Source organism: Vipera berus, assembly GCF_964194415.1.
Source record: "Vipera berus genome assembly, chromosome: 2".
Classification (NCBI taxonomy): domain Eukaryota; kingdom Metazoa; phylum Chordata; class Lepidosauria; order Squamata; family Viperidae; genus Vipera; species Vipera berus.
In genome coordinates, this window is record NC_138203.1 from 24,435,099 (window position 1) to 24,579,277 (window position 144,179).

Sequence of the window (144,179 nt, forward strand, 5' to 3'; positions counted from 1 at the left end):
TTGGGGGTTTGGGTTGAGCAGCATCAGATGCTACTCTCTCAGGGTGAAGTCTGTCCAGTTTGGTGATGAGGCGTTTGCCCCAGCGCAGTTCCGCAGGGCTTTTCCCTGTGGCTGTACAAGGTGTGGAGTGCTGACAAAGTAAGAAATCTGCAAGTCTGTTGTGCCAGTCACCTGTGACGATGCGCTTGAGTGCATCTTTGGTTGTTCTCACCATTTGTTCTGCTTGTCCATTCGACGATGGGTGGAAGGGCACGGATTTGGCGTGTCTGATGTTTGCTCTGAGGAAGACTTGAAACTCAGCAGCAGTAAATTGAGCCCCATTATCAGAAACTATGACATCAGGCAATCCATGTGTGGCAAAAAGTTTCCTCAGCATCTGGATTGTCCTGGCTGAAGTCATACTAGAGACTGGAACAACTTCCAGCCATTTTGAGTGGCTATCTACTATAATTAAGAAGAGCTGTCCTTGAAATGGACCAGCATAATCGATATGGACCCTGGACCAGGGCGTGTGAGTTGGCTCCCATCTGTGGACAGGTGCCTGAGGCATTTTGGGTCTAGACTTTGGTAAATACAGTATAACATCCATGTACCTGCTCTTCAACAGCCTTGTCTAACCCAGGCCACCACAGGTAGCTTCTGGCTAGCGCTTTCATGCGCACTATGCCAGGGTATCCCTCATGTAGGGACTGTAGTACCCTATCTATCAAGAATAAGGATATGATGACCCTATTTCCCCATAATAAACACCCTTTGTGAGCTGATAACTCATGCCTTCTTAGAAAATAAGCTTGGAATTCAGGGCCTGGACTTCTGTCTTGCCATCATGTGAATACCCCTGATAGAACTCTGCTCAGAATCTTATCTGAAGCAGTTTCAGCAGCTATGTCCCCTGCATGGAGGGGAAATTCAGGTAATTCCTGTATGGACAGTATTTGTGCAGCAGGGGCTGGATCAGGATCGATAAGACGGTAAGGGTAGTCTACTTAGGCCATCAGCATGGCCCATTTCTTTTCCAGGTTTGTGAATCATTTTAAAACTATAGATAAAAATATGGACCACCTAAGCATCCTTGGTGAAAGTATATGAGGGGTTTGCCTGTCTGTTGTGAATAAGCCTAAGAGAGGCTTAAGATCAGTAAACACAGTGAAATTCCTACCATAAAGATAATCGTGGAATTTTTTGACTCCAGCTACTATAGCCAAGGTTTCCTTGTCTATCTGTGCGTAATTCCTCTTAGCTTTTGACAGGGTTCTTGAGTAATATGCGATGGGGACTTGTTCCCCATTTTTTTCCAAATGGCTTAATACAGCTCCCACTCCATAGGGAGAAGCATCACAACCGATGCAGACAGGCTTGGATTCAATATAGTGGGTGACAGTTGATTTGTCAGATAACAGGCCCTTAAGATCTTGGAAACTTTTCTCATGCAAACTGGTCCACTTCCATGCAACTTTTTTATCTAGCAGCCTATGAAGTGGCTCAGCAATGGCAGCCTTGTTATTTATTTATTTATTTATAATTTATATACCGCCCCTCTCCAAGGACTCGGGGCGGTGTACAGGGCAATTAAAACGCTATAAACAACACACAATGTATAAAAATTAAAATAAGATTAAATCAAATAGCCCTAAACAATAAATACATTCTAAAATTTAAAAATTTTAAAATTTAAACTCTAAAATCCCAATCCCTTAGTCCAGGCCGGCCTGTTCAAACAACCAAGTCTTCAGGTCGTGGCGAAATGAGCGAAGGTCGGGAGCCATCTGGAGCTCAACTGGAAGCTGATTCCAGAGGGCAGGTGTACCCACAGAGAATGATCTCCCCCTGGGAGCCACCAGTCGACATTCCCTGACCGACGGCACCCTGAGGAGGCCCTCTCTGTGGGAGCGCACAGGGCGATGGGAAGTTAACGCCGGCAAGAGGTGCTCCCGTAAATAACCCGGACCCATGCCATTTAGGGCTTTATAGGTCATCACCAGCACCTTGAATCTCACTCGGAAGACAACTGGAAGCCAATGCAGCTCGCGGAGCAGAGGTGTTACATGGGAGTATCGGGAGACCCCCATCACAACTCGTGCGGCTGCATTCTGCAGCAGCTGGAGCCTCCGAGTGGTATTCAAGGGCAGCCCCATGTAGAGAGCGTTGCAGTAGTCTATCCGAGAGGTCACGAGCACATGAGTGACTGTGTGTAGGGCATCCCGGTCCAAATAGGGCCACAACTGGCGCACCAGGCGAACCTGGGCAAAAGCCCCCCTAGTCACAGCTCCTATATGATCTTCAAAATTGAGTTGTAAATCAAGGAGGACACCCAAGTTGCGAGCCCTATCTACGCGGGGTAACACCTCACCCCCTATAGATAAAGATGGAATAGAATGGACAACCCGAGATGCCGGTACGCACAGCCACTCGGTCTTGTCGGGACTTAGATGAAGCCTGTTCCTCCCCATCCAGACCCTCACCGCCTCCAGGCAACGGGACATCACGGAGAGGGCATCACTGAGTTGATCTGGGGTGGAAATAAAAAGCTGGGTATCATCAGCGTACCGAGAGCTGATAAAAATGTAATAAAATGCAGTAATATGACCTGGAAGCATGCGATAATCAGGAAATTAAGGTGAATTTGGAAATATACAGGGAATTATAAAGCTTGACTTCAGTAAAGCATTTTACAAAGACATAAATAAGACTTTTAAAAATCTCAATAGAAATAAGTAGAAATGAGCCAAGAGCCCAATAGAAATAAACAAAAATAATACCTGAAAGAAATTTATATAATAGAGACTATATAGGCATAACATTCTATGGAGATGACCTTACAGAAACTATTCAGAAACATTGAAAAACCAAAATATACAGACCATGCACTTAATCTAAGGAAGTGTGAAAGTATTAAAAAGAGACTCAGACTATTTTCTTGCATATAAGAGAACTGGGTCTAAGAGAACTCGGAATTTTACCTTGAGAAAGAAAGATTTAGTCTTCAAGCTTGGAATTAGAACTGCTGAATCCAGGTTGCAGAATTCCATATGACCATTAAAAGGCAGCAAAGAGACCTTTTTACAAGATACTGTAATTTTTACCCCAGACACCGTAAAATAGTTCTACTGAATAGATGACACACAGAATAATATCAATGTATGTTCTCTATAGCTTCAAAATGAAGGGACAGAACAAGAATCTCAGGTATAAGAAGGGAGGCCCCTAAGAGTATGAACTGTCTGAAGGGGAACAACTTATCTCCTTTGCAGCTCCCTAATTAATGAGCTTTATTTCAAAGCCCGTTATATCTTGAAGCAGAGGTGGAATAGCCATCTAGCAGGGGGTGCTTTGATTTGGATTATTCCTCTGAACAATTCACTGGCCAAAATTGTTCTCTACAACTCTAGAGTTATATGAATGCTTTGTATACATAACTGATGTGAGGAGGATGACACCGCCAATTCTAGGAAAGGAAGAAGCAGTGATGCAACACTGGGGGGGGTTCTTTTTTTTGCAGTTGGGTGTGTTTTGTTTGTCTTCCAGCTCTAGGCAGGATGTAATCACAGTGTAATGAGAAGTCTATGTATGAGTTCATACCTTAGAGATTTTAAAATGTAAGAAGGGGACATTTCCTTTTTATTAATTCATTTATTGTCTTTATTTCCTTTTCTTACTCTGAGATCAAAAGGGCATAATAGATCCTTCCTTGTCTTCTCAAGAACTGTGAAACAACCAAGGCTACTCAGACTTGGTCAGAGGTCAAATTGTATAAATTGCTAGTACATTGTAGATATCAAAGAAAACAGAAATTAATGACTTACTTCTGCGGAGTACTTGAGTAATGCTAGGTGTCTGGTTGCAGGAACACACATACATGTCGGAGCAGTCAATAAGTTATGAAAAGGCAAGTCTCCACTTACATTGTTTATGACATTTAACAATGTTTTCTTAGTAACTCGCATTACTAGGGAGAAGGTGGAAAAAAAATTAATATTACTAGAAAACCAACTTTCTTGTGTCTCCAATGATCAACAAATAAAAGTTTGGCATCTGCTGTAGTTAAGAAGAAACTACTACCCTTGTGTTCCAAATACTGTAAGAGAAATGCACCCCAAACTCTACTGAAATATAAAGTTTCTACTTTTTGTTCCAACTTCTCAGTCTAGGGCTGTAGACTTTGGATTCTTCTAGTGATCTCAAATACTAAAAAAAAAATCTAGCCTGGCTTAGTTTTTGAGTCAGATAACATCAGCTAGGTTGTCACCAGCTGAGGAAAAAAAACATTCGTTATATAGTATATATGCCAAACATCCAGAAATTTTCTCTTTTGGGGAGGGAGGGAGGGGAAATAACAATTTTTAGCTCAATTGTCAGTAGGACACATCCACACTATTGTTTTGACCACAGCTCAGAAATGATTTGATACTGGCTGTTTTTCAGGGTGTTTTTGACTTCCCACTCTAGGAAGGATTTCATGGTGGTCTTCTATCCCAGTACTAAGGGGAATCAACAGTGGCTTGCTTTTCCAATCCAGAAAAGATCAATCAGTGCCTTCATACATGCTCATACATCTTTGAGTCATTCTGTCCGGATGAATGGTTACTCCTACGAATTAAAACACTAAAATATTGTACACAACATATAGCTTGCTTTAGGTGCCAGTGCCTAAGACCACAAAAAAAAGAGCACATACTGTAGTGCACCCACACCAACAAAAATCACCAAAGCTTTCTCTCCCCCTTCGCAGTGGGTTTTTCGCACAATCTATACATCACATCCCTCCCCTCCTAAACGAGCCCTGATGGAGCCACGAAGGATGAGAAGAGACCAGTGCTTTTTTTGTAAAAGAAAAAGGTGCCGGAACTCACACATGTCATACAACCCGCCTTGCCTACCCTACAAGGTTCCATCCAAAAAAAGGTGCCGGAACTCCGTTCTGAGCGTTCTATGAGGGGAAAAAAAAGCCCTGGAAGAGACTGAACATCTCTCTGAACTCCTTTCACACAATTCTGTCGAGGTTATGCTCGTTCCCGCATCTTCTTTACTTCTCTCTTCTTAACTTTGGCCCTCACCGACTAGCAGGAAGCGGGCACGAGGCCAGAAAGCTCGTTTTGCTGCGCGTTACGTCTTAAAACACCGGGGCGGAAGAGTTTGTATTTGTGGTGGGCGAGGGAGTAAGAGGAGGGGCTTAAAAACTTGGTGAGCGGGGAGGGCAGGAGCAGCTCGCCCGTTCAGAGGGACCCTCGGGCCGCTGCAGAGCGCGCCAGGTGGGCGGAGCTGCTCCGGTACTTAGCGCTGTTGCTCTGTGCCCGCCGGCGCTGCTGCAGTCTCCGCTCCTTCTGGGAACAATGGGTGATCCAAGGCGAGTTCTGGGCTGCCTGGCTCTCCTCAGCCTCCTCGGCTTAAGTAAGTTGTGGCGTTCTTTCACTCGGGCGACGGTGTGTAGTGTGTGTGTGTATGTGTTGTTTCAGCTCTGAGCGACTCCAGAATGGGAGTCTTCTCCATCCAGTCGCACGCATACTGGAGGGACGCCCTTCTTCTGAAAAGTTCCCCCAACCCGGAGAAGAGGCCTTTCCGAATACGCGTTTAATTGTAATACGTTCCCCTCTCTCCTTCGAGCGGGGTGGAACAGGTGCCGTCTAGCCCGATGGAAGCTTGGCGATCCTGCGTGGCTTCCCGGGAGCCATGAGCGTGGTTGAACACCAGTGTACCTGTACAGTACTTTCTGAAGGCAGTGTGTAGGTCCCGCGTTGAGGTCAGTGGAAGGGAGGTTTTGATGAACCTCCAGGCTGGGTGACTCTCTTTACTTTTGCTTGTTATTGGCCGCATTTCCAAAAACTGCTGTTGGGAGAAACGTTCTCTGTACTGTTTGTCCCATAAAAGCAACGGGATGAGCAGTCACACAGAAAGGGAACCTCTCAATTACCTGGTCCTGTATTGGATTACAGTAAGGCACTCAAGCTGCGGAAAAAGAGTGAAACTTAGTGGCTGAGCTCAGGTTGATCACAGAGATCTTAAGTTTACTCCACAGGGTTGTTGTGAAGATAACTTGTACAATTTATATGCTGTTTTTATGCTTTTTATGCCACTTGTCTGTAATAGTATAGGGTTTCCTGCCTGAGCAGGGCGTTGGACTAGATGACCTCCAAGGTCCCTTCCAACTTCTTCTTCTTCTTCTTCTTCTTCTTCTTCTTCTTCTTCTTCTTCTTCTTCTTCTTCTTCTTCTTCTTCTTCTTCTTCTTCTTCTTCTTCTTCTTCTTCTTATTGTTATTGTTATTATTATTGTTATTATTATTGTTATTATTATTGTTATTATTATTTTACTATATTATTGTCCCTGGGGTGGGCAGTCTTAAATATGATAAAATAAATAAATAAACTTGAAGCCCTGCAGGTCTCCTTAAGCATTTAGGAAGCTATATATGTAAATAAATATAACTTTAAGACTGATATTTCTCTTTTCAGATCACTTTAGCTATAAACCTTTTTGATATGTGGTTTCAAGTCAGTGTTCATTTCTGGACACTGTCTATACTAGTCCCTGCAGTTTTCTTGTCAAGAATTCAGAAGTGATTTGCCATTGCCATTTTTCTGGGACTGAAACAGAGTGATTGGCTTGAGGTCATTCCACTGACTCTGTGCCTATGGCAGGACTAGAACTCATTGCCTCCCAGTTTCTCGCTTGGTGCCATTACTCCAAATTGTGCCTGTATAAACCAGACTTAGAATACTTTATTTCAGTAATTCTTATACCCCTGGTATCCTCCTGATATCACCGATTTATATGAGTTATTTCACACATCATGGTTGATTTTAGCCATTTTTTTTACCAATGCAATGCCGAGTTCATGTAACATAATAAACCACATTATGGCTTATTGTGTTGGATGAACTCAGACACAGTGTGATTTTGAGAAGTAAGATTGTTTGAATTCAGTGGCACTAAATGTCTATGGAGATTCTTGGTCATCCAGGTCATGGTTGTCCCAAAGGTGCTTTTTCAAGAGGCAACTGGACTTTCTTGTTTTTCTTTGAAGACATTTTGCTTCTCATCCAAGAAGCTTCTTCAGTGCCATTAGCTTCCAAATAAATAGATAAAGGATTGTAACTCTGCTGAATTTAATCAGAGTCATACCTAAATAGAGGACTGCAGTTCAGAACTGAGATGAGATGTTATCTGAAGACTTCAGGGTGTGGTTGACTCATTTCCAGATTGCAGGCATCATTCTGTTTAGTCTAATTTATATTTACAGTTTATTCATTAAATTCATGCCAAAATCTATGGACTAGACTCACTAGAGCATCTTTTCTTCACCAGAGCTGGTTACATGATTTTGGAGACATTGATGGTGCCCTTTTATTAACAGGAGCCAGAAGAGATGAAGTACACTTTCTTGTTTAGATTAAGTGAATATGAACTGTGGATATATGAACTCGGTTGAATACTTGGATGAGTTAAGACTCCTTAGAGCCATTTTTTTGTCATAATATTTTCACCTTAACATTCCAGAGTGTAAAAAAATCAGTCTGCTACTTCATCCGAGCTTGTTATTAAGCTGGATGGCATACAAAAACATTTACCTGTGAGAAGTTCCAACTTGTTCCTAACTAAGGGAGACATTTAAGAATGTAACAGCGCTTGAGGGACCAAACCAGATACAGAGACATTAACTTTTTGCAAGAATGGTGCATGCAGAATGGCCTGTATTTTGTGCTCTTTTCTGAAAGAACGAATTTTCAGAGCATGGAACATTCTCTCTGCATTTTTATTTAATCTGTCCTTTATTCTGCTGGTGAAAGTGACTGGAGCTTAAACAAAGGCGCTGGGTTCTATTGGAACGTGAAACTGATTGCCTCATTGGTGAGAGCTACAGCAAAAGAAAAGCTTGTACTCATGATTTAATGACTTAAATTACTGATTATGCTGAGTTTAAACTTTCCAAAAGTTGAATAGGGAAAAATGCTTAAAGAATGGCTTAGCCTTAATGTTAAGCTATGTTTGCTTATACCACGGTTTGTGGGATATCTATAAGTGGATCATTCACACAATACTCAGCTTAATCATGTTATGGTTTGCTACACTTACTATAGTTTGGGGGATAGGGAGGTGCCACTGTTTTGGTCCATAGGACCAGTAGTACATTGTCAGTCTATTGCTGAAATTTAGAGGTGGGGGTGGGGATCTTGCAAAGTGTTAAAGGCATCCATTTTTGTCTCTTAAACTCCAATCAGAAAAAAAATGCCTAGTATTGAAATGGTTGGATTTCTTAAAGCATGAAAATCCTACTTTAGCTCTTTGCAAGATTTAAGAAACGATTTTTGCTACTTAGACTATCTCCTTCAAAAGCTAAGCACAGTGGACTAAAGATTTATTTGCAATTATTCTGAATGGCTGCAAAAGAGATGCTGCTGTAATTTACCTTGAGGGATGTAGTTTAACGTTTTATACATTAGTTGCAGGCCCTGCTAGGAGTTTTCTCCTGTTCCATTAGCAAAAAAAGGAGTACACAATTTATTTTCCTCCATTTGCCCCACCTGTACCTGGTGTGAGTCAGCAATTATATCAAAGCATGTGTAGGCTAACCCAGAAGAATGGGTGGGACTGCATAAATTCTCTTCTCTCTGAAATAATGCCAACGTATTAAACATATAAAAATGATGTGGGGAAAAACAAGACTATTAAATCATTTTAAGAGCAAATCTGTCTATTGAATTTTCAGTGGCGTCAAAAAAGATGCACTAGTTTCTGGGGAGGAAAATGCCAGAACAGAACAGAACAGAACAGAACAGAACAGAACAGAACAGAAGAGTTACTTTAAATGTTCACTAATCAGCATATATCAAAATGAGATTTCATTGCATTCAGCTCTCAAAAAAATACCATTATGCATATTCTCACATATACACACATATATGACACAGAAACATCACAGTCTGGTTCAAATGTAAACATATACATGGCAAAAAAAAAGAAGAAGAATCCTGCGAATTTACAAAACAGATGGCATAAGGAACAAAGCTGTTACAGATTCTAGTAGTTCTGCTATAAATACTTTGAAACCCACTCCCAGAGGGCAACAACAGAAACAGACTGTGAAGTGGGTGTGTGGGGTCTCTAACAATAGTTCAAGCTTTAAGCACATCGTGCTTATAATCAGTATTCTGAATAACAGGAAGTGAGTTTGTTAAAATGCTTCAATTGTGCCTCTATAAAAAGTGGCCAGGACAGAAGGAGAAAGATGTGCTCTCCTCATTTGATGCAACAAATGTGTGCAAATGCTGGTTTGCACACTACGCTAAAGAAAAAATACAAAGAGACCAAGTCAGATTGTCAGTTATCTGCATCCCCAGGTACTTAATGCTATTGACCTCCACAGCTGCAGCCTTGATACAAGGTAGAGTATGATTATGCTGCCTCTTTCTAAAATCCACAATGATCCCCTTTGTTTCATTATCATTCAAAACAAACTTACTTTTACTGCACCAGTCCACCAAAACCTTCACCTCCTCTCTATAAGAATCTTCATTATCATCCTGGATAAGACCCACCACAGCCTTGTCATCTGCATACTTCACAATATGATTCGTAGCAGATTCAGCACGAAAGTCATGGGTCATCAAGGTGAACAGTAACGGACTCAAAACACAGCCCTGTGGGGAACCCGTACTCAAAAAGGTGAACTGGAAAGTTTTCTTCCAACTCGCACAAACTGGGACCTATCAATAAGGAAGTCAGGTATCCAGTTATGTGAGGAAGTATTAAAACTTAATAGGCCCAGTTTGTTCACCAATTGCTGAGGAATGATTATATTGAACACTGAACTAAAATCAACAAACAGCATTTGCACTTGAGTATTTTTCTCGTCCTGAGGGACGCGGTGGCTCAGTGGGTTAGGACACTGAGCTTGTCGATCGGAAGGTCGGCAGTTTGGCGGGTCGAATCCCGAGTGCCGCGTAGCAGAGTGAGCGCCTGTTACTCGTCCCAGCTTCTGCCAACCTAGCAGTTCGAAAGCATGTAAAAATGCAAGTAGAAAAATAGGGACCACTCCGGTGGGAAGGTAACAGCGTTCCGTGCGCCTTTGGCGTCTAGTCATGCCGGCCACATGACCACGGAGACGTCCTCGGACAAGCGCTGGCTCTTCGGCTTTGAAACGGAGATGAGCACCGGCCCCTAGAGTCGGAAACGACTAGCACGCATGTGCGGGGGAACCTTTACCTTTTACCTTTATTTTTCTCGTCCAGGTGCGCCAAACAAATTAAGCACACAAGTGCATCATCTATAGAGCGGGTCTTCTGATAAGCAAATTGTAAATGACTATTAATGACTTAAATTACTGATTATGTTAAATTTCAACTTTCTAAAAGTTGAATAGGAAAAGTTAGTCAAATTAATGGCCCTAATAGCTAAATGCAGAGGCATTAACTACTTTTAAATGCATGTTATTTCAAGGGGTCTCCCACTTCCTAATTCCTACTTCTTGAAGTTTAAAAGCATCAGGCATTAGAAACATTTGCATGACATGTAAAACCTGCTAAAGTTTTCATGACTCAGTTTAGTTCTTTATGCCAGGGGTCCCCAAGCCCTGGTCCGTGAACCAGTACGGCATTCCAGCAACCGGTACACACAAACAAGCAAACTCCATCTGCAGGATACAGGGAGCCACAAAACCATGCACTTTCTGGTCCATGGAAGAACCTCTGTCTACGAAACCAGTCCCTGGTGTCCAAAAGGTTGGGGACCTCTGCTTTATGTCGTCATAGTTAAGAATGAGTTAGGGAACCATTTTTTGTATCTTCTCGGTGGCTCAGTGGGTTAGGACGCTGAGCTTGTTGATCAGAAGATCGGCAGTTTGGCGGGTTGAATCCTGAGTGCCACGTAACAGAGTGAGCGCCTGTTACTCGTCCCAGCTTCTGCCAACCTAGCAGTTCGAAAGCACGTAAAAATGCAAGTAGAAAAATAGGGACCACTACGGTGGGAAGGTAACAACGTTCTGTGCGCCTTTGGCGTCTAGTCATGCCGGCCACATGACCACGGAGACGTCCTCAGAGAAGCGCTGGCTCTTCGGCTTTGAAATGGAGATGACCACCGGCCCCTAGAGTTGGAAACAACTAGCACACATGTGCGGGGGAACCTTTACCTTTACCTTATAGTATAATACTATGGAAATGAGGAAAAAGGAAAACAAATCACAAAATTAGGCCAGTTGCAGTGAACTCTGCAGTTTAAAATCAGTTTGAAGATGATAGATTGAAGGCAGACCTTGTATTAATTGTTGTTGATGTTAGATATACACTGTCTTCAAGGGTAAAAGAAATGGTTGCTTCTATCAGCTTTGAAAATACTAAGACTGTTTGTCTCTTAACTGACTCCTGCCATCCATAACATACTCGCAGAGACCTTGCATTGACTAAGAGTAGATAAAAAGGAACATTTAAATCTGTTCATGAGAAACAAATAGTGTATAAAGACTGTACCAACAGTATTTTTAGCTCTCAGAGTCCGAAGATATCCAACATGCAACTAGCAAATAACCCAACCAGCCACTGTAGAAAGATTTGAAGACCAATAGAACTTCTCATTCAAGAAACTTTCTTGTCTTGTTCTTCCCTTTTGTTTGGAAGCTTTCCCTCACCTATTAATTGGGAGGAAAATAAATGTGTTATCACCTAGAGAGCTCATATTTCTCATAAATTTGACATCAGGGCTCAAAACAATACTCAATGTCAGAGTATTTTACCTCCCAAGAAATTCAATTGTAGAAGTTGTTAATGAACTGTATTAGAATAACAAAACTTTGCCAGCATTATCCAAAGAAAGTCTGCTAAAGTCACATACATCAGGCTATTTCAAAAACCATTAACAAATGTAACAGGTTTTTAAGACATAATTGCTGATTAATGAAATACTTGTCATCTGTTTCATATTTAAGTTGTATCTGCATAACGACCCTTTCTCTCCCCACTTTCTATTTGTCTTCCAATCCATTAGTTTAATTACTCCATGCATTTGAAGAAGTGAGCTCACTCATGCTTTTTAATAAAACATGTTAAAAAAGATGCTACTAAACTCTTCCTGATTTTCTCTTGCCACCCTCTGGGTTAGGGTACTGCAAGGATCACAAGCTGGGTGGGGTTTTTTGTTTTATTTTTGTCTTCCCATGAAGGCCCATCTGCCCCGTTTATGCTTGATAGGTTCTCTGGTGATTGGGCAAGGGGATCTGAAGTTGAATTACTTCCTTTGAGATCCCAATGTGTATTGGATTATGATGAATATGGTACAATTATTATTAGAAGTTGTATTTATAAAGGAGACTTATTTTACAGAGGTAATGAAATAGTGTAGAAAGGAAAAGAAGAACAGCTATTATTATAATGTATATTTACCACACAGCCCTAAAATAATTCAAACAGAACTCCAGCTTCTGCTAGATTAACAAAATGTTTAAGAAGACTGTGCATATAATTCAGATTAGAGACATTGAAGTCAATGGATATGTTTGTGAGTCTACATCCTTTTTCAGAAAGACTTGGCTAAGCCATGAAGTATGCTAAAAGACGGGCATTCCTCATAAAGGGCAGTTATTTTCATTTACTCATTCCAGGTGTTTTTTGGGCAGCATTGTGCAGACTTGCCACTATTTCCATGGTTACAATATTGAAAGGCATATGAGACACAAACTGCATGCCAATCAGAATAGTCTGGGATTTTTTATAACCAAAGCAGAAGTCTGAAAGTTCCAGTAATTCTTAAACAATGCTATTAGTGGATCTTTTAATAAGCTTATTTTATTCTTTATATCCATACCAATTAAGTTTTAGTAATATGTTTAAATTGGACACGGTGGCTCAGTGGGTTAGGATGCTGAGCTTGTCGATCAGAAGGTCGGCAGTTTGGCGGGTCGAATCCCGAGTGCCTACAGTGGGAAGGTAACAGTGTTCTGTGCGCCTTTGGTGTCTAGTCATGCCAGCCACATGACCACGGAGATGTCCTCGGACAAGCGCTGGCTCTTAGTCTTTGAAATGGAGATGAGCCCCTAGAGTTGGAAACGACTAGCACACATGTGTGGGGGAACCTTTAACTTTACTTTTTAATATGTTTAAATTGGGTCTTTTCCTTGTGGGGAAATATTAATCATAATAATACTATTGAAGAAATCATGGTTTCTGCATCAGAGTTGATCAAAGCAACATCCACTGTTGGAAAAAATGAATGCAAAGGCAGATAATGACCTTCTTTAGTGTTTTGCAGTCTTTCATAGGCAATCTGAAGAGATACCTGTGATTCTGCTGAGAGGGGGAGGGAGGGAGGGAGGGAGGGAGGGAGAGAGAGAGAGAGAGAGAGAGAGAGAGAGAGAGAGAGAGAGAGATGAGATCCAGTGTGTATAGCAGCTAAGTTGTTGAATTGGGAGTAGGGAGACCAGCAAACCAGTTGACTTTGAGCAAATCACTCTTGTTTGGCCTATTCATTTGTTTCCTTATTTATACCCCACATTTAAGATAGCAAACATATCCAACACACTTTTATCCTACTTTCCCCACAAGAACAAGCCTGTGAGGTGAGTTGGGCTGAGAGAGAATGACTGGCCCAAAGTCACCCAGCAGGTTTTCATGGGACTTGAACTCATGGTCTCCTGCTTTCTAGCCTGATTCCTATGTGGGGAAATTGAAAAACATCTGTCTACTACCTACTTTGGGTTTGGTAGATTACAGTGAATAGGTCTTCATCCTGCAGTAGATGGATTCAGACTGATAATATGAATAAATAATGCATGTTATACTCATTGGTCCAGGATAAAAGGAGGTTGCAAGTAGTTTTAGGTTTAATTTAAATCAACCCCGAGTCTAATTGTCCTGTAGAAGGGGCACAGAGAGGCAGGCGTAGAATGGAAAATAGAGAGGAAATAGTAGGACCAACACAGAGAGGAAATTGTACAGTTCTGCATACTACCATTTTGGCTACGGTCCCATCCTCTGCCATTATGCAGTCCCAACAGCCTGTACCCTGAGGAAATGTGACCTAAGGGTCACACTTCCTAGAAATCATAATTAGGATTGAAGCTTTGGCTTAATTTTTGCTTACTTTAGGACAGTGTTCTGCACCATTCACAAAGTTTTCTTTCTAAAAATGCAGCAAGAACCCTTGTTTCAGTCCTCTTCCTGAATTACCAGTGTAGTAGCCTTCTTTGTGAACTGAATAAATACAGATAAAGTTCAAAATACTCTTGGGTTTGGCAAGCACTATCAGAAAGTGCACATTTAAAAAACATTCATTTTTAGTATCCAATTTTAGTACCCACTGATTCCCATGGTAGTATTTAGTGGAATTTTAATTTCATGGCCCCAGAATGTTGTCTGATCACCTGTGACATTTTGGGAAATAAACTTCTTAATTATTATAGCAATCAGGTCAAATTAGGAAGAAGAAATCCAATTTGAAAGAAAAATAATATATTTGTGGAAAGAATGGAATAAGGATTATTCTTCGTTGATCAATTCAACTGCTAAGCTTGTAAGCCGCCCTGAGTCTTCGGAGAAGGGCGGGATATAAATGGAATTAAAATAAAAATAAATAAAATAAAAAATAAATTCGCTTGATTTTTTTTACCGTTGCAGATACAAATAGGGATGTGGAGAGCAATAGAAGCAGACTTATAAATAGATGCTTCCTGTATTGGGTGACACCAGCAAATGTTAAAAAAACTCTTCCCCATCATTGCAAATTAATAATGAATCGTTAGCAAACTAGTCCATTAAAGATTTCTATGTCCTTTGGCTCTTTTATTCATTAGATTTCTATCCTGCTTTCCTTCAGGAGCTCAGGGTTGCACGCACAGTACTTTTGCCCTCCACAACAACATCCCTGTGGTTGTTCAGCTGAGAAAAAGTAGCTGACCCAAAGTGAGCTTCCATGGCTGAGGGTGGACTAGAACCTTGACAATAATAATAATAATAATAATAATAATAATAATAATAATAATAATAATAATAATAATAATAATAATAATAATAATAATAATAAGAAGAAGAAGAAGAAGAAGAAGAAGAAGAAGAAGAAGAAGAAGAAGAAGAAGAAGAAGAAGAAGAAGAAGAAGAAGAAGAAGTTGAAGTTGGAAGGGACCTTGGAGGTCATCTAGTCCAACCCCCTGCTCAGGCAGGAAACCCTATACCATTTCAGACAAGTGGCTGGCCAGTCTCTTCTTAAAAACTTCCAGTGTTGGAGCATTCACCACTTCTGGAGGCAGGTTGTTCCACTGGTTAATTGTTCTAACTGTCAGGAAGTTTCTCCTTAGTTCTAGGTTGCTTCTCTCCTTGACTAGTTTCCATCCATTGCTTCTTGTCCTGCTTTCAGGTGCTTTGGAGAATAGCTTGACTCCCTTTTCTTTGTGGCAGAAAAACATGAAAAGCTCCTATTTCCCCCCAGTTCTCAATCTCTTTTATCCTTTGTTCTGTGCATAGTTATTGTTGAATAGAGTTTACTTCTGGGGTAAACATATATGGGATGTTGTTGTTAATAATCCCTGTCTGCTGAAATACAAATGCAAAAAACCCCACCCCATGTTATATCAACCCTGTGCAGAGATGAAGCAGGTTTACTTACATTTCCTATGTCAAAAACAAAGGGAAGAGATTATACCAAAGAACAAGCCCCGGAGGAACTTTTGTTTTCCTTTTATCTATAAAAAACACTTGGGGAGAAAGCTTGTTTTTATTTATGTATTTATGTATGTATGTATGTATGTATGTATGTATGTATGAATGCATGCATATATGTATGTATTTATTTATTTATCTATTTAGCAATAAATACAACTTTCCCAGAATATTCATTTCTGTTTTATTAAGATTTATTTCTGTGTTAGAGATGGAAACTTGTGGCCTTTGAAGCATGATTGAATTGCAGTTCTCAATCATCATGACCAGTGGTGCAGAATGTGGAGGACTGGTGGTTCAACATCTACAGGGCTACAGGCTTCCTAGCCCTGCTCTGTATTTCTATAAAGGACTTGATATTGATCATTGGATTAAAAGCAGAAAATACAAAAAGACTTTTCAAAAATCACCATTAAGTGTCAGCTATTCGAGGTAATCCAGACCAGGAAATCAAAATTATGAATGCTAACACTACTTTTATTATAAGGTTACAGTAACAGAATCTTGCAAGTCCTATTGAATGTCTACCCTCACTGACTATGTTCAAGAGAGGTGTCCGAAGTTGATTATAAGAGGGATGGCTATGTAAATGTTTTAAATAAATTGATAAAAGCATGATTGCTTAGGCACTTGCTGGTTTGTAATAAGCTGATTTTAGAGCCGATCAAAAGTAATAGGTAATCGTGTTTGATGGTAAAAATGTTTACAGTTTTGATTGAATTATGTTTCATCAAGCTGATGATGGCTCCTAGTGACAAGATAGACAGACTTCATTTAACATCGCTGTCCTGAATTTTCTGGTCTTCCAGTGATGCATCCAACACTAATGTAATTGAATGCATCAACTTTGCTATTGTTCATCTTCTTTTTCTCTTTCTTTCCACCTTTCCTGGCATTATAGATTTCTCAAGAGAGGTAGGTATTCATCTTGGTCATATGGAAGATGGAAAATGAAGTCTTTCCTATCTTGTCTTACTAAGTATTTCTATAGATCAGGGGTGTCATCTGGAAGCCGCACCCACCCCATTGCTGGCAATGGCAAAACTGTCCCGATACGTTGCGCGATGTTGCGTGATGTCGAGAGTTTGACATGTCTGCTATAGATGCTTTTTCTCTTCAGCCTGCTCCCAAATAGTTAGAAGAAAGAAGTCCACCTTCTACTTCTACAACTGTTCTATATGTGATATTCTGCTAGTATTTTCCTGAGACATTCACAGAATTGGAGACATTTTGTCAAAATGATAAAAGCAACATTGTGGCGTCATAATACAGGCTCTGCCATTTTTGAACATTGCCTCCTTTGTGCATATTTTTATTTTATTTATTTATTTTATTAGATTTATATACCGCCCCTCTCCAAGGACTCGGGGTGGTGTACAGGGCAATTAAAACGCTAACAACACACAAGGTATAAAAATTAAAATAAGATTAAATCAATAGCCCTAAGTAATAAATACATTCTAAAATTTAATTTTTTTTAAAATTTAAACTCTAAAATCCAATCCCTCAGTCCAGGCCGGCCTGTTCAAACAACCAAGTCTTCAGGTTGCGGCGAAACAAGCGAAGCTCGGGAGCCATCTGGAGCTCAACTGGAAGCTGATTCCAGAGGGCAGGCGCGCCCACAGAGAATGCTCTCCCCCTGGGAGCCACCAGTCGACATTCCCTGACCGACGGCACCCTGAGGAGGCCCTCTCTGTGGGAGCGCACAGGGCGATGGGAAGTTAACGCCGGCAAGAGGTGCTCCTGTAAATAACCCGGACCCATGCCATTTAGGGCTTTATAGGTCATTACCAGCACCTTGAATCTCACTCGGAAGACAACTGGAAGCCAATGCAGCTCGCGGAGCAGAGGTGTTACATGGGAGTATCGGGAGACCCCCATCACAACTCGCGCAGCCCTGTAGATAGGGCTCGCAACTTCGGAGTCTTCCTAAATTCACAGCGTTCCCTAGAAGACCATATAGTAGCTGTGACTAGGTGGGCCTTCGCCCAGGTCCACCTGGTGCGCCAGTTGCGGCCCTATCTAGACCGGGATGCCTTACGTACGGTCACTCACGCGCTCGTGACCTCTCGTCTGGACTACTGCAACGCTCTCTACATGGGGCTACCCTTGAAGACCACTCGGAGGCTCCAACTGGTACAGAATGCAGCCGCGACACTCCCATGTCACACCTTTGCTCCGTGAGCTGCATTGGCTTCCAGTTGTCTTCCGGGTGAGGTTCAAGCTGTTAGTAATGACCTACAAAGCCCTACATGGCATGGGTCCGGAATACCTTGGGGAGCACCTGCGGCCGGCGTCAACTTCCCTCCGCCCAGTATGCTCCCACAGAGAGGGCCTCCTCAGGGTGCCACCGGTCAAAGAATGCCAACTGGTGGCCCCCAGGGGGAGGGCGTTCTCTGTGGGCACGCCGGATTTATGGAACCATCTTCCAGTCGAGCTCCGGATGGCGCCTGATCTCCGCTCCTTCCGGCGCAATCTTAAAACCTACCTTTTTGAACAAGCTGGCCTGGCCTGATGGGATGGGGTTGGGTTTTATAAATCGGTCTTAACTTTTTAATCTGTACTAATTTATTACGGGCATTGCTGTTTAATTACTTTTTAATTTTTGTATCTTGTTTTTTATTATGTATTGCCCTGTTCACCGCCCTGAGTCCTTCGGGAGAAGGGCGGTATACAAATTAAATTAATAATAATAATAATAATTCTGCACCAGCTGGAGCCTCTGAGTGGTATTCAAGGGCAGCCCCATGTAGAGAGGGTTGCAGTAGTCTATCCGAGAGGTCACGAGCGCATGAGTGACTGTGCGTAGGGCGTCCCGGTCCAAATAGGGCCGCAACTGGCGCACCAGGCGAACCTGGGCAAAAGCCCCCCTAGTCACAGCTCCTATATGATCTTCAAAATTGAGCTGTGAATCAAGGAGGACACCCAAGTTGCGAGCCCTATCGACAGGGAGTAACACCTCACCCCCTATAGATAAAGATGGAATAGAATGGACAACCTGAGATGCCAATACGCACAGCCACTCGGTCTTGTCGGGATTTAGACGAAGCCTGTTCCTCCCCATCCAGACCTGAACCGCCTCCAGGCAACAGGACATCACAGAGAGGGCATCACTGAGTTGATTTGGGGTGGAAATAAAAAGCTGGGTATCATCAGCGTACTGATGATACCCCACCCCAAAACCACGAATGATCTCGCCCAGCGGCTTCATATATCTATATGAACAGGAGAGGCGAGAGGACCGACCCCTGAGGGACTCCACAAATGAGAGGCCTCGAGGCCGACCTCTGTCCCCCTGTCAACACCAACTGCGAACGACCCAGAAGGTAGGAGGAGAACCACTGTAAGACAGTGCCACCCACTCCCAACCCCCTGAGGTGCCACAGTAAGATACCATGGTCGATGGTATCAAAAGCCGCTGAGAGGTCTAATAGGACTAGGACAGAGGAGCAACCCCTGTCCCGAGCCCGCCAGAGATCATTCACCAGTGCGACCAATGCCGTGTCCGTGCTGTACCCAGGCCTAAAGCCCGATTGGTAGGGGTCCAGATAATCCACTTCCTCCAGGAACAGAGGAAGCTGATGAGCCACCACACTGTCAACAACCTTCGCTAAAAAGTGAAGGTTGGAGACCGGACGATAGTTATTCAAAATAGCCGGGTCCAGGGCAGGCTTCTTGAGGAGGGGCCTCACCACCGCCTCCTTCAAGGCAGTGGGGAAGCTACCCTCTCTCAAAGAAGCAGTTATTACTGCCTGGAACCAGCCTCGTGTCCCCTCCCGCACTGCATAAACCAGCCAGGAGGGGCACGGGTCCAGTAAACAAGTGGTGGAACTCAGCCTCCCCATGATCCCCATATGATGGATGCATCTGAATACGATTTGTTCTTATTTGTCCGTTTCCTTTATAAAAAATAGAGATTCTATATTTCATGGATGGTACATGTTTAAAATATAGTACGTGCACTCTCAACTCAAAATATGGACATATCTTTGAGTTGTTGTTGTTGTTAGCTGCGAAGTCGTGTCCGACCCATCACGACCCTATGGACAACATTCCTCCAGGCCTTCCTGTCCTCTACCATCTTCTGGAGTCCATTTAAGCTCACGCCTACTGCTTCAGTGACTCCATCCAGCCACCTCATTCTCTGTCGTCCCCTTCTTCTATTGCCCTCGATCTTTCCCAGCATTAGGCTCTTCTCCAGTGAGTCCTTCCTTCTCATTAGGTGGCCAAAGTATTTGAGTTTCAGCTTCAGGATCTGGCCTTCTAAAGAGTAGTCAGGATTGATCTTCTCTAGGACTGACCGGTTTGATTGCCTTGCAGTCCAAGGGACTCGCAGGAGTCTTCTCCAGCACCATAGTTCAAAGGCCTCAATTCTTTGGCGCTCAGCCTTTCTTATGGTCCAACTTTCACTGCCATACATTGCAACTGGGAAGACCATAGCCTTGACTATACGCACTTTTGTTGACAGGGTGATGTCTCTGCTTTTTAGTGTGCTGTCTAGATTTGCCATGGCTTTCCTCCCAAGGAGCAAGCGTCTTTTAATTTCTTGGCTACAGTCCCCATCTGCAGTGATCTTGGAGCCCAGGAAAATAAAATCTGTCACTACCTCCATTTCTTCCCCATCTATTTGCCAGGAATTGAGAGGGCCAGATGCCATAATCTTGGTTTTCTTAATGTTAAGTTTCAACCCAAGTTTTGCACTCTCCTTCTTCACCCGCAACAAGAGGCTCTTTAGTTCTTCTTCACTTTCTGCCATTAGAGTGGTATCATCTGCGTATCTTAGATTGTTGATATTTCTTCCGGCAATCTTAATTCCAATTTTTGATTCATCTAGCCCTGCCTTTCTCATGATGTGCTCTGCATATAGGTTAAATAGGCAGGGTGACAGTATACAGCCTTGCCGGACTCCTTTCCCAATTTTGAACCAATCAGTGGTTCCGTGTCCAGTTCTCACTGTTGCTTCTTGACCCGCATATAGGTTTCTCAAGAGACAAATAAGATGGTCTGGTACTCCCATCTCTTTAAGAACTTGCCACAGTTTGTTATGATCCACACAATCAAAGGCTTTAGCATAGTCAATGAAGCAGAAGTAGATGTTTTTCTGGAACTCCCTAGCTTTCTCCATGATCCAGCGTATGTTGGCAATTTGATCTCTAGTTCCTCTGCCTCTTCGAAATCCTGCCTGTACTTCTGGTAGTTCTCGATCTACATACTGCTGAAGTCTAGCTTGTAGGATTTTAAGCATGACTTTACTAGCATGAGAAATGAGTGCAATGGTGCGATAGTTTGAACATTCTTTGGCACTGCCTTTCTTTGGAATTGGAATGTAAACTGATCTTTTCCAATCCTGTGGCCACTGTTGAGTTTTCCAAATTTGCTGGCAAATTGAGTGTAGCACTTTTACTGCATTGTCTTTTAAGATTTTGAATAGCTCAGCTGGAATACTGTCACCTCCACTAGCTTTGTTGTTGCTCAGCTTTTCTAAGGCCCACTTCACTTCACATTCTAGGATGTCTGGCTCGAGGTCAGTGACCACCTCATTGTGATTATCTGGAACGTTAAGCTCATTCTTGTATAGTTCTTCTGTGTAATTTTGCCACCTCTTCTTAATCTCTTCTGCCTCTGTTAGGTCCCTGCCATTTTGGTCCTTTATCATGCCCATTTTTGCATTAAACGTCCCCTTCATCTCTCCAATTTTCTTGAAAAGATCTCTGGTCCTCCCTATTCTATTGTTTTCTTCTATTTCTTTGCACTGTTCATTTAAGAAGGCATTCTTATCTCTTCTAGCTATTCTCTGGAATTCTGCATTCAATTGGGCGTATCTTTCTTTTTCTCCCTTGCCTTTCGCTTCCCTCCTTTCCTCAGCTATTTGCAAAGCTTCCTCAGACAGCCATTTTGCTTTCTTGCATTTCTTTTTCTTTGGGATGGTTTTGGTTGCTACCTGTTGTACAATGTTGCGAACCTCTGTCCATAGTTCTTCAGGCACTCTGTCTATCAGATCTAATTCCTTAAATCTATTTGTCACCTCTACTGTATATTCAACAGGGATATGATTTAATTCATACCTGAGTGGCCTAGCGCTTTTCCCTACTTTCTTCAGTTTAAGCCTAAACTTTGCAAGGAGAAGCTCATGGTCTGAGCCACAGTCAGCTCCTGGTCTTGTTTTTACTGACTGTATAGAGCTTCTCCATCTTTGGCTGCAGAGCATATAGTCAATCTGATTTCTGTGTTGACCGTCTGGTGATGTCCATGTGTAGAGCCGTCTCTTGGGTTGTTGGAAAAGAGTGTTTGCTATGACCATCGTATTCTCTTGACAAAATTCTATCAGCCTGTGCCCTGCTTCATTTTGCACTCCAAGGCCAAACTTGCCTGTTATTCCAGTTATCTTTTGGCTTCCTACTTTAGCATTCCAATCCCCCATGATGATAAGGACATCATTTTTTGGTGTTAGTTCTATAAGGTGCTGTAGGGCTTCATAGAACCGGTCAATTTCATCCTCTTCAGCACCGGTGGTTGGGGCATAGACTTGGACTACTGTGATATTGAATGGTTTGCTTTGGATTCAAACTGAGATCATTCTGTCATTTTGAGGATTGTATCCTAGTATTGCTTTTCCTACTCTTTTATTGACTATGAAGGCTACTCCATTTCTTCTGAGGGATTCTTGCCCGCAGTAGTATACCTGATGGTCATCTGAATTAAATTCACCCATTCCTGTCCATTTTAGTTCGCTGATACCTAAGATGTCAATGTTCAGTCTTGTCATCTCTTGTTTGACCACGTCCAGCTTGCCTTGATTCATGGATCTTACATTCCAGGTTCCTATGGAGAAAAAATCTTTACAGCATCGGACTTTCCTTTCACCACCAGACACATCCACAGCTGAGCGTCCTTTCGGCTTTGGCCCAGTCGCTTCATTCTTTCTGGCGCTACTAGTACTAGCCCTCTGCTCTTCCCCAGTAGCATATTGGACGCCTTCCGACCTGAGGGGCTCATCTTCCAGCGTCATATCGTTTTGCCTTTTGGTACTGTCCATAGGGTTTTCTTGGCAAAGATACTGGAGTGGGTTGCCATTTCCTTCTCCAGTGGATCACGTTTTGTCAGAACTCTCGGCTATGACCTGTCCGTCTTGGGTGGCCCTGCACGGCATAGCTCATAGCTTCATTGAATTACGCAAGCCCCTTCGCCACGACAAGGCAGTAATCCATGAAGGGGTATCTTTGAGTATTTAGGCCTAATGCATTGTCTGAGTGAAATTTTAATTCCTGTCCAATCACCAGCATTTGTTTGGTCTTCAAAGGGACCTTAATCACAGATCAAAAATATAACCTTCAATTTAGAAGACACGAATTGAAGACTCTGTGACTTCCACCTGAATAAAGAGTTGTTTGTGTGAGATTTCAGTGTTGTATTCATGTAGTAGCTATGGAAACAATATAAATCGCATGAGCTTTTAAATCTTAAAAAGAGTTAATTTTTTATAGCATTCAGTCTCAACTTTTCTACCATCCCAAAAACTTAAGAAAACATTTTCTTTCAATAAATCATGTTATGTAGCAATTTGTCTCAAATTTAAATGTCCTACTTCTCCTGTTACTTCTTATTCGTCCCTATTACTTTATTAATATTGATTCAGTTTTATTCTGCTGTTTACCCAAATGAGTAAGAGAATAGAAACATACAGCATAAAACAAAGAAATAAATTCAAAGGTCATTATAAGTTGTATACTTTAAGATAATAGTTTTTTTCATTGTGGTAGGTTTATATTCTCAATGGGAACATTATTGTCACATAATTTTCTCTCTGGAGACTTGATCTCTCCAGAAAATAAGGCATCCTGCCAAAAATGTTCATTTTCCATATTCAAGCTCAAGTTCTTAATTACAGGTTCTAAAGAAACTGACAGAGATTTGGGGCTTTTTTGTTTATTTACATTAGAATACGTGACACTTGCACTACAGTATTACAACTGTCAAGTTTAAGTGTTTGCAAAATAAGCCATTGAGTTTTCTTTAAAAAAAATCATTTCCACACTGGGCTGCAGTAGGCATTGTACCATCTGGAAAAAGTTTGAAAAGCTGCAAGGAGATACATCATAGTTTTTCTTTTCCACACAGAACTCTGCCATCTCATTACCTATCCAAAATGACATTCACAAATATATACAAATTGTGATCAGACATGTCATGGCCTCGATTTTTTGAGTGATTGTTTTCCTAGACATCTTGCTGGACTTTGAAGAAGAATGTCGGGAACTTTTTGGTTCCCTGGAGAACCCTTTGTTAAATAAATCTATGGAATTTTTTTCACACAGATTTCTACTATTGGATTTCTATTTGGATTTCTATTTTTATTTCTGAATTACCTTGAAATTCACAAATTTCTCCTAACAGTGCTATGTAAATGCACAGTTAACAAAGAGAAAACCTTATAGATTCACAGACAGACATATGTAATTCATTGCATATTTGAATAAATTTTCCTGCATACTGCAGTTTAATTTAAAAGTATAAAGTGGAATATTCTTTTGGGCCCATGCACAGCAGACAGACTTCAGAGAAAAGTCTCTTTGCAGCATCAAGATGCAGCAATTGACAATAAAGGACCTTGACAAGACCTTTTAGGTCACTTCTGGGGCCTACTCCAGCTCTCTCGGTAGTGGCAAAGGAGGCCCCAGAAATGATATAGAATGAACATGGAATTGCTGTTTAGGGAAAAAGGTCTATATTGATTAAAAAAAAATAGCTTTGAAGGTCACTCCACTCAAAACCTCATCATATGGTAGTGAACCAGTCTTCAAAGTTTTACCCAGCCCTGAATCCTAGCCTGTCCATAAATGACAAAAGAAATGATGTACGTATTCTAATTGCCATTTCCATTAAGCACATTTGAGAATTTACAAGGGACTTGTACAAAGTAGACATTTTGGGGATTACTTCTTATAGAAAATTATGCCAATATGAGTGAGAAAGAGAGCAGGTCTCAAGCTTCAATTGGTTTCAAAGGATTACTTTACATATTGCAGTTTAGATCATTTTCACCTATCCTTTATTTGATGGATATGCTGTCACCAGATCCTAATTTTAAATAACTTCAAGAAGTATAGAAGGGATTCTTGTTCATGTGTTTATTTTCATAATATAGTGATGAAACTGACTTATAATTTATGCATCTACAGTAGCAGCAATCTTGGATTGGAACTGGAGTTCAAAACTTTTGTTAACCGCATAGCACACTGGGTAATTTGGGGCCTGTCTCCATCACTTTGCTCAATCTGTCCCACACAATGCTATCCCAACTGGACTTTTTTGGAAACTGGACTTTTTTGGTTTTTTTCTTGAAACTGTTTTACTTCTCATCCACTTTCTTCAGTTCTGGCTGAATGGTAGGAAATGGAAGGATTTATATTTTTTGCAGTGAGAGTCATTGAGATCACTTGGGGGTTTATCTGTATCCTCAGGTTCATCTGAATCAGAGTGAGATGGGTGTGGAACCTTATTGGTACTGCTGGACTGTATGGCAGACAGGAGATAGCTAGTGTTGTATCCCTTTTCCTCTGTTGAGTGAGGCTGTTCAGTTTTAATATAGTTGGCCTCTTTGACTTCCCTTTAAAAGCTAGTGGTCCTCTCTGCCCAGAATGTAGAGTGTTTTGTCTTCAAAAGATGACCTTTTTCTTTCAGATGCAGATGGACTGCTGAATCTTATTCTGATGGGTTTGCTCTCCTATGTGGGGCCATGTGTTGGTGAAGTAGTTGTTTTGCTTCTCCAATGCACAGATCTGCACATGTCTCACTGCATTGCACCGCATATATGTATTGCTCAGTTTGTGTCCTGATGTTTGTCCCTGGGACGGACAAGCTTCTGCCTTAATGTATTCTTGGGTTTAAAGTGTGTATGTATGTTGTGTTGGTTGAAAATCTTCCTGAGCTTTTCAGATATTTTTGCAACATATGGAATGACAACATTGCTTCGTTTGTTGTTCTCTTTGTCTGTTATGGAGGAGCTTCTGCTGGGACTTTGCTTGGAGGGGTGAATTTGATGAAGTTAGGATAGCCAGAAGTTCTTGATTTGTTTTATTTCTTCTTTTTCCCCCCTCTTTACTGGTAGGCAAACTTTCAGCCTGGGGTTGTAGAGTTCTGGTCACACCCATTTTGTGCACCATTGGATGGTGAGAATCAAAATGTAAACACTGATCTCTAGGAGTGTGTGTGTGGGGGGGGAGGTGCTGCTGTAAACTTCAGTGTTAAGGCTCCTGTCTTCTTTAATATTCACTGCACAGTCCAGGAACGCCAGACTGTTTTCTTTAACATCTTCCCGTGTGAACTTAATGTATCTGTCGACAGAGTTTTATGTGGTAAAGACTTCTGCTTCCTGTATTTTAATCTTGACCCAAGTATCATCCACATACTTATACCACTGAGTGGGTGGAGGTTAGGGCTTTTGTTTCTACTTCTTCCATGTAGAGATTGGCCACAATAGGGTAAACCTGTGGCACAGCCGTGATTTTGTCTGGAGAAGCCTTCATTGTATTTAACATAAGAAGTGGTCAGGCAGAAGTCTAGCATAACACATAGTACCGTAAGTGGTTTGGACTGATGTTGCTTCTTACAGCTTCAGTTGTTGAAATGCCGGTGAAGAATGAAGTGACATTGTCAGTGAAGAAGCGACTGCTGCAGGACAGCACAGTTACAGCTGAAACAGAGACTTTAGTCCTCTATTAAAGTAATAATAATACCCTCTAGTGTCAGCAGAAAGTCTTCTAATGCTATTACTTTATGGTGAAAACTAATGCATACACTATAAGAAACTTCAGTATTATTTCAACTATGTACTATCAAGAATTGGTCTGTAATTTACAAGTGAATGGTAAGCTGTGGTTCTTAAATGTTGCTTGTACAATAATGGCAAAAGAAAACTTTCACAATGTAATAAAATAATACCATTCTGGACTACTCTCATTTGTAGTAGCAAACAAGCATTTGGACCTCAGACGATATCCATCCTTACCTAATCACAAAGAACTTGCATTTTCTGTTTAGACTGCCATACAGATGCCATAACCTTGATTTGCCTGGGAATGTGACACACAATTGTGTAGTTCCAGTAACTGTTATCTATAAACAGTCTGGGGACTGATGAAAAGGTTTCTGTTTTCTACAACAGATAGTGGCCTTTCATGCTCAGAAATGCTCACTCATGCATTAGGTTTCCTGATTTTAATGAGGTCATTCTTGATTGTTGGACATTTGTTTGTTTTTAAAATATAAACTAGTTGGTAATGTGCATGCCTTCCATGGTAATTATAGAGACACAGATTTAAAAAACTTAAATGGCTGTTTATGAACAGCTGTCCTTATGACGCTGCAAATAAGAAAGAGTTTATATAGAGTTCTTGGATCTGAAAAGTTAACAAAACTATTGATAAATAGTTATGATTGTCACAAGGAACGCTGCTGGGAAAAGGGATAAATTGTTGTGTCTACTTGAATTTACTCCCACATATTTTCAGCCCAACAGTGAAGGATATAATTTTTTTCTTCACTGTTTATCTTTGTACAGAATTCTAAACCACTTCATTAGATATCAGCAAGAGAAGATTTTAGATATATTTTATTTTATTCCTATGAACTCTAAAATGATAGCAAATTGTATAAACAGTGATATTTTGTTGGGTTAATTGCTAATGCATAGTTTTTCTTGAACTTCAAAACAAAAAACAATAGGAAACATCAGTGTCCTTAAAAGACATGCCACCTGGGAAAATCCAGGACTGTAGCTAGACTGCGAAATTAGGGGGGGGGGAAACATACTAGAAGAAGAAGGCAGTATCAAACAGTTGGCTATCATTTCCAAGAAAATTGTGTGGCTATGACCATGTGGGTTGCCACAGTTCAGTTCAAAGGTGACTTTATTTCATTACTTTTTTTTACTGTTGAGTCATTTGTTATTCTGAGATACCTTCTTCAAATTTGCATTTGAATGGTGTGAAGTTGTAAATATGTCTGCTCCCTTGGGGCAGGGCAGTGTTTTATTCTGTTGGTACCTAACCAGTAGAAGCTGAGATCTTGGCTAGTTCACAGAACATCCTAAGTTACAGAGTGGCTTCTTTGGGTTTTAGTTTTGTTTGCAGGTAATCAGCTGCTACATAAATTTAACTATGCATGAACAAACTTTGGTTTATATGGATGTGGAATTCTTTCTACAAAGTCCACAAATCCTGTGCCGAGTGAAGTATATATTCATGGAAACATAGAATATACCTAGATATTATGATAAAATTATCATGAATAAGTATAACTAATGTTAAGGTAAGAAATGCACCACCGTCTTGATTTTTTTATGATAATATTTCTGTTCTTCTTAATAGACATATTTGAAAATTGCTGTGAAGCATATAATATTGGCCTTGAAGGAGCTAAAGTGTTTTCTGGTTCCCGAAATGAACAATTTGGATATTTAGTTCAACAGATCACAAACCAAGAAGGCAAATGGTAAGCATTACTGTACTTTCTGCACAATAAAGAAGAGAATGAAAGGATCAAATTTGTTATACTGTGCAGGATTTTTTTATTTCTTAAGGGAATTATAATTTCCTTTCTTTTTTATTTTTCTCCTTGTTTTTCAAAAAGCTGTAGATAAAATTTGTATATATACATTTACATCTTACTATACCTTATGAATTAAGTAATCCAAAGAATTTAAGACAGAAAGTTAAAAATAAGGGGAAAAAGCCATTCCTTTAGTTTACAAGGCTACTCCTCAATAAAGATCTTCCTATTTTTATGTCTTTACAATACATTCTTGTTTTTACAACATCCATTTAAAGATACATATATTCTTTTTTCTTCAAAAGTCTCACTGCGGTTGTTAAATCAGTAACACGGTTGTTAAGCGAATCTCGTTTCCCATTGACTTTGCTTGTCAGGTCGTAAAATGTGATAAATATGAGCTAGTTGCCAAGCATATGAATTTTGATTATGTGACCATGGAGATTCTAAGTGTGAAAAATGGTCATCGGTCACTTTTTTCAGTGCCATTGTAACGAATGGTGACTAAATGAATGGTTGTAAGTTGAGCACTACCTTTATTTGCTGTCATAAAATGGTAACTTTGCAACTGTAGATAGTGTGTAAGTCTATAAATGTTAAAGTTTGCCTAAGATACTTAACAAAAGGTGACATTAAGTCAAGTTTGGGAAGGGCAATGTGGCTTTATGCCAGGCACATGTGCCAATCAGATTTGTCCTTTTCAACAGGTCATATGTGAATGAAAGAAATAAAGATTAGTGTACCTTTATTGATTAACAGGAAACATGATGGCTGATAGGCCTAAAATATGGAATTTTTGTGCAAATATAGAGTTGAGAAAGATTTGCAGAACAGTATATGAAGCAAATAAAAGTATGCATGAGAATAAATAGAATATTTAGTGAATAATTTAATATTGAGCAACAAATAAGATAAAGATATATGATGTACCCTTGATGGTTTCATCTGTAAAAGGATTAGGAACACATGGTAAAAAAACTACATCAAGCAAATAAATTCATTTACCTTAGTAAGTTCTTCATTGAAAATAGGAAAATGGACAGAGAAACCAGTAGGGCAGGCTTCAATCTTTAGCAAGAAATAAAAGAGTGTTTGAAAAATTAAATGGGGCAATGCAAAAGACCACTTCTCTGTCCAATATTATATGTGGAAATAAGAGTTAAGTATGACAGAAGAAACACAAAATAAACTGAATGAGGCAGAAAGAAGAAAAATTAAAGGATTGGATTAAAATGTGACCGACTAAATATAAAAGAAGTATGTTCATGTGGTTGGACATATTGATATATTGAAAGAACACTAAAACATTGGCTGGCTTCAAAACAATTTGTTTCATTGTGAGGAATGTGGGCAGGCTGGAAAGAAAAAAGATAGCTGTGCATGAACCCAGGTAGGGACAAATCTGGGAAAAGAGCTTCAAAGTACTTAAGTAGGAATTAACTCATTAGCAATGAGCTTAAGACATTTCCATTGCAGTTTTCCAGGTTCTGTTTTTGTGTCAACAAAGCCTGAAATATACTTTTCTGAAATCCATATATCTTCTGTTATGTGGGACTTGATATGCACTACTAGGCCAGTGTTTTTCAACCACTGTTCCGCGGCACACTAGTGTGCCGCGAGATGTTGCCTGGTGTGCCGTGGGAAAAATTGAAAAATTTGAATTTTTTTTTAAAAAAAGACTCTCCCCTCGCGAGGGCGGCGACTTCTGCTTTCCCTTTCGCCGCCACGCCAGTTTGGTCGCTGCTCGCCATGACCTTGTTGACTGCCGGTAGCAGGGCGGCCGCGCGCCTCTTGGGAGCCAAGGTGAAGGTGGTTTTTTTTCTCTCCCCCCCTCTCCGTTCGGCTCCTTCCCTTTTTCGGGGGTGGAGTGGGGGGGTGGGGGGGTGACTGTTCTTGCGAGCGCCATGACCGCTATTGCCGTGACTTGGGCTTGGCTCGGGAAGGGGGAAAGAGGAGAAAAAGGGGCTGCAAGTCTTGTCACCGCAGGGCAGTCTCTCTCGTGTCCGCCTGGAAGTTCTCGGCGATTCCCTTCCCACGTCAGCTTGCAGAGCAGCCGAAGTGAGATTTGGGCAGGGTGTTTCCCCTCGCACGCAACCCCCCCTTCCCCCTTTTTGGTCGTGCCAGCCCTACGGAGGCTTGGCGCGGAGAGTTCCTCGGGTTGAGATGGGGTGTCTTCCCCATCTCCGCGTGCTCTCCAGCAGCTGCGAGCTTCGCTCTCGCTCTTTAGTCTCCTTTCTTGTCCCGCTGTCGCAAAGAGATGATTATGCGGTTGTCAGGGTGGGGTGGCTTAGGAAACGGGAGGGAGGTTGGTAGTTGGGAGATCTGGGCTCGCTAAAGAAAACAAAACACGAACGAACAAGCAAACGTCGTAAGGTAACCCCTTTCTCTCCCTTTTTTTTTTCCGTTCACGTGACCTCTGAAGGGGAAGCTCTTGGATCTCTTGTCATTGTTCAATCTGCATATAATATACTCAAATACAATTTTAAATTGGTATTTAGGGGAAAGATGCATGCTGGGTATTCGGTTCCTTTGGAAGGCATGAAACTGATACGGCTAGCTAGACCGAGCTGCTAGAAAGACAGCTTGGAAAAATATATCTATTTCCCCTCCCCCCCCTTTCGGAGTGCCTCGTGATTTTTTTCATGAAACAAGTGTGCCTTTGCCCAAAAAAGGTTGAAAAACACTGTACTAGGCATTTACTTACTCTCATAGGCTCACTTTGTACTTACTTCTGTTTCCTCCCAAAGTCTGTTTTTATGGTTACAACAGTTCTTGATGTCATAGAATTTCAACCTATATCAAGAAAATTCATGAGGAGGACTTTCAGAAGGCTGACTAATTGTTCGCCACAATAGCTTAGTCACAGTATTGTGTAAAGGAGAGAAACAATTCATAAAAAAGCAAGTTGATGAATAAAGTAAGGATGTCTGAAGGCTAAATCATACGATGAATGGCTAAGAAGACTAAGTATGTTGAGCCTAATGAACAGAAAGCTCAGGGGAGACGTGATACACACCTTGGACAGAGGGTTGGACTAGAAGACCCGCAAGGTCCCTTCCAGAGATGTGTGTGTGTGTGTGTGTGTGTGTGTGTGTGTGTTGTATGTATGTCTATATCTCATGTGTTAATAAAAGAGGGGGGAAAGATAAGCAATACACATTTAACAAGAATTAAAATGCCAAAAAATATTTTTTTAAAAAAAGAGTGGAAAAGAGGATGGGGGAAGAGTAATTGGGTTTCTAACTTCTCCCCAGAAATTTGGGGCAGTGAGCAGATATAAAAACATCAATCAATCTATAGAAATCTATTAAAAAGAATTTCCCTCTGGAAAATCAGTAGTCAAGGTTGCCCTTATGTTGGGGAGAGGCTGTTCCAGAAGAGAGACACCATGACGGAAAAGGTACGCTTTCTAGGAACAAGTTACAAATAGGGAGAACTTCACTCTTATCGTTAAATATCTCTTTGGCAAATTTATGTGACAACCTTCCCCCAACACTCCCTCTATAATATTGGAAATGTCTCAGAATTTGCTCTTAAAAATGTATCAATGATAAATGATTTTTTTTAAAGAGAAGTTTGATAGAATTTGATAATTTACTTGTAGCACATTATATGCTAATTGCAATTTACTTCAAAGCAGACTTTATAGAAATGTTCTTCTAGCATGGGTGTCTGTAGGGCGGATATCTGTATGTGTGAGGCAAATAAAAAATAGGTGGAGCTTTGATCACCTATTCGAGCTTTGAACCTCTCAAGTTATTTGAACGTCAGTTACAGGTATCCCTGCCTGACACGCTGCCTTTCAGACTCTTCAAATAATTCAGACAAATATAATTGTCATCAGTACTCAAAGTGGCTATTGGTAACAAATGATAGAGATGCAATTGGAGAGCAGCATGTAGGGAAAGGCTTCTGGCAGAGCCAAAAACGTGATTTTTAAGTCTAGTATCACATTAACAAAAGAGTTCTTTTCAGGTTTTCGTTTAAACTGAATCATTAATCAATTATGTCAAGCACATTTAAATAAGAGTTTATCAATTTTTCAGGTTGCTTGTTTCTTCACCCTGGAGTGAAAATAGAATGGGAGATATCTATAAATGTGCTGTTCATCAACAGGGATCCAAATGTTCAAAGATGGACCTACAGAGTAAGTTGTGTTATCAGTTTATTGTGATTGGTATTCTCTGGTGGCTACTTCATAAAGTAACAACCATTTACTTTCAGCGTCCACATCTTACTGTCCAATGGGTGACCAGAGTCTGAGAAGCCCAGCTGTTGGTCATATTCTCACTGGTGCTGCACCAAACCACAGTCAGCAATAGATTGCTAGACAACTTCTGGTAAATTTGGGAATAAAACCATTGTGCATTGGTCTGGGAAAGCCTGCACTTCCTTCCTCCCCACAATCTATGCAATTGCTGGAGTACTCTTGTACGGCTTCTCCTTTAGGAAAGGACACTGTGTCCGAAGACTGGAAAATTATAAATTAATTCTCTCTTCCGTTTTGGCCAGATAACAGTAAGTTATGGAATACAAAATATAGTTAAGATGTCATAGCTGACCTGGGAGTTCTGGGAGTTGAAGTCCAGACATCTTAAAGTTGCCAGAGTTGAGAAACATTGTACTACTTTTGCTCTACAATTCAACTCATAGTCCAAGTTTCATGTTATACTTTTTAATGTATTGCTCAGATTTACTTTCATTTATTCTTTTTAGCTGTTACAAGCATACCAAATGTTAATGAGATAAAGAAGGACATGAATCTAGGGTTAACTCTAGTAAGAAATCAAAGAACTGGAGGCTTTTTGGTAAGTATAAAGATGTGGGGACTACAAATACAAATTCTTTCTGTTAGTGATAAATTATAGTAGTTTTTACTTTTCTTTGTACAGGTATTGAGTAGATAACATTTCTAGCAGTAAATTTATTTTCTAAATGAAATAAATAACTGCAAATATCAATTTGATTTTATATTTAAAGTTGTTTTATACATATCATAAATAGTAGGGAATTGCCAACTTCACCTAGAAACTACCTATAATTATCCTTCATCTAAACATAAATTTCACTCAAATAATCAATTTTTATTTTCATCATACACCAGCATATAACTAAGAATTACAGTAAAATAGAAATAAAAAGTCATGTTGATAGAACAAAAGATAAAGATAAAATTAAGGTAAAATTGCAAGGTACAGATATCTGTTACAAGATACAGGTATTAAAACAAAACAATTCTATAAAATTACAATTATATTTTACAATGAATAATCTAAATGCTATAAACTAAGACGTATAGCTACAAAAGGACATAAGGAATACTAGAATTTATAAAACACTATGAGAATGTAAAGTTATGCTAACTTAAGTCTAATAATTACTGAAGCTATGCTAGGGTTTGTTGGAATTAAAGACATTATATTCAAGCCAATTATAACACCAAAATAGCAAATTAAAAGTGATCTGTGTATATTTAAAAGGAAAAGAGGGAGAAAGGACGGGTAAATTGATATATAAGGACCAGTGTCCTATATTATTTTTTTGTTGCAACTTTATAAAGTTCTAAGATATGCTACAGTTGTGATGCTTTCCTGGGTTGTTGACAAAATTATAATCAGTACTATTATAGAGACTGAGTTGAATGTTAAAGCAGTAACCCTCCATAATTGGATTGGAAAACAATGAAGAAACCAAATGTCAGTTTTGCTTTTCATTTAATTTGCATATCACATTCAGGAATCTTTCATGATGAGATTTATGAATCTTACTTAGTACACTTTTGCCTTCTACCTACAATATAATATTTCATTTCTTTTTTTATATGTACCGTGTTTCCCTGAAAATAAGACCCGGTCTTATATTATTTTTTTGCCTCCAAAAGGGGCACAAGGTCTTATTTTCAGGAGATGTCTTACCTTAGGACCGCCGCAGCCAGGCCTTCCATGCCCCGACACCTATTGCACTGCTGCTTGAGTTCTTCTGCGGCCACTTGCAGCTGCACACCACATAGCGTATTGCTCCACTGCCGCAAACGCACCGTGCATCTCATCGCACCTATCATACCATTGCTGCCACTCGCACCACAAGGCTTGTTGAGCAACTCACGCCACAAGGCCAACTGCGCGATCAGTGCAATGAGCCTCGCACCACGAGGGGCAGCACCAGAAGAACTTGGACAATGGCGTGACAGGTGTCGGCCATGGAAGGCCTGGCTGCAGCGGTCCTTAAGTAAGCAGGTGCGGGACGCATGGGGCAGCTCTACGCCCGCCCTAGCTTGATTTTTACACATGCACCTTGCTCCAAAACTAGGGCTTATTTTGGGGGTAGGGCTTACATTAGGTGCATGCATAAAAATCCAGCTAGGGCTTATTTTTGGGAGAGGGCTTATTTTCGGGGATTTTTTTCCAAATTCCTGTATGGTAAAATTAGATTTATTATTAACTATTACAACATTCAGAATTAGTTCTAAGAAATCTGAAACAGAACAGGAATTTTTCACATTAGGAAGCTTCTGTCTTTCTGCTATATTTAAAGAGAACTCCATTAGATAAGCTCTAAACAAGGACAATGTAACAAATGCCTTTAATTTGTCCTATTGTAATTCTTGTTTTAGTGTCACAAACACCACAAACACTTAAAAATAACATATTGGATTGGAACTCAGTAATCTAAAAATCTGATACAGGTTTTGAGTTTTTTTTAATAAAAACTTTTAATTTCTTGTTACCTAATGAATTTCATGAGTGGATGGGGATTTGAACATGCAAATTCTTGATCAACATCCATGATCTTAACAACTACACTATACTCTGTCTTAACAAATAAGTAATTTATGTATTATACATTGTTAAATGTAATTTACAGATAGTTGTCAATTTATGATCAGTTGCTTAGCGACCATTCAAAATTATGATGGCCCCTGTCCTCAGACGTACTTTCTGAAGATCCAATTCCATGTCCACATGTGGCCATAATTTGAAGAACTGTACTGTACTTGGAATTATTTCTTTAAAATCTTTTTTAATCTAATCCTGAGAATTAAATTCCATTTTACATATGTATTTAATTCTAATGCAAGAAGTGTGAGGAAGTAAACTTAAAAGTAGAGTTCACTTTTGCAGTTCAGCAACATTTTTTGTGCTTACTGATAATTAGATTTGAAATTACGTTTGGAGAAACCTTTTAGAGTACATTATTTACGTAGTCTTGAAAAGTGCAGTTCGGTAGGTTTAGTTTTATATATTGCATACACACAAAATTAAGTCCCTTATGACTTCCTTGCATTGTGGATAATGTTTCCTATACTACAGAGATCATTCCAACATAGTGCAGCATTTATGGGAACTACTAAAAGCAGATGCATTGAAAAGTTATGCATACTGCAATATAAATATTTTCAGAAGTTCAACAACTTTACTGGAGTTTACCTAATGTTGGCTATCCTTGGTCTATGGCAGGCATGTCAGACTCGCAACATCACGTGACATCGCACAATGTATTATAACTTTTTCCCCATTGCCAGCAATGGGGTGGGCACAGTTTCGGCGTGATGCATCCGGCCCGTGGGCTGGCACTTTGACATTCCTGGTCTATGGTGTAATTCAATTTGTAGGCCTTCTAGAAATGCTCAGGGTTCCCCAATTCTCCTCTGAGCCAATTACCAAGATCTGGCTGATCCAACTGTTTATTAAGCAAAAGTAGCTTACCTGTACACATAGGTGATAAATGTTGTGTGCTGTCATTAATAAATAAATAATTTTAATAATAATGTAAAACTGCCTGGAATTCTGCTTTTTTTCTTGGAATTTGTCATTGTCTTCCTTTTTTTTATAAGAAAAACTATGAACATTGCATGTTTAAACTAAGATTCTGCACAAATAGTTCAAAGCCCCAAGCACACCAGGTGAAGAATTGGTATATTCCCCATTGTATGCCTGATCACTTTCTTGTAATCCTTTCCACTTCAATCTCTCTGCTCTGTGAGGTGGGGGAGTGGGAGAAAATAAAGTGTCAGGCAGAGGAGAATGCAAGGGAAGAAAAAGAGAGAGGGGGAAAAATCCCCTTTAGACAATCTCTCTTTAGACATTCCCCTTGCAGAGTGGGGAAATTGGAGAAGAAGGGATTACAAGAGAATAAACTAGCATACAATGGGAATACTTATCAAAGGTAATGTGCTAGTGCCAGAGTGCTGAGTGTGCTAGGCAAACGGCTGGTGTTTTTAGGACACACTGTGAACGGTACAAACTTATAATAAGAGAAATACACTCCATTGCACCATCAGGCAAAAGACCTGTGTAGTTTGCTTGGTTTTGGTTTAGTGTGAGCCTCACCTGTTAAGGCTGAACATTATGCTAGTCCCTTTGGATTGTTCAACAAAGCATGTGTTTAAAAAGCTCTGGCACATTTGTGAAAAATATGCCATAAATCTGTCATCTGTGGGGGGAAAGAGATCAAAGCTATGCCTGCTTTACTGTCTGATGCTGTATTTTTGGTTTTGTTTTAGAATAATATTTCACTTTTTGTTTTTAAGGCTTGTGGTCCTTTGTGGGCTCAACAGTGTGGAAGCCAGTACTATGCAACAGGAATCTGTTCTGAATTTGGTCCCAGTTTTCAGATCCTGAGAAGTTTTTCACCTGCAGTGCAAAGTAAGGCAATAAGTGTCAACACACTTTAATAAGAGTTGTATGAAAAATTGGACACAATAAATGCATGAAATATAGGATTGCCAGATTTGGATTGCAAAAATCCAGGTGGTTACTAGGTGGCAGAAGCTTTCGGAACTTTTTGATTCTCGTTGTTGCCACCTAAGGATCGCCAAGATTTCTGCAGCCCATATTTGGAAACTTAATATATGGTAATCGGTGCAGCCTTTAAATATAATGAATTTTCATGTGCCTTTTGAACTAGAAACGTTACTATTCTGGATTTGCATGAGAGAGCTATTTAGCAATAATTATTTTTGCTAGATTTTTTGTATATGTTTAGACCATTGTGAGTATGGCCTAAATGCTGTGATTATAGAAATGTTTAATAGTACATTTGGCCCCTTGCCGTATTATTTGGGAAATTTTAAAAAGCTTTTATATTTTCAGTTTAGATGAGCAAGTATACCGGACCACTTTAAGTGGTAACTAACAAAATAATGTAGAAGAAAGCAAGGCTCCATATTACGTTTTAGTCTTTACTATTTATATATTGAATGATTGTAGCAAACATCCATACAAATGTAAGTATCTCATTTTCTGCTCTGTCTAGATATGAATGCCTCCTTTTTCTTCCTAATCTTTTCCGTTATCTTTTCTCTCCAGCTCCTTAGAAGATCAAATAGCTTCTGGAGGGTAGTGATAGCAGGAATAGGATTGAAGTAGAAGCTGTAGCTGCCTCATTCCATTTAGCACGGAGAGAGTTAAATCTCTGTACTTCCCACTTCACAGTGTCCTATAATCCTGAAAAGAATAACAGGTAGTCCTCATTTAATGACTGTCTTATTTAGTGACCATTTGCAGTTAGGATAGTGATTCTGACAAATCCTCGCATTTTGTACCTTTGCAGATCTGTAAAGCAAAGGAAAACTGAAGGAAAATCATTAGCATAGTTGCAGTTTCACTCAGCACCTGCTTCACTCAGTGACTGAGTTGCTGCTCCCAGTTGTGGCCACTAAACAAGGACTACCTCTATCTTTTTTTTCCTCTTAAAAATGGTTATGGTGATTTCTCCTCACTTGAATAAGGCAGCTTTCCTTTCAATATATTAAGGATAGTCTTCTTGCACTACTGACACTAGGTTGTTAGGAGGAATGGAATTTAATTGCAAGTTGCAAAAAACTTTAACTCTGTTAATGTTTAACACAAAATGACACAGGTTTCAAAGGAGAGAATTCTTACAGAAACGTGATTTCTATCCTCTTCTTTTCAGACTGTTCTTCAGCCATTGATTTGGTGATCGTATGTGATGCGTCTAACAGTATTTATCCATGGGAAGCTGTGAAAAATTTTTTGAAAAAATTTGTTCAAGGTTTAGATATAGGGCCAACAAAAACACAGGTAAGCAACTTAAAACAATATAAATGCAAATGTAGATTTTGGCTCCTTGACAAATATTTATTTTTCGTAGCCATGAAGACATTTTTTTCTGCAGTTTTAGCATGAGAAGCAGAAAGAACAAAGATAAAATATAAGAATTAAAACTGAAGAGCCCTGGTGGTGCAGTGGTTAGAAAGCAGTATTGCAGACAAACTCTGTCCACAGCCAGGAGTTCGATACTGACAGGGCTCAAGGTTGACTTAGCTTTCCATCCTTTTTTGTTGGTAAAATGAGGACCCCAATTGTTGGGAGTGATTTGCTGATGTTTGCAAACTGCTCAGAGAGTGTTATAAAGGGCTATGGAGCACTATATAAGTCCAAGTGCTATTGCTATCATCAAATTACTACTAGGTCTTCAATTTCTCCCAAGATAAATTGAGGGGGCCTCCATAATATTAGTGCTACTTTTCCCTTTCATTATTTTTATGTATTTTTGTTCCATACCTGAGACAAATAGATATTTGTTATTTTGATGGCATTTTAGAAAATAAGGAACAAGTGAATTAACACATTTTTACTACTGCTGTGATGCGTCATTTCATTGTTACTGGTATCAAATTGGCCAGCAAATCATTGACCTTGCCTAATGAAATGACTCTGTAGAGAAGAAATGGGCCAATATTATCATTGCTATGAAGAAATCCAATTTTTATAGAGACTTTGAATTCATTTTTTAAAAAAATATTAATAGATTACCCTCTGGTTCATAGCACCCACTAAACTATACTGTGGTTGATCTGGTTTTGACATGATATTGTGTGAATCCAACCAATTATACCTAATTCAGGGTAGTATAATTAAATGGTAGGCTAGCATGATGCATGGTGATAAAAAGCATTTGCAAGAAATATCTAAGGCTTCAACTTGATGTCCATAGTGTTACCATGTTTTCTTGGAATCAATATTCAAAAACAATTTTAATCCAGTTTTGTATAGAACAACGTACCTTCTTGGTTATAAAAGCAAGTATTCCCTTCTCAGACATTGTTTTGTGTATATTGGCAGGCTTTGTACTAATAGAAAACACTTTTGCTGCATGAAATGTAACACTGGACTTTGGATGGTGCAACTCACCTACAATGCCCTTTGATATCATATTCCAGATGTTGCCAGATCAGAGCAGAAAATTGATTGTTATGGAAAACCTTCTAAAGCTCTTTCTACCAAATACCGGTAGTTTTTATTCTACAAGTTCAGTTTACCTGGGTTATTACTCAATTCCACAGTCCTCAGGAACTGTTCTTGGAAGCAGGAGTTGGCCTGCAGTGTATGGAAAGAAATAAATGTTAAAGTTTTGCATCCATAGGATGCAACCATACTAAGACTGTTTTGGTGTATGCACAAATTGAAAAATAAGCCTACAGTTTGTAGAATGAAGGGAAACAGATTAATGAAGCTAGTCTATGTTGCTTTACTTTTTATTTCTTTTAACAATTATTTTAGGTAGGCTTAATTCAGTATGGCATTTACCCGAGAACTGTTTTCAACCTGAATACCTACACTGACAAAAAAGCTGTTGAACAAGCAATGTCAGTAACCATTCAAAATGGAGGGGAAGAAACTAATACATTCCAAGCCATTGAATATGCCAGGTAAAGCTTAAAGCAATGTCCAATTCTGGTAAATGGTTTTTTTTAATACTAAAGGAATCTGAGTGCTGAGTGATATAAAATATGCTGACTTCAATTTGACATGAAAAAGCCTTTTTTAAAAATCAACAATGTTGCGTGGTTCTGATAACCTATTAGATATGGATAGGACTTTTAGTGTTTCTATTTGCTTGGATGGAGTGGGATCTATGTAATTTTTTTAGGTGCATTAAGCCAATCCAACAGCATACAGATCTTCTGACTTTCATTTTCTTCTGATAAACATGACGAACAAACATCTTTGCAATTGGATGGTTTGCTGTTGAATTGCAACAGCCTGATCTTAGGGACTTGGGAAGATGAAAAATGAAGTCCTGTGGCCACATGTGGTTGCAGCTTAAAATGAAGTTGGAATAATTATTTTTGTACCAAAAGGTTACTGTCCCCACTACTTTATTTTGTTGCTAGGGAAAACTGGTAATGAAATCATGTATAAAAAGCAAGATTCATGTCATGTGAATTTCATCTGTGGTTTATTACAGACAACATGCTTTCTCAAAAGAAGCAGGTGGGAGATCAACAGCCTCAAAAGTCATGGTGGTTGTCACAGATGGTGAATCGCATGATGGCTCAAAGTTGGCAGAAGTAATAGCTAAATGCAATGCAGATAATATCACAAGGTTTGGGATAGCCGTAAGTAAAATTTTCATTTTTGCTGCTCTAGTTTCTGTTGGCCTTGTGTAAATATTTTTTTTAAAAAAAATTGTTTTAAAATATTTATAGCACACTCAAATCAAAAGATTCTGGGTGAGTTTTGATACGTATGAAACCACAATAGTACTAAATCAACTTAGAAATCAATCTTCCCCCAAGACATATATCAATAAACCTTTCTAAGAATCAAGGTTCAGACAAATATAATTGTCTTTAATTATCTTCTGTCTTCTAAGACCTTGTCTAAAGATCTACTCACCTCTTGATAAAACAACAGCCAGAGCCATATCCTCAAGTCAGTTCTTCTTTTGGTGAATATAGCCATCCCACCCAGGATCAGGCCTGCGTCTTAATCTTGCATTTGAGAGTTCGGTTGCACCACTTCTCCTCTGCATAAAGCTCCTTGAATGGGTCTATTGACATATGCCTTGTGGGAAAATTGAATAAAAACTATGTTGCTCTGATACCGTAGATCAGTGTTTCTCAACTTCAAGAATTTTAAGATGCGTGGGATTCTGAGAGTTGAGGTTCACATACTTAAAGTTCCTGAGGTTGAGAAACATTGCTTTAGATGGCAATAAAAAAATTGTCACACAGCATTTTGAAATCAAATGCAAAAAAGGGGCTTCAGAAAGCAAAAAAGCTTCTTACAAAGCACCATCTGCAACTCTTTAAATTGCTACATCTTTTCTCAGGATTGCCTGGTTGCTCTTCATAAGTGTAACATGATCCTGAGAAAAGAGGCATTTGGTTGAATTTAAAAAGTTATCTTTACACATCTTTAGCTCTCATTACTGTGTTCTTGGTGAAAGGAGAAAATTTATTTTTAAAAAAAAACTCGAAGATTTGTTTCATTGATCTCTCACTGCTAACGTAATTGGGTAAAGGAATAAAAGAGAAATAAATTTCAGATTCCTTGTATAGTGCTTCTTTCCATTTCTTATTACATATGTTTTTCTCATTCTTATATTTTTCTAGGTATTAGGATATTTAATTAGAAATTTTATGGCTACTGAAAAACTTATCCAAGAAATCAAACAAATTGCTAGCCACCCTACATCAAAATATTTTTTTAATGTGTCCTCTGAGGAAGCACTTTTAGAACAAGCAGGAACACTTGGGGAACGAATTTTCAGCTTGGAAGGTAACAAATATAATCTTTTTAAAACTGCATTTAAAAATGCAAAATATGTGATGATCAGTTTCTGGAATTTCTGTGATGAGTTGTTAATTTATTAAAGGCAAATCCTATGTATAGGGGGAAAGATAGACAATTTACAGTAAATAGAGCAAAAATAGGATTTAGTATTAAAAATAAACATTCCTAAAGATATTTATCAATATCAGAAGAATCTTCCAACTCATACTTTTTCAAAAAAGTATCACAAATTTTCTGTTGCAGGGCATATTATCATGTTTACCTGAAATAACAAGGCCTGATAATGCCTCCCCACCCACCCACCCCAAAAAATCAAATAGCTTACAAGGCCCCCAAAACTCCTATACATTGTCCAGCCTCTCTATCTTGTCTGAGTTTACAGTTTTTTCTAATTTTGGGGATGGTTTTCTGCCTGCAGACATAACACATTTGTATATCTGGGCGCATATGGGCAGACCCAAGGGTGCATTTAAAAAAGAGTATTAACAGCAAAAAAATAAATTAATTAAAACTACTGGTTAAAATTAATTATCTTTCAAATAAAATACCTCATTTCTAAATGCAGTTGATCCCTAACTCATTTTTCATATACAAGAAATGTCTTTCTCTTTTGCATATATATATACACACACACACATGCAAACCCTGTGAGGCTGAAACTATGAAGGACTGAAGCAAAACCAGATGGGATTCATAACCCAAGCCAGCAAACAATCCATTACATGTGAGTGTGAGGGAAAAGTCATAAGATCAGAAATGTTGGGGAATAAAGTAGGCTAGATTGCTAGATTTGGCAGTAGATAGACAAGCGTATATTTGGGATACTTTAATCTGGATTCCTACTTTGAGCATAACGTTGGACTCACTAGCTTAAATGTCCCCTTCCAACTCTGTTATTATGACTGGGTATTTAGATATTTAAAATATTCACGCTATGGATGAAAGCCTTTATCTAAGCCTGCAGTCCTTATTGTATCTCAATTAAAACTCTCTTTTTAGAACCCTGTAGTCCCTATTCGGGTTACAGTCAGGGTGATTGCATGGAACTGAGCGTTTGCTGACCAGATGACCTTCCTGATGCCTATGCAGAATTTGCAGCAGATATTTTTTTCCTTTGCGTCCTGAGAATAAAACATCTCCTAGGCTGCTACCTAGGATTGAACTCTTAACCTTCCGAATGGAAGGTGAGCGTCTTCATCACTAGGCCACCATGCCATTCTTTATTGGTTCTTGAAAACTGTGGCTTATTTCTGTGTAATATCCTTGTTTGTTGTTTGGAATAGTGGAATAGTTAAGTATATGAATTATATATTTTTTCTTCTCACTAGGCACTGATCAAGGTGATTTATTCCAGATGGAAATGTCACAAGTGGGTTTTAGTGCTTCTTATTCACATCAAAAGGTAATGGAGATACTATAACAAAATGTATTGGAATGGGAGCAACACTGAACACCAACACTGACTTGGGAATGCCAGCTTAAATTGGAAATTTTTCACACACAAGCGTGCTGAACTTAGATTAAGACTGGATCAGTTTGCTTGTTTGACTCAGTTTTATATTCCATTTCAGAGAAGACTCTGAATAGCTTTTAATCTGCTTATAATAACAAGATTAAAACCAGTGCAAAGAATAAAGAACAGCAAATCTCCAAGACATTTTTCTTTATTCAGAAAATCTGAAGTTGTGGCACTACCGCCTTTCCAGAATCTTACTCAAAATAGATATAAAACTAGCTAGCAATTATCTAGACAATTAGAAGCCATGACTTCATGTTATCACAGCTTCCCTTAGATCAGGGGTAGGCAACCTTGGCTCAACCTTGGCTATGCTGGCTCAGGAATTCTGGGAGTTGAAGTCCACAAGTCATAAAAGAGCCCAGGTTGCGTACCCCTGCCTTAGATGGACCAAAGATATGATTAAGACATAATGGACCCTGAAGTCTCCCCTTATTACATCATGGATGGTAATATGTACGTTGGATTTACAGGCATGTACAAATAATATGATTTAGTAATATACCTGTAAAAATAGTTATGTAAGCCATGTAATTCAGTCTGCCCATGTGATTTAGCCTTTTCAATATTACATGAGATTAAATTGCCACGGTGCTGTGAGAAAAATGTGTTAGTTTCCCATTTCAAGAATATCAGTTATGACAGTGGAAAGTATTACTACTTAGAATAAAGAATGGAGTGAACTTCACAGGATATTATTAGAAGTCTCTGACTTAGACAAAAGTGAGCGCTACTCACAATATTTTAACTGCATCACTAGAAGCTATTAATTTAAATATTTGCCTTGATTTGGTTTTCTCTTAAGGAAGTACTCATGTTGGGTGCTGTTGGAGCCTATGAATGGAATGGAACAGTGGTCCACAAGAGAGGAGAAAAAGACATTATATTTCCCAATACAACATTTCAAAATGTTTTGCAAAACAGTCAGAACTCCTACTTAGGTGAGAGCCTAATTCAAAAAGCCTCAGTAGAATATTTGTTCAGTGGACATTTGTAAGCCCTGTTTAGTTCATTTAAAAGGCAACAAATTAATGACTGAAGTTAAAAATCACTGTCTCAGATAATATTTCCCCATCCCAATTTCCCAGGGAATTCTGGGAGTTATAGTCCAGAAATATCTGGATGTTGGCATCAGTTTTAGAAGGTAAGTCTAGAGGGATTAGGTTGGGGAAAATTTCCTAAGTGTTAAGTACTGAAATGTCTAAGCAGCATTTAAGCAGTAGGTAGTTAAATAAAAAATTTAAATAAATTTACAAATTTAAACTAATCAGTTTATAACATCTGGATTTTTCCCACTTGCAAATATTTCTTATAACTATATTTTGGACTTTCAGGTTATTCTGTCGCTGTTCTTTCCATGGAAAACTCAGCCTATTTCATTGCTGGTGCTCCCCGTTCCAATTACACTGGCAGAGTTGTGGTGTATGAGGTTGATGACTATGCCAACATAATCATCATTGACTCTCAAAGAGGAGAGCAGGCAAGTGTTGCATTTAATGCTAAGCTTTCACAGTTTATATTTATTCTCTTTGTAGGGAAAAAAATCTGCATCTAATGTAGACATAATAACAAATCTTTATTTGTATTTTCCTAACGATAATTTTACATGTTTACAATGCTGTGCACTATTCACATAAATTTCCGATGAAGTATGGCTTCCATGCCCCGTTTGATAGCAATGATTGTGTCGTTTCAGATTGGTTCTTATTTTGGCAGTGTGGTGTGCTCTGTTGATATCAATGGAGACTCTATAACAGATGTGCTGTTGGTTGGTGCACCAATGTTTATGAATAATTTTAAAAAAGAGGAAGGAAGAGTCTACATGTTCACAGTCACAAAGGTACCGATAAAATGTATAAGATGTCATTATAACAATTAACAGTTACAATATATTTATCTAATGAACATTTGGGGGTTTGGGGGGGATATTTTTTTTCTGTTTTCTGATGCAGTTATTTCATTTTTAAAAGCAATTTTATGCATTTTTATTCAAGATTGTATGTATTTGTATTATAATTATCTTTGTGTTTTGTTTCTTTTTCTAAAAAAACAACACACAAAGGACTCTGTAAAATGGCTAACTTCCATACCCCTAGGTTTTTCCCCCAATTTTTTCCAACGCTCCCTATATTTATTTTTAAAAATTGTGTTTCAGTATCAGAATCTTAACTTAATATATTAATAGAACACTAACATAAATTTCCTTGTGTTTCACTTCCATTCCTTTTGATCTTTTATCAAAGGGAATTTTGGACAAACGAGAAATCCTTGAAGGTCCTGAGGGACTGGAAAATGCTCAGTATGGATCTGCTATCACTGCTGTTTCTGATATTGATCTGGATGGTTTTAATGATGTGATAGTTGGAGCACCATTAGAAAATGAGAATATTGGTGCTATATACATTTATAATGGTAAACAAAAGACATTACACACTAAGTATTCCCAGGTAAGGAGTATGAAATTGCGCTGAACAGTTTTGATTTAGGATGTGTTATTTTTTGTTCTGTGAGTAAACAATATTTTTCCAGACTTGCAGAAATTTTATTTTGCTATATATTTTCATTGGCACAAAAAGTAGCTAATGTTTCAGCTGGCTTCATTTTTATCATTGCAGTGTATTCACTGATGAATTGCCAATCACGAAATTTCTCATATGGATGACCTTATAGTCTAAGATCAATTGAAAGTCAATTATTAAATTTATATTGTGTTTAAAAACCAGATCGGTTGCACTGGTTTTTTTTTTAAAAACTATGTTTGTTGGTATACCTTTTTAATCCCATCTGATATTGTTGCTTTGATTTTGACATTAATTGCTAATTATTTGTTCAGTCTTTCAACATTCCTGTTTTGTTTTTAACCTTACAGAAAATTTCTGGATCAAACCCCGCATTTGCTCAGCAACTCCAGTATTTTGGAAGATCAGTAGATGGCCATATTGATTTAAATGATGATGGAATTACTGATGTATCTGTGGGTGCCAGTGGAAATGTGATTCAACTTTGGTAAGTATAAGATTTTTAAGGAAATAAAGAAAATACCTTAAAGGAAAAAACTCCCCACTTTAATTAGCTTTTCTCCAGACTGTACTCCAATTGACACACTGCATATAAAATGAATTTATCCATACATACGCCAGACTCAGACTGGGTCAGCATGATTATCACATATGATGACTTATGCTGTGCCAGTGTAATCTACAACCATGGTTTAAGTACACAGTGGTGGCACAATGCAGTAAAAGGTAAAGGTTCCCCCGCACATGCGTGCTAGTCATTTCCGACTCTAGGGGCCGGTGCTCATCTCCGTTTCAAAGCCAAAGAGCCAGCGTTTGTCCAAGGATGTCTCCGTGGTCATGTGGCCAGCATGACTAGACGCCAAAGGCTCACGGAACGCTGTTACCTTCCCACTGTAGTGGTCCCTATTTTTCTACTTGCATTTTTACGTGCTTTTGAACTGCTAGGTTGTCAGAAGCTGGGACGAGTAACAGGCGCTCACTCCGTTACGCGGCACTCGGGATTCGACCTGCCAAACTGCCGACCATCTGATCGACAAGCTCAGTGAGCCACCGCGTCCCTTAGAATGCTGTACTGAAAGCTAATTCTGCTGCCAGCAGTTCAGCATTTCAATTTTCACTGGCTCAATGCTGACTCAGCTTTCCATCTTTCCTAGATCTATAAAATGGGGTCCCAGATTGTTGGGGGCAATAGGCTGACTCTGTAAACCACTCTGTATTGGTCTAAGTGCTATTGATATACATATCTATGTATATAAAAAATACATCAGAAGATTTGGTCCACCACGTGATCAGACCTGATCCTCTAAATATGCATTTCATTCCAATCTAATTGGGATTTAGAAAAAGATCCAGAAAAGATTATTAGCATAGCTATAATGTAATCAATAGCATTTTGAACATTTACACATAAAGCTTGAATTTCTTGCTTTTGGTTCTCATAAAAAGATGCAGCCATTAGTTATAGATCATGTTACAGATCTGAATCTTATATCCAACAGCTGGGCTGGCCACTTTGACTAGGACAGTACAGTGTCTGGCCTTAAGCAAATATAAAATGCAAAAAAATATGTCTTCGAAGCCAGTGAGAGCAGTATGATCATAAGTTGCTCTTAAAACCAGGCCTAAATCATTGAAAGAAAAACATGGGGGTGTAAGGAGCAAAAAGGATAAGTTAAGGCAATGTCTAATTTACTCAAGACTAATTTGATCGATTTAATTTAGAGACCCAGTTTGGTATAGTGCAGGGGTAGGCAACCTTGGCTCTTTTATGACTCGTGGACTTCAACTCCCAGAATTCCTGAGCAAAGCTGGCTCAGGAATTCTGGGAGTTGAAATCCACGAGTCATAAAAGAGCCAAGGTTGCCTACCCCTGGTATAGTTGTTAAAGCATGAAGCTAGATATCAGGAAACTATAAATTCAAGTCCTACCTTGGAAATGAAGCCACCTGAGTGACCTTTCTCAGCCATAGGAAGGAGGCAATGGCAAACTATTTCTGCAGGGATTGTCTGCGTAAACTCTTGAGACTTGAACGTGATTGAATGGAAGAAAAAAACATACCTTCTCAAGAAAGATTAGATATAATTGTGGTTATGTTTCAGTTTCAGAGGCAAAAGAGTTTTCAGAGGAGATAGGAACACACTCTTTCTATATGCTAAATCATTAAACTGAAAACATACTCTCCTGGGATCATGTGCAAACTGTAGAGGACAAACATGCTACACCAGGAGAAAATATGGTTGTCAGGACGTCAACTCACCATTTGACTTTTCAGTTTGAAGTGCTGCATGTCCCTGATACATATGGACATATAGACATACATCCATAGACATATGGACAGGAAATAGATTTACAGTTGGTGAAGTATTTAGTTTTTGCTGTTCCCCAACCATATGAATAGCACATGCATGAAAACCTTTTAATTTTTTACCATTCTTTAGAATGTCTCCATCTTTTCAAGATACTTTTAAAAGAATTGTTGTGTTTCCTGTATACATAATTAATCAGGCATTTTGCAATCAGATACTCAGAGAAATGTAGGATTGCAGCTATTTCAGTTTTAGATTAATTCTGTAAATTCTAGATATAAAGCTGGAGCACTTTTTTCCTTTTTATGACTGAGATCACAGAGAATTCTGCCTGTCTTTGTTTTAGGTCACAGAGTATAGCCAATGTGACTTTACATGTTTTATCTACTCCTACAAAGATCAGTCTGCAGAACAAGTACACAGAAGTAGATTTAAATATATGTTTTGGTGTAACTATTAGACCTATCCATAGCAGTGACAAAGTGGGTGAGTATTTCCCGAAGTTAATTTGCACACATCCTTTCATTGGAGACATTTGCAATTGTCAGAGAAATAAAATTCTCTCTCTATCATACACACAAACTAATCTGGATGCAATACAAAACTCTTAAAAATGTATAAATTTGTTTTAATGTAAATGGCCTTATTGCTGCGAAATCTACCAAAAATATAATAATCATACTACTTTAACTGCTACTATAACAATCATATTATTTTAATTGCTATTATTTCCAAATATGTAGCACTTAGTAATGTGTATTCAGAAATAATAGCAATTAAATAGTAGTTTTTGAACATTTTAGTTGTCAAATCCAATAATAATGCCATTATGGAATGATGAATATTTCTCCATTATCTTATCTTATTTTTTTCAAATTTGAAAATAAATTTGAAACATTTCAAATATTTCATAGTCTTTCTCCCAATAACAGTTTCATTATTTTGTGACTATTTTGTTAGTTTATGGCAATATTCCCAATGCAGTGCTGTCCTACTATGTACAGGGTGTTGTGACATATAGAATTTGTAATCTAATACATTTAGTGCAACCTGGAGAATCTAGGTTAGAGGGCTATTTTTATAAAATACCATGTTTATTCTTGGTACTATCATGACTGAGAACTCTTCTTTTTTTTAAGTTCATTTGTTGTTTGCCTAGACATATATCTGAAAATGTATAGAAGGCCTTACTCTCAGTTTAAAAAATAGGTTGGTTTGCAACTTGAGGCTGTATCTTGACATTTATATCATTGTTTTCACCTTTAGATATTAAATACAACCTAACATTGGATGCAGATCTCTTATCTTCACGCATTATCTCTAGAGGATTATTTCAAGAAAACAATGAGAGGTCTCTGCAGAGTAGTATCGTAGTCCACCCTCTGAAGACATGTGTGAATCATACTTTTAACGTACAGGTAAAAAGATAGCCCAGAATTACCCAAGTCATGTATCAGAACTTGACTGCTTCTTTTAGACCCTTGTCCTTAACTCTCAGCTTCCTAACTTGAACAGCAGGCTGCCAAAAGCAGCCTTTCCTATGATGTGATGTCATTAGAAGATGCAGGTCTGACATTTTAGCCTATTTTTCACTTGGGTTTCAATTTGGGAAGCAACGTAAAGATGGCAGTGAGAGCATTTTGCCTCATGGAGGTCTTGCCCTTCAGTCCTATCCTTAAATTCTCCCCAGCGCTATAAAAAATGGGCTGTTTTGCCACTAAATTGCAGCACAATGAACTTGGGGTATTCTATGGATTACAAATTAGGTGCTGAGAAGCATATGAAGCCCATTGGCAATAATTTTGTTCACCAATATTTGACGTGTAAAAAAATGAATTTAGGTGATTTCAAATTAAAGACATAGTATTAAATGTTTGATCAGGTTGTATTTCTGGAAAAGTGGAATAAAATCTGCAGATATGTATAATGGACATTTTTGTCTTGAAAATTAGAAAATAGCTTTCATATAATGTATTAATATTACATGATATATGTTTAGTTATTTATAACAGGGCTCCCCAACCCCCAGTCCTTGGACCAGTACCGGGCTGCAGCATGCCAGCAACCAGGCCGCAGAAACAAGGAAAGGCCACACAAACAGGATGCAGGCAGTACACAAAACCACGGCCCCTCCAGTCCGTGGAAAAACCTCTCTCCATGTAACTGGTCCTTGGTGCGCAAAAGGTTGGGGACCTCTGGTTTATAAAACCTTGTAATTAGTATTAATAATAAAATCAGAGTTAGATGGAACAAGAATACAGTAACATCAAAAATAAACTCAGCTATCCCTGAAATGCTCACCAGAGTAAATGTGTTCTCACCTGGTGTTTAAAATTAAAAGTGGTCAGAAGCATTTGGGGAAACTATGTTGTCACTGGGATGTGACACCCCCCCCCAACAAACAAAGGGTCTCCAGTTGCCAACAATCTCAAATCTGAAAATGATATTACTTGTATAAGAGCACAATCACAAGCTCATCTAGGCCAAGTTCATATGAGAGCAAATATTGCTTTGAGCCTACCTCTTGTACTCTGGCACTGAGCTAATCTGCTAGGGGAGCAATTTCATCTGACTGGCTAGCTTGACAGTTTTTCTTCCCAAGGTATTGGATATCAATTGAATAAATGCAAGCCAGAAAGAGTTGCATCTTTAAAAATAACTTTATTTGTAAACATGTCCTATTGAAATGTTCAGAAGTGCCTTATCAAGCAATATTTTAATGTTATCAGCCATTAGTTATATAAATTTAAAATAAGAAACAACCAAGCAAATTAAGGTTTGTGTGGATATTTATGCTTTGTGTGCATTTATATGTTTATAGGTTCCTTCTGATGCTATTGACTCCCTTAAAGTGCGCATTGATATTACGTTGAAGAACCCCAACTCAAGCCCTGTTCTTGATAAAACGTCTCCTACCACTCTTGTTTACAGTGTAAGTAAATTAATATGCTTTCTTTTTATGTGTTTTTAATAAGTTGCTGCATGGACAGGATGAATATGTTCGTGGTTTCTGAAAACTAGGTGTGATTGCAATATTACAATGTTATTGGTTTAACGATGTTGCCCACCTGAGTATCAGCTCCATAATTAGAACAAACAAAAATAAAATGTGGTGATAGTGGTGGTACAAATAATGTCAATTATTTAGTTGGTTTATATATTGCATCTTTTATACAGAAGTTACCAATGCATCTTCCTGTAAACCTTATAGCAAATATTTGCCTCCAGAGAGGGGTGAAAATTACAAATTTGAGATTCTTCTATGCCCACATAAAGATGCTGAGCTAAAAAAAACCACTATTGTTACCAATATCCAGACAGCTAGCCTCTAAATTGCGGCCCTATCTGGACCAAGATGCCCTACGCACAGTCACCCATGCGCTTGTGACCTCCCGGCTAGACTACTGCAACGCTCTCTACGTGGGGCTGCCCTTGAGGACCACTCGGAGGCTTCAGCTGGTGCAGAATGCAGCTGCGCGAGTTGTTATGGGAGTTTCCCGATACTCCCGTGTAACACCTCTTCTCTGTGAGCTGCATTGGCTTCCGGTTGCCCTCCGGGTGAGATTCAAGATGCTGGTAATGACCTATAAAGCCCTAAATGGCTTGGGTCTGGATTATCTAAGGGAACACCTGCTGCCAGCATCAACTTCCCATCGACCTGTGCGCTCCCACAGGGAGGGCCTTCTTAGGGTACCGCCGGTTAAGGAATGCCGGCGGGTTATTCCCAGGGGAAGGGCGTTCTCTGTGGGCGCGCCGGCCCTTTGAAACCAGCTTCCCACGGAGCTTAGGACCGCCCCCGACCTTCACTCATTTCGTAGGGACTTGAAAACTTGGTTTTTTGAGCTGTCTGGCCCAGACTGAGGGGTTTTAATTATTTAATTAATGGGGTTTTAGTTTAAGTTCAGGGATTAATTTAATCTTAGTTTTAATCGATTTTAATTGTATGTGATGTATTTTAACTTTTAATTTTCCCTGTAAACCGCCCTGAGTCCTACGGGAATAGGGCGGTATATAAATTTAAATAATAAATAATAATAAATAAATAAATAAATAAATAAATAAATAAATAAATAAATAAATAAATCCTGTTAGGGGGCACATAGTCACCAGTTACTGAAGGCTGCACTTGCTCTCTCCTCCTACGTTTAAGCTAGCTTCTATCTTGAAATTGCTTCCAGATTTTGTGCTTGCAATGAAAAAGGAAATGAAAACTTTGTTTTTGTTAACCAGATAGGTGTATTGCTATAGAAATGGTTTGTACATATTGTTGTGTAAAAGCAAAAAAGTTGTGACTGTAATATTGTTATCTTCTACCGGGTTAAAGAGAGCCGGAAGCTGGTGCCCTTTTATTTTCTTTTTTCCTACACTATCTTCTTTTTTCTTTTCCCTTCCCCCTTTTCTAATTCTCTATTACTTTTTTTAATTTCTGTTTGTATTTTATATTTTTACAAATCAATAAAATTATTTTTTTTTAAAAAAAGACTCCACTTGCATTTATCAGTAATTGATTTTTCTTTAATTTCAAGGCCAGACTAAAGGCCCATATAATACAACATCTTTTCCCATAATACCCAATAAGATATTCATAAAAAAACCCACAGTAAGTGGGACATGATAGTTCTACAGGTAGTTCTCAAACTTATGGTCCCAATTTGGACCAGAACCTGTGTCATTAAGTGATGCAGTTGTTAACTGAGTCTTGCTGATTTATGACTTTGTTTCTTGTGGTCAATAAGTGATCTTGGTGTTACAAAAAAATGAAAAAAAATATTTTCCTTTAATTGATGTCAGAACATTTTGAAATGGCATATGTAATAAAGGTAATAGTGCCTTTTAAAATGTGACATTTAAAATAAGAAGGTATGGGAAGAATATTTGTAACATAATATTAATCCAGAGAATACTTGGGTGTTAAGAAATGCTGTAATAAGAGAGACATAGACATAGATCCTTTACTTTGAACAAAGAAGATGAAAAGCTTTGGGTTGCTTTTATATTTTCTAGATACCATTTGTCAAAGATTGTGGTGAAGATGAAGTTTGCAAGACAGATCTCATTCTGGAAGTTGAACAGAAAAGTACTGGGTAAGAAATGCTTGTATTGCTATCTCATCATTCTGTTCCATAATAGAAAAAGACCTGTCTGGTTTGAAAATAAATGTAGATGTTTAGAAAGGAGAAGAATAAAGCTTTAAAATCCAGAATTTAGGATTGAACAAGTTTACACTGATTCTATCATTGGGGAAAAATAAATGGGAGTAATAATTATCACACATGAATTATTGAATGTTTGCTCATATCACTCTTGAACGCATAGCCAGCCCTTTGTGAATGAGTGGGCAGGGAGGGAGGGAGGGAGGGAGGGAGGGAGGGAGGAAGATATCACATTGTTTTTTAAGAAGTATGAAATAACTATAATTCATAGTGTTTCCTAGATGAGAATAAGTCTCCACTTTGGGGGGAGATCAGTGAATATCTTTAACATTTCTGGATGCTAAAGGAAATGGATACATGGAGGACACCCACTTTACAATATGGCAGCTTTTTAAAATTAAGTTGAAATTTAAAATAAACTTTAGCAAGTAAAATAGAATGAAGGAAGTAATGAGCAGCAGGGAAATTGTCTGCAGAAACAGACCTCTAGGGAACCCAGGACTCATTTTCATTTTTTTTCCCTTTTCCAGAAACAACAAACAGTATTTTCTTGTCACCAGTAAAAACAAAAGACTGACATTTGGTGTGACGTTGAAGAACATGAATGAAAATTCATACAACACCAGAATTCAAGTGGCTTTTTCTGAAAACTTGTTTTTTGCTTCAACATTTTCAGTGGTATCTATAAGCTCTATTCTTACTGTTGTGCTCAATGCTATTAATACCAATTATTTTATTAGATAACAGTATCTTCTTTTAGATGTGTGCTCATAGTTATTGAGAGTAAATCCCATCCCATCTCTTCACCCTTGTAAAGATACTTTTCAGCCACACTAGATAGACCATACCAAGAAATCAACTCCATAGGGAAGCTAAAACTATTTTTATTAAGAATATCTATTATAATAAAAATCTTTCAAGTCTAATCAATATTATTCCAGTAGAAGAGATTATGTACAGCTCAGGGTTGAACTTCATGCAATCTGAGCTTGGTTGTTTGCTTGCAAAACGTTTCATTACTTGACTAGGTAACATCATCAGTACTAGAGAGTGTGGAGCTTGTTCCTTGTTTATATGGAGGGAATGGGAATGTGGAGAGAAGTAAGGGAAGCTGTAAGCATCCTAGAACAAGCTGAATCCAAAAATGCTAGAGAATTCTTGGAAAGTTGGGATTTAAACAAATTAGCTATCAGTGGGTTAGGATGCTGAGCTTGTCGATCAGAAGGTCGGCAGTTTGGCGGGTCGAATCCCAAGTGCTGCATAACAGAGTGAGCGCCTGTTACTCGTCCCAGCTTCTGCCAACCTAGCAGTTCGAAAGCATGTAAAAATGCAAGTAGAAAAATAGGGACCACTATGGTGGGAAGGTAACAGCGTTCCGTGCGCCTTTGGCGTCTAGTCATGCCGGCCACATGACCACGGAGACGTCCTCGGACAAGCGCTGGCTCTTCGGCTTTGAAACGGAGATGAGCACCGGCCCCTAGAGTCGGAAACGACTAGCACGCATGTGCGGGGGAACCTTTACCTTTACCTTTTTAGAGATAAACTACATTTGCATTCAAAGAGGAACTTTAGAAAGGCTAAGAAGGAAATAAAAAAAACAGAACACAGCCTCTCCAGCAACCAGTACCGAGATAAACAGGAATTAACCCCAGACAAACAATCAAGCAGAAAACAATGCCCCAATCAAAGAATTACCAAAGAGAAAAGAACACTCTCTCCAAAACTGGCCTACTATGTATAAAGAGGGAACAAATTCCACACTTCACATTAGATACATGATGCTACCTAATTGAGAATGGAAACATCTGCAAGGAAATGACTAATCTCAGGGACCACCAAGAATTTCAAAATTATATTTCCTCTTGTTTCTTATAATTCAGTGAATTAGAAAAGTCTTCATTTGAGCTATTCCTGAATGTTATTCTGAACTTAAAATATTTTTACCCCTATTTGCCTTGGCAACAAAGTTTGAATGCCCCAATCCAGGTCATTATTCTTATTCTACACTTTCTAAAAGTGTAGGAAGACTGCTTAGTATGTCTATAGAAGAAAAAAGCAATCCTATCAAATTTATATCTTGGCATGTTTATTCTAAAATAAGCACTATTGAATTAGCTATTCATACAATTGAGAGTTGTAATTCAGAAGCGAGATAAAGTCAAAACTAAATCTGCTTACCGTACATGGAAATAGGAAAATAAACTGACTCATGTAGTTTTGGGGAGTCTGGCATGCTCAATATATGAAAATCTTAACTTCCTAGTTCATATTTGGAACATCGTTGTTGAATGCTAATAAAATGCTGCTTATTATATGACACAGTTGCACATTTGAGAATTAACTCTACTCTCTTGCCCTGTTCCTCTAATGAGAAACCTCTGTGGTTTCTCAGTTCTTCCAGAAACAAAACAAAAAAATCTCCTATTGGCAGAAGACCAATTTCTTAATCTCATCTATTATCTGCATCATTATCCCTCAGAGCTTCATGTGGAAGCTTCATTACACAGTAATCATGAATTTAATTCTAATAAAATATCTGCTTTTTATTGTTAGGTGGATGAAACCGAAGTTTTATGTCAGATGGCAGTTGTCCATCATCTTGTTGTCTGCCAAATCAGCTATCCTGTTTTTAAAGGCGGGCAAGAGGTATCTAAATAAGAAATGCTACAGATTCAACATCAGATTGAAATATTTTAAATATGCAAAAGCAAAATGAAAAAGCAAAAGCATTATGTTCAGCAATACAAAATATGTAAGCTAAAAAATTTGAATTCTCAAGAACTGTTCATCAAGCAGGGAAGGAAAAGTGGTGAATATGCAATTGTAGGTTAAATTGTAATCCATGTTATACCATGTTATAGCTTTAATTGGTATTCGGAGTAACATTTGGAGATGTACATTAGGTACATTGGTCTCCTGGAAGACAATCATTCATTTGCAAAGACATGGTCTTTCAGAAGATTGATATTCCCATGTTAAAAGCATCAACAACAGAAAGGCCTAGCCTAGGTGGGTGTCCCTTCTCTCAAAGCTCAGGTAAAACTGGTCATAGTGGGCAGTGCCCCACAATAGGACTGTGAAGGGAAAGATACTTAATCTCGACCACAACATCACCAGCTTTATCATTCATTGTTCATATAGTTAGATTTGTCTGAAGGCAAGGAAAGCACCACTTTAGCAGGAAGATGATTTTAGGCTGCCTTTTCAGTGGGATAAGGATGAGACAGAGGCAACAATGCATGGCTATATCTCTTAAAAATGGTTATCAAGGGTATTTTTGTGCTGCTGTAAGCAGAACATAAGGATGAATCCTTAGCAATCAGAGGTTAATCTAGGCATAATGTTAATGTAGAATAGAGATGTATTGTATTTGCAGTTGAATTCTGAGTTAGTGCTTTGGAGTATCCAGAGCAGCTGTATAATCCTGGAAATACATGCAGTTGCTTTAATTAGTTCCAAACATGCTATATTCATGTCACTAGCAGTTAAGAGGCTGAGCTTGTTGACCAATAAGTTGGAAGTTCAAGGCCCAAGTACCACATGATGGGTTGAGCTCCCACTCTTGCCCCAGGTCATGCCAACCTAATAGTTTGAAAGCATGGAAATGTGAGTAGATAAATAGGTACTGCTTCAGTGGGAAGATAAAAAGATAATGAAACAACAAATCAGTGAACACCTTGATGCAAACAAAGTCATCACTAAAAGCCAACATGGGTTTGTCAAAAACAGATCATGCCAGACAAATCTTATTACATTCTTTGTCCAAGTGACAAAATTAGTGGAACAGAGGAATGCTGTAGATATAATTTACTTGGACTTCAGTAAGGCATTTGATAAAGTAGATCACAACCTACTACTTGATAAGATAGAAAAATGTGGATTAGATAGCATCACCACCAGATGGATTCGTAGCTGGCTGACAGGCCATACTCAGCGTGTGGTCCTCAATGGAACTGCATCTACATGGAAGGAAGTGTTTAGTGGGGTGCCCCAGGGCTCTGTTCTGGGCCCAGTGCTCTTCAACATCTTCATCAACGATTTGGATGAGGGGATACTTGGGGAACTCATCAAATTTGCAGATGACACCAAGCTGGCAGGAATAGACAATACTCCAGAAGATAGGCTTAAAATACAGGAGGATCTGGACAGACTTGAACACTGGGCGCTATCTAACAAAATGAAATTCAATGGTGAAAAAAGTAAGGTTCTACATTTAGGCAGGAAAAATCAAATGCACAGCTATAGTATAGGTGGTACCTTGCTCAATAGTAGTAACTGTGAGAGGGATCTCAGAGTCCTAGTTGACAATCACTTCAATATGAGCCAGCAGTGTGCTGCAGCTGCCAGAAAAGCCAACACAGTGCTAGACTGCAATAACAGAGGGAGAAAATCAAGATCACATGAAGTACTAATACCACTTTACAATGCCTTGGTAAGGCCACACCTGGAATACTGAATCCAGTTTTGGTCACCATGATGTAAAAAAGATGTTGAGACTCTAGAAAGGGTACAGAGAAGGGCAACAAAGATGATTGGGGGACTGGAGGCTAAAACATATAGGGAACGATTGCTGGAATTGGGTATGTGCAGTTTAACGAAGAGAAGGGTGAGGGGTGACATGATAGCAGTGATCCAATATCTCAGGGGCTGCCACAAAGAAGAGGGAGTCAAGCTATTTTCCAAAGCACCTGAGGGCAGGACAAGAAGCAATGGATGGAAAATAGTCAAGGAGAGAAGCAACCTAGAACTAAGGAGAAACTTCCTGACAGTGAACAACCTGCCTCCAGAAGTGGTGAATGCTCCAACACTGGAAGTTTTTAAGAGGAGACTGGACAGCCATTTGCCTGAAATGGTATAGGGTTTCCTGCCTGAGCAGGGGGTTGGACTAGATGACCTCCAAGGTCCCTTCCAACTTCTTCTTCTTCTTCTTCTTCTTCTTCTTCTTCTTCTTCTTCTTCTTCTTCTTCTTCTTCTTCTTCTTCTTCTTCTTCTTCTTCTTCTTCTTATTATTATTATTATTATTATTATTATTATTATTATTATTATTATTATTATTATTATTTTATTATTTTATTATTATTATTACCATTACCATTACCATTATTATTATTATTATTATTATTATTATTATTATTATTATTATTATTATTATTATTATTATTATTATTATTATTATTACAGTGTAGTGCTGGCCATATGACCATAGATGCGTCTTCAGACAATACTGGCTTCCTCAGCTAGGAAACAAAGATTAGGTTATCCAGCCTAGAGTTGGACATTACTGGATGGGAACACCTTTGTCTTTGCCTTTTTTATGCTTATCAAATATTTGTTTAAAATAAAATTGGAAGTATATACAGTAGAGCCCCTTTATAGAATATCTGATCTTATTCTTTAAAGCAAATTTGCTTACTAGTGATAATGACTTTCCCAATTTTAGTGTTATTTTCCATCTTTGTTTTCTTCATAGGTATCCTTTGATATTAATTTTGACTTCAGTTTGAAAAACCTTCAGAAAGTGGCAGTATTAAATTTTCAAGCCTTGAGGTACACTGTAAATTTCCTGTTACATTTCAAATCAATATTTGCAGCCAAACCCATCCTTCCTTAGTTTGAAATGCTGTGTTTTCAAGATATTTGTTTTCACAAAGAAGTCATTAAACAAATAATTGTAACTTCATAATAAGGCCTCTCGTTTGTGGAGTTCCTCAGGGGTCAGTTCTCTCTCCCCTCCTGTTCAACATCTATATGAAGCCGCTGGGTGAGATCATTCGTGGTTTTGGGGTGGGGTATCATCAGTATGGTGATGATACCCAACTTTTTTTCTCCACCACGAACCAACCCAGCGATGCCCTCGCCATGATATCCCGTTGCCTGGAGGCGGTCCGGGTCTGGATGGGGAGAAACAGGCTTCGTCTCAATCCTGCCAAGACTGAGTGGCTGTGCGTACCGGCATCTCGGGTTAACCAGTCCAGAGGTGTTACCCCCCGTTGATAGGGCTCGCAACTTGGGTGTCCTCCTGGATTCGCGGCTCAGTTTTGAAGACCATATAGGAGCCGTGACCAGGGGGGCCTTTGCCCAGGTTCGCCTGGTGCGCCAGTTGCGGCCCTATCTGGACCGAGATGCCCTACGCACAGTCACTCAACGCTCTCTACATGGGGCTGCCCTTGAGGACCACTCGGAGGCTTCAGCTGGTGCAGAATGCAGCCGCGTGAGTTGTGATGGGGGTTTCCCGATACTCCCATGTAACACCTCTGCTCCGCGAGCTGCATTGGATTCCGGTTGCCCTCCGGGTGAGATTCAAGGTGCTGGTGATGACCTATAAAGCCCTAAATGGCTTGGGTCCGGGATATTTGAGGGAACACCTGCTGCCGGCATCAAGTTCCCTTCGTCCTGTGTGCTCCCACAGGGAGGGCCTTCTCAGGGTGCCGCCGGCAAAAGATTGCCAGCGGGTAACACCCAGGGGGAGGGCCTTCTCTGTGGGTGTGCCTGCCCTTTGGAACCAGCTGCCCGTAGAACTCAGGACTGCCCCTGACCTTCGTTCATTCCGCTGGGACCTGAAGACCTGGCTCTTTGAGCTTTCCGGCCAGGACTGAGAATTTTAATTGTAATTTTATTTTAATTGGGTTTTAATTGGAGTTTAACAGGTTTTATTTTATTCAAGGACAAAATTTAATTATTTTAATTGTTCTTAACTTTTGTAATTTGTATTGTTATTTTAAATACCTTGTGAACCGCCCTGAGTCCTACGGGAGAAGGGCGGTATAATGTCCAATAAACATAAACATAAACATAATCTTGAAGTTTTCAAAAAAACTTTAGTTGTCTGGCCACCTTTAAGAGCTCATGTACATTTCAGTATGGAGATTTTGCTTATTCTAAAAAGAACTTGCTTTATCATAACTTGCTGTCTGAAGATACACTGTAGAGCATATCCACTAGAGCTGGAGAAAAACAAAGCTGCTTATTGTCAGTTCTTTAGACTGGAAAAATTTAGGGTGAATAGTATAAAAACCATCCAGATGGACATACATTGCACCCACTCTGATGTTCAATTTGTGACTTCCTTCCATCTCTGAACTGTTCTTAGTCAAATTTCCTTTGAGCCTCCTGATAGAATTTATACATTTGGAGATTATAACTTTGTAAACGTTTTCAAATATATTTCATTTTTTATTGAACAGTGCAAGTAATGAAGAAGATTATACAAACAATCAGGTGAACCTAACACTTCCACTTCGTTATGATGCAGAATTTCACTTAATGAGGTAATTCCAAATTGGCCTTCTGCTAATTCTATTGGCGTAATATACCCTAGCTATTCTGTGATGTATTATATTCTATGCTGGCTGGGGAATGCTGGGAGTTGAAGTCCACACAGCTTAAAATTGCCAAGGTTGAGATATATTGTCCTAGATATTTTGGTATAGTGGTTAAGGCATCAAGATAGAAACCAGATCAAGAGTTCTAGTCCCATCTTAGGCAAAAAGCCAGTCTCTTTCAACCCCAAGAAGGAGGCAATAGCCAACCACTTCTTGCCAAGAAAACTGGAAGGACTTGTCCAGGCAGTGCCCTAGGATCAAGGGGAAAAAATAGATTCTAACCCAGGATGAATTTTGGGGGCATAACCTTGTGGCTCAGCCTCCAAAGCAAAAAAATACCTGCATATGTAAAGACAGAGGTGTATTTCTAGCGTTCAAAGGATCCAGGAAAAAAGGGATGTAGAGAAGTGGGAGAAGAATTTCAGATAAGCTGCTGGAACAGACAATGTATGTCAGTTGTTGACATTCTCACAGAGACACAGGTCATTCCAAACCTTCTTTACAAATGTCCAGACATTCACAATAATAGAAATAGCTATTGATTTATTTCTCCCCAGGTTTACCAGTATGGACTACTATGAAGTATATTCAAATCATAACGTTTACACCATGGTGAATAATTTTGATGAAATTGGACCTGTATTTAATTTTACAGTTAAGGTCTGTAAACATTTTCAAGTATCTTTTAAATATATAGACAGTAATCTGTTCATAAATCATGGTAAACTAAAATACGTCTTGCTTTTGGTTTAGCATAGTGATAAAACCTACCTCTTTTGATTTGGAGATAAAAATCACATGAAATTGACTTCCGGTGGCTCCGCGGCGACGGAGACAGCCTTCCCGGGCTGCCCGCGGCTCAGCTGTTGTTTTTTCGCCCGAAACAGCGCCGATCAGCTGTTCGGGCGAAATTGAAGCCCCCTCCTCGGGAGAAGAGGAGGGGGTGAGGCCCCAGGTAGGGGTAGAGTTCTCCGGGGCCGCCTGAGCTTGGAGCTTGGGCGGCTGAAGGATTGAACTCCCCCGAAGCCTGGGTTGCTCCCAGCTGGCTGGCGTCTCTGCTCCGGACTTCTTGGAGCAGAGCCAGGCGTCTGCGACCACCCCTGCCTGAAGAAAGGACTATGGATTAAAGGAGCAGGCAGAGCGGTACAAGAGGAAAAGGTGAAGAGGATTATTTTATTATACTCTCGAGCTTGATGGACTTTTTAAACTTTAAGTGAAAGTGCGTCACAATTGAAAAGTAAAAGATGGCGGCTAAACCTCCCCCCAAAACTCTTCGGAGTGGTGGATCTTCTCCGGTGCAACAATCATCATTACAGGCGTTGCACCCTCCTGAGGTACTGACACCGAAGGATTTACGAGATGCTTTGGATAAACATGCCCAGGTACTTTTGGAGTCAATTAATCAATCAATGGCTGATAAATTTGCACAGATGGAGGAGAAATTGGAGAAACTGGAGGAGAGAATGGAAGAGAGGATGGAACAGAAGCTCAGCGTGATGAAGGTAGACATTTTGTCTTCAGTGCATAAAGTGGCGGAATGTGTGGAAAATTTAGATGAAAAACTGGATGATTTGACTCAAAAGAATGAAATATTAGAAGTTAAAGTACGGGAGAATGAAAATTTAAGAGACAAAATGGAAAGGGAGTTAAGCCTTGCCCAATATTACCAGATGCAGTTTGCTGTTAGAATCAGAGGTTTAAAAGAGAACATTAAGGAAGATCTAAAGCAGCTGGTTTCTGAGGCTTTTGAAGTGGTATTGAATCAGCCAGCATCTGAAATAAGAGCAGCTATGGATAAAGTGTTTCGTGTAAACTCATGGATTGCCAGACAGAGAAAGTTACCTAGAGATGTGGTGGTTTACTTCACAAAAAGAGAAATCAGAGATGAAGTTATACAAGCTGCCTATGATGCTAAAGTTGTGATTGCTGATCAAGAAGTCTTGGTTTTAAAAGAGATCCCTCCAAAGATTTTGAGGAGAAGGAAGGACTTTACATTTCTTGTGCAAGAGCTCAAGCAACGAGACATAAGGTTCAGATGGGAGATTCCAGACGGGCTGATGGTGATGTATGAAGGCAAAAGGTACCGGTTGATTACTGTGCAGCAAGCGCGTGATTTCTACAATACTGTTTTAAAAGCAACCCCATTAACACTTCTGGAAGCTGCAAAGGGATCTGGAGAAGGAGAAGGAGAACATCAAGAGGATGAAACAGAGGAAAATGGTGCTGGAGGAGATCAAGCTATAACTTCTTTGGATGATCCTAGAGAGCAAAGGGTAACGCGTGCTGCTTTAAAAAGAGCAAAGAAAATAAAAGAACAAGACCAGCAAAAATCTTCAGAATCTTCACAACGTACTCATAGCCAAGCAGTGGGAGGAGCACGGCCTAAAGAAGTTAGTCCTATCAAAGCAGTGCTTCAAGAGCTTTGGGAGGATATGCATGGCAACTAAATTTTTGACTTGGAACGTTAATGGACTAAATTCACCACAGAAGAGAAAGTTTTTCAATATTTAAAACAATTCAAGATAGATGTTATATGTTTGCAAGAAACGCATATTAGGGCTATGGACCAAAAGTTTTTATTGAACTCAAGACTGGGTACGCACTTTGTTGCCTCTGCAATGAATAAGAAAAATGGAGTGGTTGTTTATATTAAAAGTGCCATAACAGCGGACTTAATTGAAGCAGATAAGCATGGTAGATACGTACTGATAGACTTGCTGCTAGAAGGCAAAAAGACGCTTCTAGTTGGACTGTATGCCCCTAATCAACAACAACAACAGGCTGACTTTTTTAGTTTACTTCATACAAAGCTTACCCAGTTGGATTATAAATCTTTTATTTTTATGGGGGATTGGAATGGTGTTATGGATGTACAGATGGATAAGGCTGGAGCTTTTAAGCGCATTCCAAATCATGCTAGACTGCCTAAATCTTTTTTTGAAATGAAGGATGACTTGGAACTGCGAGATATTTGGCGTGAGAGACACTTGCAGGAAAAGGATTATACTTTTTATTCTGATAGACATCAATCTTTTTCGAGGATTGATTTTATTTTGGTGACTAATGATTTTTTTTTGAGGACTAAAAAGGTGAAGATTTGTGCAAGAACTATCTCTGATCATAGTCCAGTGTGGTTAGAGATTGATAAGGAGAAAAGAGACAGGCGCTCGTGGCGCGTAAATGAGAATTTGTTTAGAAATCAGAGAAATGTGGAAGAATGCAAACAGCGGATGAAGGACTTTTTTGAAACTAATATGAACAAAGGTACTTCTATGGATATGGTGTGGGATGCTAGCAAGGCATACATGAGAGGGGTCTTGATATATATGAACAATAAACATAGACGTGCTGTGGAAGCTAGGAGGAAAGAACTGGAGAATGAAATAAAGGAAAAAGAAAAGGCTTTGATTTTGAACTCAGAGGATGTGAAGACTAAGGAGGCTATTAAATTGTTAAGAGGACAATTTGATAAATTAATGGCTGACCAAGTGGCAACCAATCTGCGGTTTGCCAGGCATAATACTTTTTGTAACGCTAACAAACCAGGTAGATGGTTAGCTTATAGATTGAGGAAAAAACAAAGGGCTTCTAATATAGACAAGATTGAGCATAAAGGAAGGGTTGTGTTTCAACAGGACCTTATCAAGGACGCTTTTGTGGATTTTTATTCCAAATTATATGCTAAGGAGAAAATTAATGAAAAAGACATTGATATATATTTGGAAAATGCTAGCATCCCGGTTCTTACGCAAGTAGAAAAAGAGGGGATTAATCAACTGATCACAGAAGAAGAAATTTTTACAGCAATTAAGGAATTGAAGGTGGATAAAGCACCAGGTACGGATGGCTTGACTGCGGCCTATTATAAAAATTTACAATTAGAAATGATAAAACCGTTAAAGGAACTGTTCCAGACAATCCAGAGGGGGGGAAAGGTGCCACCGTCTTGGAGAACAGCTTTTATCTCTTTGATTCCGAAGGAAGACCAAGATGCTACTCAAGTTAAAAATTATAGACCGATATCGCTTTTAAACACAGATTACAAGATATTTGCTAAGGTTTTGGCTAATAGACTGATGAGGGTTCTGCAACAGGTGATTCATGGGGATCAAACAGGGTTTATTAGTGGTAGGCAAATGAAAAATAATGTGAGGCATATAGTTGATGTGTTAGAGTTTTTGGAAAGGAAGAACCAGATTGCTGCGGTGCTAATTTTTTTAGATGCTGAAAAAGCTTTTGATCAATTGAATTGGAAATTTTTGTTGAAAGTTTTAGATAAAATGGATTTTGGGGAAAAATTTTTACAACCGATTAGGGCATTATATCAAAAACAAACTGCCCGAATTATAGTTAATAATAGCTTGACAGAAGTATGTAATATTGAGAAGGGCACAAGGCAAGGGTGTCCGTTATCGCCCTTGTTATTTGTGCTAACATTAGAGATATTATTGGTTAAAATTCGGAATTCGGAAAAAATTAAGGGGATTCAAATTGGAGATCAGGACTACAGATTGAGAGCATTCGCAGACGATCTGGTTGTTACAGTGACCCAGCCAGAGAACTCTGTTGTGGACCTGATGGAGATAATAACACAATATGGGAAGGTTTCTGGATTTAAGGTTAATGTACAAAAAACAAAAATTTTGGCCAAAAATATGACAACACCGCAAAAGGCCCTTTTAGAAGGATTAACTGGATTTGAGATTGTTAAAAGGGTTAAATATTTGGGGGTGATTTTGTCGCCCTCTAATACAAAGCTATATAAAAATAATTTTGAAAAATTATGGGGGAAAATTCAAAAAGAATTGGAGAGTTGGAAAAAATTGCAATTGTCTTTGTTGGGACGGATTGCAGCAGTAAAAATGAATGTCCTGCCTAAATTTTTATTTTTATTTCAAATGATACCGATTCTTAAGAAAGATTCTAATCTGGAGGAATGGCAGCGAGGTATCAATAAATTTGTGTGGGCAGGGAAAAAACCACGAGTTAAACTTAAGATTATGCAGGATACTCGTGAGAGAGGTGGCCTTAAATTGCCTAATTTTAAATTATATTATGAAGCAGCTGCATTAGTAGGAATTAGTGACTGGATTAATTTGACGCAAGGGAGGTTATTAAATCTTGAGGGCCACGATTTGTTGTTTGGCTGGCATGCATATTTGTTGTATGATAAGAAGGTAGACAACGTGTTCAGGGTGCATATTTTAAGACAGGCATTGCTGAGAGTTTGGAAGAAGTACAGACATAAGTTAAGTTGCAAGATACCATTGTGGGCAATTCCAAAACACGCAATAGAAAATATACATGCTGGCTTTAAACATGATCTGACTACGTACAACGAGATTCTTAGTTTGGAAAGAAATGTTTGGTGTTTGAAACCATATAGCCTCTTGCGAGAAGAGAAGGTTGTTCAAAATTGGTTTCAATATACTCAGTTACGGGCCAGGTGGAAAGAAGACCAGAAAAATGGATTTATAATGACTGATGAAAATTTGATAAAGCAAATTAGGAATCAGGGACCAGCACGTATTAAACGGATATATCTTGCATTGATAGAGATTGACTCAGAAACAGAGCTTGTTAAGGATTGTATGATAAAATGGGCCCAAAATATCCAGGAAGTTATCACAATGGACACGTGGGAAAAGATTTGGGTGAGGAACGTAAAATTTACTCAAGCTCAAAATTTAAGAGAGAACTTTTATAAAATGTTTTATAGATGGCATTTAGATCCTAAAAAGCTTGCAAGTATGTATCCGAATTATCAGCCTAAATGTTGGAGGTGCGGTGATGAAGACGCAACATATTTTCACATATGGTGGACTTGTAAAAAGGTTAAGGCTTTTTGGATAAAAGTCTGGTGGAACATGCAGAAGATTTTTAAACAGAGGTTAAAGTTTTGTCCGCAATTTTTTTTGTTGGGAATAATTACAGATGCCACAGTTGTGGACACCAAGTTGATGTTGAATTTAATTACGGCGGCAAGACTTTTGATAGGCCAATATTGGAAGAAAGAGGAATTGCCGACCATAGAGGAGTGGACTTTAAAGGTTTCCGACCTGGCGGAGATGGCGAAGATTTCGGCCTATTTGAAAGATCATTCGCAAGAACGCTATATTATGGAATGGAGAAAATGGATTGATTTTATCCAGAACAAGTATAGGGTTAAGAAGTTTTATGTAGCATTTGAATAAGTCTTCTTTCGTTTTTTTTTCTTTTCTTATCTTAGTTTCTTTTTATACATATTTAATATTATTATTATTTGTTTTATCCTATATAAGCTAGAGAGTGATGGATTTTAGAGTTTATAATTGTTAGTATATGATTGTTTATGATTGCTTTTTATATATATACCTTGTATTTAGCTCTGGGAAGTCGGGGGGGGAGGGGGGGAGGGGGGGAGGTAGGGAGGGGGGAGGAGGGAGGGGGAAGGGGGGATTTTTAAAGGAAAACTGTATTTTAAAACTTTTCAATAAAAAAATATAGATGCAAAAAAAAAATCACATGAAATTAGCTACCACAGCTAATAGAGTGGCCCACAATCTGAAAATTTCAAAGTATACGTCCATTTCATTGTTGTAAAAGTTCCAGCCTGTCTTCCTTTCTAACATTAATTAAAAGAAAATTATTCTTATAACATAGGCCATTTACTATTAAAATTAAACCCTGTATTAATCCCTCTTGCTTTTCAGGTCACAAGAGGAAGCACTCCAATCAATATGGCAACGTTAAAAATTCATATTCCTAATCAAACTAAAGAAAATAACCCTTTGATGTATGTGACTGCAGTGCACACCAGTCAGGTGAAACAATGTTCTGTTTTAAGTATAAGACAATAACAAAGATAATACAAAGCTAACTTATACAGAAACTGCACTGATAATGGTGAGACAAATTTAAACCTGTCAAGAGCTGATCTATATACCTGATTAATGGTGCAATTTTGTATATACTCAGTATGGCATAAAATGCATAAGACTGCACTGTGTAAGAGTTCCTTCAATGGATTGTTACTCCTCTCCAGCTTTTGTGAACATCTAGAGATGAATCAATATTACTATCTGAGTCGGTCACTGGGAACATAGGTTTAGTCTTATGAGCTTTTGAATGGACTTCTTCTCATCCAACAACTTAGAAGACTAAAACTCTTCTGCTAGTGACTGACCCAGATTGGATTCTGCAACATTATCCTGGGCCATGTATACCAGCATTTGTGACAAAAGTAGCTCTTGTACACTATGGTGGGCAGTTCAATTCTTTTTCAAATAAATGGAATAAATTTACTAATCTTTTATCTTCAGATCTCAGATTCTTAGTTTGATGCTTAACTAGACCATGTTGACTTTATATATAAAATTACATTGATTTTGCAGTTGTGCACATACCGTAATCTGAAATCAAATGCAAAAGTATACTTGTAGAGCCAATAACATTTAAAAAGGGGAACAAAGGAACAGTAATGCAGAATAGACCTTCATTTAAAAGGAACAAAAGCAGAATCTATGGGAAATTTTGGCTATAGTAAACCCTAGTCCTGTTTCTTGAAATTGTAGAAATCTTCTCTGGATTGCTTGTTCTTCTCATCTTTCTACAGTATACCAAAATTTAATATATCCCCAGTGTTTGTCTAACTGTTTCTATATTTATTACATATACTAAGGCTATTCCACTGAACAATAGCAGGGGACATTAAACTGAATATTAAACTGAATATTTCATGTGCATTTTATATTATTACATTCTCTTTATAGGGCAGTGACATCAACTGTCATAGACTCATCAATCCACATAAAATTGGATCACAAGGCTATGCTGCATCATTTCAGAAAGAAAACTTCAAAGATTTGAAAGAATTGGTGAGTTAAATGCATAGCTGCAATATCAAGACATAAGTTCTTATGAACTGCTCTAGAGTAGCGATGGGAAATCATAACCAACAAAGTAGAGGTTCCTCTTTTGTTATGGCTCCCAGCTAACTCTTTTTCTCTGCGAGAAGGCTCTAATGGGGCTTGCTAAAATTGTCTCATGTGCACCTCAACAGGAAGGTGGATTACCTGAATTTCAAGATTTTGGGATTTAAGCCAAAAAATGGGAAAAATCTGATGGCAGCAGTCTAAACACAGCTATACACATAATAAGAAAAAGAAGGCCCTAAATAAAATCTGAGGTTGGGTGAAGAGAAATGTGAAGTACATTATTTTTTATATTATATTTTAAAATAGTAAAGAACTAATCAACAAATGCTCATGTTTTCTTGTCTAAAAGAACTGCAAGAATGTCAGATGTGATACGATCACGTGCATGCTAAAAGATATATCCCTGAAACCTGAAAATTATGTTAATATTTCTACTAGAATCTGGAATGGGACATTTGCAACTGTAAGTAATATATGGATTTTATTCTGTTACCAGCCTTTGGATATTTAAGAAAATAACACAAAATGTAAAGCCAACAATCTTTCATTAAAACGACAGAAGATAGTTGTGAGCAAGAAGGTGCTCTTAAAAATGACAAACAGTTTTAAATGGACTTGAAACCTTAAATCAGGGGTGTCCAACCTTGACAATATTAAGACTTGTGGACTTAAATTTTCCCAGCCTCGGGAATTCTGGGAGTTGAGGTCCACAAGTCTTAAAGTTGACAAGGTTGGACACCCCTACCTTAAATAATTTATATATTTGATGAAATGTAATTTTTTAAAAATGTAAGATGTAAAGTACTGTATAAAAAGGGATGCGGTGGCTCAGTGGGTTAGGACGCTAAGCTTGTCGATCAGAAGGTCAGCAGTTTGGCGGGTCAAATCCCGAGTGCCGCGTAACAGAGTTGAGCGCCTGTTACTCATCCCAGCTTCTGCCAACCTAGCAGTTCGAAAGCACGTAAAAATGCAAGTAAAAAAATAGGGACCACTACGGTGGGAAGGTAACAGAGTTCCGTGCGCCTTTGGCATCTAGTCATGCCGGCCACATGACCACGGAGACATCCTCGGACAAGCGCTGGCTTTTTGGCTTTGAAACGGAGATGAACACCGGCCCCTAGAGTCGGAAACGACTAGCACGCATGTTTGGGGGAACCTTTACCTTTACCTTAAAGTACTGTATATAAAGATGTATTTTTCTGTTGCAGTCAGCCTTCCAGAAAATAGAATTATCTGCAAGTGCCGAAATTGACGCCCAAGATTCTGAGTTGTTTATAACAGGAGAAAGCACTTTATCTGTGAGTGTGACTTTATGTTTCTAGAGTTACTCTGTTAAATTTCTTTTTGAAGCTTTAATGCTAAAAGACTGCAGCAAAGAATCATCTAGACAGCTTAATCCCAGGCTCTCCTTAGGTGAAACTACTTCCTGCTGGTACAGGGAGGGTTTCACTGAAATGCTTTTCTGTGTTTGTATGAATCTGTCCTTTTAGCCCTATACTTTGCATCCATGGTTTCGAAATTGTTCAGACGTTTTCTTTCTTTTTATAGTAATTTTATTAAAAGTTACAATTAAAAAGACAAAACCCTGTATGAACTAAAAGACTAAAAAAGGAAGTACTTAAAAAGTACTTAAATAAAAAAAATTAGAAAATAAAAATATATATAAAGAAAAATAAAGTAAATGTTTAAGTGCTTTTCCCTCCACCACCACAAATATAATTCTAAAATATAATTTTAGAAACTTAGCGCCTTCTCTGAAAATTTCCTCTCCAGAAGTTCAAAGTTATTTTGAGAGTTTTAAAGGTACTCAAGATTTAAGCAATTTTAATGAGGACAAATCTGGCTGACAAAAGGTTTAAAAGGTTTTATATGCTGAAATTGTTGCATATTTCTGATAAATGTTGATTACGCTCCTATAACTGCCCCTAGACTAATCAAATTGAGGGTTATGAAATTTAGGAAAGGAAGAAAGTCATCTCTTTTCAATAATCTAGCAATTAAAAAGACAGAGCTATAGCAAGAAACTGAATTCAATTCTAATCTAATATATATTTCTGGAAACATATTTAGGATTATTTCTTCCTGTAGATGTCTCCTTGCCCTGTTCATTGCAGGAGAACCTCTGTTTGGTAAAGTATCTGGCCATGTAATATTTAGTGAGTGACGAACAAGATCAAGCTAAACAGGGTTATTAGTCCTGGTTACTTGGATAAGAGTAATAGGAAGCTAAAGCTATTACTAAACCGGGCACCTAAAGACATCCTGAAAGCAAGCATTGACATACTATTTAACAAGCTGTCCTCAGTTAACAACTGTAATAGGGACTGGGAACTCTGAGTTAGCTCGGGAGTTTATTTATTTATTTTATTAAACTTATATATCGCCCTTCTCCCGTAGGACTCAGTGCGGTTCACAAGGTTTTTTAAAACAATGCAACAAGTTACAAAAATTAAAAACAATTAAAATAATTACACTAACGTTGAAATATAACCCAGTTACAATTAAAAATACAATTAAAACCCCAGTTAATACTCTCAGTCTAGGCCAGAAAGCTCGAAGAGCCAGGTCTTCAGGTCCCGGCGGAATAAGCGAAGGTCAGCTCTGCAGGCAGCTGGTTCCAAAGGGCCGGTGCACCCACAGAGAAGGCCCTCCCCCTGGGTATTGTCTGCCGGCAATCTTTTACCGGCGGTACCCTGAGGAGACCCTCCCTGTGGGAGCGCACAGGACGAAGGGAGCTTGATGCCAGCAGCAGGTGTTCCCTCAAATATCCTGGACCCAAGGCATTTAGGGCTTTATAGGTCATCACCAGCACCTTGAATCTCACCTGGAGGGCAACCAGAAGCCAATGCAGCTCGCGGAGTAGAGGTGTTACATGGGAGTATCGGGAAACACCCATCACAACCCGCGCGGCTGCATTCTGCACCAGTTGAAGCCTCCGAGTAGTCCTCAAGGGAAGCCCCATGTAGAGAGCGTTGCAGTAGTCCAATCGGGAGGTCACGAGCGCATGAGTGACTGTGCGTAGGGCATCTCGGTCCAGATAGGGCCACAACTGGCGCACCAGGTGAACCGGGGCAAAGGCCCCCCTGGTCATGGCTCCTATATTGTCTTCAAAACAGCCGTGAATCCAGGAGGACGCCCAGGTTGCGAGCCCTATCGACGGGGGGGTAACACCTCACCCTCCATCATTAAAGGTGGAATGGACTGGTTAACCCGAGATGCCAGTATGCACAGCAACTCAGTCTTGGCAGGATTGAGACGAAGCCTGTTTCTCCCCATCCAGACCCGGACCGCATCCAGGCAACGGGACATCATGGCAAGGGCATCACTGGGTTGGTTTGGGGTGGAGAAAAAAAGTTGGGTATCATCAGCGTACTGATGATACCCCACCCCAAAACCACGAATGATCTCGCCCAGCGGCTTCATATAGATGTTGAACAGGAGGGGAGAGAGAACCGACCCCTGAGGAACTCCACAAACGAGAGACCTCGGGGCGGATCTCTGCCCTCCCGTCAACACTGACTGTGAGTGGCCCAGGAGATAGGAGGGGAACCACTGCAAAACTGCCTACCACTCCCAACCCCCTGAGACGCCGCAGTAGGATACCATGGTCGATGGTATCAAAAGCCACTGACAGATCTAATAGGACTAGGACAGAGGAACAACCCCTGTCCCGAGCCCGCCAGAGATCATTCACCAGCGCGACCAATGCCGTCTCCATGCTGTACCCGGGCCTGAAACCCGATTGGTATGGGTCAAGGTAATCAGTTTCCTCCAGGAACAGAGGAAGCTGATGCGCCACCACGCTCTCAACAACCTTCGCCAAAAAGCGAAGGTTGGAGACCGGACGATAATTATTTAAAATCGCTGGGTCCAGGGCAGACTTCTTGAGAAGGGGCCTCACCACCGCCTCCTTCAAAGCGGCGGGGAAGACACCCTCACTCAAAGAGGCAGATATTACTGCCTGGAACCAGCTTCGTGTCTCCTCCCGAGCTGCATAAATCAGCCAGGAGGGACACGGGTCCAATAAACAGGTGGTGGAGCTCAGCCTCCCCATAATCCTGTCCACATCATCAGGGGAAACAGGATTGAACTCAGCCCAGATAACATGCTCAATACTGTCTGATTCCTTCACGTCAGACTCTGCCCAGTCAGAGTCCAAACCGGCCCGGATCTGAGCGATTTTGTCCGTTAGATGATGACTAAACTCCTCGGCCCGACCCTGCAAGGGCTCCTCCCTCACCTCCTGATTAAGAAGGGAGCAAGTCACCCTAAACAGGGCAGCCGGGCGATTATCTGCGGACGCGATGAGGGCAGCGAAGTAGTTAGCCCTCGCTGTCCTCATCGCTGCAAGATAAGACCTTACAAAGGTTCTTAACTGCAATCGGTCAGATTCGGAATGGCTGGACCTCCAACTGCTCTCTAGACCCCATCTCTGATGCTTAATCTCCCGGAGCTCCGCAGAGAACCATGGAGCCCAGCGGGATCTGCGCTGGGTCAGGGGTCGCAAGGGTACAACACAGTCAAGTGCCTCGGCGGCCGCCCTTTCCCAGACATCCACCAAGGCATCAACTGGGCTGTGAGTAAGGGCGATGGGTATAGACCCAAGCGCCATCTGGAACCGTTCTGGGTCCATTAGGTGCCTGGGGCGGAACCACCTGGTCGGTTCCGCAGCCCAGCGACGCGGGGTGGCATAACGGAAGACCAGCCGCAGGAAGTGATGATCGGACCATGACAGGAGAACAATAGTTGGTGAACCCCCTCCCAAAACATCCAGCCACTGTCCAGACAGGAACACCAGGTCGAGAGTGTGACCCCCCCCATATGAGTCGGGCCCTGAATTTCTTGGGTCAGGTCCATGGCCGTCATGGAAGCGAAGGTTGGAGACAGGACGATAGTTGTTTAAAATCGCTGGGTCCAGGGCAGGCTTCTTGAGAAGGGGCCTCACCACCACCTCCTTCAAAGCGGCGGGGAAGACACCCTCACTCAAAGAGGCATATATTACTGCCTGGAACCAGCTTCGTGTCTCCTCTCGAGCTGCATAAATCAGCCAAGAGGGGCACGGGTCCAATAAACAGGTGGTGGAACTCAGCCTCCCCATAATCCTGTCCACATCATCAGGGGAAGCAGGATCGAACTCAGTCCAGATAACATGCTCAATACTGTCTGATTCCTTCACGTCAGACTCTGCCCAGTCAGAGTCCAAACCGGCCCGGATCTGAGCGATTTTGTCCGTTAGATGATGACTAAACTCCTCGGCCCGACCCTGCAAGGGCTCCTCCCTCACCTCCTGATTAAGAAGGGAGCAAGTCACCCTAAACAGGGCAGCCGGGCGATTATCTGCGGACGCGATGAGGGCAGCGAAGTAGTTAGCCCTCGCTGTCCTCATCGCTGCAAGATAAGACCTTACAAAGGTTCTTAACTGCAATCGGTCAGATTCGGAATGGCTGGACCTCCAACTGCTCTCTAGACCCCATCTCTGATGCTTAATCTCCCGGAGCTCCGCAGAGAACCATGGAGCCCAGCGGGATCTGCGCTGGGTCAGGGGTCGCAAGGGTACAACACAGTCAAGTGCCTCGGCGGCCGCCCTTTCCCAGACATCCACCAAGGCATCAACTGGGCTGTGAGTAAGGGCGATGGGTATAGACCCAAGCGCCATCTGGAACCGTTCTGGGTCCATTAGGTGCCTGGGGCGGAACCACCTGGTCGGTTCCGCAGCCCAGCGGCGCGGGGTGGCATAACGGAAGACCAGCCGCAGGAAGTGATGATCGGACCATGACAGGAGAACAATAGTTGGTGAACCCCCTCCCAAAACATCCAGCCACTGTCCAGACAGGAACACCAGGTCGAGAGTGTGACCCCCCCCATATGAGTCGGGCCCTGAATTTCTTGGGTCAGGTCCATGGCCGTCATGGAAGCGAAGGTTGGAGACAGGACGATAGTTGTTTAAAATCGCTGGGTCCAGGGCAGGCTTCTTGAGAAGGGGCCTCACCACCACCTCCTTCAAAGCGGCGGGGAAGACACCCTCACTCAAAGAGGCATATATTACTGCCTGGAACCAGCTTCGTGTCTCCTCTCGAGCTGCATAAATCAGCCAAGAGGGGCACGGGTCCAATAAACAGGTGGTGGAACTCAGCCTCCCCATAATCCTGTCCACATCATCAGGGGAAGCAGGATCGAACTCAGTCCAGATAACATGCTCAAGACCATCCGATTCCTCCATGTCAGACTCTGCCCAGTCAGAGTCCAAACCGGCTCGGATCTGAGCGATTTTGTCCGTCAGATGATGACTAAACTCCTCGGCCCGCCCCTGCAAGGGCTCCTCTCTCACCTCCTGAGTTCATGGCTTCCATGACGGCCATGGAAGAAACAGGCTTCGTCTCAATCCTGCCAAGACTGAGTTGCTGTGCATACCGGCATCTCGGGTTAACCAGTCTATTCCACCTTTAATGATGGGGGGGTGAGGTGTTACCCCCCGTCGATAGGGTTCGCAACTTGGGCGTCCTCCTGGATTCGCGACTCAGTTTTGAAGAACATATAGGAGCCGTGACCAGGGGGGCCTTTGCCCAGGTTTGCCTGGTGCGCCAGTTGCGGCCCTATCTGGACCGAGATGCCCTACACACAGTCACTCATGCGCTCATGACCTCCCGGTTGGACTACTGCAATGCTCTCTACATGGGGCTGCCCTTGAGGACCACCCGGAGGCTTCAGCTGGTACAGAATGCAGCCGCGCGAGTTTTTTTGGAGGTTTCCCGATACTCCCATGTAACACCTCTACTCCGCGAGCTGCATTGGCTTCTGGTTGCCCTCCAGGTGAGATTCAAGGTGCTGGTGATGACCTATAAAGCCCTAAATGGCTTGGGTCCGGGATATTTGAGGGAACACCTGCTGCCGGCATCAAGCTCGCTTCGTCCTGTGCGCTCCCACAGGGAGGGCCTTCTCAGGGTACCGCCGGCAAAAGATTGCCGGCGGGTAACACCCAGGGGGAGGGCCTTCTCTGTGGGTGCGCCTGCCCTTTGGAACCAGCTGCCCGTAGAGCTTAGGACTGCCCCTGATCTTTGTTCATTCCGCCGGGACCTGAAGACCTGGCTCTTTGAGCTTTCTGGCCAGGACTGAGAATTTTAATTGTAACTTTACTTAATTGGGTTTTAATTGGAGTTTAATAGGGGTTTTATTTTTATTCAAGGACTAAATTTAATTATTTTAATTGTTCTTAATCTTTTGTAATGTGTATTGTTATTTTAAATTCCTTGTGAACCGCCCTGAGTCCTACGGGAGAAGGGCGGTATATAAGTCCAATAAACATAAACAAACATAAACATAAACTCTGGTGCTAAATGAAAAATTACGAGATAGTGCGAACTTCCAGTATCAATTCCAGTTGCAGTCATTAAGCAAATCAGAATGGTCATGAAGTATGATGTCATTCCTGCGCCAATTTCCCCACTGACTTTGCTTGATGGAAGCTAGTGGTGAAGATCACAAATGACTTGATAGCAAGATGCTGCAACCACTGTAATTGCATGCTGGTTGCCAAGTGCCTGAATTGTGGTCAGATGACCACAGAAAAGCTGCAACAGCCCCAATTTTAAGGACTGTCTAAGTCTTTGTTCAGCACAGTTGAAACTTCAATTGTTCGCTGAAAAACGGTCACTAAGCGAGTACTGTGTGTGGCTGTGCCCATGAAATCACATGAACTGAAGGGAGGCATCACCTAAACTTTTTTCTGCTTGCTGTTTGATATCAAGGAAAAAGACACCTGGTGAGTTCATTTATAACAGTGAAAACATTTATCTAATTTGCTATCTGATTTGTCCATCATTCTCTCATAAGATTCAACAAAAAAGCTAGAAACTTTTCATTTTGGCTAGCTTATATAAACTATTTACCGTCTCTTTTAAGTCAAGTTTTACCTAAAAGGCCTATGGTCACTTGTAATGAAATCAAAATGTGACATTTAAATTAAAGTAAAAACAATAGGCAGTGATATAGAAGCATAACCAACAATAAGCAGAAAATAAATTAAAAATACCCAGTTGAGCATTAATATTGAATCGATATTACATTAAAGCACCTGGAATAATAAAATAATATTGCATAATAACGGAAAAATTCTAAAATAAGAGATTACTACACCTCACACCCTCTAGGTCAGGAAAAAAGCACCCTTGCTTTTGGAGCAGATCTGGCCAAAGATATATAGGAGATTGTAGAAAAAAAGGGGGGGGAAGTCATTTTCAACTTCCTGTTTAGCATTAAAAGTAATTGTATAGAAGATCAGAAGAAAATAACTGCATATAATCTTGTTTTAAAAACAAACCTGTTTTACTGTTCTGAATACCTTTGCTGACAAACAAAAATTCACTTTATTTAATTAAATTTACTCCTGTATCTTATTTAGAATCTGAGCCTATATCTTTCCATAAAATATATAAACTGGCGCCCTCCTGTGGAGATTAGTGATGTTACATGTAGCAGATCGTATAAAATATCCAATATGCTAGATTTGTGCTACAGTGTATTTCCTTCATATTTTTCTATTATGATTATTATTGATTGTTGCAGATAATGGGCAGGAAGTCCTCTTTCACATAACACTGGAATGTATCCAGTGAGAAATAGCTAGATTAATTGGTACAATAATTCAGATTTCCTGATGGTATTCACAAAATACTCATGGGAAGTATCTAATTGATTTTACTTTGGACTTGGCATTGTAGTTATTTTAATGGTCTGCTTCAGAGTGAGACCTTCTTTTGGACTTTTCTTTAAGGCTTGTTCTTTCCCTTAAACTATCTACAGTTTTCTTACTTGTTTTGGGGGACGATTCTTTTTAAGAGGTCTCCTAATAAAACAGGATTAAAAATTCCACCAATGCATGAAACTGTTCCCATCACCAGTGGGATTTGTACTCAGTTTCTCTGGGGACAGTAATTTAAAGCAGGGAAATCTAGAAGTTGGCTAGCTGGAATTCTTCTGCTGTCACTTGCTGCTGCATCATTCAGTGATCAATTTTCAGCTTTGTGTTCTTGTGCAGCAGCAGTAGCAGCAATGCTTAAGGGGGAAAAACGTAATTAATGGCCTAAATAGCTTGGTTTACAACCCAATTTCTAACAAGGATGGCTATATTTATACCCAGGCTCCTGGTGACCTACTTGCAATTCTTGTTCCTGCAGCTCATGAACTTGCTTTGTCATTGATCCCTATTTTCAGATGAAATTAATTTCTGTTAAATTATTCTAGTCCTTTCTTCCCATGTGGGGAGTTGTTTCTTGTTCTCTACCATTTGCTCTCCTGTCGAAGGTTGTTATTGTGTAGTGGGTCCGACGCAAGGGAGAGACGCCAGCCGGTGTGTGAGTTCAGCTCTTTATTGGAAGGGGGAAGTGAACTGGGGAATGAGGGCTACCTGGCCTCCTTATATACCTGGCCAGGTAAGCTAACAGCCAATGGGGTTGGCCCTAGGTTTCCCGCCGAAACTGTCCAGGCCAACGCCCCCTGGTGGCTGTTGCTATGCAGGTGCCTGCATACATAACAGTTGTGACCTTTTATTTTTTTGTAGTTTTCCTTATTCCTGTGTTCTATGTTCTTCTGGAAATGTTTTGATGAGCTGGGGAGTTATAAAAGCTTTTTTTTAAATCCCATTTATATCCCGCCCTTCTCCGAAGACTCAGGGCGGCTTACAATCTAAGAAGCACAAATCAATGTGCTTAGCTTCGCCTTTTGCAGTTGGCAGCTTGCTGGCAGGTCTGACAGATAACAGACATGTGTTTTTATAGAGAAGTCCCACTCTTGTTGTATTCTGGTTGTGCTTGGGACCCAGCTTTGATTATATTATTTCTTCCAAACTTTTTTGACTTTCTATATCAGTCTTTTCAAAATAAAAAGCCTGTATCTCTAGTTGCAGTTGGCTCTGCTCAGAAGACTGTGGCACCTGGGCTGATCCCATGACACAGTACTACATAAGCAAGTCATAGGAATACATACCTACTCTATAGAGCATTTCTGAGCCAACATATCATTTTTAAACTTGTACTTATAATCAGCTTCATTTATGAAAAAAAATCAGCTTTTGGAGAAGGAAGGAAATGAAAGAGGACAAATTCTATGTTCCCCATGCCATGCTTAGTTCAGATATTTTGTCTTTGGGGAAGAATAACTATCTGAAAAATTGAACTGAAATAGAGGGAGTGCTGCAGAATTCTGTTCAATTTCTTTTCTCTGTGTTTCTACAAATAAGGACAGACATATATTGATTCACAAATTTAACTCTAAGCAATGCACACCCTAGGAATGTTTACATAATCTGCCTTTGCCTAAATTCCACTTAACATTTGGAGGATTTGAGTGAGTATGTTTGTTAAAAGTGGAATCTAAATTATCAAAATCTATTGGCGTATTTTTGCAACATTTTCCAAGAAATTTCAAAGAAATGTTTAAAAATTAGAATGAGGAAATTGTTTGAGAGATGCTTCAGAATATAGAGACACAGACAAAGGCATGTGTTCAAATAGTTACAGCAGCTGTGTCTTTTTCCACACTCACACAGGTGCTGCAGAAGTTTCTCCTGGCTGTGCAAGAGAAAGACAGACCTTTCATTTCATTAAAAAAATATGTATTTAGAAGTAAATGTGGTATTCCTCTCAATTGCTCAGAGCTACTTACAAGAATGTTGTAATATTAATTCCACCAAATAAGATGTTTCATGTTCGTTTTAGGTAATGATCTTGAAAATGTGCTATTTCATTTCTTAAAAAAAGAAACAGAATGAGCTTTTAACATATTCTTTAAACGGAATTTTGCATGTGCAAAATGTAATACAATTCTGAAATTCCTAACTCTAGAATGAAAATGTATCTGAACATTGAAATAAGAAATTAGTGGATTTGTTCATTCCTCTGCAGTTTAATATGACCACAATAATTAACATTGCGCTGTTAGCTAATATTTAAAGAGTATGTGCAAAATGGACGTTATCATTTTTTATGAAAAGGACCACTTTCATCTTTGAAATAACTACATTTATTTCTTTTTAGATTCCAATTACAATAATCAAACCTGATGAGAAAGAAGAAATACCCATTGGAATTGTAATAGCAAGTGTCCTTATAGGTCTTCTCTTGCTAATAATTCTTATTGCTGTTTTATGGAAAGTAAGTAAAAGCTTAGAAGTGTAAAAGTTAATTAAATGAAATATTTCTTCCTGTATAATTGAAAGAATTACTTAAAGATCGAGCAATCTGAGTCCCCCAGAGCTATCTGTGATCCTTCTGTCCATAGCATTCTCACATATTACAATTTTCAATGTTGGTAGCACAAATTGATGGCACTTTTGAATGTAAGTATAACAATAAGTTTAAGAAAAGAAGAAAATGAATGAACTCCCCTTCCAAATGCTGCCTTTAAGGAAAAAAATCTGATAAAGGGAAGTTCTACAGTGAGTGTGATACATAGACACACACACACACACGCTTTCCATCACTATCCCATCCATGTGGCCTCCCACACTGAGTAATATTACCTTGTCCAACTTTACTAACAACCATGTAAAAGCTTTGAGTAAAGTGTCCTACTGAAATAAGTATTTTGAGTTTTCAAAACTACCTTTAAGTGGTGAGAATTAAAAATGTCAGAGAATGTTTGAATTCGAGATACAAATCTCTTAAGCAATTCTGACATATACCAAGCTACCCAATTAATGAAGTCACATTCTTCCATGGTATGTAAAATCATTGCCACAAGGCACATCATTTTGTAGCTCATGCTCAGAAGTGAGTCGATTTGAATTTAGAACTCCTCTCACTAAAAAAATGTTTTGAAGGTCTGCTGATTTTTCATATAGCACATACTGTGCTATAATGTTTAATGCTCATTTCAGATATATTTAAGTTTTACATTTTATCTGAATTTAGGATTATGTGCATATATACTGCTTATTATAGTCAATCCTATGAAGCACCTGCTACTTTTCAATTAATGCAGTTGTAATTATATTCAGTCCTAGAATTGTGCTCAGTCTTCATACTCATTTAGGAAAAGAAAATAAGATCAGCAAACAAGGGGGTGGGTTTACCTGCTTGTACACTGTGAGACCCTAGAACAGGGGTGTCAAACTGCCGGCCCCTGGGCCGGATGCATCATGCTAAAACTGCACCTACTGCTGGCAATGGGGAAAAAGTCGCAAGACGTCACATGACGTTGCGAGTTTGACATCCCTGCCCTAGAATGTTGCTTCTCGACCTTCACAACTGAAAATGTATGGACTTCAAATCCCAGAATTCCGCACACAACACTGGCAGGGGATTTCTGGGAATTGAAATACACAGATCTTAAAATTGCCAAGGTTAAGAAACATTGCCATAGCCTAGACTTTTAACACATCTTAATTTAGCAACCCTCAGAGGTTGGCCATCTGCAGTTAAGATTAACTGTAGTTTGTCGAACTAAGAATTGAGCAGAGACAATCCATTATTAAAAATCAAAGTTGAAGAACAATAGCAACAGTGTGGATCGTATCCTTGATGCTACATTCTAGCATTAAATAATAACAAATGTAAATTTTCTCAAAACTTTCTTGCAGCTTGGTTTCTTCAAGAGAAAATACAAGAAAATGGGAACAGATTTGGAAGACATGGATGAGATTACGGGACTTACTAAGGACAGAGAGTAAACATAGAAATATTCCTGAGTGTACGAATCTTGAGCCACAAGCAGTGCGTGCAATCACACTGTTTAATTTCTACGAGTGCCTTATGAAAAGGTTTTACATTTTTTATAAGTGAAAATATTATACATATAACTGCTGGTCGGTTTGGGCTTTTGTTTACAGTTGTATAAAGATTTTGGTTTTGTATATTTTGTACTGTTAATGATGGATCCTCTGAATTGGCAGGGCCAGAAATAATGCTGAAATTTGTCAGGAATACTGTTTTGTATCCTTTATTTACCAGTAGCAGGACCTGTTATTTTCATTCTGCAGTCAAAATCTGTCCTTGAGTTACTCGAAACTTTACACACACTGAGCAGTGTTAGCTCCTCACAATTAATATCTGGATTCAGATATTACATTAAACCATAAATTGGTCTGTTTACTTTCTTGTGACTAAATGTGACATCTGAACATGACCATTGTAGCTTAGCACAGAATTGCTCAACAGTACACAATTATTTGTAGGTCATTGTAGCACCAAAGAAAGGATAGCACTTATTAATTTAATTTAGGCATTGTCTAAAAAAGCTCTAGATATGATTGCAAAGATTACTAAATGTGTTAGAGCAATATTGTATGGACATGGAAACATGTCTTACAATAAGAGCATGACTTGGCTTAGTACTGGTTCCATACCCAAGATGTAACAGTAAACTGTACATTCATCTGGACATACTATTACAGACAAGTCTGGTTATGATGAAGATTGGTATCAGCTCCAGTACTTAGAGCAGTCCAGGAAATCAACTCTGTAAGAAGGCTAAAACTACTTTTACTGAGATTGTAAGAGTATTTATAAGAGCACCTTACAAGCCTAATTGGGTTGTACCTCGCTCTCCTTATAGTTCTGTGAATTAAGGAGGCGTCTGAAGCACTTGCAATGTCATCTGGCTGTTTGGAACACTAAAAAAATGCTTCAGTTTCTTTTGCCTAGGTAACAATTCCTGTAGATCTCTGTCAAGATCACCTTTCACTCAGTCTGGCCAAAATTCTTTTAATCAGAAAAACAAGAAAGCAGCTCCGATTTTCCTTTTTATGGAGGTTATTCTTTTTAATAAAATGGAATATCCCTTCATTATTATGACTCTACGGTAAACTGCAAGTTTAAACTGCAGATTTTCTCACCTGGATACAAAGCATACATGAAGAATGGAAACTGATAATGGTAAATGGTCTTAACACCAGAAAGATATATTCCAAGTGAAGTTTTCCATAATTATCTTTGGTTGGATATAGACAGAAATGTACAATCTATAAAATATTCCAACAGCCTACCAGAACTATGGGAAAAACAGTAAAAATAGAAACCCAGTCTAATCACCCCTTGTTTCAATACTGAATATTGTAAAAATATTGCCTTGTCTGATCATTGCATTAAGAATAGACCTTCAGAAATCATGTAGCAACATTCATGAATCAGTCATTCTGATTGGTTTGATTATATTGGTTATCATTGTTAATTATTGAATACTGATTTGATTTTAAGTGCTATACGTGACTAATCAAATGCCACTTTGAAATTTTTAATTCAGTTTTATACAACATGTAAACCTCTTGTGCTTTTTAGCTCTTTTTCCAGGTGGTGCTTTCAAATAGCTCTAGAAATACATAAATAAACAATAAAAAGAAACTCAGTTTCTTTTCAGGGTTTTAAGGAGCAGTCAGGTTTCTGAAGCAGTAAATGTTATAATCTAGTCACCAGCTTCCAGAATTCTCACATGTATACCAGCCAAAAAATCAGAATTTATTTCTCCATCACAGCATTTATGAACATTTACCAACATTTATGAATCAAATAAAGTTGAGAGCAGAATGGCTGGCCTTATTTACAATTCTGGGTGTAAAACAGTATTGTAAAGGATTAAGGTATTAATTTCTAAACATTCTGTCTTTCAGTAATTCATGTTTCAATTCAGGAGTCATGGATTAATTATTCCAGGAGTCTTCGAACTTGGTCCTTTTATGACTTGTGGACTTCAGCTCCCAGAATTCCTCAGCCTGGCTGAGGAATTCTGGGAGTTGAAGTCCACAAGTCATAAAAGGACCAAGTTTGAAGACCCCTGAACTATTCCACAACTAACACTAGTTGACCTCTTCCTTTAGCAACTATATTTGAGACTGGCAGCTTGGTTGTTAAGCAGAGTGGTTACCGAGTTAAAAATCACATGACCATGACTGTGCTTATGACTTTACACAGGATTGTGCATACCAAATGTGATTTAGAGAGATGTTGCAGTCACAGATGTGATGTTTGGTGCAAAGTTACTTTTCCAACAAAGTTGTATAACTGCAAGCTGTAGCTACTTGAGAAAGTTGCTAAGCAAGAGCTACTAGTAGTTTTCTAGATCTTTTCAGATTTTTTTTTAAAAATCATTTAAAAAAAAACATTTTAAACAATTCAGTATTTAACCCTTTGCACCAATTGTTCTTTTCACTGCACTTTTTAAGCTGGCAAATCTGGTAGAAACATGCAGTTTTCTAAGATGTGTTTTTTTTTAAAAAAAATGTGGTTTTATAATAAAGATTCCAAAGAGCACTGCTTTAGTGGGATTTGAAGCACAAGGAATAGCTGGATTTTTTAAATTAATATTAATATTAATTAATAATATTCTGAGAACAGGAGCAAATTGTATGCTTAATTTCCTCCTGCATATCTTTGGTGTCATGCAAATTCTTTCACTCATTTACAATATTATTTATTCATTAAGTTTGTTCTTGACTATCATTACATGTAGTTAAATCTTCAAACCCATCCTTCAGAACCCATTACATTATTTTTTAAGGGGAACATTTAATTTTGGAACTGAGATGTTTTGATGGGGAATCATGTAATTCTGCCTAGCTGCAGCCATTTCTGCCAGTTTCTGCACTCTTGACTAATATCAGAAGCATATACAGTATGCTCCTATCACTTATACACTTACACAGCAATAAACTCTTATTGACTGTGGTAAGGCATAACTTCTGAATGTCTCAAGTCTGTAAACACTGGAAGGTACGTACTCTTACCTGTAATATATTACCTCTGTTGAAAATATCTAATAAATTATTATGGTTACTTTTGTTTAACACTGGCTGAAAGACCAGGCAGCTCTTTTTAAATTTCAGTTTGTTTGCATGGGGAAGAAAATCACTTGAGTTCCCCTCCAGCCTAAGATAACTAAGTTTAAGACCGGTTCAGCATGTCTGTACATATCCCAACAGCATTAATACAGATGTTCATGATGAATTCTAATTACCATTCTACTTGAGTCAAGCCTTTTCACTGCTGTTAGATACGATATAGAAAATATTGCTTTCTGTAATATGAGTATTCATATCCGGCACAAAAATGTTACACATTTGCACTCCTAGAATCAAGTTTCATAGAACAAGGCTGGCAAAAATGTAGCCAGCTTATGTGAACTTAACTGCTGTGGTTAAAGTTCAGGCACATTGGTTCAATAAATCATAGTTTGTGCTCTTTTATAATATTGTAGAATGTATGCTACAATTTTGTACTTTTCTGTATTTTTTATTTTTGTTAAAAAATAATTCAGTCCACAGGGGTATTGTACAAAGCCTTTATGTGTATTTTGCACTTTGTACCAAAACAAATGAGTATACTGGAGCAGGTGTTCTAAAGAAAGATGAATCCTGTTGAATAAATTTTGAAACCATCCCACTGTAGACTTTTAATGCTGAATTATAGTCTGGAAACCTATCTAATACAAGTATGTTGTATGTACTTTATTTCTCTTTGTTTTGTTGGGCATGCATTTTAGCAGATGCAGAAAGGTCAGGGAACTTCAGGGCATCTATTACACCTTTCCCCTCAAATTGTTTGGTTCAAAAATTTGAATTATATTTGTTTGTATGGAAACAAGCAGCATTTGCAAAAATACACCTTCATAGGTTTGCTGTTGCTGGTCTTTTATATCCTTCTAGTGCAAAGTTTCCTGCTAAGAAAGCCAGATTGATCTATCTTTAAGGCAATAAGTTAGGAACTGGGAGACTACACATAGCCAGCAGGGTGACCTTGGGCCAGTCACTCTCTCTTACCCCTAGGAAGGTGACAATGGTAAATCACTTCTGAAATCCTGCCAAGAAAACTGCATAGACCTATTCAGGCAGTCACCAGGAGTCAACATTAACTCAAAGACACCAAAACAGCAACAAAGCTTAAGTTAATGTAGAATACACAATGCCAGTTCTCTTGCTTAGCTTTGGTTCATGAGAGCACATGGATGTACAAGTCCCTGACATAATCACAACAGGGATCTAAATTTCCACTGCCATGCAGTGTACTTGTTAAAGTTGTTTGTAGTATGAAAGGAGACTCACACGAATCTTGAGCAGCTGTGTTCTTTGTTGGTTCACATTCACTCATATATGTGTGTCTGAAACAATAGCTTTTGCCATCCAAAACAGAGACATGCAGAGCGTGTATTTCAAGATGAACTCAGAAAACATGCCTACAGTTGTTGTGCCCAATTTTATGATTTTTTTACCATGGTCGTTAAGCAAATCACTGCAGTTAAATGAACCCAATCAGTCATTAACTGAATCCAGATTTCCCCACTGACTTTGTCGGTAGCTGGCCAGGAATGTCACAAATGGTGATCATATGACCCCAGGATACTGCAACCATCATAAATACATGCTAGTTGCCAAGCACCTGGAGTTTGGTCACAAGACAATCATGTGACAATTGTGTGATGACTCTTCGCAAGTCAATTTCTTCAGTGCCATGTAACAGTTGCTAAATGAATGGTTCTAAACCAAATGATTGTAAACTTTGAACTGTTTCCCATAATTTTGTTCCATATTTTTAATAGAATTAGTGAGAACTCTGTGGCCATTGCCTCAATTTTATAATGACTGGGCATATCACCTAAATTTATGACAGGGAGCAAAAGTAAGAGTTACATTATTTTGTGTTATGTGGTTCTCACATAAATTCTAAATTCTCACATAAATTCTAAATTCTCTTCCACAGAATTTAGAGAAAGTCAAAACATCAAAAGATCATTTGATCTAAAAGAACAGACAATATTTTAGGATACAAAGTAATCTGTGAAAGCAGTAATTTTCCTAAATAAATGGGATGGGTGATTTCATTATTCTCATTCCATTTCAAAATTGGAGAATCATAATTTCTACAAGTTCAATTTTGGAATACAATTATTTTTGAAATGTTCTGGCTTTAAAGATTAAGGCTTATTAACACAGAGGAGTTCTAAACATTGTATATTTTAAACAGTTGGCCCTGTTGCAAATACTTCCTGCATCTCTAGAAATGATCAAACAAAAACTAAACTGCATTTCCCAGTTCATTGTTACACCCTGAAGCAGCTTTTCTTCTGCCTTCTTTTTTTGGCACATCAATATTTTATTTTTCTCCCTTGATCCAAAAGCACTCTTTATTTTCTTTCCAGGAAGAGTCCTCTTCATACACCTCCTGTAAGCAAAGAACATAATGGATAAGAATTGTTGTAATGAAGCTAACATATCTGCTACACTGAACCCAGCAGCTACATTTTTTCCCCTAGCTTACTGTCAGGGCTGAATTAAAATATGAAAAAAGTCTCAGATACAATTCAGGAATAAGCAGAATCACCCCAGATATTTTCCAAAAGGACCCTGACATTTCAACATGCTAGATGCACATATGTTCTCTTTGCATTTTGCCCCCGTTGTAAAAATAACTTGAGGATCAGTCTGATGAAATATGAAAAAGTTGGCTTTGTTTCCTGTGAAGACTTTCTTTCCTGGGGCCCAAGCAGTATATTGTTTGTTTGTTTTTAAGTGTATCAACTCTCTGGATCAAATCTATGCAATATAACCATCTATAGACTGCTAAACATATAGACTGCTAAACATCAATCCAGGGAGTTATCTCCAAATGATCAGTAGGAAGTATATACATTGTAGGGGAATAAAATTCAAAATAGTGGCTTTTGCTGTCAATTTTGCACCTGCTGTCCTCTTAAAGCAATGAAGCTTACTTAGACCAATGATTCTCAACCTCATAAGATGTGTGGACTTCAATTTCTAGAACTTCTCAGCCACCAAGCTGGCTGTGGAATTCTAGAAGATAAAATCCACAGTTGATAATGGTTAAGAAACACTGATTTAGACCAGCTACTGGTTACAGGTAAGTTCCCCAAAGGACTGAAGAGAGAGAGCTGGTCCATTTTGCATCTTCACTTAGGAAACTGGAATTTTCCAATCTCAGAAAACAGCAGGGGAAAAAGAATCATCCACCATAGTGGCTATCTGTCCTCAACTCTGCCGGGGAAGCCATACCATGGCATAGGCGAGATGGGTGGCAAACAAATTTGATAACAAATAAACAGGTTCTGGGAAATTGTCCTGTGGACAATGTGATGTTCAGCATTATACTTTTTTTTCAAAACAAAAATCCTGAAACGCACATACCTTTTTCCATATGGGGACAGTAGCTTTTAAAGTATTGATGCAATATTGCAAGGCATTGAGAGACTCTGCTCGGTGAGGGGAAGAGATGGCCACAATCACACTGGCTTCACTAATGGGAACCAAACTAAAGAGAACATGAAAAGTAACATTAGCTATGGCTTTTAGCCACATTAGCGTAGTCTTTCAAGGACAAAATAAAAGTCTTGTTGTCAACTACTACACAGACATAGATAAACAAGAGGGGCCATGTTCTAGGAACAGCAAATTAGAGATGCTGCATGTCTCATGATTATGTGTTCCAAGGAAACATTCAACAGGAAAACAAATTAAGGAAAACTAGAGAAGACATCACCTGCAACAACAGCCTGATGCAATCATTTAGATCAGGGACAGAAAAGCAGAGCTCCTTTTTCTAAGAGCTTCAAGGCAGAAATAATCCAGTACCCCAAATAACGTTTTAGGGATACTCTGAAGCTCCTGTCAGTCATTATTCCATCCACTATAACATACAAACTTGAGAAAATGAAAAGTAAGAATAGTATTATTTTCCTGGGCACCAAGATCACTGCAGATGGGGACTGTAGCCAAGAAATTAAGACGCTTGCTCCTCGGGAGGAAAGCCATGACAAATCTAGACAGCACACTAAAAAGCAGAGACATCACCCTGTCAACAAAAGTGCGCATAGTCAAGGCTATGGTCTTCCCAGTTGCAATGTATGGCAGTGAAAGTTGGATCATAAGAAAGGCTGAGCGCCAAAGAATTGAGGCCTTTGAGCTATGGTGCTGGAGAAGACTCCTGCGAGTCCCTTGGACTGCAAGGCGATCAAACCGGTCAGTCCTAGAGGAGATCAACCCTGACTGCTCTTTAGAAGGCCAGATCCTGAAGCTAAAACTCAAATACTTTGGCCACCTAATGAGGAGGAAGGACTCACTGGAGAAGAGCCTAATGCTGGGAAAGATTGAGGACAAGAGAAGAAGGGGACAACAGAGAATGAGGTGGCTGGATGGAGTCACTGAAGCAGTAGGCGTGAGCTTAAGTGGACTCCAGAAGATGGTAGAGGACAGGAAGGCCTGGAGGAACATTGTCCATAGGGTCACGATGGGTCGGACACGACTTCGCAGCTAACAACAACAACAAGAAGAATAGTAACACACTGACAAGGAATTAAAATGGCAAAAATATATATGGGTATTACAGGAATTAAATTGCACAAATAATATTAGACATGTAATCAATTGATGTATAATTAAAATTTAAAAAGAGACATGTAGCAGTCAGCTCTTCTAAAGCTCCATTATTATCTTTACTCCATCTTTGCATGTGAGCAAAAATAAATGCAATACTTAAATACTCTTGATTATGAAAAACAGGGAACCCAATGTCCCTCAGATTTTAGACTATGACTTTCATATGTTCTAAACACTGCAAGCAATTTCCAATCGTAGTTCAAAACATCTGGAAAGCAAGAAGAAAAGCTGCTTTTCTTTTGTACAGCCTCAAAATAAGCTAACTAAATGTTCACATAAGCTTTCTACATGAAATACATGTCATGACTGTGTTTCAACTAGTTAGTGTCTGCCAGTCAGGCTGAAATCTAAATACTTTCCAAAATAGTTATCAGATTGATTGTTACCGGTTGTCCTAGCTTAGCAACCACAGTTGAAACCAACAACTTTGTCGCCAAGTGCTACAGTTGCTAAGTAAAATATCACGATTGCACTGGACTTACAACCTCACTTCTGTTGCAGTTATTAAACAAATCAGTGTGGTCATTAAGCAAAACATCAAATGACTGTGACTTGGAATTTTACTGCTACCTTTTCCACTGACTTTACTTGTCACACATTAAGTTTAAGTTTATTATATTTGTATACCGCCCTTCTCCCGAAGGACTCAGGGCAGTGAACAGGGCACATATAAAATACAAAGTACAAAAGTTAAAAGAGAATTAAATATAAGCCCGAGCTAAAACAATAAATAATAGTGTAAAAAACCGCAATAAAAACCCCAACACATCCCCCATCAGGCCAGGCCGGCTTCTTCAAATAAATAGGTCTTCAGATCGCGTCGGAAGGAGCGAAGGTAAGTACTTCGCAAAGTACACAAATAGGAATCAAGTAACTGCAGCAAACTGCAACAGTTGCATATGTGGGGACTGGTTGGAAAATTACTTTTTCAATACCATTATAATTTTAAACAGTTACTAAACGAGGGAGTCGGTAAGCAAGGTCTAACTGTAGACAGTCAACTCTCCCTTAAGTTCTCAGATCAGTATAGATATTACCTTATGACATGCTGTCTGGGAATTCTGGCTGTCACAGCCATGATCAGTTGGTGGTTGAGGAATGCTGTTTTAAGTTATTCGCCATTAATATATTTTCAATAAATGTTATTACAGATAGTCCTCGACCTACAACCACAATTGAGTGCAAAATTTATGTTGCTAAGTGAGACAGTTGTAAAGTGAATTTTGCCCCATTTAATGACCTTTCTCCCCTTCATGGATTACTGCCTTGTCGTGGCGAAGGGGCTTGTGTAATTCAATGCAGCTATGAGCTACGCCGTGCAGGGCCACCCAAGACAAACAGGTCATAGCAGAGAGTTCTGACAAAATGTGATCCACTGGAGAAGGAAATGGCAACCCACTCCAGTATCTTTACCATGAAAACCCCATGGATAGTACCAAAAGGCAAAAAGATATGACTCTGGAAGATGAGCCCCTCAGGTCGGAAGGCGTCCAATATGCTACCGGGGAAGAGCAGAGGGCTAGTACTAGTAGCGCCAGAAAGAATGAAGCGACTGGGCCAAAGCTGAAAGGACGCTCAGCTGTGGATGTATCTGGTGGTGAAAGGAAGGTCCGATGCTGTAAAGATTTTTTCTCCATAGGAACCTGGAATGTAAGATCCATGAATCAAGGAAAGCTGGACGTGGTCAAACAAGAGATGACAAGACTGAACATCGACATCTTAGGAATCAGCAAACTAAAATGGACAGGAATGGGTGAATTTAATTCAGATGACCATCTGGTATACTACTGCGGGCAAGAATCCCTCAGAAGAAATGGAGTAGCCTTCATAGTCTATAAAAGAGTAGGAAAAGAAATACTGGGATACAATCCCCAAAATGACAGAATGATCTCAGTTCGAATCCAAGGCAAACCATTCAATATCACAGTAGTCCAAGTCTATGCCCTAACCACCAGTGATGAAGAGGATGAAATTGACCGGTTCTATGAAGCCCTACAGCACCTTATAGAACTAACACCAAAAAGTGATGTCCTTATCATCATGGGGGATTGGAATGCTAGAGTAGGAAGCCAAAAGATAACCGGAGTAACAAGCAAGTTTAGCCTTGGAGTACAAAATGAAGCAGGGCACAGGCTGATAGAATTTTGTCAAGAGAATACTATGGTCATAGGCTGCACATACTCTTTTCCAACAACCCAAGAAACGGCTCTACACATGGACATCACCAGATGGTCAACACAGAAATCAGATTGACTATGCGCTCTGCAGCCAAAGATGGAGAAGCTCTATACAGTCAGTAAAAACAAGACCAGGATCTGACTGTGGCTCAGACCAAGAGCTTCTCATTGCAAAATTAAGGCTTAAACTGAAGAAAGTAGGGAAAAGTACTAGGCCACTCAGGTATGAACTAAATCATATCCCTGATGAATATACAGTAGAGGTGAAAAATAGATTTAAGAAATTAGATCTGATAGGCAGAGTGCCTGAAGAACTATGGACGGAGGTTTGCAACACTGTACAAGAGGTAGCAACTAAAAACCATCCCAAAGAAAAAGAAATGCAAGAAAGCAAAATGGCTGTCTGAGGAAGCTTTGCAAATAGCTGAGGAAAGGAGGGAAGCGAAAGACAAGGGAGAAAAAAGAAAGATACACCCAACTGAATGCAGAATTCCAGAGAATAGCTAGAAGAGATAAGAATGCCTTCTTAAATGAACAGTGCAAAGAAATAGAAGAAAACAATAGAATAGGGAGCACCAGAGATCTCTTCAAGAAAATTGGAGAGATGAAGGGAACGTTTCATGCAAAGATGGGCATGATAAAGGACCAAAATGGCAGAGACCTAATGGAGGCAGAAGAGATTAAGAAGAGGTGGCAAAATTACGCAGAAGAACTATACAAGAATGAGCTTAACGTCCCTGATAACCACGATGAGGTGGTCACTGACCTGGAGCCAGACATCCTAGAATGTGAAATGAAGTGGGCCTTAGGAAAGCTGAGAAACAACAAAGCTAGTGGAGATGACAGTATTTCAGCTGAGCTATTCAAAATCTTAAAAGATGATGCAGTAAAAGTGCTATACTCAATTTGCCAGCAAATTTGGAAACTCAACAGTGGCCACAGGATTGGAAAAGATCAGTTTACATTCCAATTCTGAAGAATGTTCAAACTATCGCACCATTGCACTCATTTCTCATGCTAGTAAAGTTATGCTTAAAATCCTACAAGCTAGACTCCAGCAGTACATGGATCGAGAACTACCAAAAGTACAGGCGGATTTCGAAGAGGCAGAGGAACTAGAGATCAAATTGCCAATGTACGCTGGATCATGGAGAAAGCTAGGGAGTTCCAGAAAAAGATCTACTTCTGCTTTATTGACTATGCTAGAGCCTTTGATTGTGTGGATCACAACAAACTGCGGCAAGTTCTTAAAGAGATGGGAGTACCAGATCATCTTATTTGTCTCTTGAGAAACCTATATGCGGGTCAAGAAGCAACAGTGAGAACTCTAAACGGAACCACTGATTGATGAATCAGGAGAAATATCAAGAACCTAAGGTATGCAGATGATACCACTCTAATGGCAGAAAGTGAAGAGGAACTAAACAGCCTCTTGTTGCGGGTGAAGAAGGAGAGTGCAAAAGTTGGATTGAAACTTAACATTAAGAAAACCAAGACCATGGCATTCGGCCCTCTCAATTCCTGGCAAATAAATGGGGAAGAAATGGAGGTAGTGACAGATTTTATTTTCCTGGGCTCCAAGATCACCGCAGATGGGGACTGCAGCCAAGAAATTAAAAGACGCTTGCTCCTGGGGAGGAAAGCCATGGCAAATCTAGACAGCAGAGATATCACCCTGCCAACAAAAGTGCGCATAGTCAAGGCTATGGTCTTCCCAGTTGCAATATATGGCTGTGAAAGTTGGACCATAAGAAAGGCTGAGCGCCAAAGAATTGAGGCCTTTGAACTATGGTGCTGGAGAAGACTCCTACGAGTCCCTTGGACTGCAAGGTGATCAAAGCGGTCACTCCTAGAGATCAACCCTGACTGCTCTTTAGAAGGCCAGATCCTGAAGTTGAAACTCCAATACTTTGGCCACCTAATGAGAAGGAAGGACTCACTGGAGAAGAGCCTAATGCTGGGAAAGATTGAGGGCAAGAGAAGAATGGGACAACAGAGAATGAGGTGGCTGGATGGAGTCACTGAAGCAGTAGGCGTGAGCTTAAATGGACTCCAAAAGATGGTACAGGACAGGAAGGCCTGGAGGAACATTGTCCATGGGGTTGCGATGGGTCGGACACGACTTCGCAACTAACAACATGAACTTTTTGGCCATAGTTGTTAAGTGAATCACTGCAGTTATTCAGTCACATGGTTGGTAAACGAATTTGGCTTCCGCCTTGACTTTGCTTGTCAGAAGGCCGCAAAAGGGGATCACAGGGACACTACAACTGTCATAAATATGTTGCCAAGCACGTGAATTTTGATCATGTGAACACAGAGATGCTGCAACAGTCGTAAATGTAAAAAATGTTCATGTCTCTTTTTTCCAGTGCCGTTGTAACTTCAAATCATCACTAAGCAAACTGTTGTAAGTAAAGGACTGCCTGTATAATGTTAGTGGTTCATCTATGCAGCCCGTCATACCGGATGTCCTGAAGATACAATAGACCATGCAGGAAAAGACGTGGATGCTTGAAAGGGATAGATAGGATTTTACTGAGCAATATCCCCCACCCCAATAAGTGGGGGAGGGGTTCTCTATTTTTATAGTGTATTATAATATACTGTGGCTTATTTAATGTATCTAGAGACATTGCACAGTAGACTTGATAACCCCAAGTAAAATCTGTTCTGTGCTTCACCAAGTTTTTTCAAAAAAATTTTTTCCAAATGGTAGGAGATAAGTGAGAGGGGGTTGCTGAAGTGCTGTAATTGCGTTCAATCTATTCTTCACCCATCAAAAACATACCCTTTGAAAGCAGATCTGAGCATCATTAACATCAAAACGAAGTCAATCTTTCCTGGATTGAGGGCAACAGTTAGTTCTGTGAAGCTGAGCGTAGCATTTAGAAAACAGGCGGGTCAGAAAAACTAAACTGTAAGTCAGGGAAGTGAACGGCACATGACCCAAAGAGGTGACGTGTACATAAATATTTAACACTGCATGTAAAGAGGGAGGAAAAAATACGGTATATCTCTTAGCCATCACTACTAAAAAATGTTTGCATCATCTGAGTAACAAACCGTTTTTTTTATCAAGTGATGACTTGAAAGGACAGAAGAGATGCCATTTAAAAAGTGAGCATAAAACAGTTCTCAAATTTAGCTTACAATTCATCTATTCTATACATTGTACATTCGTTCCAGTCAGAGTATTTTTCATGTCGATTTTTTTCTCCCTTGAACCACAACGTAAGAAAGTCTAAATCTGATGACAAGCTGCATCATTGCCAATGTTCAGAGCAACAAGGATTAGAGTCCAGAGACTAGACTAAACCCTCAGATTTAACCCTTAATTTGTACAAAGAATCAAGCATGAAATGTGGACATAATGTCTCTCTGAGAGCTGGAGTAAGACAAAATTTAACTTGCTATGAGGCAACTTTTCTCTATATGGCCTCATCCAGAAAGCAGGCTCAGATGCTTGCCTGTAAACCTGTCTCTATCAAAATCACAAGCACGAAATCTTAATTAAATAAAAGAGGGAGAACACATTCTTTGACTGTATTTACCCAAGTCGATGATGTATTGCTATATGCTTCACAGAAGGCCATTTTAATCTAATATCTTTGCATATTTTCTTTGCTTCACCTTCTGCCATACCTGTGTAGGCTTCATATTCTAATTGTATGACTTTTCTCCCTTCAAAGTTATTCCTTGTAGTGCCTGAAACAAAAGAACAACACTTAACCAACATTCTGAGGGGGTGAGAATTTAGCTTGACAGAAAGCTAAGTTTAAAAGCTTTATCAATGGGAATTTTTTTTTAATTCCATTTATATCCCACCCTTCTCCGAAGACTCAGGGCGGCTTACAAGCTTAGCAGTAGCCTTCATTCTATGTATATGCCTGCTTATTAGGGCTTTCACACCCTCCCTAAGCGGCATTATTACAAAGTCAGCTTAATTGCCCCCAACAATCTGGGTCCTCATTTTACCTACCTCGGAAGGATGGAAGGCTGAGTCAATTTCTCTTTATGCTAAGCATGGTTTTGCCTATGCTTTGAATAAGCTGTTTTCTGCATAACACTTAGCCATGGGCTACAGACCTACAATGAGTTCATGCATCTCTCAACCACATGATGGTTTAGCCCCAGACTCCCTAATGGTGCACGCATCCTGCAATAAGGCCAGTTATTAATAGGGGCCAAGCTCAGCAATGGCACACTTGCCTTATATATACAAAAAGGTTTCAGCTTACTTTCCAATATTTATTAATGAATGAGTTATATAATAATAAATATATATTTATTAAAAAGTATTGCTGGATGGGGCAATACTAGGCTAAATGTGGTCCACTTCAATGTTTTCGTGTGTTGTGTGAATTCTCAAGGACTTATCAGAAAACTGAAATTAGTACGAGCCCTTCTCAAACAAGTCTTCCATATCTTTATTTTAGGGATGCAGCACGCTGCTGTAAATGTAGCAATCCTCCCCCCTTAAAAAAACAACTCAGGACATTGAAGTTAGTTCAGGCATGCAAACTGTACTAATACAACTGTGCAGGTTGAAACCTCCATTCTTTTCAAGGGGACAAATAAGGTGGTCTATGTGTCATCTGAAATCTTTCAAACCAGCCATCTGCATGTGTTCAGAGCCAGAAGGTGAAGCCGTCAAAAGCACATAATCCATGTGCAGCATCAAGACTTGTTTTGTGTATATGGATGCCCTAAAGGCTACAGGCTTTCCTGACAGGGACAATCCTCAGAGCAGACAAAAATAGAGGTTCCATTTTATTTCTCTGCAAATGATTCCAATCCTGAAGTTTTAGAACAATTTTTTTGGATGCTTGGATGCTTTTTCCTTGTTCTAAGCTTGCTCTACGTTGGCCTTGTTCCATTGGCTCCTATACAGTAACTGTTCATCTAATATTGTCTCCAAATACTAGTGATGTTTTTTTAAAAAAATAAATCTGTGCGTTCAGCCCTGATTAAGAGTTTTATGCGTCAGACCTACCTACAAAGAAAGACGCAGCTCCGCAACAGGGAGAAATGACCAGTGCTGCTACTTCGTCTAATGAGAGCTTTTCACACTTCAGCTGAATCACATCCTTCGGTTCATCCTCAATTTCACTCATTATTTCTCTAGAAGTAAACGGTGAAACAATGATTAATTTGCAAGTTGATCCTTGCCTGGCTGTGGAGATTAAATTACAGCGCAGGTCATGAGCCAGATTACTAGGTTTAATTCCCTTATTTATTAATTCCTCCATTTTCATCCCACCTTTATTATTTTTATGAATAATTCATCGACAGCAAACATCAGTAATACTAATTTCATGCCTAAGGCGGGACTAGAACTCAGTCTCCTGGTTTCTACCCTGGTGTCTTAGCCAGTACTTTAATTATTTAACTTAATTAAATTAATTAATTCCTATTCTTTCTTCAAAGGAACATCGTAGCCTCTTAACAAATGAATTCTATGGATCCTTTCCGGTTTGGCTTCAGACCAGGATCCCAACAAAGGAGAATATTCGCAGCACAGGATTGAAATGAGGGGGTCCTTGGTGGTCTCTGAACTTGGTTGTTTTCTTGCAGTCACGAGCACTGATGATGTTACCTAGTTTGGGTAATGAATGATCTGCAAGAAAAAAAACCAAGCTCAGAGAACATCCAGAACCCCTCAGACCAGGATCCATCATTGCCTTGTTTGTCCTGATGGATGTTTTGTGCTGAGAAGAATGCAGAGACAGCACGACTCTATTGATGGCTTTGGATCTCTCAGCAGTTTGTGATGTAACTGCAGGGGGAGCAGGAAACTGGAGGACATGCTTATTTCCCTTCCTATTTTTCGATGCTCCAGTAATAATAATAATAATAATAATTTTATTTATATACCACCCTTCTCCCAAAGGACTCAGGGCGGTGAACAGGGCAAACACATAAAAATACAAAAATACAAAAGTTAAAAAAGAATTAAATACAATGCCCAAGCTAAAACAGTAAATACATATATTAAAAACAACAGTAAAATCCCAACCCATACCCCATCAGGCCAGGCCGGCTTGTTCGAATAAGTGCGTCTTCAGAAGTAGAAGTAATATTGGGAGATTTCTGCTTGAGCTCTTGGAGATCTCAATAAAATTCTGGTTCATCACTGATGGTATTTATCATGCATACAAAACTGCAGGGAAGTATCACTTGCCAATTTGGAGCAATGTTGATACTCAATTATATATTTCATCTCCCCCAGAATTTCAAGATAATTTTGAACTGAGAAGGGACCATAAGTAAAAATTAAGCTCATTAGTTTAATGAGTGAGCTTGATGGCTAAAGTCAGACAAGATGGGCAGTTTCTTCTGATTTCAGAGCTGGATTTTAATTTTTAGGAGATATATTTCAGAAGAAGTTACATTCCCCTTTAAAAAGGGCCTAGGTCTCCTGGGTCCACCATATTCACACATGTAGAAACCTGAAAAGCTATAGATTGCTTTCATGAATAGCAAATTATTTTCTAAATATTTCTGTCCATTGTCCAATCTGGAGCCCTTTGGTTGTGCTTTCCCTTCCATCCTCTCTAGACCATCCAGCCAATGATGATGTCTGGAAATTCTGGGAGCCATAGCCATGATCAGTTGGGGGGACTGAGAAATGCTGATTTTAAGCTACTCTCCATTAATATATATTTTTCATTACTGGTTCATCTATGCAGCACCTCAGAACTGATGTCCAAAAGGTATATCAGACCATGAAGGAAAAGATATGGCTGCGTGAAAAGAATGCTAGAAGATTCTCCTTGCTTTGAAGCATGTTTTAGAGGCCAATCTCAAAGCACTCTAGAGAAATATCAGCTTGGTACTTCTCTTTCTCCATTGTCATTGTCATCACCATATTTCAAGATTCTATATTTTAGCAAAAAACCAACACCTACCTGTATCTTCTTAGAGCTAACCTCCACTAAGAGGTGGGATGATGGCAACTTCGTCCCCTGTGTGAAGGATGAACTGCTGATCCCCAAGGGGTACGTACTCCTGACAAATGGCAAGGATAACTTGATCTTCGATATCAGCAAGACTGAAGGAAATATGTAATGGTAAAAACTGATCATTCATCTGCTTCTGCAATAGATCCCTGACCTCTTTGGATTGGATTCTGCCCAACGTATTGTGAGGATTCTCACAAAATGCACATCCATCCCCAAAATGGCTACCAGGTTAAGTAAAAACAGGCACAAAGCTCTGATTTAAAATACTCTTGCAGGGTCCAATCTGAGTCAGTCATTGGGACCAGAGACTTTGTCTTCACAGCTTTCAGACTCATGCTGAAGCCCATCCTCAGGGGAACATCTCTCTAGCAGAGTGTTTGCTTTGGGCTGTTCAGTGTGTGGTGTTTATACGGTGCCAGGGAAGTGACTGAAGTCTGAGAAATGGGCCCTCATCAGTCAACAGGAGTGCTGATTTACCACCAGCTTATCAAGTGCTTAGGAAACGAGGGCGGCACAAGCAAACAACAGCCAACGACTTAATAGCCAGCCATCAACACCTCAATCAACATCTAAAAAGCCACATACAACAGAAGCACCATATAAACACCACACTCAGAATAGTCCAAGGCACACACTCTGCTAGAGGGACGTTCCCTGAGGATGGGCTGCAGCATGGGTCCGATAGCTTAGAAGACAAAGCCTCCGGTGCTGGTGACCCATCCAGATTGGATCCTGCAACATTATCCTGGGATACGTATATCCAGGTTCATTCGTAAAAGACTATTACTTGCTCTCTCTTCTAGCTCCCTCTTTTGCAGTGTTCCAGACAATCCCAGCTCACCTTCCTCTCCTCTCCTTGACCAGTTTTCTAATTCAAAGAGACAGGACTTTCTTTCCCTCACTTTTGTCAGAAAACTTACGGAGCCCATTTAGAGTCCAGACAAAAGTACCGCTTGGTGATTGGCAATATTCCAAATTAGTTTTTTAAATTTCTATTATTTGAACCAATTCTACGTATGTAGAAAGTTATGAGGGAGGGGTATGTCACTGGCCACTCGGGGTTTTGTGCCTTAACTTTATCCAGTGTACCAACTGTGCCATTTCCTGGATCAGGAGGAACTTGAGACAGTTAGTTGTTACTCATGCCCTCGTCACCTCACAGCTCTATTTCTGAAATGCACTCTAGATAGGGCTGCCCTTGAAGACCTCTTAAGCTTCAATTGGTCCAGAATGCAGTGGTGCAAGGAATAACATACTACAACTTTGTAGCACATACTACAGCTTTGCTCAGTGAGGCCGCATTGTCTGCCAGTTTGCCTCTTCTGCATTCGAGGCTCTGTTATTATCTATGAAACTCTACAGGACACAGGACCTGTTATTTGAGGGTCTGTCTATCTCCCATCGGGTTTGCCTGGTCAGTCTAAGCTGACAAAGACAGTGTCATCCTTGAGGTCTGTGAGCCAGAAGTGTGACTTTTGTGTTACGGCATCCACCTCAACCATCAGGAATGAGGTTCTGATCCTGATGGCTGACTATTCTTTCAGATCTTGCACTTGGTTGGCTGGAGCTGCATGTGGGGGTGTGTCTGTGTATTTTTTTCATGTGGTTGGTTAAACATGTCATTTTTGTTCTTTCTTTTTTACTTGATGGCAAGATTTCGGTTTGCTCTGCTTCTTGATCACCACAGAACAGGGGTGTCAAACTGCCGGCCCGTGGGCAGGACGTGTCACATGGAAGCCGTGCCCACCCCATTGCTGGCAATGGCAAAACTGTCCCAATACGTTGCGTGACATCACGTGATGTCACAAGTTTGACATGTCTGCCATAGAAGATGACACTGGGGTGTCATGACATTATGGTTGCAATTAAGTGTATAATCTGGAGCACAAATGCACAGCCCTACAGAGTAAGAGCATGAGAAAAGCATTGTTTACTGGTACAAGTCACCATACCTAGAATGTTTCTTGACAATTTCTCTCCACAGCTGCAGCGAGGTTATCTGTTGGGGCACAGAAATGGTCTCTGTACGCAGCCCTGCTAAGTCAGCACTTCTGGCAAAATACAGCACAGTGACCTGTTTTCAAGCAAGTAAAAACATGTAAAATTTAGCCCCATTTTAAGAACCTCTGATTTAAGCCCATGAGGTTTTAATTGGTATTCCACTGTAACTAAAATTCAATCAACACATTAAAGCTTTAGATTTGGAACAGCATGTAAGTTAAAGTAATGGAAACTTTCAAAGCCTCCTGCATCAGCCCAACTAATCAAAGGCAAAGAAGTACACCTGAAGTCTCTTCTTTGCTGTAGAAATATTACAACCCTGGCAAGAACTAAAATTACTCCAGAAAAAAATGCAGTTCATCCTGGATGGATACACAAGAGGGTTGTCAAACAAGTTTTAAAGGCTCAAGTCGGTTTATTCATCAAAGGCTCCAGGTTCCACAGAATTATCAAATGACAGGTAGGTAACTTCAGAAAATGTAATAACCTTAAAAGAAAAACTAACAAAATTTATTGGACTTCTAGCACCACCAAATTCACTGAACCCCAGTAGAGATAAACTTACTTTTAAAAACTTCACAGTTCTATTAGAATCAGAGACACCAAGGAGTGTAATTATCAGCATTAAAAACTAGAATAACGAGTCAAAAGAAAACTGCTCAGAATTACAAACGCTTATGAAATAAATCCATGGGTAGTTCAACGTTTCAAAATGCAGGCAGGCAATGGTCAGTGGCCTCCAAACGGGGTGTACATGAAATATTAGAATGCCTGTTATTTACCTAATGCCTGTTATTTACCTAATTCAAGAAGCTACTCAATCCACAGACTATACTCTCTATACGCATATGTGTAAAAAGGTACATATTAGTACAGTGGTACAGGTATATAATTTATAAGAAATCATGCATAAAAATGCATGCTCAGCATTTTTACTAATAAGGTATTTATTTCGATTTATATACCGCCCTTTTCCCGAGGGACTCAGGGCGGTTTACAGGGCAAATTAAAACAGTACAAGATACACGATCGTTTGGAGATCACTGCATATTGAACTGCAAGCGCCCATCATCCTCAAGTGGCCGGGGTTATGGGAGCTGGGGTAGTTGCGAAATAAGAGTTTGCTTAGCTTCATAGGCTCGATCCAAAGTCATTTCAGGGAAAAGCCGGGACACACGTTGCACACATGATCGTGTTTGAGCAAGGAATCGCGCGCAGGGGGCCCGACCCTCAATGGGGACCCAGTTATGTCTCTCTCGTTCCCCACAGGGGCCAAACTGGGGCTCCGGAAGCTTCTGCTGGTCGGCGCCTTTCTCGGTGCTTAGCCCTGCAGGGTACCTGGCAGGAAAAAAAAAAGAGTCGCGCACTCCGGCTACGACCACCGGGCCGGGCCGACAGCGAAGTTGGCATACCTCGCAGCTCATCGATGTGCCGACCGGGGCAGGCCCCTAAACAGATCGCCTTTCTCCGCTAGCGTTTATTTTGCGCTTGCGACGGGCCCAGGAGCAGTTATAGCTTCGGAAAGCACAGCGCTCACGGCCGCCACTCGCTTTCTAACCCAATCGCTTTGCACCACCCCCCAACAGCTCCACCTTTCGTGGGTTGGCTCTCCAGAGTGGGTGTGCACAGTTTAGAAACAAGAGGCGGTTCTGGTTTGAAAATAAGTCGAGTACCTTTTTTTTTTTGCAAGTTTGCAAAACTTAACACCTTTAAAATGCATCTTCGCGGTACGTGGAATTGTATTGAACTCAGGACTTCTGAACTTTTTCCCCTCTCGTAATTGCACTCTAAATAATCCGGCAGAATCGGTTCCCGTAAAATGGATCAATTGATTCACGAGCATAAAGCGATTCATTACGCTACTTTGGCCTAGACCTGCGAGTCAACGCAGTCCACGCGACTATAATTCCTAGAATCCTTCGCGGACGCAGGCCGCATGTTTGCAAGGAAGCCTGGGAATTGTAGTTCCAGCGCATCTAGAGGGCGCTAGCATCGGAAGGTGGATGTAGTTTCCGCGGGGTGCCTTCAGCTACCGTACCCATCGCCTCCAACAGTCACACCAAATTGATGAGAAAGCTGAGCCAGGCATGCCTAGGGATAGGGACTAATTAAATGACGCATTCACTAAAACGCAAAAGAAAAAGGTAACTCCATTCATATTTCTCTCTGCAGAGGAATCACAAGACCTTAAACAGCTGATATGACAGCCCACTACACGGAAAGAAAGTTAAGACCAGACCCAATTCGGAATTGCAAAAAGGGCGGAGTTTCGTCCTAAAATTGCTCAATTACAGCAGCCTTCGGGGAAACTACATTGCTCCTGATTCTCCTGGTTCCTCTGACTTTTCTACACAACTTAAATCAGTGTGTAGAAAAATCCATCATGGCTGGGGAATTCTGGGAGTTGAAGTCCACACTGGTTAAAGTGGCCAAGGTTGAGAAACATTGGCTTAAGCCAAAGAAAGAGTGAAGGGGGAGGGAACATATGTGAAAGTCAGCTAGTTAGCCCAGCAGCTGCGTTTGGTTTCCTTCCTTCATGGTAAGAGAGGCTCGAAAAGTCACAACTGGTGGCAGCATCTCCCCGACTTTTTCTAGCTCCAAAACTAGGCAGCATCTAGTCTAGTCAACAGAGCCCAGAGGAGGCTATAGCTAGATGGTGAAATTTTTTAAAAAAAGTTTTTGATGAAGACAATGGCACACCTCTTCTGTACTTATGCCAAAAACTTGTGTGAATATTGCCATATATTATCCAGGAGGGTAGTTCAACTCAAGGGGATTTTTATCTTCAGTACTAAGAAAAGTTTCTTTATCTTGAACAACATTTTTTTTAGCTTTGCAACTTTTCTGCAACAAAGAGCTCTTCTGAAACTAAAATACAAATCTTAAACTATTAGTAAAGAGAATACACCTACTCCGTGAAAAACTTGTATCAAAACATATAAAACACATGTTAAGTAATTTATAAACATGTACACCAAGGTGGGTCAAGAAGCAACAGTGAGAACTGGACACGGAACCACTGATTGGTTCAAAATTGGGAAAGGAGTCCAGCAAGGCTGTATACTGTCGCCTTGCCTATTTAACTTATATGGAGAGCACATCATGAGAAAGGCAGGGCTAGATGAATCAAAAGTTGGATTTAAGATTGCCGGGAGAAATATCAACAACCTAAGATATGCAGATGATACTACTCTAATGGCAGAAAGTGAAGAAGAACTAAAGAGCACAAGAGAAGATAAATATTAGCCACAGTAAAGGAGCCACCTCAAAGTCTCACTGGTCCCCTGTGATCCCCATACCTAATGACCTAGCCAAGTCTTGAGAAATTTCAGGAACATTATCAGGAATGGAACTAACCTCATGTCTGGGAAGGAAAAGATTCCATAAGGCAGGCACTACAGCGAAGAAGTCCTTCTGGAACCCACCTAGTTTATTTATTTATTTATTTTATTCGATTTATTTACCGCCCTTTTCCCGAAGGACTGTTAGTTCCCTAACAGATGGGACCCAGAACACGTCTTCTCTGCCAAATCTGATGGGGTAGGCAGTAGGAGAGAGCCAGTCTCCCATACCATGAAATGCTTTGAAGATTAAAACCAGCACCTTGAATTGGATCCAGAAGCAAACTAGCAAGTAATGCAGCTTGTGGAGCAAAGGTGTAACGTGTGTCATTCTAGGGGAGCACATAACATAACAGTACCGCTGCATGTGGCCCCAAGTGAAGCTTCTGGATACTATTCAAGGGCAGCTCCATATAGAGAGCATTACAGTAATCTGCTTGGGAGATGATTAGGGCATGCGTGACAGTGAGCAGTGTCCCCTTGATCCAGGAAAAGGCACAACTGGCACACAAAACTAAACTATGCAAGATTAATGTTGCTCAAAGTAAAATTTAGACAGGTAAGCCCTTCTGTGAAACAACACCTGCATGTTCTTTCATAAGCACCCCTTGGACTGCTGAAATGAAGACTACTACTTGGAGTAATGAATACTCCTTGGAATAATTCTCCTTGGAAAGTCACTATAGTGTGAAAGGATTTTTACTCAATTCTAGTACCTGGGGGTGTGGGGGGGGGAAGAATCATAAATTCAGAACAGGATCAAATGCACGTTCTTTAATTCTAAGTGTAACTCTGAGTTGAGAATCTTTTTGTTAGATCTCTGCTGAATCTAAAAATTCAAGACAAAGCAAACAAATTAGTTCCACTAACTAAGTCTGTTACCCCTATTGTAGCACACAAATTACTGCAACATAAAAATCCCACTAGTATCCATAGGCCTTATTTCCTGATGGTTCTGTCCTCACTCTTTTCACAACTATTTCAGATATGTTGGTGTAAATGAATGTGTTGAACAGGTCAGAGGAAAGGAGGTGGAAGCCAAAGAAAAAAGGCAAAATAAGTAGGAATGGTCAAAAAAGATGACACACGTAAATAGATAGAGCTTCAACCACACTGTCATGGTTACCATCTTGCCTTCTTCTACCATGCCCCATGGGCACCTCTGGAGAGCTACTGTACATCCAGAACAACATTTGGGTGATGGAAGTATATGGCTTGACTGATCTATTACTGGCATGTGATCTCTGAAAGTTAAGGTAAAGGTAAAGGTTCCCCCGCACATGCGTGCTAGTCGTTTCCAACTCTAGGGGCCGGTGCTCATCTTCGTTTCAAAGCCGAAGAGCCAGCGCTTGTCCGAGGACGTCTCCATGGTCATGTGGCTGGCATAACTAGATGCCAAAGGCACACGGAACGCTGTTACCTTCCCACCGTAGTGGTCCCTATTTTTCTACTTGTATTTTTACATGCTTTCGAACTGCTAGGTTGGCAGAAGCTGGGACGAGTAACAGGCGCTCACTCTGTTATGCGGCACTCGGGATTCGACCCGCCAAACTGCTGCCCTTCTGATCGACAAGCTCAGTGTCCTAACCCACTGAGTCACTGCGTCCCTTCTCTGAAAGTTACTGAGATTAAAAAAAAATCTCCCTAATTTTAATTTATCAGTAACTAAAAGCACAGAGCACACTTTCATCTCAGTTTTGCCCACCTTTCTTACTTATCCATAAGCTATGTAGTTTGTGATATAATTCATTACTCTGAATCTTGAAAGTGAGACTACAGGAGACTGAAGTTGAAAGCACGACAAATAAGTGTAATGTGTGTATGGATGGGATGAGGACAATAAGTGCATTTTATTGACTAATGCCCAGTCTGGATCATTAAAATTGCTTTTGTTGCAGCTAGAATATTGTCCTGTCTGCTCCTTGTTTATATGTGTGCCCCTTGCCCTGCTTTTGCCAATTCCCATCACTTTCACAATGCAGGGATTGTTGGGCTATTCATCCACTATGACATTTACTGAAATATTGATTTCTTACTAAAGCTCCAGTGTGGTACACATTTTATGCACTGTCCAGATTTTGATTTGTTTATCTACAGGTCCACAGTAAAGTGATGAAACAGATCAAGTACCTGAAATTGTTTAGTGGGAATGGAGAAATGCTGCCTCTTTAAAAGCCTGAATTAACGGGAGGTGACACTCTTTGCGAAGAGAAAGATTTTTATCCTTTTCTTCAAAATGCTATCAGACTCTCTTAATATCCATTTGGAGTCTGGGGCAGGTCCCTGAAAAATGTTGGATGCAGCAAACATAAGCCATGAAAGAGTCAGCTTCTGAAATCACATATTTTATCCTGCAGGAGCTTATTTGTGTTGTTTTAACCTCCAGGTCAGAGGTTTTTAACCTGTGGACTGGGGTTTACGGGTGATTCACAACCATACTACAAATAATCCCCTGGCATAGACAAAAAGAAAATAAATAAAATAAAATGTCCCAATAGCCAAAATGTCCTAGATCACCAAATTTTGAAAGAGTTTGGCATTGTCGTCCAAAATTTCACAAGACATCAGGCAGAAACATTGTATAGTGGCAATGTCACAGCATTGCAATGGTTTTTCTTTTAAAACAAATTCCATTGATTTTTGTTTAATTTTGGATACTACTGAGGGAGTCGTAAGGGCTGTTATGCCCTCAAACACAATATTATCAGGCTCTAGCTTATGTAGTGGTCCTCTAAGGCTATTAACACAGTGATATGTATCAAAGAAACATTTAGAACCAAGATATGCAAGGGTTTTTTTCCCCCTTCCTTGAATGATAGGAAGGAATGATAGGCAGCTCAACCTCCAGAGTAGGCTAGGTCAAAGAAATGGATGGAGCCAAGGCAAACATCTGATTTAGTAATTAAATTTTAATTTAAAATAAATGCTATTGTACATGAATATTCTCCAAATATTTCATTATTTTTCCCTCTTCTGTCAAATTAGAAATAAGAGTTTAGAAGAAAGGTCTTTGAAGGTTGTTAGGATAGATTCAAGGCCTTGCAGCTATGGGGCTACACACTTCTTTTATTATATTGCCAAGCAGTTCATAATTCAAAAAAAACCCCATGTATAATGGTTAAATATTGTACTCTTGTCATATTGTTCCTAGGCAGCATATGACAATACTAGTTATTTTCAATTATGTGCCGTTTTAAGTTTCAGTGCTAACATGAGTGAAAATCCCATCATCCTTTACCACTTTTCTTGCTGCCTGAATCCTGTAATAGTTGTAATCCAAAGTATATAGAAGGACAGTTGTAATTTAAAGCATACAGAAGGCATCAGATTGGGTAAAAAACCCATCATAATTACATGATTGAAAATTAAGTCAATTTGAAGTGCATTCTAAAATATTAAGTACATTTGCAGCTATTAGCTCAAAATCTTGTCTATCATTTTTACACAACAGTTCATTAACATTCAGGTGGCCCCAATTCTACCAGCCTTTTGTAAAGTGCTAATTTATTGTTTTTAAATTGCTCTTATCCTTGGTTTTTTTTTAGATTTATTTTCTGGACCTAGAATTGTGTGTTGAGTGGGCAGCCATACATACCGTAGTACATTTAAATAATAAAGAATCTTTCAAAGAGATATAGAGTAGATAAATGAGACATTGTGAATATTTATTGGAATGATGTGATCACAAGAGCAAGCATGGGTGTCTTAAGAGCTATCATGCCACATTAATCTTATTCTTTTTTTTTAAGCCACATTAGCTGTACAGTCACTTTTATCTTATTTCAGCTAACCTTTTAATAGTATTGCTACTAAGACTGTCCCTGAAATAGTACAATATGGGCTAAATAATATTATTGATATGAGTAAATATAGTATACTTAATTTTCAAATGCCTATTGATAGTTAATTGCCATCTTGAAGTAATATGACAAAGATCCAATCCTGTGACCAAATTTGTTCAAAACCTGCACAAATTATTTGCATCAAGGATTCAGAATAACTGTAACAAGGAGAAGAGAATCAAAATTATTAAGGTGAATTGCAGCAGAAATTTTTGATCTGCAGTTAAATATAGAATGGTTAGTGCTTGGCTTGGGAGCAGAGCATTGAAAAGGAATTAAGGTTTGTTAATAGACCAGAACCTAAAAACAAAGGCTCATTGCAATCTGGTGAGTTAAATAGCTAATGTGATTCCAGAAAAACAATTCATTCCTTTAAAAGCAGCTTCATTCTCCCATATCAGCAATTCAAGTTTTTTCAAGGCTGCAGAGCATAAGGAAAACATCTTCATTTGCCAACTTTTGTCTATGTGCTGCTAAAAAGAAAAAAACAACAACCATAGACATAGAGAATCAGGAAAAGTAAGAAATAGCATTTATACTTAAAAATGAACGTCTAGTTTTCAACTTCAAGTTTGGAAACAGACATAAGATGTTTGAATTTGACCACTATAATTCAAAAATATTGGTTCATACTTTAGTATTGTGTGAGCACAGCTATGGTGACTTGTTTAACAAATTATGATTAACAAAGGACATAGTGTAATGTTTTTAGCCATGCCATCAGTATACTATACTGAAAGGGTCCACATTTATAGGTTCTCTATTTTTCAAGGAAAGATAAAAGTTAGACAAAATCTTCATGTCAATCAACCTAGCTGATATTCAAGACATTAAGTTCTCCAGTATTCTTCCTCTGTTTAAAAAAAGGGGGGGGCTTTAAATTAAAATTTAAATTATATTATGAAGCTGCTGCGTTGTCAGCGATAAGTGATTGGATTAATTTAACACAAGGGAGATTATTAAATCTTGAGGGCCACGACTTGTTATTTGGCTGGCATGCATATTTATTGTATGATAAGAAGGTAGATAATGTGTTTAAAGTCCATATTTTAAGACAGGCATTGTTGAGAGTTTGGAAAAAGTATAGACATAAGCTAAACTACAAGATACCTTTATGGGCAATTCCGAAACATGCAATAGAAAACATAAATGTTGGCTTCAAACATGATGTGACTACATATAAGGAGATCTTAAGTTTGGAGAGGAACGTATGGTGTTTGAAGCCGTATAATTTTTTACGAGATGAGAAGATTGTTCAAACTTGGTTTCAATATGGTCAATTACGGGCCAGGTGGAAAGAAGACCAGAAAATTGGTTTCTCAATGACTGATGAAAATTTGGTAAAGCAAATTAGAAATCAGGGTCCAGCACATATCTTGCATTGATAGAAATTGACTCAGAAACAGAACTTGTTAAAGATTGTATGATAAAGTGGGCTCAGAATATTCAAGAAGTTATCACAATGGACACTTGGGAAAAGATTTGGGTGAGGAACGTAAAATTTACACAAGCTCAAAACTTAAGAGAGAACTTTTACAAAATGTTTTATAGGTGGCATTTAGATCCTAAAAAGCTTGCAAGTATGTATCCGAACTACCAACCTAAATGTTGGAGATGTGGTGGCGAAGACGCAACGTATTTTCATATATGGTGGACCTGCAAAAAGGTTAAAGCTTTTTGGATTAAAATCTGGTGGAATATGCAGAAGATATTTAAGCAAAGGATAAAGTTTTGTCTGCAATTGTTCTTATTGGGCATAATTACAGATACTACTGTTGTGGACACCAAGTTGATGCTGAACTTAATTACGGCAGCAAGACTTTTAGTAGGTCAATATTAGAAGAAGGAGGAACTGCCGACTATAGAAGAATGGACTCTAAAAGTTTCTGACCTGGCGGAAATGGCAAAGATTTCGGCTTATTTGAAAGACCATTCGCAACAACGTTATATTATGGAGTGGAAAAAGTGGATTGATTATATCCAGAACAAATATGGGACCAAAAAGTTTCATTTAGCATTTGTATAAGTTTTTTTATGTGATATTAGTATTGCTTGTAGTCATTTCATATGAGCTAGAGTGCGATAGACTTAATAGTTTATTGTTGTTAACATATGGTTGTTTATGATTGTTTTTACTTTTATACCTTGTATTTAGCTCTGGGAAGTCGGGGAGGGGGGAGGGGGGAAGGGGGGGAGGGTTAGGGAGGGTTAGGAAGGGTTGGGTGGAGGGAGGGGGAGGGATTGTTAAAGATAAAATGTATTGTAAAACTTTTCAATAAAAAGGGGGGGGGGCTGGGTGAGAGAGTATGGAATGGGGAAAAAGCATAAAATTTCAAAGTTAGGCAAGCAGTTGTCTCTAGGAAGTTTGTAGTTTAAAGCTTGTTTCAAGATATACACCGGGAACAGAATACATTCACCACTAATTGATGTAGCACATATTAAATTACATCTAATTTTTCTCTCATACACCTCCCAGCGTTGCCATAAATAGAAATGAGATGAAATGTGGACAAATCTGGCAATCACTAGATGGCAGCAAAAGGTTAAAGAGGGTTTTTTAAAAATATATGGGCTGCCATCTAGTGGTTAACTAGAGTATTGTAACGAAGATGTAGTACCCCTTCATGAAATCAATTGACTTTGAAAGAGAGCAGAAGAGAAAAATTAAAGATATACTCAGTTGCTTTATCTATCCTGATCTCATAGCTGTTCTGATCTCTAAAGTACGACTACAATTCTGATTGTTCCTCTTGATTTTTTTTTGTAGATCCAAAAATACCACTTTAATTTTAATAATAACATATAATAGAGAGGTCATCTTTTTTAAAAAAATTAAACTTGTAACTGCACACTAGATAAAGCACTATTTGTCTTTTTAAAAAAATATTCAGAATAAAAAATAAAATATAAATTCAAAAAAATTACAAGCAAACAAACCAACAACCAAAAATGAACAAACATTAAAAAATACGCATTAGAAAGGAAAAAAGACAAAAACACATATACACAGGGCTTTTTTGTCATAGAACACTCAGAACGGAGTTCTGGCACCTTTTTTTGGATGAAACCTTGTAGGGTAGGCAAGGCGGGTTGTATGACATGTGAGTTCCAGCACCTTTTTCTTTTACAAAAAAAGGACTGCATATACATATATTATTCCCATGGCTGATTATTGATAAATATATTGCAGCAATATTAGTATCTCCCCCCTTGTGAAGCAGATCCATAATTTATAAACTTCTACATCTATTTGTCACCAAGTGGGCCTGTTGTCTATCTATTATATAAAAAAACAAAGTAGTTAACAGATGAATTAATAGCAAAGTTAATATAAAGCAGTTTTTGTCTGACAACATTCCTCGAAAGTAATGTTGAGTTTTTCTGGGAATAGTAGAAACAGTAGGAGGAGGGAAAATTAAAAATAATTTGTTAATGAAGTCTCTCTAGTGCAGGGCTAGGCAACCTTGGCTCTTTTATGACTCATGTACTTCAACTCCCAGAATTCCTGAGCCAGCATGGCTCAGCTTGGAAACTCTCCCTTTCCCCTCAGCATGGCTGGCTCAGGAATTCTGGGAGTTGAAGTCCACAAGTCATAAAAGAGCCAAGGTTGCCTATCCCTGCTCTAGTGTATCATTTAACAGAGGAGTTTGGTCTTCTATATTGCATAAAAATATCCTTTTTACACAGGTCTGAAGTAGGAGGTAGCATCATTGCATCTTCAGTGCAAAACAGCCATAGCTAAACCGCATGAAATATTTAAGAAGTACATGCCTTCTGTACACCTATTGAGTGATGCACATTTAAATAATTATTAGGTTGATAGTATTGTTGTTTTAAAAGAATAAAAATGTTATTTTGTAAGCTTGAGGGCAATTTCATATGGCAGCCATTGTTCTTGACCAATTGAACAAATTTCAGTTCAGTCTGGACTATGACCACCATGGGCCCTGATTTGTTGTTCCTTTGTTTCCTGATCTCCCATCCATGTAGGAAAGGCAAACCTCATTGGGTCCCCTTTGTGTCAGCAAGTCAACCCCTTTTCACTTTCTCCTTTTATGGATTATGCTCCTCACTGGTACTTGTTTTCCTTTACTTTCCCAGATGTCTATACATGTGGATCCTTTCCGTGTATTCTTTTATTTGACACTAATAGAGACTCTTTCCCCCATCTATCCTATGGCACCATACTTTGATGCTACAATAATTAAAGCCAATTATCATTCTAAGTTCATGGACATTGCAGCAATGAAGAAGTGGTGGTTTGTGGGAATGGCCAGAATTTGGTCTCTCAAGAATTTGGTTTCTCACCCTTCAGCTTTTCCAGACCCCCCTAATGGGCCTCCCTGTTGGTTTCAGTGAGAGCACACTCTCCTGGCTCACAGGAGGGCTGGCATGTGGGAGGTTTGGGAAACGCTATGATAAAGCTTTCACATACATCTTATGGTACCTTGTTTTTGTGTGATCTCATAGGCACCTGAGTAATCCTTATTATTTCTATGTACCCTATTTCATATGAGACTGATGAAGTTTTTGTAATGTTGGAGGTGAATAAAAGTTCAGCGGGCAGTGCTCAAGGAGTTCTTTTCGGAGACGAGGCTGCCTGGCTGGTTCAGGACAACTCTATCGACCCGGGTCTATTTTCCTTTTCCTTTGTCTGATTTTCTTTTCCCTTCAGTGGTTCATGTTACTAGAAGCAAAAAAAAGTTGCATTCTCTGAATGTTTATAGCTTTGCCTATTTGCAACTTTTTTAAAAAGGAAAAGAAAATGTGCCATTATGGTATTGTTGGTCTAGGACTGGGGTAGGCAACCTTGGCTCTTTTATGACTTGTGGACTTCAATACCCAGAATTCCTAAACAAGCCATGCTGACTCAGGAATTCTGGGAGATGAGGTCCACAAGTCATAAAAGAGCCAAGGTTGCCTACCCCTGGTCTAGGATGAGATAAAAGAGAAAATATGCTTCACTTTCACCAGCCTGGACAGAAACCAAAACTGTGCCCAATAAAAGATAGAAGGATTTGATGAAAGTTCTAGTAGAAGAAGTGGGATAAAAATGGTGGCCAGAAAAGTTTATTGTACTTCATCTTGTTTATGGAGTTTATTGTACTCCATCTTATTTATGGGCCATCATTGAAATTACTGGAAGAGAGGAAAAAGGAAGGTGCTAATCAATTGAAAATATAGCTGCCCAAGATGAAATGGCCATGTAGGTCAGCAACCATCACATAAAGGTTGGGGAGGGCATGCCAGATGCTTTAGCCAATTAGAGCTGAAAGTGTTGCTAATTGGAATGAAGCTCAGTAGATAAAGTGCCTGGAAAGGCCAACAGCCCAATAAGGGGGAAAAAGTATTTTTGAAACAATACTTTAAAATGGTGGGGGTCGTCATGGGTTGGGAAGGGGTGAAGTCCTACATTTGAAAAGTTTTTTGGGGTGGTCCATACTGGTTAAAGGGACAAGTAGATCTGCCCTTAATATTAACAGTTTTGTATGATAAACTCAACATCGCTTTTTTATTAGGATAATAACTGCATGCCTCCTGTAAAACTTGTGCAGATGTATTCAATAAATTCTCACAGAACATGTATTGATTGGAACTATGGAAGCATAACCCTAAATTGTCTTTTAAACATTAAGACAATGACATATTCATATTGTATCCAGATGCCTTCTAAACTACAGTATTTAGATAAATGCAGTAATGTACTGATGGCTGCCTTGAAATGTTTTCCATTGCAAAAGACACTTTTCTTTCTTTCTTTCTTTCTTTCTTTCTTTCTTTCTTTCTTTCTTTCTTTCTTTCTTTCTTTCTTTCTTTCTTGTCTTCCAATTTTTGGTCGTGTTTTGTGGTGATTTTCTTTTTTTACAAGCGGTAATGGATGTATTGTTGGAAGCTGTAAATAAATACATTTTCCATAGAACATTGATGATGCATTATAAATTGCTTGCTAAAAAGTTTGGAAAACTGCTGTTTCAAAATACATGCTTGCAAACCTCAAAAGGTGATATTCATATCATGATCTTTGGAGGGTTTACAGTATTTTACTACTTAAATTAATTTTTTAGAATTTTTAGATCATTTTTTAAAGTATACAAATATGCATTATTTAGTTTCTTACATATTGTAGAAGACTTTTAATGAGTGATATTCTATAATATTTAATTATAATTAGCAGAAATCAAAGAGATAAACTCATTCCATCATTGGCTTTAAATATTCTATCTGCAGAAATTTTGTCTGGCATACTGAGGTTAGAAAATAGGAGCTCCGCAAGTGTGGTGCAGAGGATAAATAAGCCTTACTACTTTTGTCATTTCATAGGTGTAAACAGTTCACTTTTTATGGTTAACATTATTCTTCTTTTGAAAACTCAACTAAACTGTCCCGCAATTTCATCAGGCAAAACGCAAGACAGATTTGAATCAAGAGTGAGAATTTATCTATTCAGTACTTTCCATCAATTCCAGAGTTTGATTTCATCCCATACTCTGCTGAGTGATAAAAAAGAGCAGGTCTTTATCTGTTTTAAAAAGTAAAGAAAGTTATTTTCCCAAAAATATCAGCAGCTGAAGCAATAGCAAGTAAAAAAAAAATACAAAGATAAATAAAAATACAGACCAAGGTGCTGTGACCTCAGTGTTTTCATGTGTAAAAGAGATATCTCCAGTCATTTGACCTGTATTTTTAACATTGTTTTGACATGCTTTGATATTACCATTGCTTAACAGATGGTATAATAATTACTTTCTGAAGAACTAATCTAGTATAATAACCACATCTGGAACTAATGTGTAATTCCCTAAACTAATAGATCATTCAGATTTGAATAGGCTTTTGGTTTAGAAGATGCCCCAAAATACAAATAATCTAAATCCTTATGGCTACTTTGAATTTTATCTTCCGTGCTAGTAGCATCAGATGGTAGCAATGTTACAACACCTTAATGTTTTCTCTCCCTTGTCACATACAATCGAAGAGCAACAACAACAAAAATGAGGTAACTTGGTTTGGCTTGGTTCTCTTTTTCTGGACTGCAAGTGAATAGCCAGTGCAAATACGGACCAACTGGATCAAAACAGTGGGCTAGTGATGGGAATTACCAAGGACATTTTCCCCAAGAATAGTCTTATTCACTCTTTATGCTTGGCAGCAGTGTGCCACTGGGTAGCAGATTCTTGAGAGTGAGAATAAGGGATCTGATTGATCATTTAAAGAACAGGATGAATCCAGAAGACTTTTAATTTTAACGTTCATATGTAAATATAATAAGCTAGAATATATTTGGCTTATGGGATATTACTTGTGAACTGCTCAGGGTTATGCTGGTTAAGATGAGCAGCTATACAAATGAAAGAATGAATGAACAAATTATTTCCAATCACATATGATGATTCAGTGTAACTGTTTTATGGTATTTAAAAGGTGGATTTTTTAAAATTTATTTTTTAAGTAAGTGTAAAGCACCCAGAGTCATTCTGGAATCAGATGGCCACTAAATCTAGATGACAGAGGTGGTAAATGTGAAAGTAAAAGAAATTTGGGGAGAAAACCCATCAATATATTTTCAAAATACTTCTTCATAATTTTAAAAATAGAGCATGACCATGTTTATAATTCTTGTATGTGGGATAACTTTGTTTTCATGTATTACATGTTGTGAATATATAGGGGTTGTATATTTTGTAATTCATACAAAAAATGTTTTATGGTCTACACACTTTTTGCAGTAATAAATGTTATTTTCTTTTACTGGATGTAATAGCAGTCATCTCCACTTGAGGGCACCAGTTGACATCCTCTTACCAGATTTAATGGTATAAACTTGCTACTGAAATAAACACATCTCTCAGCAACCATTTTCCTCTGTGTACCAAGGCCCTAACTTGTCACTCATTGGATACTGGCTTTCAAATGTTCTCTTGTAAACACAATAATGTACATGACAATTCAGCATAAGTCTAGTACTTGATGCAAAGTTCATACAGCTTTCCAATTTGGCAGTATAGAAAACAGTCATAAACCAAAGGCAAACGTGAGGTTTGTATTGTTTTTCTCCAATAAGAACTAAATATACAGGTAGCCTCAATTTATGACAATTGAACCCAAAATTTCTGTTGCTAAGCGAAATAGTTGTTCAGTGAAATTTGTCCCATTTTACGACCTTTCTTGCTACAGTTGTTAAGAGAATCACTGCAATTGCTTGGTGAATCTGGCTTCTGCATTGACTTTGCTTGTCAGAAGCTTATAAAAGAAGATCACATGACCCAGGGACAATGCAAGAGCCATAAATATGAGTCGGTTGCCAAGCATCTGAATTTTGATCATGTGACCATGGGGATGCTGCAACAGTCTTAAGTGTGAAAAACAGTCATAAGTCACTTCTTTCAGTGCCATTGTAACTTCAAATGGTCACTAAATAAAATGTTGTAAGTCGAGGACTACCTGTATTCCCTTCCTTTGTTCAGAGGACTATATTTTGCATCCAACAATGTGCCAATCTGCGTATATTCTCAGAATCCATACTTCGTGCATTTCTGTAAAAGAAAGAGATCATCTGGCTGTATACTGAGTTGCCGGTAAAGATCTTATTTTGTGGCTCATCACCATCATTATCACAATTAATTCACAGTCCATTCCTAATTGCCCTTGCAGTGCAAAACTCCATGTCACAAAATAGAATATATTCCCCATATTTTCGAGGAAATTTAAGAGAAGTTATTTTGTATTTAGAACTAAGTGTAAAAGAATGGAAAAACATGTAAGAAAGATAAAAAGGATTAGTAAGACAATTGTTTACTTTTCTTAATAGGTAGCCATTTTCACCATGCAATAATAATAATAATAATAATAATAATAATAATAATAATAATAATAATAATAATAATAATAAGAAGAAGAAGAAGAAGAAGAAGAAGAAGAAGAAGAAGAAGAGGTTGGAAGGGACCTTGGAGGTCATCTAGTCCAACCCCCTGCTCAGGCAGGAAACCCTATACCATTTCAGACAAATGGCTGGCCAGTCTCTTCTTAAAAACTTCCAGTGTTGGAGCATTCACCACTTCTGGAGGCAGGTTGTTCCACTGGTTAGTTGTTCTAACTGTCAGGAAGTTTCTCCTTAGTTCTAGGTTGCTTCTCTCCTTGACTAGTTTCCATCCGTTGCTTCTTGTCCTGCTTTCAGGTGCTTTGGAGAATAGCTTGACTTCCTCTTCTTTGTGGCAGCCCCTGAGATATTGGAACACTGCTATCATGTCACCCCTCACCCTTCTCTTCATTAAACTACACATACCAATTCCAGCAGCCGTTCCTTATATGTTTTAGTCCCCAGACCTTTAATCATCTTTGTTGCTCTTCTCTGTACTCTTTCTAGAGTCTCAACATCTTTTTTACATCGTGGTGACCAAAACTGGATGCAGTATTCCAAGTGTGGCCTTACTAAGGCATTGTAAAGTGGTATTAGTACTTCACGTGATCTTGATTCTATCCCTCTGTTATTGCAGCCTAGCACTGTGTTGGCTTTTTTGGCAGCTGCAGCACACTGCTGGCTCATATTGAAGTGATTGTCCACTAGGACTCCGAGATCTCTCTCACAGTTACTACTATTGAGTAAGGTACCACCTATACTATACCTGTGCATTTGATTTTTCCTGCCTAAATGTAGAACCTTACTTTTTTCACAATTCAATTTCATTTTGTTAGATAGTGCCCAGTGTTCGAGTCTGTCCAGATCCTCCTGTATCTTAAGCCTATCTTCTGGAGTATTGGCTATTCCTGCCAGCTTGGTGTCATCTGCAAATTTGATGAGTTCCCCATCTATCCCCTCATCCAAATCGTTGATGAAGATGTTGAAGAGTACTGGGCCCAGAACAGAGCCCTGGGGCACCCCACTACACACTTTCTTCCATGTAGATGCAGTTCCACTGAGGACCACACGCTGAGTACGGCCTGTCAGCCAGCCACGAATCTATCTGATGGTGATGCTATCTAACCCACATTTTTCTATCTTATCAAGTAGTAGGTTGTGATCTACTTTATCAAATGCCTTACTGAAGTCCAAGTAAATTATATCTACAGCATTCCTCTGGTCCACTAGTTTTGTCACTTGGTCAAAGAATGCAATAAGATTTGTCTGACATGATCTGTTTTTGACAAACCCATGTTGGCTTTTAGTGATAACTTTGTTCGCATCAAGGTGTTTGCTGATTTGTTGTTTGATTATATTTTCCAGAATCTTGCCAGGTATTGAAGTCAGGCTGATAGGTCTGTAGTTTCCTGGGTCTATTTTTTTCCCTTTTTTGAATATGGGAACTACATCAGCTCTCTTCCAGTCCTCTGGTAGTTCCCCAGTGCTCCAGGATCTTTGAAAAATATAGTTCAGTGGTTCTGAGATCACGTCTGCCAGTTTCTTGAGAACCTTGGGGTGTAATCCATCTGGTCCTGGTGATTTGAACTCGTCTAGGCTGGACAGGTGCTCACTTACCATTTTCTTGCCTATCTTAACTTGCGTTTCTATTCTGTTTTTTATGGCACTGGTTTTGGTAGGTTGGACTGTTTTTTTTTCCCTTTGTGTAAAGACAGATGCAAAAAACGAGTTAAATACTTCTGCTTTCTCCCTGTTGCTTGTCACCTTCTTGCCACTTTTCCCCACTAATGGACCAATCATTTCCTTAACTTTTTTCTTGTTTCTTATATATTGAAAGAAGCTTTTTTTTGTTATTTTTGACTTTGGTCGCAAGCCTTAGTTCATTTTGAGCCTTAGCTTTCCTCACTTCATCTTTGCAGGCACGGGCTATTTGCTGATATTCTGCCTTAGTTATGTGCCCCTCTTTCCACTTCTTATACTTGTCCTTTTTATCTTTCAGTTTATCAGAGAGTTCTTTATGCAGCCATGCTGGTTTCTTTTGAAAGCTGTTATTTTTCTTCTTTGTTGGTATTGTGCTATACTGGGCCTTTATTATCTCACTTTTCAAAATTTCCCAAGCTTCTTGAGTTGTTTTCCCCTTTAGGATTCTCATCCATGGAATTCTTCCCAAGGTCTCTCTAAGTTTATTGAAATTAGCTCTTTTAAAGTCCAAGACTCTAGTTTGGCTGTATTCTATTGCTTGTGCTTCCATAATGTTGAATTCCAATATTGCATGATCACTTCCCTCCAAGGTTCCTGTGGCTTCGACACTTTCTATCATTTCATCTTTGTTAGTGAGAATTAAATCCAATATGGCTATTCCCCTAGTTCCCTTCTCTACTTTTTGGGAGAGAAAGTTGTCTGCTAGGTTTGTCAGGAATCTGTTAGATCTTCCACTTGGTGCAGAATTTGTCTCCCAGTTGATATCAGGGTAATTAAAGTCCCCCATTACTATTGTGATGTGCTTCCTACATAACTTAGTTAGCAAAAAGTTCATCTATTTCCTCTGCTTGGTTGGGCAGCCTATAGTATACACCTATGGCAATGTCATTTTCCCCCCTTTTATATTGACCCAAATACATTCAGGTTTACAGTTTTCATCATTGTTGTGCTCTATTTCTGTAGAGATAAAGTTATTTCTTATATAGAGAGCAACTCCACCTCCTCTTTTGTTTAGTCTGTTTCTTTTAAATAATTTAAATCCCTGTAGCTGTGTGTTCCATTTGTGGGTTTCGTCCCACCATGTTTCCATAATGGCAACAATATCATATCCGCCCTCATTTACCTGAATTTCTAGTTCACCCTGCTTACTGTTCATACTCTGTGCATTGGTGTTCAGACATTTGAGTCCTTTATGACTGACCCTGTGTTTACTTGCTACATAACTTGTGTGGTGCCTGAGTTCCCCTATTTTCTTAGATTGCCGGGGACAGTGATGTTCTGTATCAATTAACTCACTGTCCCCGTTGTTTAGTTTAAATATTCCTCCAGAAAAGCTGTGAATTTATTGCCAAGTAACTCAGTCTCTTTCTTGGATGGATGCAGACCATCTCTTTTGTACCTTTTTTCATTGGACCAGCTACAGACATTGTGACTAATATAACTTCTTTACACCACTCCTTTAGCCACATATTAAATTCTGCTATACGCTGGCCTTTTCCATTTTGCTCCTTATATACTGGTAAGACCTCTGAAAAAGTGAGCCTATAGCCTACTCTGCTGAGTACCTGCCCCAAGCTCTGGAAATCATTATCAGCAGTAAACCAGTTATCTACATTGTCCTGAGAAATGATGAGGCAAATTATAACACTAATACATTTCCACAGCTGAGTAATAGTCTGAGGAAGCAAGATAACTAAATAGGAGAGCCAATTTGGTGTAGTGGTTAAGGTACTAGGGTAGAAAGCGGGAATCTGTCAGTTCTAGTCCCTCCTTAGGTGTGAAAGCCAACTGGGTGACTTTGGATCAGTCCCTTTATCTCAGCTGAACCCACCTCATGGGGTTGTTTTTTTGGGGGGAAATAGAAGAAGGTGTGCAAGATATGCTCACTGGCTTGAATTATTTGTTAGAATAAAGGCAGGATACAAATAAATAAATAAGCATCTCAAAATCATTTAGTAGAACCATTATCGTTAAGCAAGGCAGAATGACCACCATAACTGATAGATACTAGAAGGCCACAGTGGCAGCCTCCCAGCAATATTTAACTTTACTTATTAGGTCTGGTTCTCAAAGGACAGGATACTAAAAGCCCTAAACTGGACTGCTGTCTTAGAGCACAGAAGAACTCTACTCATCTTCTACTGCCACTTCAGTCAACTTCAGTGTAGGTATTGGAAGACATATTATCTTTTATTTCAGACAATAAAGGGCCAATATCATTTCTTCATTGGTAAGATTATATATGTCTACAGATTAGTAAAAATTTATATTGCTTATAGAATTATACTTTGCCTCAGTTCTCTGTGTGAAGAAGAATTCATCGGAACATTTTGTGGCCAGTAGTAGTTTAGCAGGCCAGGTATGGAGATGTTCTTCCCATGCAATATGTCTATTGGCTGTCCTCAGCAGGAGAAGCAATACAAATCTCCTTTCCAAGCAAGAACTTTTTCTGGAGGAGAGATCTTTTTATTGGCTCCAGCTTCTGACTTATTCTCTGGGTTCCAACTCCCAACCTCATGCCAATCCTGCTTGGCACACCATCCCATGGTTTCCAGTCAATGAATGCCTACAACTCAGCTCTAATGCTGGTTAATGAGAAATGAAAGGGTATGATTCCCATCTGGTTGCAAGAATGTTCAACATTTGCAAGGCACTAGAAGAGTGGAAATTAATCCTTTCCTTTCACATTGTTCACATGAACAGAAAGATAATTGGAATGTGTAATACTGGTTTTTAAGACATTTTGGTTGCCCAAGTATCTTGTGTATCTGACATTAGATGGGAAGATGAGAAAACGTCGACTGTAAAAATATGTCATATGGGATCAATTGCTTTCTTTTATATATTGCAATTCTAGGTTTTTTTTCCCAGTGCCTTCACTCAGAAATGTGATACAGAAATATAATTTATGGATATATGCCTTGATATCTAAGGAAAGATTCTTGCTCTTTGTTTAAAATCTCCAAAGAAAGAGATTGATCAACCTCAACAGATTATTTTATATGTGGGTCTGTTTCAATTTTGAACTGAGCATATTGAACTGAAATGTACAGGCAGATTCAGATGGCCAAGTCAGGTAAATCACTGATCTGGTTTTTTAGATTTGGAAATGATCTGAGTTTAGTATGTGACTAAATCCTGTTGGATGTATTTTCCATATTTGCTCCAGTGATTATTGACTCTGAAATCTTCCTTCACCATCTTGTGGTATTGTATTTGCGTGATTTCCCAATTAAACTAACATAGTGTTCACTGTGATAAAAATGTTAAGTTAAAACCATAGGAAATAGTTTAAACTATTGCCATGTATTCAAAAAAATGTTTGATGACAGAAGTTATTAAAAATGATGTTCATTCTAAAAGAATAATGAAATTGATATTGGGAGTTACAGAAAATTCATCAAAAGTTATAAAATAGGTTTTTCTTCAATACCCAAGTTAGGATGTATCAAATGCATTTTTAAAAACAAAGAAATGATATGTGGGTTTTTTTAAAAAAAATATATCCAGTGTAGACAGCTTTATTAATGGAAGAAAAAGAAACCATATTTCACACTGTTCCCACTGAAAGATTAAGTTACCACTAGCTACAGTGAAAACCTTAGAAGAAGTAGGTTGTTCAATTCTTTCTTTGAAATTCAGGCCTTCACCTTAGCAGAGTGGAATTAGGTAAGAAGCCCAGATGACCTGTTGATATATTACTGGTCCATGTTTAAAGCCTATTATTAAATCCAGACCCATGTACAATCCATATACTTTGGCTATATTCTATGATATTGTCTTTTCTATACACAGTGCCAGCTACTTGCTTGGGCCATTCAATGTATGCAGTTTCTGCCTGCATCTTACATCCTGCACTATGCATTGGACTATCTCTGATGTCTCTCTGCATAGTCTGTACCTTGAACCTTGCCTAGTGTGGTTGACCTCTGCTTCTGTGGATCTGATGCTTAGTGTCTATTCTTGTGCTGTTATGTTCAGTGCCTCAATAATGTGTTTAATCCAAACTTTTCTGGCCACTGTGATTTCCCAATGTCTGCCACCTCAGTTGTCAACAGTATATTCCATGAAAGGTCTTATCTTGCCACAACATTTCCTTTACTTGAACTTCCTCCCATGTTTGCTCCTGCTTCAGGCATTCTCTCAGCAGTTCATCTTTAGGTGCAACAACAGCTTCCATGTCCTCCTTTGGTCAGCTCACTATACTGGCAGGATTCCTGATGATAGGAAGTTGATGGCATGGATGTTATTCTTCCCATTGAGCTGACTGACAGTTGGGTGTTGCTGTCTTCCTTACCTCCTGATTGTAGTTCCCATATGACTGTGGGATACCAAGGTACTTGTAACTGGTCTGTATGTCTACTATGTGACCCCTTGTTAGTTCCACCACATCAGTCTTAATTACCTTCCTCTCTTGACTACCATCTGGCCAAACCTCTCCAGTCTGAATGACTTCCCAATGTTTTCTCTGTAAATACATGTCAGGTCAATATTTCATTCACTCTTAGGGTGTCCTCCTGGATTCACGGCTCAGTTTGGAAGATCATATAGGAACTGTGGCCAGGGGGGCTTTTGCCCAGGTTCACCTGGTGCGCCAGTTACAGCCCTATCTGGACCGAGATGCCCTACGCACAGTCACCCATGCGCTCGTGACCTCCCGGCTAGACTACAGCAATGCTCTCTACATGGGGCTGCCCCTGAGGACCACTTGGAGGCTTCAGCTGGTGCAGAATGCAGCCGCACGAGTTGTGATGGGAGTCTCCCGATACTCCCATGTAACACCTCTTCTCAGTGAGCTGCATTGGCTTCCAGTTGCCCTCCGGGTGACATTCAAGGTGCTGGTGATGACCTATAAAGCCCTAAATGGCATGGGCCCAGATTATCTAAGGGAGCACCTGCTGTCAGCGTCAATTTCCCATCGTCCTGTGTGCTCCCACAGGGAGGGCCTCCTCAGGGTACCGCCAGTCAAGGATTGCCGACGGGCAATCCCCAGGGGGAGGGCATTCTCTGTGGGCACGCCTGCCCTATGGAATCAACTGCCAACGGAACTCCGGACTGCCCCAGACCTTCGTTCATTTCGCCGGGACCTAAAAACCTGGCTCTTTGAGCTATCTGGTCTGGACTGAGGGGTTTAATGTTTTTAAATTGTGATTTTAATTTTTTGCGGCTAGACTTAATTTTATTTTATTTTAATTTTATATTGTATTGTTTTTAAATTTTGCCTTGTAAACCACCCTGAGTCCTTTGGGAGTAGGGCGGTATATAAACCGAATTAATAAATAATAAATAAACTTGATGTCATCTATGTAGAGGAGGTGACAGATAATAGTTCTACTCTTGAATCTGTACCCATATCCAGTCCTTGTTGTTATCTGGCTGAGGGGGGGTTCAAGCCTATGCAGAACACTTTATATATGCCACACACAATGGCCACTTGTGTGGGCTATCTTGAATTGTTTTTAAAGCATTGTCTTCCACAGTCCCATTGAGTTCTTGACTTCTGTTGACTTTGTATAATGCCAGGCATTTTTAGATCCATATGTGTGGCATTGAATTGTAGGCTTTCTTGTAGTCAATCCAGGGAATGCCTTCCCACTCTGTTGTTCTGTTATTTTAAGTCTGGATTCTCTTAACCAAACACTTCTCCAAGGAATTTAGTCTCAGACTCCAGATCTTGCAAATCTGAGGCTCACAAAATTTCCCAGACACATCAATCTGACTTGCCTTTAAATTAGGAAATAAGCTTATTTCTTGCGGAAATGTGCTAGTGAATGTAAATTATACTCCTGAATACTGCTGTGTTATATTTACTGTGGGTATTACAATGTTGTACTTTGACATTAAGTGAAGGGGCATAGCTCAATTGCAGAACATAAGGTTTAGATGCTGAAAGCCCCTGTTCAATTCCTGTAATTTCAAGTGAAGATGAAAGGTTTAGAGAAGCTACTAGCTACTAGAATAACCAATACTGAGGCAGATGGATGGATGGATGGCCTTTCCTGGTATAAGTTTATTATGTTGTCTTTAAAACAAAATTGTTGAGTGAGACAGTAGTAAATTTTGGCTCGACAGAAAATTTATACCCTTTTCAGGAATTGGTTTATTAGGAAGAAAGCTCAAGGACTGAGCAAGATTAATCCCTTTATTGCAGGCAAGAATGAAGGCATGCATACATTGCAGTATACATTGTGCTCAAGGGTTAAATTCTAGGAGGATGAATTTTTTTCCTTCTCATCTTTCTGAATCAAGGGATTTTTGACCATCCTTTTGATGGCTTTGGAATGGACCTGATCTACGTTGGCATACAACTTCTCTCTGGCATGAAAACTACGGTATCCATTCTCATACTGCTAGACTAACATTTATACTCATAGAAGATGGTTTGAAGAAAATGGCTTTCAAAAGTACATTCCCTAATCAGGTTACAAAAATAAATGTAAATACGGAAGGCTGTCCTTTCTCATCTCTTAATTATCCTGTGAAAAATACATTCTTCTTATGGTATCCCACTCAGGATAATCAGTTCACACAATTCAAGCTAGATGAAGCAAAAGTAATTTCCTGTATTTCTATGTGTGTGTTACGAGGTAACAACAAATATATCAGGTCTGCTAGTTCAGCATTATGCAGGATGCCAATATTAATACTATGCTGGATTTAAATTCTCATAATCCCCAGTATACTTGGTTTCATGAGATGCATTACTGGAGTGGATTGTACTCTAATAACAGTATATGGAAATTATGGGGTTGAAACCCAACAATGGAAGATAGCAGTCAAAGAAGGTTCAGCTATCAAACAGAATAAGTAACCAGGGGGTGATGTTGTCAACTTGACCTTTCTACAGATATGAGATAATGGCCATTGTTGAGACTATTGAGGATCACTTTTGTAGTCCAGCAGCAAACCAACACCAGCAAGCTATCCTTGATCACTTTCACAAAGACTTGAAATCATTCTCACAATCATGTCTCTTTGCATGCATAGAAATCTACTGATAAAAATCATGGTCAAGAGAATAGCTCTATTCAAAGAATCAAAACAAAACATCTTATTGTATAGCTCACATGTAGGCAACCACTTCCTCTGAACCACTGATAATCCCTCTTATTTGTGGGCAACCCAGAGAACTTTGTTTATTTTTTATGTCAACCATTACCAGCACAGGAATGGAAGTCCTGCCTGCATATGGCCTGCTTAAGCTGGACAATATTAAAGCTTCTCACCCCAACGCACCCGCATAAAATAGATAAGAATCTGTACTCTCACTTCTTTAAGTGATAATTAAAGGGAAATGGTTTGGGGTTCATATATTTGTTCAAACAGACTTGCAGCTCAAAATTATTACCTACTTTTGTACTAGATGTACAATTCATAAAGCTGTTTTTGCTTCTGATTAGTAGTAGTAATAGTAATCATAGTAAACAAACTACAATTATAACAATCAGGCTTCCCAGTAGTGATACAAGGTTGGCATAGAGTACGAGCAAAGGGGCTCCCTGTATTTAGAGATAATTCTCCCCAATGCCAGGATCAGTTTAAGCTGTTCTTATCAAGCAACTTGTTTTATTTCAACCTGCCAGAGGTTATTAACTTGGTTGCCTTTCCCCCCCCCCCAAGATCTTGTTTGTTTTTCAGATGAAATGTTTTTTTAACCTTGTAATGGAATGACTTGTATTCCAAATGGGGTTGTTGTGAATAAAAGTTCCCAGAATTTCAACACAGCTCATGAGAATGACGTCTTTAGTGGTGTTTGTTTTCCTCTTCCCCCCTCAAATACCTTGTTTAGAAGCACTTTGCGGAACAGCAATCAATTTGTTAGTCTTTCCGTTAACAGAACAAGACAGACAAACAAGCATTATATTTCAATGTCCCATTAGATATTTTCTGTTCCTTCCTTTAAAGATACATCTATAGGAAAATCACCCCTGTTTGGTTTGTTCATTTCCCATTTAATAATTCCCATATTGATGAAGGCACTACTTACACATATCTTCTCTCCTTCTATTACTCTCTTCATCTGGTTTGGGTATCTTGTGGTTGCAATTTTTTAACATAAAAACTATATGTTAGATAATGTAATATAATCTAGATCTTAGTGGAATGTGGGAATGACCTTGGGAGACAGGAGGGAAAGCAGCAGATTAGGCAGAAGAGGTGGATGAGCCTGCAAAAGGAACAAAGGCATAGCAAACATCTCAGAAGGAGATTCCCTAGTTTCTTGGAATATAAAAATGATGGGAGAAATTAGCAGTTGGGCAAAAACTTATCTTCAGAGCATTAATGGTCAATATTTTGTCTGGAAAACAGCTAGTAACTCATGATGTTCTTTAAAGATTGGAGATTACTTTCACTATGGTTATGGAAGGAAAGTTTATTTAACAGCTAACTTTTATCCAAAGAAACCTAAAAATGGAGCACTGGCTTAAATATAGGATGAGATGCAGATGAAATATATTCAATTCTATATTTTTCAAAAGAAGAAAGAAGAAACAGAGGAGCTGGAGTTACAATATGAATCATGTTCATTATTTTCATTACATGATTTGGATAGCTTTTCTGCAATAAAGAAATAAAACTATTGGCTATATCTGAGTATTTGATACTGTGGTTACTAACAAAGTCATTCTTTGTCCAAGATACTACTGAAAATGAAATGCAAAGTTGAGTTCACTGGAGTCTTCTTCAACAGATCTAATTTAATAACAAAACAGACTGAAATGCCATCAGAGAACATTTCTCATTTTTGAGAACCACAGATGGTTGAGTATAGTCTGATTTTATGCTGTTTGGATTCATCTAACATCAATTAATATCTGTGATAAAATCAAATTGGCTAAAGAAAAAACAACAATGGAATTTTGGTACTGGATATTCATCCACTTGCATTCTTCAAAGATCTCAAGAAAATATTATGTTTGCATTAATAAACCACATCCTTTCTTTCTGTTAAAAAAGAAATCAAAGAAACATTGAATGTGTTTCTCTGATCAAAATTTTTTACCTTTATTCAGGCTTACATGGGAAATGCAGGTGACAATGGAGCACCATAAATGAATCACTTTCCTTATTTCTATCAGTGTAGCTACCAATGTCTTTGGAAGCATGTTTACAAACAAAAAGAAAAAAACACAGGACCACAATTGGGACCAGAATCTCTGTTGCTAAGGAAAATGATTGTTAAGTGAGTTGCATTTGATTTTACCACCTTTTATGTCACTGTAATTAAACAAATCACTGCAGTTGTTAAATGAATCATACAAATCAGTTGGACTAGAAGACTCCCAGGTGCCTTCCAACTTGTTATACTGTTACTGTTATTTTGCTTATTTATATTTGTACACCTGCCAGTGTATTTGGAAGCATCTTAAGTGAATCCAGCTCCCCCCATTGACTTTGTTTGTTGCAAGCTGTCCAGGGATGCTCCAACTATCATAAATTCACACCAGTTGCCAAGCATCTGAATTCTGATCTTGCGATCAGGAGGATGCTGTGACTGTTGTGTGAGGACCAGCTGTACGTCACTTTTCTAAGTGCCGTTGTAACTTCAAATGGTCACTAAATGAATGGTTGCAACTCAAGCACTACCTGTTTATAGAGATATTTAAGTACAGAGCCTTGTGTATGACTGCTACAAATATATTATACCAATATATATTATAATCACTATGTATGCATGAATGCTTGTTTTCTTGGGAGAGAAATGGTGACAGTGGTATTGACTTTATCATTTCCTGCTGCTTTACCAAAGTGTTCAAATTACACAAGGAGAGGGAGACCCAAATTTGGTCCCTCAGTTCCACCAAGCCTGATTTTTTCTTTATATGGGTCTTAGTTTTCTTTGATTCCTAGCAGCAGCTACAGTATGCTTAGACTCACTCTCTAGATTTCTTTTGTAGCATGCTTCTGCTATTAAATCTGACAGGTATACACCTACTTCCTTGCTCTCAGGTGCAAATTAGGGATGCTCTTTCAGCGTAAGCCTAAACTGGGATAGATGGTTACTCATCTGAGCTTGATGGACTCTTGTGTTTAAGGGTTAGATATTTTATATTCATGACAAAATATATTCTCACAATTCAAAACATTTTAAAAATTGGCATTATAGAATTGTGTCATAAACATCTCCCCTTTTACTATGTTTTGAATATCTGGTCAGTGGGGTGATATGCCTGCCTTTATACTTTGTTGAAAAAGGCCGAGAAACTAGATGGATGTTAATAAGATTTGAATCTCTGGTTTTCTAAAAGGTAGAATAAATAGTTCTAATTGAAATATTGTTTCATTTGAAAAGAAACAGACTGGTAAAAAGCTTAACAAACTCTTTCATAATTTGCTAAATAGATTCCATTTGTGTAAGCTAATATAACCCAAACGATGGCTTGTTTTATTCTGCAGAGTTTGACATATTAACATGTGTCATAATGTGACTGGTCTTCAGATCTTCCCCATGCAGGGCATAGGTAAGTATATAGGTTTACATACAGTATGGATATTTATTAACATATGTCTGTATTGTGCATTAGTGCCTTCCTTGTAGCTCCATGTCTTAACTGCAAGATCTGTATGTTAATATTAAACAGACTTTTCAACAAAGTAGCATCTGTTTTCTCAATTAAAGATATTACATTTCTATTAATTTTGGAGCATTCCAATCCTTAAATAAAAAAGGACACGATTATTTGCCGTCATACAATATCATTAATTCTAAGATCAAAACTTAGATTTAAGGGGATGAAGGACTTCCAAATCCTCATTACTAAACTGATCCATTGTGGAAGTAAGTCCAAGTCAATCCTGGGGATAAATTGTCCCTCTTATCCCCTATTAACATACAGAGGTGAGAAGCCTGCACAGCTTTCAAAGTCTCCAATGCTGTTTGATCAAGCAGCACTTATTAAGCAATCAAACCCCACAGTTGGCACTAGCCGGCATCAACTTCCCTCCGCCCTGTGCGTTCCCACAGAGAGGGCCTCCTCAGGGTGCCACCGGTCAGAGAATGTCGATTGGTGGCCCCCAGGGGGAGATCTTTCTCTGTGGGCGCCCCGGAGCTATGGAACCAATTACCGGTTGAGCTCCGGACAGCGCCCGATCTTCGCTCCTTTCGCCGCGATCTGAAAACATACCTGTTCGAACAAGCCGGCCTGGCCTGAGGGGGGATTGGTGGGGTTTTTACTATTATTTTATTGGGGTTTTTATTATGTATCAACTGATTTATGGGCATGTATTTAATTACCTTTTAATTTTTGTAACTCTGTGTTTTATCCTTGCCCTGTACACCGCCCTGAGTCCTTCGGGAGAAGGGCGGTATAGAAATATTAATAAATTAAATTAAATTAAAATTAAAACTAGCAGAATTTTAGAATAGAATAGAATAGAGCTGGAAGGGACCTTGGAGGTCTTCTAGTCCAGCCCCCTGCTCAAGCAGGAGAACCTATACCATCTCAGACAAGTGAATGTCTAGCCTCTTCTTAAAAATCTCCAGTGATGGAGCACCCACGGTTTCTGAAGGCAAGCTGTTCCACTGGTTAATTGTCCTCACTGTCAGGAAGTTTCTGCTTAATTCCAGGTTGCTTCTCCCTTTGATCAGTTTCCAACCATTGTTTCTCATCCTGCTCTCTGATGCTTTGGAGAATAATGTGATCCCCTCTTCTTTGTGGCAGCCCCTCAAATACTGGAATATTGCTATCATGTCTCCCCTATTTCTTCTTTTCTTTAGACTAGCCAAACCCAAGTCCTGCAGCTGTTCTTTGTATGTTTTAGTCTCCGGGGCTTTGACCACCTTAGTTGCTCTTCTCTGAATTTTTTTTTCTAAACTCTCAACATCTTTTTTTGTAATATGGTGACCAAAATTGGCTGCAGTATTCCAGGTGTGGTCTTACTGGGGTTGTATAAAGTGGTACTAATACTTTGCGTGATCTTGATTCTATGCCTCTGTTTATACAAACCAGGATTGTATTAGCTTTTTTGGCTACTGCTGCACACTGCTGGCTCATAGTCAAGTGATCATCCACTAGGACTCCAAGTTCCCTCTCACAGTTACTGTTTTTAACCCAGGCCTTACCTAATCTGTACTTGTAACTTTAATTTTTCCTGCCTAAATGTAAAAAATGTGCTTTTCTCCACATTGAAACTTATTTTGTTGGCTAGGGCCCATTGTTGAAGTTTGTCAAGATCTTTTTGGATCCTCAGTTTGTCTTCTGGGGTGTTGGCTACTGCTGCCAGTTTGAGGTCATCTGCAAAAGAGCCTTGGTGGAGCAGTGGGCTAATGCCTCCTTAAGTAACACCAGCTGCCTGCAATTAGTGCAGGTTCGCATCCCACCAGGCTCAAGGTTGACTCAGCCTTCCATCCTTCCGAGGTAGGTAAAATGAGGACCCAGATTGTTGGGGGCAATAAGCTGACTTTGTAATAATGCCGCTTGGGGGGTGGCGAAAGCCCTAATAAGCAGGCATATACATAGAATGAAGGCTATTGCTAAGCACATTGATTTGTGCTTAGAGTGTAAGCCGCCCTGAGTCTTCGGAGAAGGGAGGGATATAAATGGGATTAAAAAATTTTTTTGATGAGTTCCCCTTCAATTCCCTCATCTAAGTCATTTATGAAGATATTGAAAAGTACTGGGTCTAAGATGGAACCTTGTGGTACCTCACTGCTTACTTCTCTCCATGTGGATGTAGTGCCATTGAGGACTACTCATTGAGTATGGTTTGCCAGCCAGCTACAGATCCATCTGGTGGTGATGTCTATTCCACCTTTTTCTAGCTTACCAAGGTGTAGGTTGTGGTCTACTTTATCAAATGCCTTACTGAAATCTAAGTATGTTACGTCCACACCATTTCGCTTGTCTACTAGTTTAGTCACTTTATCAAAGAATGAAATAAGATTGGTTTGGCATGATCTGTTTTTAACAAACCCATGCTGGCTACTAGTTATAACTTCATTTGCTTCTAGTTGTTCACAGATCTGTTTTTTGATGCTTCTGTCTTTCATAATGAACTTTCTTCATCATCCTGACAACTTAAAATGACCTTGAGTGCTTCCTGGATCAAACTTATTTGTTGAACAATCTGTAGTCAGTAAAACATTGCAACATTGTTGTTTGTTCTCTCATGTGAGTTTGTCTGCGTGGGTGTTTCAGAATATTTGTGTACATTCCTGGACCACGAGGTGAATTGGCAAGCCATTGCTGATATCTGTAGATGCTTTCATGTTGAGTTAATGCATCATGGATATCTAATTCAAGTTCAAGACACTTGCTCTGGCATTGGCAATAACATGGAAAATGTTGTATTCTATGAGAAGAGCTAAGCTTATGTAGTATTAAGATGATGGCAGTGAAGGCTGGAGTACTACAGCTAATGGATTCAGGGAGGGTTTAATTAATTTCTCATGTGGTTAGAATGCTGGGTTGATGATTTTCAAGCCCATGTTTGAAGCCCGAGTGCTTCTGTGTGACAGACAGTGGTGGGATCCAGCCAGTTCACACCAGTTCGATAGAACTGGTAGCTAATTTTTTGTTGTCCAGCCCCAGAATGGACTTCCAGAAGCGGCATCCACACAGAGAACTGATTGTTCACATATATGAATCCACCACTTATGACAGAGTAAGTTCCTGTCATTTGCTCCAGCTCCTGCTGACCTAGAAGTTTGAAAGCATGCAAACACAAATAGATCAATAGGTACCACTTTGATGGGCTCATTAACAGGGGCATGAAAGGAACCCCCGACTGGGCATCCCCTGGGTAATGGTGATTCACTATTTAATCCTTTCACCACAAAAGCACTTCGGTGCCTCTGACAAAAAGGTATGGTATAGTATGAGGATGAAAATGTGTTTTTCACTGGCAAAGTAGTTTTGTTGCTGTTGTAGCAGATATCAAGGACTGGGCCTCCCCTTGATCTTCTTCCCCACTGCCCCTGAGAATTTATTGATTTGTATCCTGCCTTTATTATTTTTACAAATAACTCAAGGTGGCAAACATTTCCAACATGCCTTCTGCCTCCTCTTTTCCCCACAACAACAACCCTGTGAGGTGGCTAGATCTGAGAGAAAGTGACTGGCCCAAAGACGTCCAGGTGGTAGGAGCCTGGTGCCTTAACCACTAGTCTAATCTGGCTCTCTTTGTTGTTGTTAGCTGCAAAGTCTTGTCCGACCCATCGCAACCCCATGGACAACGTTCCTCCAGGCCTTCCTTTCCTTTACCATCTTCTGGAGTCCATTTAAGCTCACGCCTACTGCTTCATCCAGCCACCTCATTCTCTGTCGTCCCCTTCTTCTATTGCCCTCAATCTTTCCCAGCATTAGGCTCTTCTCCAGTGAGTCCTTCCTTCTCATTAGGTGGCCAAAGTATTGGAGTTTCAACTTCAGGATCTGGCCTTCTAAAGAGCAGTCAGGGTTGATTTCCTCTAGGACTGACCGGTTTGATCGCCTTGCCATCCATAGCCTTGACAAGGTGATGTCTCTGCTTTTTAGTTTGCTGTCTAGATTTGCCATGGCTTTCCTCCCCAGGAGCAAGCGTCTTTTAATTTCTTGGCTACAGTTCCCATCTGCAGTGACCTTGGAGCCCAGGAAAATAAAATCTGTCACTATCTCCATTTCTTCCCCATCTATTTGCCAGGAATTGAGAGGGCCGGATGCCATGATCTTGGTTTTCTTGATGTTAAGTTTCAACCCAACTTTTGCGCTCTCCTTCTTCACCCGCAACAAGAGGCTCTTTAGTTCTTCTTCACTGTCTGCCATTAGAGTGGTATCATCAGCATATCTTAGGTTGTTGATATTTCTCCCAGCAATCTTAATTCCAACTTTTGATTCATCTAGCCCTGCCTTTCTCATTATGTGCTCTGCATATAAGTTAAATAGGCAGGGCGACAGTATACAGCCTTACCGGACTCCTTTCCCAATTTTGAACCAATCAGTGGTTCCGTGTCCAGTTCTCACTGTTGCTTCTTCACCCGCATATAGGTTTCTCAAGAGACAAATAAGATGGTCTGGTACTCCCATCTCTTTAAGAACTTGCCACAGTTTGTTGTGATCCACACAATTAAAGGCTTTAGCATAGTCAATGAAGCAGAAGTAGATGTTTTTCTGGAACTCCCTAGCTGTTGTGATTCAGCATCAGCCTGTGGTTCCGGCAGCTGAGTCAGATGATTCTGAAGAGAAGGAGGAGGGGTTTGGAGAGCCTTTGGTGTCAGAGGAAAGTTCTGATGCACTGCAGAACTCTCAGCCTGGCCCCTCTTGTCTTGTTCCTCCTCAGACTCAGCTGTGTGAGCATGAGGGATTGGAAAAAGACGATCCACAGCTGGCTCTGTTCAGGGATGCTAGGAGCAGGAGGCAATCTAGCAGAACAGAACAGAGGAAATCAATGAGGCAACTTGGGAAAAGGCAATGAGAAGCCACGCCTTGGGACTGCTGATAAAAGGGAAATGTGTGGAAGGTGCTGGTTGCTGAAGGCAACCGTTTGAAGATCTTCTGCTAGAGTCCTGGTCTGTTATTCTTGTTTAACTCTTGTTTAACCTTTTGGTTTTAAGTCTTGTTGGAACTTTTCATTTAACTTTTGTTTGAACTCTTTGTAAATAAATTTGGTTGGGTTTTTTCCAGCCTGTTGATTATAAAAAGGGGTTGTCCCTGACATTCAAACAGGGCCGGTCGTAGGCTGGAACAGAACAGTTTGCCTTCAGCCTCCCACCCCTTATTATTATTATGGAGCAGCTACTTGCTGAGAATGCCCAGCTCACCCAGCAACTCGCTTTGTTGGCAGCTCAGGTGGCTCAATTACAAACACAGGTCCATGCTGCACCACCACCATCACCACCACCCAGGAGAAAATGCCAAGTTGTGATGCCCAATAAATTTAATGGCAATCCAGAGATGTTTCCTGCTTTCTTGAGACAGTGCCAGCTATTTATCAGTGTGAGAGCAGGTGATTTCCCCACTGACCAGGATAAGGTGGGGTTTGTGTTAAGCCTTCTCTCTGGTGATGCAGCTCATTGGGGCACACCTCTGCTGGCCCAACCTAGTCCATTGTTGGACAACTTTGTGGGGTTTTGTAATCATATGCGTCTGATGTATGAGGACCCCATAAAGACTCAGACTGCTACCTGAACTCTTGGACCAATTCTGGGAGGCTAAGATCTTCATGAAACTGGACCTGCGTGGAGCTTACAACCTTGTCAGAGTTCGGTCGGGTGATGAGTTGGAAGACGGCATTTGGTACTTGATACGGACATTTTGAATACATGGTGATGCCGTTTGGCCTGACCAACACCCCCACCGTGTTCCAGCATTTCATGAACGATATTTTCCGGGATTTGTTAGATCAGTTTGTCATGAACTACTTGGACGACATCCTGATCTACTCCCTGTCGTGAGAGATGCACCATCAACATCTCCGTCAGGTCCTGCAGTGACTCCGAGAACATCGGTTGTATGCCAAATTGGAGAAGTGCCAGTTCTATCGGGTGACCATCGATTTTATGGGTCACAGCATTTCTCCTGAGGGCATCGCCATGGAGCCAAGTAAGGTCAGGTCTTTGCAGAATTGGCAACCCCCACGTAGTGTGAAGGATGTTCAGTGACTTCTTGGGTTTGCCAACTATTATCGAGTTTTCATCCCTGGGTTTGCTACCCTGACAGCCCCCCTCACTTGGCTCCTGCAGAAGAAGACTCGGTTTCAGTGGGACGCTCCAGAACAACGGGCTTTCCAGGCTTTGAAGGAAGCCTTCATGAAGGAGCCCATCTTGAAGCATCCTGACCCGCAATGGCCGTTTGTCATGGAGGTGGATGCCTCTGACATTGCCACTGGGGCGGTGTTACTCCAGGCAACAATGCCCAGCGGTAACCTCTTCCCTTGCATGTACCATTTGCGGAAACTGAATCCGTCGGAGCACAACTATACCATCTGGGAGAAGGAGCTGCTGGCCATCAAAGTGGCGTTCGAGGCCTGGAGGCATCATCTGGAGGGTGCGCGGCATCAAATCGAGGTCCGGACAGACCATAAGAATTTGGAAAGCCTGCAGACCGCTCGGAAATTGAACCAACATCAGATTCGGTGGTCTCTTTCCTTTGTGAGGTTCAATTTCTGAGTCAAGTACATACCCAGCAGTCACAATCAAAGAGCAGATGCTCTGTCCAGGAAGCCTGAATATTCCCAAGTGGAAGACAAGCTTCTGCCCAGGACTGTGCTCCCCATCGAGTCTTTTGCTGTGGTGCGGGAGCCGATAGATATATGGGCTCAGATCCGGGATGTGTGGGTGGCTCAGCAGAAGGAAGAGGTGAGGCCAGATTCTCCATGGACGGTCACGGATGGACTCTTATTTTATCATGACCGGCTCTATGTTCCAGGAGGGCCACTCAGGGGATTCATCCTCAGCCAGTGTCACGATAACCCGACGGCGGGGCATTTTGGCCTGTTCAAGACCCTAAACTTGGTCTTCCATACCTTCCGGTGGCCCCGAGTCCAACCAGGCCTACGTCACTTCCTGTATCGCATGTAGGCAGGCCAAGTCAGTGACAGGGACCCCTCCCAGATTACTGCAGCCCTTGCCGACACCCAAAAGACCCTGGGAGCTGTGTCCATGGACTTTCTGATGGATTTACCCCCTTCTTCTGGTTTTATGACAGTGTTTGTGGTGGTGGACATGCTGACCAAGATGGCGCATTTCATCCCATGTCGTGGTTTACCATCAGCCCGTGCCACTAGTTGTATGTTCATTCAGCAGGTGTTTCGGCTGCATGGCCTCCCTGATAGAGTCATATCTGATAGAGAGGCCCAGTTTACAGCCTGTTTCTGGCAGGAGTTGATGCATGTGTTGGATGTCAAGATTTGCCTCTTGTCTGCACATCATCCTCAAACTGATGGGGGGACTGAGAAAGTCATTGGTATTCTATAACAATATCTGCGCTGCTATGTCAATCAGCAGCAAAACAATTGGGTGGACTATCTGTCCATAGCTGAATTTGCATTCAACAACTCGCTGCACACCTCCACACAGAAGACACTGTTCTTGGCCAATGTGGGATATCACTCCTGGTTTTTCCCCCTTTCCCCATTAGACTCACCGGAGCCAGCAGCGAACGACTACATGGGAGAGTTACAGGCAATCCATCGATTGGTGCAGCGACAGTTAGAGAAGGCCAAGGCCGATTACAAAAGGTTTGCTGATCGGTCGAGGCAGGATACGCCTCCACTATCGGTGGGAGATCGGGTCTGGCTGTACACCAGGAACCTACCGTCAACCCGGCCAGCTAAGAAGTTAGACCACCGATATTTAGGACTGTTCCCAATCGAGGCTGTCATCAATCTGGTCGCCTATCGCTTAACTCTGCCACGTTCTCTGCGTGTGCATCCGGTCTTTCATCGGTCTCTGTTGGTCCCTGAGCAACTGGCGTGTCCACTCCACCAAGCAGAACCTCCCCCAACAGAACATCATGACAAAGACAGCACCCCTGAGTATGAGGTCTCCAGCATCAGGGACTCCCGTTGGCTGAAAGGTCGTTTCCAGTACCTGATCGAATGGAAAGGCTACGGAACAGAGGAGTTCACCTGGGAAGACGCAACCACCATTCATGTTCCTGATTTGGTGTCTGCCTTTCATGAACAATTCCTATCCCAACAGCATCCGGATTGGCAGACCCGGGGGAAGAACCTTGCAGTGCGGGATAGTGTTGTGATTCAGCATCAGCCTGTGGTTCCGGCAGCTAAGTCGGATGATTCTGAAGAGGAGGAGGAGGAGGGGTTTGGAGAGCCTTTGGTGTCAGAGGAAGGTTCTGATGCACTGCAGAACTCTCAGCCTGGCCCCTCTCGTCTTGTTCCTCCTCAGACTCAGCTGTGTGAGCATGAGGGATTGGAAAAAGATGATCCACAGCTGGCTCTGTTCAGGGATGCTAAGAGAAGGAGGCAATCTAGCAGAACAGAACAGAGGAAAGCAATGAGGCAACTTGGGAGAAGGCAATGAGAAGCCATGCCTTGGGACTGCTGATAAAAGGGAAATGTGTGGAAGGTACTGGTTGCTGAAGGCAACCGTTTGAAGATCTTCTGCTAGAGTCCTGGTCTGTTATTCTTGTTTAACTCTTGTTTAACCTTTTGGTTTAAGTCTTGTTGGAACTTTTCATTTAACTTTTGTTTGAACTCTTTGTAAATAAATTTGGTTGGGTTTTTTCCAGCCTGTTGATTATAAAAAGGGGTTGTCCCTGACATTCAAACAGGGCTGGTCGTAGACTGGAACAGAACACTATCTTTCTCCATGATCCAGCTTATGTTGGCAATTTGATCTCTAGTTCCTCTGCCTCTTCGAAATCCTGCCTATACTTCTGGTAGTTCTCAATCCACATACTGCTGGAGTCTAGCTTGTAGGATTTTAAGCATAACTTTACTTGCATGTGAAATGAATGCAATGGTGTGATAGTTTGAACATTCTTTGGCACTGCCTTTCTTTGGAATTGGAATGTAAATTGATCTTTTCCAATCCTGTGGCCACTGTTGAGTTTTCCAAATTTGCTGGCAAATTGAGTGTAGCACTTTTACTGCATCGTCTTTTAAGATTTTGAATAGCTCAGCTGGAATACTGTCACCTCCACTAGCTTTGTTGTTGCTCAGCTTTTCTAAGGCCCGCTTCACTTCAAATTCTAGGATGTTTGGCTCGAGGTCAGTGACCACCTCATCATGGTTATCAGGGGTGTTAAGCTCATTCTTGTATAGTTCTTCTGTGTAATTTTGCCACCTCTTCTTAATCTCTTCTGCCTCTGTTAGGTCCCTGCCCTTTTGGTCCTTTATCATGCCCATCTTTGCATGAAACGTTCCCTTCATCTCTCCAATTTTCTTGAAGAGATCTCTGGTCCTCCCTATTCTATTGTTTTCTTCTATTTCTTTGTACTGTTCATTTAAGAAGGCATTCTTAGCTCTTCTAGCTATTCTCTGGAATTCTGCATTCAGTTGGGTGTATCTTTCTTTTTCTCCCTTGCCTTTCACTTCCCTCCTTTCCTCAGCTATTTGCAAAGCTTCCTCAGACAGCCATTTTGCTTTCTTGCATTTCTTTTTCTTTGGGATGGTTTTGGTTGCTACCTGTTGTACAATGTCGCGAACCTCTGTCCATAGTTCTTCAGGCACTCTGTCTGTCAGATCTAATTCCTTAAATCTATTTGTCACCTCTACTGTATATTCAACAGGGATATGATTTAATTCGTACCTGAGTGGCCTAGTGCTTTTCCTTACTTTCTTCAGTTTAAGCCTAAACTTTGCAATGAGAAGCTCATGATCTGAGCCACAGTCAGATCCTGGTCTTGTTTTTACTGACTGTATAGAGCTTCTCCATCTTTGGCTGCAGAGCACATCATCAATCTGATTTCTGTGTTGACCATCTGGTGATGTCCATGTGTAGAGCCGTCTCTTGGGTTGTTGGAAAAGAGTGTTTGCTATGACCATCGTATTCTCTTGACAAAATTCTATCAGTCTGTGCCCTGCTTCATTTTGCACTCCAAGGCCAAACTTGCCTGTTATTCCGGTTATCTTTTGGCTTCCTACTTTAGCATTCCAATCTCCCATGAAGATCAGGACATCATTTTTGGTGTTAGTTCTATAAGGTGCTGTAGGGCTTCATAGAACCGGTCAATTTCATCCTCTTCAGCACCAGTGGTTGGGGCATAGACTTGGACTACTGTGATATTGAATGGTTTGCCTTGGATTCGAACTGAGATCATTCTGTCATTTTGAGGATTGTATCCCAGTATTGCTTTTCCTATTTTTTTTATTGACTATGAAGGCTACTCCATTTCTTCTGAGGGATTCTTGCCCGCAGTAGTATACCTGATGGTTATCTGAATTAAATTCACCCATTCCTGTCCATTTTAGTTCGCTGATACCTAAGATGTCGATGTTTAGTCTTGTCATCTCTTGTTTGACCACGTCCAGCTTTCCTTGATTCATGGATCTTACATTCCAGGTTCCTATGGAGAAAAAATCTTTACAGCATCAGACTTTCCTTTCCTGGCTCTTTTAAGTGGTAACAATTAGTAACATTAAGAGACCTGAAACCAGAAACACAATATTTTGGTGGCCTGTGAAGGTAAAAAAACAAATAGTTAATGTCCATTGACTTACTGGGCCAGATACACCAAGCTCCAAGGCTGCTAAAGCTGTTGTACTGCTGGAGGCACATCTTTGTCCGTGGTAATCAACTAGCAAACAAAAGTTGAATGCTTTTAAGAAAGGCTCAAAAGAAAACAGAAGAGATTATTAGGATCAACCCTGGCACTTTGCTATGTTCTGTGACTTGAGAGAGGGCCTGCTTTGTGGTTGTTTTATTTGTGGATTAAAGAAGAAGCAGTCCACTACTGCCTCCTTCTTGAACCAGATCTGACCCTCACTGCAGCATAGAGAAAGGTTTTGGCAACAGAAGCTGCACCACAACACGGGAAAGAAATCTGTCATGGAGATTTTTCCAGTGTGCTCATGCTTCAAGATGAGAAGTAATCAGAGCTTTTTTCAGCCAGCTCACAGAAGCCTAATTATTCATGGGCCTGCTAGGGTTATGGTGAATAACATAAGCACAACGAGTGACAATTCAGGAATGCAGAATGTTACACTTGCAAAAAAAAGGGACATATTTCTTGAAGAATTAGTATTTTCAGTTTAGCTTGCCTTCAGCACACTTCTGGTCAATCCCGGCAGCCAGATCACCAGAAGTACACACACCTTTCAGTTCAGTTAGCAAAACTACAGATTGCTAACTTCAACCTCTGCTAGCTTTCAGATGTGCATGGCTAGGGAGGCTAGCAGTCTTTCTTACCTCAAAGGAAACCCATCCTGGCTGCCATTATATGTGGGAATGATCAGCAATTTGAACAGCTTTCTGGATGAGAAGAAAGGCTACCACCTCTGACGTACCATGACAAAACCTTTTGCTTCTCAATCTGAACTGCTGGAGTATGCTCAGATATAGTCTTTTGTCCACCTCTCCAGCTTTGGATGAGAGTATTTTCAAGGCAGGCGGTGGTATAAAAAAAAGCTTTTTTATTACTTCAGTGAAGCTTCAATTAATGTTCTGAGGAGATTGTTCCAGCACTGTTTTATAGTACTCTCAACTGGGCAAGTCTGTGTGGTATAACAGAAGAGAAAGAGGTATATTGATCTCTCAGTTTTCCAGGAAATCAAATGGTCCTCGACTTAGGACCATTTGTTTAACAACTGTTCAAAGTTAGAACAGTTGCTGAAAAAAGTGATTTATGACAGATCCTTGCATTTACAACTATCACAGTATCCCTGAATTTTATCTGTGATGATTACAGGAAATTTGAGTTTGAATGAAACAAGAAGCTCTTTCAAGAAGAACCATTTCAGACTAAAAATGACAAATTCAGGAATTTCTGTTTGTTGTCTTGTTTCTTTTTAAGCTAGAGTTGAACCAAAACTGCTTGTTCTTTTTCTGCAAATAGTTTTGAAGTGCTTACTTTTCCAATGGTGCACTTGGGCACTGGAAAATATTTGTTGTCTGTTGAACAGTGTAGTTTAAAAAGTAGTCATTCATTTCCATAGATATCATTGTCATGAAACCAGTCCTGTGTGGCTTATGTTACAATGCAACTCATGGTTATGACAAGGACAAGGACGTTAATTTAGAGCAAGAATACCAGACAGACAAAATAAATAATCTTTGTTATGGCCAAGGACTGTGATAAACAGAATGGCATCACTGGAATTAGGATTATTTAGAAGCCAATCAGTGTGTGAATTAAATGATGTAAAAGCTCTGTCCCAAAAAGAAGTATGAGATCAAGGTGAAATTCAGAGAGGCTTAATGCAATCTTTGCCTTCTCCTCCTTATTTATCTGATATGGGATTAAATGTTTGGATACAATTTATCTCTTTTTCTTTAAAATAATAATTTTATTTAAAAAAAACACAAATATAAAATTAATACAATTGTAATTTTAATATAAAAACTTGTTATGTACTCAAACTTGTACTTCTTTCCCTAAGGATTAAAGGAAACTCGCCCAGTACAGTAAAACCTATCTCTCTGAAGTTTCCTAATAGCTAAAAAGCAGTTAACAAGCAATTTCATTTTAATAGGTTTTATTAATTTTTAAAAAGTACAATCTTTGAAGTTTAGTAAACAACATATTGTCTGGGTTCACATATTTAACATTAACTTCTTCAATATAAATTTATTCAGTACTGCACAATCCGGTATTTTTTTCCTTGATCTTCCTTTCTTCCCCATATTTTTTCCTTTTTCCCCTCATTAAACAATTACAATTTTTAATATTATTGATATATACAAAATTAGGTATAAATATCTTCATTATATTTTACTAATATTATAGAATTAACAATAATATCAATTCATAAGTCAACATCCTGTTTTTTGTGCTCTTATTAAAGTTTGATTTCCCATCAATATTTAAAGTATCTTTGTCAGTTATGATTTTTTCAATATTAATTGCATTTATATTACTAAAATAATTTATTCATACCAATACTCCTCTTATTTTCAAATTTCCCATATCAAAAAAAAATGCTATTTTAATTCTAAAATATATCTTCCATTATAAAAATCTAGTTATATCTAAGGGTCATCCATTCTTTTTATCATATTCAAACATGTATATTAAACAGATAGTGCCCAATCTGATGGATCAAATCCTCTGTTTTTTTAGTCTAACTCTCACTTTCTTTCTTTGCCAAGAAGCTTTCCAGGCCAGGCCAATTAAATCACCCAAGAATTTTCTTTCTATTTTTGTCCAAGCTGCTTGGCATGAGAAAGACAATATAGGTAGAGTATTTGGGGGGGGGAGAACTCCACCTATCCACATTTCCTAGACATTTTTCCTGTCTGCTCTATGTTCTATTTTCTAGAATCTTCTTCCTTGTCATCAGGTGTATTTTGGAGAAAGGAGTAAAGGGTCTTTTGTATTTTCATTGTTATATGTAGGTCTTGGAGTATTTTATTTGTGTATGGCAGTCCATATTTCCCTTCTCCTATCCTATCTCCTCCATCTCTAGGTCCATTTCTTCTGCTTCACCGTCTGATTTCTGATTTATTTGTTCATACTTTCTAGTTGTTGTCTGGGAGCTTTCCAGTTACTACAGTAGCTTCAATTTGGAGATTTGGTCCTTTATGTCATCTAGATTATTTTTATTCTTATTATGGGTTTTTTATGTCCTCTTTGTGTGCAAGAATTGTTTGATGAATTTGCTGTAGCATAGAGAGTATTTCCTTCTGAAAGGTATTTGTTTTTTCTTGAGGCACCATTCTTAGAAATCCTCTAATATCACCAGTCTCAGTAAGAGTGAAACAGAATTTCCTCTGGTTTTCTGGTCTTTATATATATAGCTTTTATAATCCAGTCCTAATACAATATTTTATAGTAATCTTTTTCTCAAATATCCTGAAAATTGTCAGTTAGGCAAGGTTTTAATCCACAATGTTCCAAGTGTTCAAAATGTTCAACTTCCCTGCAGCCAAACATATTCAAAAGTCATTTTTTTCTTCTCTCCCACTAGCTCTTGAGATTAAAAGTCCAAGCTTAGTAGGTATTTATAGTCCCAAAAGGTCAGGATGATAAATATGCCAAAATATTTTCCTTTATTGCCAGCTGTTCTCCCTTAAGCTGAAATTCACCAAGCAGCCAAGAAGCTAGTTATAGTGCTGTACTCAAATCCACCACTAGACGTCATTCAAAGTCCATTTTCCACAATTTATCTCAGTTCTCAGATTTATCAAAACTGTAGCTTTGTATTACTTTCACTTCTGTATTGTGTATTTCTGTCCCCCATAAAAAAAATTTAAACACTGCTTCCATTCACATCCGGAGGTTTTAGGCTTCTTGGGAAACTTTCCAGGAAATTCAGTTGTAAAATAGCAAAGAAAAGATCAATATTTTTACCCAGCCCAAACATGCTGTCTACAGTGTGCTAATTAAAGCTTTTGTTCTTCGGTTGTCATCAGCTAATGGCCGGCCACAGAGGTGTGGCTGGTCTTTCCCCTGCCAGTTTAGAGGGCTTTCCTTGGATCAAACAGAAAGTCTGCCATCACTTCATGATTGACAAGGTACCCCTCCATCATCGCCTCTTCAGGGTGACTTTAGGTCCTTTTCAGGGCCCCCAGCAAGGTGAAATCAGGCTCAGAAGGCAGAGCTCTGCCTTCCTGCATCCTGTCTCACCGTGACGCAATACCAGAAGTCTAACAAGCAATTTCTGAAAGGTTTAGAAAAGGAAGTGTGTAAATCCAGTGTTCTTTTGAAGGTGCCAACCAGGATTGAGCAAAATAGTTATTCCTTTGTTTCCCAAAGCTCTAAATTATTGCAGACTGCTGCCTTGCAATCTCCTCATGAGAAGCAACTGTATGGAGAACTTGTAGGCAATCTCAAATGCTCTCCTTGTCCAGAGAGGCATTATTTTAGTGTACATGCTGCACTTGTAAAAGTGGAACCATCTTTAGTTCACCATTTCTTTCCCAAAATCTTTGGATGAAATCTATTTCTCAATAAAGGAAAACTAACTTTTTAAAATCACAAAAGATATTAGCATTTCAATCTTGATGTACAATAAAAAAATACTTCCTGGCTTGCAGGCTTTACTAAAATTGTAAGTGGTCCAGGATCAAAAATCAATCAATCCAGTAGAATAGATGCTTAAAATATTAGACCTAATCTAAGACTTGAGAAAGAGGTATTGATTTATTTATGCATTTATATGGCCACCTGACAAAAACTTTGTGACTCTGGGCAGTATACAAAGGACAAAATCCCAAAATAATTAATATAAAAGCAATAAAATGGCAAGTAGAACTAAAAACTTCTATAAGTCATCCATTGGATGAGATGAGCAACCTTCTTTCCAGTGGCAGCTATTTGGTGAGCAGAGTTAAGAAAAGAGTAAAAATTTTCAGGGAAAAAAGAAATGGCTTGAAGGTCATTAAGGTCTGCAAGGTAGGTTTTACAAACTCTCTTCCCAAAACTAGTTGAATCCAGACCATTTGGAAAGAACCATCTAATCTGGAGTAGGCCATCCATCTGAAAATTTCTTTTCAAGTGAATTTGCTTTTCTGAAAATCTTTTATCTTTAATTGTAAAAAGCACCACTACAGCTCTAATGCAACTGAGAACCAGTTTGGCATAGTGGTTAGGGCAATGGTGTTGGCTGGGAGACACATCTTAATACTGCCAAGGTTGAGAAACACTGTGTTAAGGTGTTACAATAGAAATGAAGAGACTATGAGCTCTAGTCCTTTTTGGCTGAGGTTGGGCCATCATTGTCCTTCAGCCCAACCCATTTCAGCCCAACCCACTTCACAGCATTATTATTGTAGAGAAAATAATAAGAGGAATCATTATGTTCACTACCTTCAGTTGTAAAAATACTGGTAGCTTGTACGTTTCAATAAACATTTTGTGGGCTGCCCAACCAGACTTTAGATCAGGTTAACATGATTCTGCTTCATTTCTGATGTTAAATTCTACTTGGTA

General features: G+C 39.5%; 2 protein-coding genes across 2 annotated transcripts; one reads left to right on the forward strand and one right to left on the reverse strand.

Moving 5' to 3' along the window:
• Positions 1-5,261: 5,261 nt before the first annotated feature.
• On the forward strand, positions 5,262-84,823 carry ITGA2 (integrin subunit alpha 2). Its single transcript, XM_081315705.1, has 30 exons — positions 5,262-5,388; positions 28,002-28,125; positions 32,229-32,329; positions 32,899-32,990; positions 36,713-36,827; positions 38,098-38,225; positions 39,708-39,856; positions 40,396-40,546; positions 41,546-41,711; positions 43,055-43,128; positions 44,048-44,183; positions 44,577-44,722; positions 44,939-45,082; positions 45,486-45,689; positions 46,112-46,248; positions 48,415-48,554; positions 49,335-49,486; positions 50,890-51,000; positions 53,073-53,152; positions 53,752-53,899; positions 55,775-55,867; positions 58,692-58,768; positions 60,406-60,489; positions 61,101-61,203; positions 67,236-67,346; positions 68,295-68,399; positions 68,809-68,922; positions 69,668-69,757; positions 79,490-79,606; positions 81,034-84,823. The coding sequence occupies exons 1-30, from the start codon at positions 5,331-5,333 to the stop codon at positions 81,121-81,123; spliced, it is 3,540 nt and encodes a 1,179-aa protein (XP_081171831.1). The 5' UTR covers positions 5,262-5,330; the 3' UTR covers positions 81,124-84,823.
• On the reverse strand, positions 82,670-100,018 carry MOCS2 (molybdenum cofactor synthesis 2). Its single transcript, XM_081315704.1, has 6 exons — positions 99,925-100,018; positions 97,919-98,061; positions 96,004-96,131; positions 94,562-94,715; positions 87,583-87,706; positions 82,670-86,602 (listed from the first exon to the last, which is right to left on the reverse strand). Exons 3-6 carry the CDS (start codon positions 96,122-96,124, stop codon positions 86,534-86,536), a joined length of 468 nt encoding a protein of 155 aa, XP_081171830.1. The 5' UTR covers positions 96,125-96,131; positions 97,919-98,061; positions 99,925-100,018; the 3' UTR covers positions 82,670-86,533.
• Positions 100,019-144,179: the final 44,161 nt, after the last annotated feature.

Coding starts and splice junctions, on each gene's coding strand:
- ITGA2 (XM_081315705.1), top strand. CDS start 5,331: ATGGGTGATCCAAGGCGAGTTCTGGGCTGCCTGGCTCTCCTCAGCCTC. Junction 45,690..46,111: donor TACACACTAAGTATTCCCAG/GTAAGGAGTATG, acceptor TTAACCTTACAG/AAAATTTCTGGATCAAACCC. Junction 53,900..55,774: donor TTGCTTCAACATTTTCAGTG/GTATCTATAAGC, acceptor TTTTATTGTTAG/GTGGATGAAACCGAAGTTTT.
- MOCS2 (XM_081315704.1), bottom strand. CDS start 96,124: ATGAGTGAAATTGAGGATGAACCGAAGGATGTGATTCAGCTGAAGTGT. Junction 87,707..94,561: donor GCAATACATCATCGACTTGG/GTAAATACAGTC, acceptor TGTTCTCTTTAG/TTTGGTTCCCATTAGTGAAG. Junction 86,603..87,582: donor CTGTCCCCATATGGAAAAAG/GTATGTGCGTTT, acceptor CTTTGCTTACAG/GAGGTGTATGAAGAGGACTC.